General features: G+C 39.8%; 1 protein-coding gene across 2 annotated transcripts; it reads left to right on the top strand.

Annotated features, from left to right (window-relative positions):
• Positions 1-2122: 2122 nt before the first annotated feature.
• Positions 2123-101152, top strand: Adtrp (androgen dependent TFPI regulating protein). 2 transcript variants are annotated; one of them, XM_074082902.1, is made up of 7 exons: positions 2123-2327; positions 30192-30516; positions 40820-40954; positions 42874-42975; positions 75028-75143; positions 89833-89984; positions 98375-101152. In XM_074082902.1, exons 2-7 carry the CDS (start codon positions 30271-30273, stop codon positions 98407-98409), a joined length of 786 nt encoding a protein of 261 aa, XP_073939003.1. In that variant the 5' UTR covers positions 2123-2327; positions 30192-30270; the 3' UTR covers positions 98410-101152. The 2 variants fall into 2 exon arrangements, with proteins under 2 accessions (XP_073939003.1, XP_020008396.2); XM_020152807.2 differs by lacking the exon at positions 2123-2327 and having other exon boundaries at positions 30133-30516.
• Positions 101153-144179: the final 43027 nt, after the last annotated feature.

Raw genomic sequence — 144179 nt, forward strand, 5'->3', positions numbered from 1 at the left:
TAAAACATAAGATGCTGTCTGAAAAATAACTAGAGCAAAAAGGGCTGAGGGTGTGGCTCAAGTGGTAAAGCACCTGCTAAGCATACATAAACCCTGAGTTCAGTCCCAGTGCTGCCAAAAAATTTACAGGCTATATTGATAGAGACTTTTTATTGTAAAATACATGTAACATAAAACACATTTTGGTTTTTTTAAGTGTGCATTTCCCTAGATCAAATGCACCCATAGTATCATACAACTGTCAACACCATCAGTTCTAGAATGTTTTCATCACCCTAAAAGGAAACTTGTGCCCTAGCAGCCACTCTCTAGTCCTACTCCCCAGCCTCAGCAGCCACTGATCTGCTTTCTGTACCTATGAATTTGCCTGTCCTGTGTATTTCACTGAAATGGAATCATGTAATGTGTGTGTGTATGTGTGTGCATTGTGTGTATGTGTGTTTATGGTGTGTATGTGTATATGTATGTGTGCATGTGTATTTGTGTGTGTGTGACCTTTTTCACTTAGGATGATGTGTTCAAGTTCGTTGATACTGTAGCATGTCATCAATACTTCATTCCTTTTTATGGCAGAATAGTATTCCACTGTATGTAGAGACCCTATTTTCTTTATCCATTCACCATTCAGTGGGTATTAGCTTGTTTCTGCCTTTTAGATATTGTGAGCAGAGCTCTTATAAACATTTGTGTACAGTATTTTCTTAAATACTTCCTTTCAATTATTTTGGGTATAGGCCCAGGAGGAGAATTGCTGAGTAATATGATAACTTTATGTTTAATTTACCATTTATATTCCCAGTAGCAATCTATGAAGGTTTGTTTTTCCATATGCTAGCACTTGCTGCTTTTGTACTAGTTTCATTACTGTTATCTCCGTCCTAGTGGATTCAAAGCCACGATACCCAGTGCATTTGATTTGCATTTCCCTAATAACCTGGGGTGATGCCATCTCCTTATGTAGCTGTTGGCCATTGTGTATTTTCTTTGGAGAAAAGGCTTTTCAAGTTTTTTGCCCATTTTATCTTTTCTGCTGTTGAGTTGTAGACATTCTTTATATATTCTGGCTACTAGACACTTATCAAAATATGATTTACAAATATTCTATTCACTCTGTTTCTGTGAGCTGTCTGTTTGGTGTCTTGTGGCGTCCTTGTTTTTAAAGAGCAGGTAATAAACAAAGCCTTCAGATGCTATTGGGAAGACAGGATAAGAACAGCCACAAAGGATTTGAGCAAAGAGAAATCTCACTATGTCGTCTCTCTTCTCTCCCACCCCATAAGCAGCTCACTTGCCAATGCTTCCTTGAATAATTATAGCAACAGCAAGATGTGTGAAGACTGCACCAGACGTGGTGCCACATGCCCTGTGTGTTTTCTCCTGTCCTGTGGCTGTCCTGCAGCATAAGAGCTATTGCTTCCATTTTACAGATGAGGAAACTGAGGTGCAGGTGTGGTAATGAAGGCCCAAAGGCCTCACTGCTGACACACACCAGTCAGGATCCATACCTAGGCCTGTGTGACTTGAAGATCAAACCTCTCCACCCAACCCACAGGTCTGTTTGCCTCTGTTCTGGGTCACTGAGAACACTCCATGTGGGTGTCCCTGGGTCTTTCTGGCTATAGTCAAAGGGGTTGTAAGGAGGATCCAACTAGAGCCCCCCTGCTTTGGTCTTTTTTATTATTCAGGATTCTGGTATAAGATTTGGTTTGGGGAGCTGGGGTGGAGAGGATCCCAGTGCTTTTAAAAAAAATGTTTGAAAACCCCAGCTAACTCAAGCTGCTTCGTGGAAGAAAATCCCAAAGCTGTTGTGACCTCTTGCTAAATAAAATTCTCATTAAAGGAAAACCAGGTCTAAGTTTTGTGGCTAGATAAAAAGCTGCGATTACATTCACACCTGGCCACACCACACACGCGTGTGGGCACACACACACACACACACCTGTTCCCACACTCACACATCCTGTCTTCATTTCCCAATTCCTGCACATTCCTGCTCCAGAGGGACCATGCCAGCCATGGAGGGAGTTGCCTCTGAACTCCCACTCACCAGAAAAAAAGATCAAAGTGGCTCTTGCCAGCGACCACACCCACACTTCCCGGCAGTCCCAGAGGCCACCATCACCAGTCAGGTATGCTGCCTGCTCACCTTTGACAGCCTTCTCCAAATCAGAGCCACCCTTCTCCTTCTCTCCTTTTTCATTAGCAAAATGACTTACTACCAACCCTCCAGGGAGACCTTAGCCATCCATCCACCCCAGTGACGATGACGCTATGCAGGAAGAGATCTGATGCTAAGGAACTTCCAGGAGACAAGGCCAAGCTTGCAGGTGAGTGCCTGATGACTAGCTTGGGTGGAGAGGTGGCTGGGATGCCAGGGGAGGGAATGATGAGGCTACCCACCCCCACAGAACCTTTCTGATCTCCCAAAGAGAGCATGTGTCAGGGAAGTGATCAGGGCATGGAAATTCCCTGTCCACTGGAAGTCAGAAGTCAAGATCAGTCTGGAGCTTTGCATCTTCTCTGGTAGAAGATTTAGGCAGCCAGGGTGTGTTGCACACATTGCCACAGGCGTGTGGGGTGCACCAGTGTGTGCATGAGGCTGCCGGGAGGGGAAAAGGCTTTGGAAGTGGGAGGGCAGGGAGGTGGATTTGTGTCACTTCTCAGAATTGCAACTTGGATTTTCTGAACATTTCTCCTGGGTGCCAATAAATCGTTGCTAGATGTCTGCTCAAATATAGTTCCGGTGTGAAATCGCCTGAAAGGCTTAATGCCATTAACTGCTTTGGTGGGGGAAGAGGGAGGGGGCTGGGGAGCCTTCCTGCCCACCAGACAAGTTGGGATCCAAAAGCAGAATGCCTTTTCGTCTTCTGTTCCTGCTACCTCCTAATTAAATACCACACAGGCGTCTTGTTCACTTACGATCCTCAAGATTTCCCAACTGACTAACAGACCCCAAGGGTTCAAGGTACAGGGTCCTTCCTGGTCCACTTAGGCACTGACTATGACAGCCAGGGTCACACAACTTGCAGATAGAAACTGCAGAGCCACAGGTCACAGCAGGATCTATTTTCCAAAGCCTCCCAGTGATTTGTCTGGACACACTTCTTCCCTAATCCAACCTAGACTTTGCTGAGTTTCCAACCATTGAAGTCAGCCAAGCAATATGGAGTTGGTGCTACCAGTAGTCCCTGGTAAAATACACCCAGCATGGCAGGCTCTGCTGCTGAGAGACCGTTCTGGACCGGAATCCAGTGAGATACAAATCAGAGCAAGCTCAGGTGTGTCCTGCCACCTGCAACTGGATGCACACCCACACCTACCTACCTCCCCCATCCAGAGGAACAGCAGCAGCACCCAGCCATGTGCGGTCATGTGACGAATCATCTGTGGTACACTGGGGGCTCTGAAGTTCAGAAACCCTCCCTTTCCCCATCTTATGTGCAATCAAGAGAAGCTTTCCCTATCCCGAGAAAGGACAAAATGAAGAGACCTTAATTAATCACAGCCCGTCTGTATGACTTGCCAGCATCTCAGATATTCATACACATGGCAGTGCCTACTGTTGGTAATGTATGATCCCGCTGGGAGTGGCGAGTGGGGAGCACAGGGAGAAAATGGTACCCGCTCCCAGTGACTCATCTCTGGCAAGAAACAAAAAGTACACTTGGATATCAAATGGTATTTGTATTCTTCTTTTGGTGCCCCTAACTGGAAACAAAAGTAACACTTGACCTAAATCCCAATACAAACTAATAAGTTACTGGCTGCTCTCCCATGCTAGTTAGTCAAGCCTGATGTCTGTTTGCTATGCCATCACAGTCCTTTAGCCTCTCCAACCACCACAGGGTGAAATTATCTGATAGTACCTGGCCAGTACTGAAGACTGAGCAAAGGAAGGTGGCAGCAGGGGACATGGGAGAGCAGCCAACAGCAATAGAAAGAGACAGAAAGCCAAACCTATAAATCAGTACTTTTCAGGGACTGTCGGTGCTGTTAGATTTTCCTATTGAACTAAAATAGCAAACTCAAGGATTCTGGGTCAGAAATCCCATGGATTTCATTTAGAATAATCTCTGGGTTTATGTTCTTGGAAAACAATGAGATATTCTCTCTCTCTCTCTCTCTCTCTCTCTTTCTCTCTCGGCACTGAGGATTAAATTCAGGGTCCTGTGCTCCCTAGACAAGCGCTCTACCAGTTTAGCCATGAGCTCAGTTTAACAGTGAGATTTCAATGAGCAAAAAATAATAGATTTAAATTTGAGGATAAATTAAAAATAAACCATGCTGAAACAAAATTTTCACGACACAGGGTGTAGACAGCTTTTTGAAGTGACCACAGTACACATTGTACACAATGTGTTAGACATACAAAATATGGTTAGTGCAAACATGCTTGCAATATTAGCTATAGCTTGCCAAATGAATTCTTATAAGCAAAGAGAAAGAAATTCAATTTTCTGACCAATTATTCTTACTGATTTTTTTAGATTGCTTGCTTCTCAAAAGAAATGAGAATGGTGAAAGTCAGAAAATTGTAATAGGACTTCATGAGTAATCTGAATCTGGGGCTAGAAGTATGACTGAAGTGGTAGAGCACCTGCCTAGCAAGTCCAAAGCCCTGAGTTCAGACCCCAACACCACCAAAAATATCTGTATCTGAAATATTATTTTGTTTCTATGTCAATAATAACTATCATTGTCTTTATCAATGAGTACATCCAGGGTCCTGCTTTTACAACTCTGTGGTCACACTGGGATATAGGCAGGTCTGGGTATGTTTAGGGTCTGGGGAGTAGGCTCAACTGTATGGGGTCTGCTTGCTTGATTTTAAGAGATTTCTGGGATATATTAATAAACACCCTTCCAAATTAAGTAACTCATCTGCGGCAAGTAGCCAAATGTACACGTGGATGTCATATGGGATTTGTATTCTTCTTTTGGTGCCTCTAATTGAAAATATTAACACTTGACCTAAGTCTCTTGTTCTGTTTCGTTTTTTTCTGAGGTTTGAACCGAGGGTCTCATATTGTTAGGCAAGTGCTACCCTTTTTGCTTTTAGTCCAGAGAAGGTTTTGTGCTTTTGCCTAGGGCCAGCCTTGGACTGCAATCTTCCTACATCCACTTCCTGCATAGGGGGGGTTGCAGGTACCCCCCCCATGCCGGTCCCTTAGACCTCATTTTAATCATGAATCAAGATGTCCAATCAAAAGAATTCTTTTTTGAGGGTGCAAAAACAGCACCTCCATTAATCAGACATGAATTTAGAAATAATTTTTGGAGGTATAAGATTTAAGTGATATAATTTCTAATGGACAATTTAATTTATTTAAAATAGATATATGCAGCTGGTTATGGTGGTACATACCTGCAATCCCAGCACTTGGGAGGCAGAAGGGGGAGGGTTATAAATTTGAGGCCAGCCTGGGCTACATAATGAAACCCTGTCTCAAAAAAGAAAAAATAAAAGAAGGAGGGAAGGAAGGAGGGAAGGGGAAAAGAAAAGCAAAACTAAAAGAAATAATAGATATATTAAAAGTAAGCTTCCCATGTGAGAGAGAAAAGGAAGCCAATTCTAAGCATTTAGCTTCATAGATAGAAAGATGGTGCTGCATTTGCACACACCTGCATCCACACAGCCCTTCCTTTCACTGCCTCATTCATTCCATCAACTCTGTAACAGAGTTCATACTTCTGAGCAGTGGTCACCATGTCATCAAGTATGGATTATTTTATGCAACACTAACATTTCTTTAGTGATCCACCATTCCCGCTCTTCCAGGAATTCTTGGGACAAGAGCATAGCCTGAATTGGACTGCCTGCATGGGGTGGAGTGGAGGACTCATTGCAAATGGTAATTCTTGACCCCTCATCAGACAAATTAAAGCAGTAACTCTTGGGGCAAATTCAAGAATCATGTGTTTAAACAAGATTCCCAAGTAATTCTTATACACAGTGAAGTTTGTTAACCATAGCCAGAAAAATTAAAAATGAATTGATTCATTAAAAAAAGGTTCAAGTCTACTTCATTCTCATATTTATCTCTGCACTTGTGGCTTTTGCCTCACTACCATCCTCCAATGACACAATGGAAGAAAACGAAGTGCACAAAAAGATTAAATGTGAAACAAAAAAATGCGAGAGATAAAACTCTAAGTAACAAATGTTAGAATGCCAAAAATGGAATGTTTTTAAACTTTCCTCAGTGACTCAAAGACACCCAAGACACCATCACCTAATGGGCCACTGTGATTCAGGAGAGCAATATTATTGGGTTTTGGTAGGAAATGCTCCAAAATGTGAACTTTCTGAATGCTGACACACACTCAGAAAGTTTCAGATTCCAGACTTTTGGATTAGGATGCTTAACCAGTTCAGCCTATGCAAATAAGCCCACATCAGAAAAAGTCAGAATCTGAGACTCTTCTGGTCCCAAGCACTTTGGATAAAGGATACTTAAAACCTGTATTTTAATATGGATGGTAACTTATGTGGAATGATCCAGAGAGGTGAGAATGGCAAAGAAAGCTTCATAAAGAAAAATAAAAAGTGACAGTGGGGTCTTCAATATATAAAAGTATGCTTTATTAATGTATGGAGTGACTATAATTACCAATAAACATACATACATGGAGAACACAACCCAAAGTGCTTTACTGATAGGAATGCATAATCAGAAGTGTTTGGAGAATAACTCTATCTTCTTCCTTTCAGGTCCTTGTTAGTTGAGATCAATTTGAGCAATAAAACAAAATTTCAATATGGTACTAATACAGGTCATATATGACCGCTCTTAGAAGATACTTTGTTTCAATGGAGGACAATACTTAACCAAAGATTCCATTTCTACCAGAGAGTTTCAGACTCTGTTTGGCAGGTAGATAAAATGTTAGAGTACAGAAGTCTTTTGCAGGAAAATAATATCAATAAGAAATTTCTAGTGATTCTTAGCCACACCCTTGACTGGGATGATCTCAAAGCAGCCATCAATAGCCTTTTACTCTCCAGTGGATTCAAAACGTAGTCCTGTCAGTTACTGCTGAGTCCTGCAGGTTTGAAGATAAGTGACCTCAAGTCAGATGGGCTACCTTTGTGCTAGGAGGTCTCACAAGATGAGTGATCTGAAAGTGTGTCTCACAATCATATTTTTTGCTGAGATTTTACATAGACCTCATCAGTTATAAGGCTCATCCCTTTAGTCTCATCGATTCATTATTTAACTTAGTTAATAATTAATTAATTAATGGTAATGGAGTTTGAATTCAGAGCCTTGCACTTGCTAGGCAAGCACTCCACCACCTGAATCATGCCTAGGGTCCAAATTCATTATTTTAAAACAAAATTTATTTGTGCTTGTCCTGGGAAGGAAAAGTCAGTTCTGTAAATGTCTCTGCATTTCTCCCCCATTTATTCTACACTATAGCTATTGCATGTCTAATTCCTACTTTCAAAATTGTTAAAGATATTTTTTTTAAAAAAGAATCCACCTTCAAGTGATCAACTGTCCCAGTTTTTCTGGGACTGTTTCAGTTTTATCACTAAGAAAACTCTCTCAGTCCCAGGTGAGCCAGGATGGGCAGTCTCCCTAGTGTTGCACTGCCCAAAAAGGTACCCACTGGGCACATGGGGCTATTTAAATCCCCATTAATTAACACAGAATAAAACAAAAAATTCAGTTCCTCAGTCTCACTAGCCACATTTCACTAGCGACTACCATATTGAGCACCACAGAAACTTCCATTGTTGCAGAAAGTTCTATTCGATAGTGCTGAGCCTGAAGGGTATTTCTTGAAATTTCTACAACTAAGAGCCTTTAAAACAGTGCCCTAATCAAATGTTGAGCATGCTGTTGTGATGGGGAACCCACTTCTGAAACATGCAGAGCATGCTTGATCAGCAAGGCCACAGGGAAAAAGTCTCTTTCTCACTTGGCATCAGGCTTCTGAGCCTATGCCCTTCATCTGCTTAGATCCCAGGAACTTAGGAACACTTCTTGGCATTTAGTGGAAATGGAGACATGGCACAAGAAATATTTAACACATTAGTGGTGGCTGGGGATGTAGCTCAGTGGTAAAGTGCTTGTGTAGCATTGTGCAAAGCCCTGGGTTCCCAAGCCAGAAAAAAAATTGGCCTCTTTAAAATTGTGTCCATAAAGCATGAGAATCACATTAATTTCAGTCCCATTTATAGCTTCTCTCTAGATGTGCAGCCTAGCAGAGATCAGAGATAGCTGGATCTGATTGAGTTAGAGGAGGGACGACATGCTTGAGGGAGACCACCTTTGGAGCCGGTGACTTGTAAGTCATTGCATCCATACCCCAACCATCAGTTGGATGGAAGCTATGAAGTGGTCAAGAGTCATTGGGAGGACAGACCTCTTCCCCCAGGGCAAAGGCAAATCAGAAACAGAAACATAAATGAACTTCCTATCCATTTGAAGATTCATTGCTGAAAGGTCTCATGGTAAGAATAGGGATTTGTTCATTTCCAAATATATTACTGAACACACTATAGTCCCTGCTCCTGAGTCAGCCTACTGGGGATTCTAATACATTTACTGGGTTTCAAAGTCAGATACAACAAATGATGCTTTGTGAGGATGGTGGTGGAGATGTTATGCTGATGCTGATGGTGGTGAGAACTAACATTTTGGGGGAGTTTTCCAAGTGTCAATCTCCAGTCTAAGTGCTTTATCTAAAAAAGTACAAGATAATATCTGGGGTGGCTGATGCTGGAATGATCTTCAGTTGAAAATATGCTACTTTGTTTTTCAAAATTTATAATTTGTAAATTACTTGCAAAGAATGCAGGGTATAGTATTGTAGATAATGAATTTCATTTTTTTATATGTTGGAAAAATTTTAGGTTTTTTGAACATTTGCAAAGATAATACAGACAGTCCTCATGGGATAATGGGTTTGGAGTGAGAGAACAATAACTTCAAGTCCCACAACTGTCATTTATTCACTGTGTGTCCTTGGACAAATTATTTAACCACCATATTCTCAGATGTGTCTTCCTCAATTGCTAAACAGCACAATAATAGTTGCTTTAGAATATTGTCAAAAAGAAAGATGTAAAAATGTGTGCAAAGTGCTTAGCACATATGTGAGCCCTTTGGCATACTTAATAAATATTAGCATTTATTTTTATTTGTATGAATGACAAATTTAACAAATTAATGAAAATCATACATTATGATCATTTTAAATAGCCAATGTCTAATAATGACAGATTTACTTCTTCCATATTCCACTCCTTTTCTCAGGTAGTTTAAGGAGCTCATGGTTTTAACCTTTACCCAAAGCCCAGTTCACAGCAAGCTAAATGGATCCACTATCTTTTGTCATATATCATCAGTGAGCCTTTTCCTACCTAAAGACACAGAGGGCAGATGGAGTTGGTATACCCATTGTCTTAGTGATATTGGTTGCTTAAAAAAAAAGTACCATTGCTTAAGCAATAGGAATTTATTTCTCACAGTCCTGGGAAGCCCCAAATCAAGGTGCCAACCTAGTTCGTTACCAGTGAGGATATTCTTCCTGGTTATGCCCTCCCTTAAGAACTCTACCCTTATGACCTGATTGTCTTCAAAAGGTCCCATCTCAGTACCATCACTCTGTGAGCTCAAACATACAGATTTGGGGGAAGAGAACACATGTAAGTAGCCTACAGTACCCATACAGACTGGGAAGCTGAAATGCTCAGTCCTGGTCTGTTCAGTGGGGCTCAGTGAGGGTGCTTATGTAGCACCCTCTCACGAGCTCTGGGAGTTAGGTACAGTGACCCTTTCTTCTGTGGGGCTAGTGAATGATCCTCAACCCAGCTCCCCATCATCTTCTTGCTGAATTGCAGATGGGGGTAGAGGAGCACAGAAACTAGAGTACCAAGCAACTTACACAATACTCCCTTTTCTTCCCTTTGGGTGATCACTGAGATAATGAGGGCCATTTCCATCTTTTTAAAGAGAAAGAATTACCAAGATTTCCAGTCTTCCATGGGGTCTACTTAGTTCATGTACATTTTCCCCCCATTATACCTGCTACCTTATTTCTTAAGAAGAAAATACTTCTTACTAGACAATATTTGGGCTCTGCATTCAAAATCAGTTTTGTGAGACTTGAGAATTTGATAAAACTGAATGCAGTTGAATTTTTCATATTTCTTTGTTACCCATATGACATTTCTAATTATTATTTAACCTCTGTCTTGACTAAGGCAGAGACATCAACATTGTTTCTGGTTTTCCTATCCCCTTTTTTGTGTACATGAATCTGCCCATCACATCCCCCCATGCACACACACACACACTCACAGACACACACACACATGTCCATACACACTCTCTCAAAGAGAGCTGATGATAAATTACCAAACTTAGACTTTAGGTCAATTTCAGTTGCCCTTTTCAATTCCTGAGAAGTTTATCAGGGGTTAGTGGGAAATTCTGGGTCATTACAGTCTTAATGGAAAGCCCCAGGTTAAAAGTAAAGCTTTTCTTCAGTTTGAAAGCTAATGTTGGCCTTAAGACAGCTATGAAATATGCTTGGAAATTGTTCCCACCAAATGCTTTCTGGAAAGAATTCAGGCTGTTAACAGTGGAGAGTCTAGTGATAGATTTAGCACCTCCATCATGCTGTTCATTGGAGACACACTGCAAAGTTGTTCCTGCAAACACAGTTTGTGACGATGGGGCACTTGTGGGCCATATGGCATTCTGTCCAGGTGGTGGCTGTAAGGACAAATGTTCTGCAAGTTTTTCCTATCATTAATCCTAGTACATGTTGAGTACTTACAATTTTATGGGCTCTATCCACAGCACCTACATGTATTGTCTTATTCAATCTGCACAGCAATGCTACAGAGTTGGAAGCCATTAGTGTTCCCATTTTACAGTTGAGGAAAGTGAGGTACAACATTTCATTAACTTACCCATAGCTACCTAAATGGGAAGATTTGAACCTAAGAACCCTGACTTTGGCACTCTCACTGTTGGAAATTTGTGAAAATGTTTTGGCTCACTTCATTTTAGAGCCCACACTTTTTCAGAAGCCAACACTGAACTGTAGGTCAGCAGCCTCACTAAACTAACAGAAAGCAATGTGAGAGTATCCTGGTGATGATGGCAGTGGTGGTAGACACAGAGATTCAAACAACAGCAGCTCCAGCGCTGAGAGATAAACTTTCCCAGTTGACCTCTTGACCCAGTAGTTTCTGGACCCAGTATGTTCTCTTTTAGTTGCTGAGCCAGAGTTCACTTTGAAAGGACAGACAGATTGATGGAAACATGGATATTCATACTAACTCCACTAAAAAAGATAGAGACTACATAAAAACTGGTTGCTAATGGAGCATTGAAAGAGTGTTACTGAATGCAATGGAGAAGTTCTGCTCCTCAAAACAGAAAAAAGGCAAAGGAGGATGGTGCATGCCTAGAACCCCAGCTACTCAAAAGATGGAGATAGACATTGGAAAGGTCAGAGTTCAAGGCCAGCCTGGGCAAAAAGTTAGCAAGAACCATCTCAATTAATAAACTGGGCGTGATGGCCCATTTGTGTGATCTCAGATATGTGGAGAGGCATAGGTAGGAGGATTGTAGTTCAAGATCAGCTATGGGCAAAAAAACCTGAGACCCTATCCAAAAATAACTAAAACTGAAGGCATGGCTCAAGTTATAGAGCACCTGCCTACAAGCACAAGCTCAAAATTAAGTACATTGGCAAAGAGGCCTCACTGGAGGGCAGCCTTGGAGACAAGAAGCTATGCTTCATGTAATCTCCACATAGGCCTTTCCCAGATCATTTTAACATGATGTCTTCTGAATCTTAGGAGGTAGAGAGAGAAGACTGAAAGGTCAAATGCCATCGTAAAAGGATTTGACATCTCTCAAGACAAAGTATACAAAGCACTGGGTACCAGACTTGAGAGACAAGAGATAGTTCTCTAACCAGCAGATAACCAATTGTACTTCCAACCAGGAACCCACAATCTATAAAAAATTCTTATTCCTAGAAGGTAAAATTTCAAAGAAATCTACTTTGTTGAAGGTAAAAGAGGCTGATTTATGTGATTTGTTTTGGACATTAATAAAACAAATTGGAATCACTTTAAGAAATCCCCCCAAATACCATGAACAACTTAGAGGAGATTGATGGAAAATACTTAGTGATCATGGGCCAACCAAATAATGTGAAGCAATCCCTGATGAATCCATTAACATGCAATAACAGACTTGGCAGGAAGATAGATAAATGCCGAAGAGGCCAACGAGTGTCATCACCAATTTCACCCATTTTGTAAACAAGTGTTTATAAGGTTTCATTTCATTCATGTACAGTTTGAGGATGGTATTGTCATCCATAGGGCAGTAAACAATTAACCAAAACAACTCCTTTGGACCAAATGAGTGTGAACAACATTGCAATGAACAATCTGGCTCCTTTTTTTTTTTAAGATAAGAGATTTTTTTAAAAGCTAGCCACCCTTTCCTTGCTTTTAGTGAGACACTGCCCTATGTTTCCAGGCAGAAAAGCAAAAACTTTCAAAAGGTAATGTGATCATCCGTGAAACAATGTAAAAATAAGAAGAAAACCAACTAACAAGCAAAAAATGATGTATCTAATAATGATCTTTGGCAGCAGGTCTTAAAGTTGAAAGTAAGTGCTCATATGTAACTCTAGAAAGAATTCATTTTGAACTTTGATAGCTGTAATTTCTTAATAAAAGCCACTTGTTCATTAAGGGCTAGATTAATCTCTGATCTGGGTCTTCAATAAATGAAATCCTACCCCATTATCAGCATCCTCCCTGAGGACAAGTGTGGGTAGATATAAAAAGAGGCAATGGGGTTTTTCCTCTTTCCAGGGAAAGAAGTCAGTGTACAGTGGGATGGGATTCCAAAGTGCATCCCTAACCTTTGGAGGAGAGTCTATCCCTTCCCATCACAAAACCATGCTTTGCCCCACATGTGGATGATAAATTCTTCTGGCTTCTAGAAAGCAATGGTCCTTAACTGGGTATGATTTTCTCCCCAGAGGACACATGGTAAGGTCTGGAGACATTTTTGGATGTCACACTGGGAGTCCAAATGGCAGCAGATAAACCAAGCAAATCAAAATAGCATAGAAAATAGGCACTGACAATTAAGGTGACATCAGAACCTTGTTCTACAAAAGTCACGACAGGATCTATGTCCCAAACCTAAGCAGGGCAACTGATTGCTAAAATAAAAGATTTAAATGAGCCTTAGAATCTCCTAAAATGACAGTCCAAAAGTCCAGAATATAATTTAAAAGTGGCAGTCTTGCCAAAATCCAGGAAAAATCACATATCAAATGAATAAGAAAGACAAAAAAAAAAAACCAATCAACTAACACAAAACAGAGATGAACTGGATACTGGAATTATCTGACAGATTTTTTAGGCAATTATTATTTTTAAAAAGTTTAAACTAGTAATTACAAATTCTATTGAAACAAGTGAAACAAGTGGAAATAGAAAATATCAGCAAACAAAAAAAGAACCAATGGAAACTATAGAACTGAAAAATATAGTAACAGAAATAAAAACTCACTGTATGGGTACAATGGTAGAATGGAAACGACAGAGGATAGAATCAAAGAACATAAAGATACATCAATGGAATGTGCTCAGTCTAAAAACCAGAGAGAAGAATAGATTGAAAAAACATAAAGGGCAGCCTGGAGAGTGACAAATAGTAATAAAAGATTTTTAAAAAGCATGCCATCGAAGTCCCACAAGGAGAATAGGAAAAAAAGAGTTGAAAGAATAACGTAAAAAATCATCATTGCAGAAGACTCCTCAAATTTGGTGAAAGACATAAGCTATGGTATAAGAAACTGAAAAGAATCTTCAAATATGATAAGACCAAAGAAATTCACATCTCAGCCCATGATAATTAAATTTTTGAAAATTAAGCCAAAGTCTTAAAAGCACCCCTCCCAAAATGACACATAAACTGCAGGGTAATACAAACTTGAACAGCTGAACGCTTCCCATCTGAAACCATGGGAGTCAAAAGGAAAGGTCATAGTATGTAACAAGCACTGAAAGGATAGTCAAGGATAAGTTCTTTATCTTATAAAACTGTTCTTCAGAAAAAAAGGTAAGTAAGGGCATTACCATACCATGAAAAAACTGAAAGGGTGTGTTGCTAACAGACCTATCCTTAAATAACAAAGGACCAGATGTAGTGGCAAATGCTTGTAATCCCAACACTTATGAGGCTGACATAAGAGGATTGCTAGTTTAAGGCAATCCTGGGCTACGTAGCAATACCCTGCCATAAAACAAAATATAACAAAAAACTGAAGGGAATAAAAAGGATAGTCAAGAGAAGTAGTTAAAACTGAAAGAGAATGATAAAAGTAGGAAACTTGAAGCACCAGGAAAGGCAAAAGAGCAAGGTGAAGGGAAGAAATGTGGTGCATAGGGTAGAATAATGCTCATGAATTTCATAGTGTCATATGTGCCTCAAGTTTATGATACTCGTAACAGAGGAAAGGTAAGGGATTAAAGTGAAAGTAAGGAATTCATACTTCATTTTCAGTGATAAAATTTTAATACAGCAGAATGAAATAAGACAGGCATATTTGTTGTTCCCTGAGCAACTACTAAGAAAACTACACAAAAAGATACACTCAAGAACACTACAAATAAATCAGGATGGAATCTGAAAGTGTACTAGAATAACACAAAGGAAGGCAGGAAAAGAAGACCAAAGGTGTAAAACAGAGGAGACAAAATGAAAGCAAATAATTAAATGGAAGACTTGAGCCCTAAAATATCAACAACTGCAACAAATATAAATGAGGTAAATGCATCAGTTATAAGGCAGATATTGGCAGAATGTTCAAAAACCAAAACAAGAAGAACATGGTCTAACAGTGTGCTGTATGTGAGAAACTCACTTCAATTTTTAGCAAAACAGGTGGATTGACAGTAAAAGGGATGAAAAAACACACCATATAATCATTATTTTTTAATAGAAGGAACACCTACATTAATACCAGATAAAGTTGACTTTATATAAGCAAAGAAACTTACTAGAGACAAATAGGTACATTACATAAGTAAAAAGATCAATCCATAAAGAAGATACAGCAATCCTAAAGGTATCCCACCAAACATCAAAGCAAAATCTAATAAGACTGAAAGCAGAAATAGACTACTCGTAGTTATTTTTAGTGATTTCACCACCTCCTCTTAACAAATGATAGCAATATTAGATAGATCTCCAGCAAAGCAAAGTGAACTTCATGAATATGAGTATACATGACTCATATGTAGACTGCTAAAACAGAACAAGCAGAGCTTAACAGCTGTTTTTTCTTCTGGTGAATTTCCCAGGGAAGCAGTAATTCACACAAGAGTTTCAAAACTTGAAAATGGGATGGGCTGATTACCCAGCATTGAATATGTTTCTTAATTTTCATGATTAATTAAAGACATAAAAATCTATTCAAAATATTAAATTTATAAGAAAACTTGAGCATTTCTGATTGTCATGGATGTGCAAAATGTGAAATCTGATAGTCTGAAAGACATTTCTAGTCAGAGTTTCTCTTTAAGAACTTTATCAGATTTCACACAATCAAATGACACACAAGCTAATCATGCAAGAGAAATTTACTTGAAAATGCTAGAATGTGTAGCTTTTATTGGTGGCACTGGGATTTGAACTCAGGGCCTCACGCTTGCTAGACAGGTGCTCATACCACTTGAGCCACCTTGCCTGCCCTGAAAATTCTAGAATTTGGATATGGAAAGTATTCAAGAAATAGTGAAAACTTACTTCCCTGGTTATTGAGACCTACATTCTGGTCATTGCTCCTCCATTAATAGCTGTGTAACTTAAGGAAAGTCCCTTAACCTCTCTAACCTTTCATTTTCTCATGTGAAAGATGAAGAGATTGAACCAACTGACCTCAAACTTTTTTTTCCTGATCTAAACTCTTAAAGTGAGTCAATTTCCTGCATGTAAACAGGAAGTGTTCTTTGGTCTTTCATCTACAAATGCACCTTCAAAATTACGGACTGAGAATTCTGCTCCTTGGTGTTAGTCTAAAGAGATCACCACAGAATGCTGCCTTCCGCTGGGAAAAGCAAAGCCGGACGTGACAGAGGAATCTTAGTCAGTGCTCCCAATGCAACAGGCAAAGTGAGGTTGAAGAAAGTTTTTAAGAGAGTTAAATTAAAAAAGAAGATTCAGTGCATTTCAGCATTGCTTTGGCTTGGTGACTGGAAACCCACGCATGTTCTCACCAAACAGACTTCAGACAGGGGCCCTTACTGAAAGCTCTAGTTTTTAAAAAGCAGGACAGTCACAGTGGCCTCTGAGAAAAACAAGTGCTCTTGTTTAAAAAATAGCCCAATGGGTGAAGCATTTCATCCTAACTTAGTCCTCAACCCCTTGCTGGCAAAGGGACAGAGCTTCCCAGTAAAGCAAAATCTACTGGAAGGGAGATCCTAGTCTTACTGCACCTTGAATTCAGTGAGGCATAATACACACATTCGTTTTTTTTTTGAGATCTCTTCATTTATTTATTTTTTTTAATTTTTACTTTTAAAATTGCTTATACATTTATTCATATGTGTATGCATTGCTTGGGCCATCTCTGCCCCCTGCCCCACATCCCCTCCCCCCTTGACCTCCATCCTCCTCACTTCCAGGCAGAACCTGTTCCACCCTCTTGTTTTCCTATTTTGTTGAAGAGAAAACATAAGAGATAATAAGAAAGACATAGTGTTTTTGCTAGTTTGAGGTAAAGATAGCTATACAGAGAGATTCCTAGCATTGCTTCCATGCATTTGTGTATTACAATCTGAATTGGTTCATCTCTACTAGACCTCTTCACTACTTCCTAGTTCCCTTCTCATAGTGGCCTCTGCCAGTTTACAATTGCTATATTCCCTCCTCTGCAGTGGGCACATCAAACACATTCAAGTTTTAGGTTTCCTTACCTTTCCCTATTCCTCCCTTGAGCATTCTCCACTTAGCATGTGACCCATGTCCAATAATATTACTGCATTTGTTTTAGGTCTAAAGTCTGCATATGAGGGAGAACATGTGATTTTTTGGCCTTCTGAGCCTGGCTAACTGTGCTTAAGATGATGTTCTCCAGTTTCGTACATTTAATTGCAGATGACAAAATTTCATTCTTCTTTGTGGCTGAGTAAAATTCTATTGTGTATAAATACCACATTTTCTTAATCCATTCGTTGGTAGTGGGGCATCTTGGCTGTTTCATAACTTGGCTATTGTGAATAGTGCTGCAATAAACATGGATGTGCAGGTGCCTTTGGAATAACCTGACTCGCATTCCTTCAGGTTTATCCCTAGGAATGGTATTGCTGAATCATATGGCAGATCTAGGTTTAGTTTTTTAAGAAGCCCCCATATTGTTTTCCAAAGTGGTTGCTTTAGGGATCCCCACCCCTCAGGATCCCTGCCCCTTGGGTCCTTCTGGGCGCCAGCTCTGGGTTTTCCCTGCCTCTTGGGCCCCACCAGGCCTCAGCTCTATAGGCTTGCCAGATAGCTGCTCCACCAGGCCCCCGCACAGCAGGCCACCACAGGAGGGCTCCAAACCTGCCTAAGAGACACAGACAAACAGGACTGGATGCTAAAGGAGTAACATTAGAACAACTAAGACTGTAATTCTACTGTTCCAGAACTGGTGATTTTTATTTTTTTGCCTTTAAGGGTTTAGTTGTCTGGTTTGCTGTTTGATTATCCATTGTCTCTCCCAGTTTTTCTCTTTTTTTCTTTTCTTTTTCTTTCTTTCTTTTATCTTTCCTTTTCTTTATCTTTTTTCTCCTTCTTTCTTGGTTTTGTTAGTATTAATATTGTAACTCAGCTAATACTAAATTATACATAGTCCAGGGACAGAAATGGTACTTACTGGAAATATGGGAAGATGAAAAAGGGATGGAAACCATTCTCTCCCTGGAAACCATTCTTTCCCCAAAAATAAATTAGTACAGGATTCAGAGTGAAATGAAGAAAATGGATACCCAAATCCAGACTCCAACAAAACAAAGATAAACTATACTAAGGAACCCAAATGAAGCCCACAAGAATATTCTGAAAGAAGAAATCCTGAAAGTAATTAATGAGCATTTCATAGAGATTTTACTAGACATGGTCAACCAAAATGTACAGGGGACACTCAAGATAATTTCAAGACAACAAAAATAAAGAATATGAAAAAACACAGAAACAAAAAAATGAAATCATAGGAGCCCTAAATAAACAAGGCCAAACTGAAACAGAGAACACCATAAAGACAGAGATAAATGAATTAAGGACAAAAATTGACAATATTAAAGAGGAAGTGACCTATGATATGGAAAACTGCAGAAGAAGAATGAAACAGAAATACAAAACAGAATGGAAGGCCATTTCCAGCAGAATAGAACAAACAGAAGACAGAATCTCAGAACTTGAAGATAAAATGGCAATTAAAGGAAAAACTGAAGAACTGTTAGTCAAATAACTCAAGACCTCTGCAAAGAATATGCAAGAACTCACTGACTCCATCAAAAGACCAAACCTGAGAATCATTGGCATTGAAGAAGGAGAAGAGGTGCAAGTAAAAGGAATGTGTAATATATTCAATAAAATAATAACAGACAATTTCCCAAATCTAGGGAAAACTATGCCCATTCAAGAACAGGAATCCTCCAAAACACCAAACAGACTTGACGAAAATAGAACTACCCCATGACATACTATCATTAAAACAACAAGCACCGAGACTAGAGAAAGAATATTAAAGGCTGTAAGAGAGAAAAAACAAATAACATACAAAGGTAAACCCATCAAATCATAGCAGATTTCTCAACAGAAACTTTAAAAGCAAGAAGAGCATGGAGTGAGGACTTCAAGGCACTGAATGAAAATAACTTCAATCCTAGGATACTCTACCCAGCAAAACTATCATTCAAAATAGATGGAGTAATAAAAGTCTTCCATGATAAGCAGAAACTAAAACAATATATGACCACCAAGCCACCACTCTGAGGAATTCTGCACACAGAAAGTGAAAGCAAACAAAACCATAAAAGGGCAGGCAATACCAAACCACAGCAGAAGAAAAGGCAAGAAAGTAGAGAGTAACATTGACTCAGCTGCACACAATCAAACCCTTAAACAACAAAAACAACTAAATGACAGGAATCACCACATACCTATCAATACTAACACTGAATGTTAACAGACTAAATTCCCCCATCAAAAGACACCAATTGGCAAACTGGATTAAAAAGGAATATCCAACAATCTGCTGCCTATAGGAGACACATGTCATCGACAGAAATAAGCACTGGCTGAGAGTGAAAGGCTGGAAGAAGATTTACCAAGCCAATGGCCCCCGAAAACAGTCAGAGGTAGCAATATTTATCTCGGACAAAGTAGACTTCAAACTTACATTGATCAAACGAGATAAAGAAGGACACTGCATACTAATAAAAGGGGAAATACAACAAAAGGAAATAATTATCAACTTATATGCACCCAATGTCAATGCACCCAATTTCATCAAACATACTCTGAAGGACCTAAAAACATATATAAACTCCAACACAGTGGTAGTGGGAGACCTTAATACCCCCCATCACCAATAGATAGGTCATCCAAACAAAAAATCAATAAAGAAATCCTAGAACTAAATCACACCATAGATCAAATGGGCCTAGCTGATGTCTACAGAATATTTCATCCAACTTCTGCATAATATACATTTTTCTCAGCAGCCCATGGAACCATCTCCAAAACTGTTCATATATTAGGGCACAAAGCAAACCTCAGCAAATACAAGAAAATAGGAATAATCTCATGCATTCTGTCTGACCACAATGCATTAAAACTAGAAATCAACAACAAAAACATGCAAACAATTGGAAGCTGAACAACACATTGCTCAATGATCAATGGGTCATTGATGAAGTAAAAGAGGAAATTAAAAGGTTCCTGGAAGCTAATGAAAATGAAAACAAGACCTACCAGAACCTATGGGACACAGCAAAGGCAGTCCTAAGAGGAAAGTTTATAGCCATGAGTGCGCATATTAAAAGGACAGAAATATTTCAAATCAGTGATTTAATGCTACATCTCAAATTCCTAGAAAAACAAGAACAAGCAAATCCCAAAACAAGCAGAAGAAAAGAAATAATTAAAATAAGGGATGAAATCAATGAAATAGAAACAAAAAAAAACCCATATACACAGAATCAATGAAATACCTGGCAAACCTGACTAAAATGGAGAGACAAAACCCAAATCAGTAATATCAGAAATGCAGAAGGAGAGATAACAACAAACACCATGGAAATCCAGAAATCATCAGAGACGACTTTGAGAGCCTATACTCTAAGAAATTTGAAAATTTTGAAGAAATGGACAGATTTCTAGAAACATACGACCATCCGAAACTGAACCAAGAGAATATTAACCACCTGAATAGATCTATAACATACAAAAAAAATTGAAGCAGCAATCAAGAGTCTCCCAAAAAAGAAAAGCTCAGGACCTGATGGATTCACTGCTGAATTCTATCAGATGTTTAAAGAAGAACTGATACCAACCCTCCTTAAATTGTTCCACAAAATAGAAAGGGAAGGAACACTGCCTAACTCATTTTATGAAGCCAATATAACGCTCATCCCAAAACCAGAAAAAGACACCTCCAAAAAGGAGAACAACAGGTCAGTTTCCTTAATGAATATCAATACAAAAATCCTCAATAAAATAATGGCAAACTGAATCTATCAACACATCAGAGAGATCATACACCATGACCAAGTTGGTTTCATGCCAGGGATGCAGGGATGGTTCAACATATGCAAATCTATAAATGTAATATAGAACATCGATAGAAACAAAGACAAAAAACATTTGATCATCTCAATAGATGCAAAAAAAGTCTTTGACAAGATCCAATACCTCTTCATGATAAAAGCTCTAAGAAAACTAGGAATAGAAGGAAAGTACTTCCAACCTGTAGGTTTGCTATATATGACAAACCTACAGCCAACATTATACTTAGTGGTGAAAAACTGAAACCATTTCCCCTAAAATCAGGAATGAGACAAGGGTGCCCACTATCCCCACTTTTATTCAACAAAGTACTGGAATTTCTAGCCAGAGCACTTAGGGAAGAAGAAGAAAACTTCTAAACTAAAGAAATTGTCAAAATATCCTTATTTGCAGATGATATGGTCTTATACCTTAAAGACCCAAAAAACTCTACCCAAAAACTCTTAGACACCATAAACAGCTATAGCAAGGTGACAGGATACAAAATCAACTTACAAAGATCATTAGCTTTTCTATACACCAAAAACAAACAAACTGAGAAGGAATATCTGGAAACAATTCCATTCACAATAGCCTCAAAACAAAATCAAATACCTAGGAGTAAACTTAACAAAGAATGTCAATGACCTCTACAAGGAGAATTACAAACTCCTGAAGAAAGAGCTCGAGGAAGACTACAGAAGATGGAAAGATCTCCCGTGCTCATGGATCAGTAGAATCAACATAGTAAAAATGGCTATACTACCAAAAGCAATCTACATATTTAATGCAATTCCCATCAAAATTCCAATGACATTCATCACAGAGATTAAAAAATCTACCTTAAAGTTCATTTGGAAACACAAGAGACCACGAATAACCAAGGCAATACTCAGCAAAAAGAGCAGTGCTGGAGGTATCACAATACCTGACTTCAACCTTTATTACAAAGCAATAGCAATAAAAACAGCATGGTACTGGCACAAAAACAGACATGAAGACCAGTGGAACAGAATAGAGGACCTGGATATGAATCCACACAATTATACCCACCTCATTTTTGACAAAAGTGCCAAAAGTATACGATGGAGAAAACACAGCCTCTTCAACAAATGTTACTAAGAAAAGTGATTATCTATCTACAAGAAACTGAATCTAGATCCATGTCTATCACCCTGTACTAGTATCAATTCAAAATGGGTCAAGGACCTTAATATCAGACCTGAAACTCTGAAGTTAGTACAGGAAGGAGCAGGAAACACTCTTGAACTAATAGGTATAGGCAAGGACTTCCTCAATAGAACCCCAGCAGCTCAGCAACTAAGAGAAAGGATGGACAAATGGGACTTCATAAAATTAAAAAAACTTCTGCACAACAAAAGAAATGGTCACTAGACTGAAGAGACCACCCACAGAGTGGGAGAAGATATTTGCCAGCTATACATCAGACAAGGGACTTATAACCAGAATATATAGGGAACTTAAAAAACTAAACTCTCCTAAAATCAATGAACCAATTAAGAAATGGGCAACTGAACTAAACAGAACTTTCTCAAAAGAAGAAATCCAAATGGCCAAAAAACACATGAAAAAATGCTCACCGTCTCTAGCCATAAAGCAAATACAAATCAAAACCACACTAAGATTCTACCTCACCCCTGTTAGAATTGCCATCATCAAAAACACCACCAACAACAGGTGTTGTCAGGATGTGGGGAAAAAGGAACCCTCTTACACTGTTGGTGGGAATGCAAGCTGGTGCAACCACTCAGGAAAAAAATTTGGAGGCTTCTTAAAAATCTAAACATAGACCTGCCATATGAGCCAGCAATACCACTCTTGGGGATATACCCAAAAGACTGTGACACAGGTTACTCCAGAGGCACCTGCACACCCATGTTTATTGCAGCACTATTCACAATAACCAAGTTATGGAAACAGCCAAGATGCCCCACTACTGATGAGTGGATCATGAAAATGTTGTATCTATATACAATGGAGTTTTACTCTGCCATGAGGAAGAATGAAATCTTATCATTCACAAGTAAGTGGATGGAACTGGAGAACATCATTCTGAGCAAGGTTCAGAATGACCAAAAATTGTATGTTCTCCCTCATGTGCGGACTTTAGATCTAGGGGAAATATAGCAATATGGTTGGACTTGGATCACATGACAAGGGGAGAGCACATACGGGAGATATAGAAATAGGTACAAAACCCAAAACATGAAAGCATTTGATGTCCCCACTCCAGAGGAACTAATACAGAAACCTTAAGGCGATAGAGGTTAACATGAGAAGGGGACCAGGAATCAGTGTAAAGATCAGTTAGAGATCAATCAACTTGGGTTGTAACACATGTGTGCATGGAAGCAATGCTAGGAATCTTTCTGTATAGCTATCCTTAACTCAACTAGCAAAAACGCTTTGTCTTCCTTATTATGCTTATGTCTTCTCTTCAACAAAATTAGAGATAGGGCAGAACAGGTTCTGCCTGGAAGTGAAGGCGGGGGGAGATGATGGGGGAGGGAGGAGGGGGGAGAAATGACCCAAACAGTGTACGCACATGTGAATAAATGAATAATAAAATTTTTTTTAAAAAAGTGGTTGCACTAGCTTACATTCCCACCAGCAGGTCATACACACATTTAATTATTCCAGAATAATCTATCTCTCATTGAGGAGAGATACTGCAGAAGTCTTGATGGTGATAGTGGTTCAGAAGCAACAGTGGTCTCAGGGAAATACAAACAGCACTGGGTGATGAGATGGTAACAGTCAGGAAACAAAAGATTCCCTCACTAGATAATTATCAAGAATACCACCAAACCAGAATTGATCCACACAAACAACAAATCTTCATTAGCATCTGGAATTTACCTGCTGTTGTGGATAGCACTGAGAGCGCGGAGACATGTCACACAACTCTGGAGGAGTTCAGTCTCATTGTCTGTATTAGTCATGTCTTGAAGACCAAGAAAGCCTCCTCATTGAGGGACTTGGTGATGGAGCTGGTACCCTAGGGTGGACAAAATTAACAAGCTCCCAGGGCTGCAGAGGTACAGCTCACCTTTCAAGGGAATGAGCCCTTCAAAAGGGCCCTGCAGATTGACAGGGCAAATGGAATAATAAGCCCTCCCAACTTACTTGGTCATGAAGTTTAAATTATTGGGGTTTATTAGTTGGTTTTTACTAGCACAGTACCTGGAAGGCTTCTCCTTTGTGCCAGAATGAAACCATATTCCCTCAGATTTTCACCATAACTTCCAGGACTCTCCCTGCCAGCCCTGCTTTCTTGTCAGCACTGAGCTCCCACCATGGAGTGTGTTCCAAAATCTACAAATATGGTTGGATTCATGGGATTTGTGGTGTGGGTGGGTATCTGTGTAGACTTGGGGCTTCCTTCTAGTCTTTTCAGAAGCCAGCCATGGTCAGTTGCCTCTTTAGCTCAATCCGTGCTCTGCTTCTGGAAGGTGATATAATCACCCCTTCAGATTCCCCGATCTTGTTTCATACTTGAAGGAATTAACCCCCAATTATGGTAAAGGCTGGCCAACACCAGGGCACAAGGTGTGTACAAGATCAGCCTGGAGCCCAGATTCCCTGCCTCCCTCGTCTCGGTATCTTATCACATGGTGACTGCACTCGGAATGGGTCACGTCTCTACCAGGCAAAACCATTCTCCAAGAATGCTACATTCAGTGAGATTACTTTATTCTTCATCTTCTGCATGGTGTGTGGAGTTTCTCATAATTTCCTCAGTGCATTCATTCTTAGCTCAATCTGCTGTAGATTTAAAATGACAGAATAATGTGCAGGATAATTTGGGCTCCATTAGTACTTAATGCATACCTGTATTACAGTACTTATCACATCAGGCTATAATTTTTTGTTTACATATCTGTCTTTACCACTTGGCTTTGAGTTCCTCCAGGGCTTAGGCTATCACTTAACTTGTCTTAGGATTCCACCTCCTCCCTGGAACCCAACAGCTGAACACTTTGAACCTAGTAGGTTTTTGATGAATGAGCAGGCTTTATAGTAAAGCTTAGTAGACAGGTATTCCTGGTATTCACTTATTCATTTATTCAACAGACATTTTATTATTCTTGAATGGACAAGTAGAAACTATATGTTTATGATGTTCTTATATATGTATATGTTGTAGAATGGCTAATTAACATATGCATTTCTTCACATACTTATTTTTAGTGGTGAGAACACTTAAAATCTACTCTTAGTAATCTTCAAGTACATAAAATATGGTTATTAATTATAGTCACCATGATGTACAATAGGTCTCTGAATTTATTCCTCCTTTTGAATTATAATTTCATAATCTTTTAACCAAGTTTTCTCACTCTCTACTCCCACTCCAGTTACCAGCTTCTAATAACCACCATTACACTCTCTTCTTTTATAAATTTCGCTTTTATAGATTTATCATACAAGTGAGATCATGCAGCATATGTCTTTCTGTGTCTGATTTATTTCACTTATCATAATGTTCTCCAGATTCACTCATGTTGTTGTAAATGGCGGGATTTCTTCCCATTTAAAGGCTGAATATGAACACACTGTGTAGATAGTACATACCATGTTTTCTTAATCAGTTCATTCATTAATGGACACTTAAGCTGACTCCATATCATGGTTATTGTGAATAGTGCTGCAATAAACATGAGAGTGCGGATATCTCTTTGACATATTGATTTCATTTCTTTTAGATGTAGATCCAGTGCTGGGATTGCTGTATCATATGATAGTTCCATTGTCATTTTTTAAAGGAAATTCCATAGTATTTTTTCATAATAGCTGTGTTATGTTACATTCCCACCAACAGGGTACCAGCGTTCCCTTTTCTACAGATTCTCACCAACATTTGTTTTATCATTTTGATAATAGCCATTCTGATAGGTGTGAGGCTATATCTCATTATGGTTTCAATTTGCATTTCCTTAATGATTAGTAATGTGAGACATCTTTTCAAATATCTGTTGGCAATTTGTATGTCTTCTGAGAAGTGTCTATTCAAGTCTTTTGCACATTTTTCAATTGGATTGTTTATTTTCTTATTCAACAGTACTTACTGTTGAATTATGAAGTACTTACTACGTGCTTAGCACTCTGCTAAGCTCTAGGAATTCAAGTAAAACATCTCTGAACCTGAGGAGATAATGGCATATTTTAAAAGTTGAATTCCTCATCATGCAATTTGCAGAGATGCATAAGGTGTTAATGAACACAGAGGGACCATGTAACGTGATTTTGTTGAAGAGGGGCTTGGGGAAGAGTTTCTGGGGAAGAAAATAACTGTGCTGCTGATGGCCGTGGGGGTGGGCAAGGGTGACAGAAGGAGTAAAGACACTGGCTGAGACCTGGCCAGATGTAGCTGGGAAGTTCTGTTTGGTGTTATTAGAGGAACCTCATGTCTGAGGAAAAAATGAGGCTGGGGATAGTAGCAAAACCAGATGGGAGTGAGCAGTTTATTGAAGTTAGAAACTGAGACGCTATGCTGTAGTTGACACTGATGTAGTAAAGGGACCTAAACCAAGGATTGAATATGGTATTTCAGGAAGTATTATACCATGAACTTGCGAAGAACAGAAATTAGGGATGAAACTAGAATTGGGGGAACCAACTAGGAGACAGTTGCTATGGTACCAGCAAAAGATGAAGAAGACTTGAACTGGGGCAGTTATGGAAGGGTTGGAAAGAATAGGACTGATATGAGCCTGATTTGGGAGATGAAGTGACAGAATTTGGTGGTTAATGGGACTTAGGCTGTAAAGAAGAGAAAGTAGACAAGACTACATGTCAGGTAGCTGGTGGAACCACCATTAAGTCAGGGAATAGAATGGTAGGCCAGATTTCGGGGAAGGTAATGAACTCATTTTAGAAATATTGAGTTTGAGGTATGACTCATTCAGGGGATGCCCAGCAACAGGCAGTTGGAGACATGTTTGAAGGTTGGTGGGTATGGGGAAAGAGCCTGATCTAGGGGTTAAAATTTGAGGAAGTAAAGATGGGTGGTAGAAAACACTACCGTGTATGAGATGGGATTAAGCTGGACCAGCTCCCTGGGAAACACCAATGCTTAAAGAGCTGGCAAAGAAAGAGGAGCTCACTGAAGAAGAAGAAGACTAGTCAGAGCATGTCAGGAGTGTATGGAGAACCAGCAGTGCTCACAAGGGGCACCCTGAACGACAGCCTCCTCACTTTCCAACTACCCCACCTCTGATACTGCTGTCCTTCCCCGTATGTTTGCTGTGCTAGTCTTGCATGGAAGTATCCATAATTACAAGTTAACCTCTGATTTTGATGTTACTTAGTGTCTGTCTCCCCTTCTACAATATAAACCCATGAAGTCAGGGATCAGATCTCTATTATTTCTCAGAAAATCCCTATGCCCTAATAAAGTGCCTGGCAAACAGTAGTTGCTCAATAAGTATCTGGGAAATAAAAAATGGTGTTCCAGTTTCCAGAGAGTAGGCAAATGCAAGTAATGCCACTTTTGCTAATCAAATCATCTGTGTAATGTTCAAGGTAAAAATATGCTTAGGCTTATATTATTTTTTATATTTCCTGTGTAAATAATTAAATTTATGCCAGTTATTTTTAAAATTTTTAAGTCAGTGAGCAATCCTTTCCCATTTCCTCTCAATATGACATGAAGCTTCCAAATTCTTGGTTTTTTTTTTTTTTTTCCTTTTTGGCAGTACTGTGGGTTTAAACTCAGTGGTTCATGCTTGTGAGTCAGGTACACTACCACTTGATCTGTAACTCCATTTCTTTTTGCTTCAGCTATTTTTGAGATAGGAGTTTGCTTTTTGATGGGCTGCTTGGACCCACAATTCTCCTTTTTGAAGCTTCCTGGCATAACTTCAATGACAGGTGCCACCATGCTCAGCTTTTTCCATTGAATGGGGTCTCAGGAGCATTTTTTGCCTAGGCTGGACTGGAACCTCAGTCCTCCCAATCACAGCCTTCCACACAGGTATGATGATGGGCCTGAGCCTTCAGGCCCAGTACCAGATTCTTGAAAAGAGAAAGGCAGGCAAAGAACAGACTTCATATGTATTAGTTCATCATATTGTGTGGTGACACTCATTGTTTCTCAAATCTCTGCCTGGTCTCATGGTGGGAGACAGATGGCTAGACTGATGCATCTGGTTATTCAACTGAGCTACAGATTATGATGTGAATATGGTCACAATGTAGAACTTCCTTTTGGAAACACTTTTATGTAAAGTTTTATAAAAAATGCAGATATTGAATTTAGAAATTTCATAGTTTTTATATACAATTAAGTGACTATTAAAATACTGACAATTAATTGTAGTCTAGTGTCAAACATTAAATGTCCTACAAATACACTGAAATAATCATATCAATGTTTATGAGAAGTCTCATCTGTGGACATTGGAGGCAAATGGCAAGGAAAAGAGTCTAGGTAGTGAAAGGCCACTCTCCAGGTTTGGACACACACATACAGAGATTGGGATCTTTATCAAGCCCTCCTTTCCCATGTTTGACTCAGTCTTTACCCACTCTAAGCCTAGGCTTAGAGTATTTGTATAAGATAAAAATCTATAAAACTGTGATGATTCATACCCTGGAGACCTAGCATAATAACTCATATATGCACCAAGTTTTAAAGCATTTCTTATCCTTTTCTGAGAGAATTTTGTGATTGGAAGATAAAGGAATAAAAGGAATTCAGCACAGAGAGGGAATACTGAAAAAGGAGCTAGAAGGTGTACAGAGCAAACATTATTTTTTTGTGTCAGATAGATACACTCATTACAAGGGTGGCCTGAGCCTCTGCCCCCTCATCATCTGTTAAACACATTTTTTTAGCACTAATCTCATAGTGGTCATAAAGTATTAAAAGAATTAACATATGTAAAATGTACAGCACTTGGAAGGATTCCTGGCCAGTAGTAACAACTGTAAATATATTAGTTGCCACTATTATTTGCAATTTTAGCCTGGACTATGAAGTTTTATATAAGATTACAATGTCACTTATGTTTTAGATTACTCTCTCCTTTGGGAATGATTTTCTATGGCCAAATTTTTGTGCCTTCCCAAAATTCATATATTGAAATCTTAACTCCCAAGGTGATGGGATTAAGGAATGGGGCTTTGGGGTGGTGATTAGCGCATGAAGACAGAGCCTTCATTAAAGAGGCTGAAGAGAGCTCGTTTGCCCATGTCCTCATGGGAAGACACAGTGAGAAGGCACCTATGAATCTAAAATGAGTCTGCCAGCACTTAGACTTCCAACCTCTAGAACTGCAAGGAATGAATACATTTGTTGTTTATATATAAACCTCTTAGTTTAGTTATAGCAGCCCTGACACTATAAGATATGGTTACCTTGCAGATTTTCAGTTGTTGGCTTTTGTCTGCTCTCCTCCTATCTATAGTTCCTGATGTTTGGAATCCATTTCTGGACTGCGTTTGTTTTTGCTTTTGTTTTGCCCTCCACGTTGTTCCTGCAGGTCTTTCTTCCAGTTCTCCCAAGCCTTGGTGAAGTTAGCAGTAACACCAACTGCAGCCTTACAAAACCATGTTGGAAGCTATTCTCTAAGGAATTTGCTCAACCCTCTAAGTCAGTTGCCCAGGGAAACAAGCTGGTGATGTCACAAGACATCACATTTCCAGTTATCCCTCAGTCACCTGCTGAGGCTAAGGCAGGGCCCAACCCTGCACTCTGCCCAGCCTGATCATGTCTTGTCCCCTCCATGGCAGTGCAGAGACCCTGACTGCCTCCCAACAATGTCTACACTCATTCAGGTATGTTAGGGACATGACCACAGATGTTTCCTATGCTTCCTCTCTGGGTACAGAAATGCCTATGCAAATATAGTATTTGGGAACTTTTAGTTTTCTAGTGTAAAGGGAGAGAGAGAAAAAAAAAAGAGAGAGAGAGAAAGAGAGAACAGGTGTCTGTGTGTGTGGCGGGGGAGAGATTGGTATTGTTCCCTGGAAGATCAAAGGTTGTTTCAAACTTTATAGGGCCTCAGAAATCCCAGGAGCAAAATTACAACTCTTTTCCTTTCTTCTTACCTTTCTCATGCCCTAAACACAACCAAGTCTCCACCTCCTGGCTTATCATTCTTTCAAGAGATACCGTTGCAATTTCCTGTTCTACCTGAAAGAAAAGAGAACAGGACTGTAATGATTTTTTTAAGATACTGTTGGTATTGGTATTGCATAATAAGGTCATTTTACCTGCTGCCCCAGGACAAAGTGCAGCTCTCACGTCTTTCCCTCCTCAAAGTCTAATGTTGAAACGTGTGCAAAACTGCAAATTATCTACCATTATCTAAACGCAGGTATCCGAAAAACAGCAGTAATCCTTTCTCCCAGGTTTATCAGAAAAAGAGTCTAAACGAGAAACAAAATACAGCCTGTGTTGGAACTCTTAATCCCAGAAGGACGTGTTTTTATGAATCTCCAGCCTGTAAAGGACATCTGTGATTCACAGGACACCAGAAGGAAGGAACTCCACATATTCACAGTGTCCTGTTCAGAGGTAGACACGATGAAGATATCAACGTGCATATATCACTTTCTTGTCTTGAACTGGTATATTTTCCTCAATTATTACATCCCACAACATGGAAAGGAAGAGAGGAAATTAAAAATCTTTCAAGGTGTTGGACAGACGAAATACTTGACACTCATTAATCTGGTAAGTCTATATGGCCATAATGGGGAGCAATTTATTTACCTATAATATCAGTGGTTCTTCACAAATCATTTTCAGATTTTACCAAACACAGAATTCCATTATATGTCTTCCTTCTTCATTGTTGGTGGGTTTTGGCTTTCTCTATTACTAAACTATTTTCTCTGAGAAACACAGTTTGGAAGCTCTCTGTAGCTACTGGGCTAATCTTTTCCTCTGTTTTTTTTTTTTATTGTTGTTGTTGTTGTTATTGTTTGTTAGTTGGTTTGTTGATTGATTGCTCGGTAGTATTTTTTTGGGAGGATTGTTTGTTTTCAAGGCTACTTAGGGTATTGAACTCATTGACTTGCATGTGCTAGGCAAGGACTCTACCACTGAGCAACCTTCCAGTACTAATTGTCAAATGCTCTTTTGAAAAGAATCTCATCTTGAAGCTGAACCGAGGGAACAAAGTAATGGTTTCACTATGGGATTGACTACAAATCCAGAAGGGATTTTGAACCTTGCAAGGGAAAGTCTGTGAAGAGAAGGCAGAGAGGCGTATGTTGTGTAGGAAGTGTGATTTCCAATGGAGGAATAATGCCATTTTACAGCACACAGAGACTAACAGATTTATCTAAGAAAAGCAAACACATTTTGCCATGTTCAGCTCCCACTTCAATTTTTTATAGGTGCAAGCTCCATCTGAAAGAACAAATCACCCAACCAAAGAAGTAGTTTCAACTATTTAAAAACCTATCTTAGGCCTTAATCCTTTCTTGTCTTCCTAACCTGGCTGACCACACATTCATGAATGAAGTGTGAATGAATGGAACAAAAATAGATTTTGTAGAAGTATTTTGGAAATATGTGAAAAAAAATCTTTAAAGTTAAAAGCTAAGAATGAAGCATCCATGGGAGAAGAGAATTAAGGTTTGAGGTTTTTGACTAAAAATATAGGGTACCATATAAACATTTGATTTCAAAAACTGGACAGAATATTCCAATCATTTGGAATTACAATTCTCATTTGGCAGGTAGAGTTATGCATGGTCAGAAAAAGAGGTACTGAAAGCTTGGGAGGTAGAAATGGAGAGAGTTCAGATTAAAGAGGCTTGGAGTTACTCTTTCCTCCCCACTGATCATTTTCTTGATTTCAGCCTGAAAATTTTAAGCTCTGAATATAGCTCCTGTGTGTTGGAAACACCAAGGTGACTGTTTGCTTCAGTTCTAGAATTTTATGAAAAAAAAAAAAGAAACAAAAACCAATTGAATTATGAGGCTATCTTTATATATATATATATATATATATATATATATGAAGTTTGTGTCTTCATTGGCATTATATGAAAAGGGGTCAACTAGTGGAGTGACTCAAGTGGTAGAGTGCCTTCCTAGCAAACGTGAGGCCCTGAGTTCAAACCCCAGTACAGCCACCCTATCCCAAAAAAGGGGAGGTCAACTAAAGAGAGGAGGGCTGGGATGGATTGATGTTCTAATCAAATCCAAATTCTAGTATGGTTCTTCTACTTCACAAAAGTGTGGTTAAAAAATGTACTTAATCACCTACTCCCATAAATTAGCTCTCTGACTTCTTGACTCCATCTTACTTATAGTCCAACCCTTCATTTTCCAAGAATGGGACACTTATCTTGTCAATGACACAATCATATTCTAGTGTTAATCCTATTTTTTTCCTCCCTGACTGATCAGCTGCCAAAGTCCATTAATTTTTCCTTTTGCCGAATCCATCCCTCTTCCCTAATCTTTTTGCCTCTCCCATTCCAGTCTCTTAATAATTTGCATCTGGATGACCACACTAGCTCTTTACTGTCTTTTCCCTATCCAATGCATCCATCCACCACTCAGATTCCAGATTAATCTTCCCAAAGCTCTACTTTTTACTTATTTAGATAAATATGACTCCTTTTTAAATTATGCTTTGCTACTCAAGAAACTTCAGTGGCTCCCTCCTGCTTTGTGAAATCAGTTCCAGACTCCTGATTTAGTAGCTCACCTGCTGACCTACCCATCAGATCTCCTTCTTCCCAGGAAGGCTGGTCTCCTGAAGAAAGGCTTTGTCTCACCAGTATTAGTTCATAGACTTCCTATCCTCACCTCTCTCTTCCTATCCTCAAAAGCAAGGCCTAGTTGCCTCTCTTCCACAAATTGCTTCCTTTGAAGACCACCTAAAATCCCACAGTCTTCCTAAATCTTTGCTGACCAACTCCAGCTCAAGTTTCTTCTTTTCTCTCATTTTTTACAGCACCTCTCAATCTCTGCTTATTTATATATAGAATTGTTTTCTAATCCCTTTCCCTCATGTGGGTCTTAACCTTCCAATCAAACTCTAACTGGCTCAAATCCAGGAATTTTACCACCTAAGTTCTTGCCAACTTTAAGAGTTTACAGTTCCACATTGTGTTTGCCACACTGTAGGCACAGGGTATTCACTTCATAAAATCCTGGTCATGTGTTCTCTTGATTTGGTTTGACCTCAGCTTGCTGCATTCCTGAGTGGTATCTTTTCTGAGTTCTGGTCCTGGTACATGACAAGAAAGAGATTTACCCCTGGTGATTTCCCTTCTTTGCTCTTGAAAGTATGACTTCATGAAATGTTTCCCACCTGGAAAAGATGAATTAAATGTATTTCAGAGAATCAATTTCAGGATAGATTTCAAATAGGTAACTTAAGGGAAAATGTTGGGCCTCAAAATTTCTAGACATTGAGATTTCAGGGATTCATCAGTGTCTACATTTTTCTGCTGATTTGCTTTAGCTAATTATTAATTGATTGATCAAGTTTTAGAGGTCTCATACCTTTCTCCACCTGTATAAATTTTACATCTGCTTGGTAAAGTTAGTATCTAACCTAGCTTTTCAGGAAGTTTCTACCCTACCTCTTAGACAGATTTCTCTTTTTGGGGGAATGGTCTTGTTATGTAGCTCAGGCTGGCCTGGAAGTTATCTTCCTTCCTCAACCTCCCAAGTGCTGAGATTACAGGTGCATACCATGACACCTGACTCTTAGCTTTAATTTCTAATTGGCTATGTACTAGTTATGCCCCTTTGGAAGAGTAAAACCTATTTTAGAACAAGTCAGCATTCTGAACATTGCCTTATTTCCCCCTGAAACTATCCCAGGGTACCCAAAGGGGAGACAGATGGGAGTTCCTATAAGGTTGGTGGCAGTAGCAGAATACCACAGACTGAGAAGCATAAAGGAAGGAATATGGAGCTGACAGTCTTTGCTGATGAGTAGTAAACTGACCCTAGGGAAGAGGCAACAGATTACTTGATGGGAGGTCATGTAGCCCAGAGATTCTGAGTTCTGGGGTTGGCTTTCTGGGATGATATCTCGGGTCCACCACTTACTGTCTCTATGACCCGGGCTAGATACTTGTGTCTTTCATTTCCACATCTGCCAAACAAAAATGAAAATAGTGCCTAACCACAGCATGGAGATCAATGACCTGACAGGTGGACAGCAGACAAAATGGCAGCATGGAGTAAAATAAGCAGGTGAAGAGAGAAGGTGGGAGGGGTAGTGAGCTTCGAGTCACCTTCTCTTTGATAGAGATGGAGCAGTGTGGAGGGTGACTTAGTGGAACATCCGTCTCCTCACTCAGCACCAAGGCTGGTGGATGATGGATCTGAATAAGTGTCACCTCCACCCAACATAGCTCATGTGTCTCACTCCCCACTCTGCCTGCTCCATCACTCCAGCTAGAAGAGGACCACTCTTAAGCCACTGTTCTCCTTGCTATGGCTGCAAGCTTGACTCCCTCAGTACTGGGCAGTTGATAGGTACAGTTTGCAGGTCTAAGCAGAGAATAACAAGTCCTACTTGGTGGGGAAAGCCCACGAGACTAAACTGTGGATATCCTCAATCCCCTTGTGTTGGCTCAAGTTATGCAGTGCCTGAGACCTCTATAAACACCGTGTCTTCCTCCCCTTCATCCACCCATTTCCACCTAAGGACAGTCATTGGCTCCAGGGAACAGCAGCTAGTAAGGGCTGGGGGATGTTTAGCTACAACTTGGCCTGCAGGTTCACTGGGTTTGCTGAAGTTTCACCTTTTAAAAACAAACTTCCTTCTGAAACATTGTTAGTGGTGGTGCCATATAACTGGGATCTCCAGGGGAAATTCTGGGTTGGTCCCCCAGTCCCTATTTCCCCTACCTACCCCCCTTCATGAACAGAGGCAGGCTCTTTCTCTCCCCTCTCTGTAAAGCTGTCAAAGATGTAGCCAGTCCTATCACTCTCAAGCTCTCAGAATGACAATGAGATATCATGCAGGTCCTCAGGAATGATGACTCAGAGCTAGGGGAAGAGAAGTCCTGAAGTCCTGAGGCAACCCTTTTTCATTTAAACTCCAAGGCAGCTGTGAACAGTGAAAAGATGAGGATCCATTTATATTATAGCACCCTCTTCGGTACTTGGGGAAAACCCTTGATGTCTACCATTAAGTTAACCTATTAATCTGTGGAACTGTTAAATTTGACAGTCAAAAACCTACTTGACTGGTATTGCCAACAAAGAGGCTTCAGTCGACTGTTTTAGCTCTCAGATAGCTGAAGGGATAAGAGCTGATAGCATCACAACAAGTTACCACCAACTCCCAAATAAAGTAGCTGTAATTTATTGAGCAGCCTTGACAGACAGCATTTTGGTGGGTTCTTTACACACAGTAGAGAGATCAGTGATTGACGGCCTAACCTTTGGAACCAGAGCTCTGGCTCTCTGCTTGCTTTACTGTGTGATCTTAAGTGATTACCTAATTTCTCTGTGCCTCAGTTTGCTGGTTAGAGCAGGAGGAGCCCAGATCCTCTCACCTCCCAGCATGGAGGTACTCATTCTGCAGTGGCTAGGAGAAGGAGCACTGGTTCCTGATGGCTCACAGATCATCTTCCCTCCCAGAGTTGCCTTGGACAAAAGGGAGTTGCCTCACCAAGGTTTAGGGCCTTCCCTGGGGCTGCTGCATCCAATGGCTGTTAAGATACACAAAGGCCTGCAGTGTGACAGCTGATTCCAGACATCTGTACTGGCCTTAGCCTCCTTCAGTTCCTCAATCTCAGAACATCCCTCAATGAGATTCCTGCAAGTGCCGAGCTGAGGCTCAGAATCCCAGCCTCTGCAAATGTCTCCTCCTTCACTTCTGTTCTTCTCATCTTCCTCTTCTTCATCTGCTTCCTCTTTTTCCTCTTTGGCTTTTTCTTATTCCTAATAAAAGCATATTAATTTATAGCCAGTTCTGGCTTGTATTGTGTCTAATCCAGTTTTGGGAACCTAACTGGCTCACCACAAATGTTGACTGAGTGAATCAATGACCATAACATGGCTAAAACAGCTATGAGCCACTTTCTAGGAAGCCCCACCTTACCTGTCAGATATTCTACCCCAAGACTTCCTACTGCTATGTCAAAACCAGTTGTCATCACTGTCCACACTGGCCAACCATTCTTCCATGACATTCTTGGTCTCACCTCATTATTCCAGACTGTAATGGTCACATTACTTCTCGTGATCTGTAGCTTATTCTCTTATCTCAGCTTCTTAAAGGCACCTGAGTAGTAAATGTAACTTATCAATTCAGATAGATTTGCACCCACTCTTCACGGCACTACCCTCACCACGTCATTAGATGAAACATTCCAGCCAGTTCTTATTTGCTCCTTTATTCCGGAATAGCCTTTCATTTCTGGGATTGCATCATGTTGAAGGAGAGGAGTAGAAAGTCCCCGCCGGGCTGAGTCAGGCCCAGAGCCTCAAGCTGGGCTCGACTCACCCAATAAGAGCCATAATGTCTTGCTCAGGGAACCCTTGGAATCTCCCTCTTTGGAACTATTTTTTAAATAGGAGAAATTCTCATTTCCTAGAGTCATTTAAAAGGGTTCTGACTTTAAGGCAAGGAAATAAGCTTGATGTCTTAGAAAGGCTACACTGCCATGATTTTAAGATTCTCATGGACTTGTGAACACATGGAAATGTAAAAACTAAATGTCCCTTAGCTATGGTTTCTTAAATTGCATTACTTATAAAAAAATGTAAATTCAGCTCTGTCACTGGTCATATTTGCCAGCCGGCAACAGAAATGAAAGACAGGTAGCAAATTTAGAACAGCAGCATTTTAGGGACAGACACAGAACACTCCAATGGAGCAGAATTAGGAAAGAACCAGTAGAAAAGATGAATCAGAGAGTAGCAGCTCTGAATAAACTTTGAGTAAGAAGACACCATGAAGTCTGCTTTTCCATACAGCCAAAATAGTTGAGAAATGGAAATGACAGTCATGTTGTTGTAAGATTCTTAAAAGACCAGAGGGGGTGGCAGAGTGGCTCAGGTGATAAAGTGCCTGCCTTGTAAGCAGGAAGTCCTGAGTTTAAATCCTAGTACCACCAAAACAAATAAATAAATAAAAGACCAGCTGTTGCTATCTTCTTATAATGCCATTGCATAATCTGCTTGTGCAGCCGTAACAAAGTACCACAAGGTGGTGGCTTAAACAATGGAAATTTCTTGTATCACAGTTCTGGAAGCTGGAAGACCAAAATCAAGATGCCAGCAGGGCTGGTTTCTTCTGAATCCTCTCCTTGGCTCATGATGGCTGTACCTTCCCTGTGCTAGTTTCCTCTTTTTGTCAGAACCAGTCATATTGATTAGGGCCTGCCTCTGTGAGCTCACTTTAACTCAGTTACCTCTTTAAAGATCATGTCTCAGGCCAGGCATGGTAGTGCACACCTGTGGACACAGTCACTAGTGGTATAGCATTTGCCTAGAAAGTGCAAGGCTATGAGTGCAAAACCTAATGTGGCCAAAATATAAAAAATAAAAAAGACTCTGCCTCCTAAAATAGCTACAGTCCGAGCAATTGATTTGGCCTTAGGACTACAACATACAAATTTGTGAGGGAACACAACTGAGTCCATGACAGTTAACGCTGTCTCCTGAAATTGATCTCTCTTGCACTATATTGTCCTTGAAGGATGAGCAGACCATTGGCTATCTGGAGAAGCTGAACCTGGACACCACCCTTAGTATCACTTTAGAGCTCATGGTGCTCCTTTATATCCTAGCTCTTGTCTGGGTCTTTTCCTTGGCAACAACCTATTGCTTCCCTCCTGAGCACTGATGTGGGGATTCCTCAAATATTACTTGTTCATACAGAGGATGCTATGTCAGCGTTGAACCATAAGGCTGCCTCACAAACTGTTGGCATCTTCAGACGCCAGGGTAGCACATGCCTGTGAGACGACTTATGATCTGGGGGTGGAGGGGGGAGGTGATTGGCAAATTTGCAGTGGGGAGACAATTTTTTATTGATGGAGAAACCCTGAAGGAGCTGAGTAATGTGTGTTCTTTTCTCTAATCTGATTTCTATGCTCTTTGACTGGAAAGAGGGAGAGAAAGAATGCACTGACTCATGATGACTCTAGGAAGTTCTGGAGTCAGGACAGCAGGTCACATGGACATCACATGCTGGGTGAGGCAGCCTAGCCACCAAAGAGGGAAGAGCTTACAGACTCTCAGTGTGTGATTAATTACTGTGTTGATAGAACAGCAGAGGCCTTTTCATCCAAGCCCAGTCCCATGGCTGCTTCTCCTAAGACAGAGGCCTGCTGTAGACTGAGCATCTGGAAGTGAAACCAGGAGTGAGATGAGAGCAGTGTGGGTGAAGAAGCAGACTGGGGAAGGAGTCAAGTTCTTCTATCATTCTTGTACAAATGACTGCACTTCCAAATTCTGCAGCCTTTAGGGGCTCAATGTTAAAAGCACCAATAATGACAGGTGTAGGAGTAGCAACCCCTGCTTAGCTTTTAAAACTGTGGCCAACTCCTTCCTGACATACCCTCTTCCGGTATGAAAATTCCTCTTCCTTTAGGGACCACAGGGTTCTTGTCTGCTTGTTCATTCTCTGCTACTTTGGCTATCACCTTTCCTGATGCAGTCCTTTAGATGAAGACATTTCTCCAGCATTTGCTTCCTACTTCTCTCTTCTTCCCTTCTCTCTCCTGAGTAATCTCATCTCTCCATGAGAGTTCAACACCTAGATCCACCTGACTCCACCTCTCTGGAGACCCTCCCATTCTCTGGCATGAATTTCTGGAGTTGCTCTAGGCAGGTGGTTCTGAACCTCAGCTACCAAAGATTAGAATAACCTGGGAGATGTTAAAAGAACCCTAGAGCCAAGGCTGTACCCCCAGGTCCATTAAAGGAGATCTCTGGGAGTAGAAATCAGGCATCACTATTTTTAAGTTGTTTTTAATTCTCCCACCTAGAGATAATGATCTCTCTTCTGACTGAGCTCTCACAGTGCTTTTGTTAACTGTTCTTAGAAAGCTGATAATTTTTCTAAATCTTGTTTAAGAATGAGATTAAGCCATGAAACTTTAAGCAAGTTTGTGAATCACTCTTTACCTCAGTTTCCTTATCTCTAAAATGGTAGTGGATTAATAATAGCACTTAATTCATAAGATTCTCACAAGAATTAGAACCTTAGTTCAGTGCCTGGCACATAAAAAGTGTTGAGCCAATGACAGCTATTACAATTTTGAGCAGTGAGTAGGATTTTTTGTGTGTGTGTGTGGCAGTACTGGGGTTTGAACTCAGGATCTCATGTTTGCTACGCAGGGACTCTACCACTTGAGGAACTCTGCCAGTCCATTTGTGTGTTAGGGATTTTTTGAGATAGGGTCTCATGACCTTTTTGCCTGGGCTAGCCTTGAACTTTGATCCTCCCAATCTCAGCCTCCTGAGTAGCTAAGATTATAGGCATGGGCCACCAGTTCCTGTTAGTAGGATTTTTGAATGATAAATTTATGTGTAATCCAGTGGTTCTAGAACTTTAGCCTACATAAGGAGTATTAGGAGAGCCTGTTAAAAAATAACTACTCTGATCCCTTTCCAGAGTTGTGATTTCGTGATTTGGGGGTGGGAGAAGTCCTGCTTTCTAGAAAGCTCCCAGATAATCTGGTACTGCTAGTCTGAGGGTCTAGCTGTAAGTAGTAGCTGAATCCATGTTCTGGCAACTCCTGAGCCCAGAGAGTTACATGAGGACAACTCTGCAAGATCCTTCCCTGAGCCCAGGCCTCAGACACTGTTCCTCAAGAGCCAACATGATCAATCATTAGTCTAGCCCTCTAAGTTCCAGAGCTTGCATGACTCACATCCTAAGAGCAGAGTCCAGATGGCTTTCCAGGTACCCATGCAGAACTTCCAAGAATCAGGAAAGTTTCTGACATGAGAATAACTCACAACCAGCCCAAACCCTATGTGGTTGTGACCCACAAAGCCTTAAATTAGAAGCCAGGAGATTATGAAAAGCACCAAGAATGGGCAAACTTTGCCTGTCATATTGCAAATTGAGCACCCCAAATCCAAAGACATTTGAAATGCTCCAAAATCCAAAACTTTTCATACCATGAAACTTGGCTTTTGCACAAAATTATTTAAAATAGTCTATAAATTTACCTTCAGGCTATGTGTATAAGTATATTTGAAACATAAATGAACTTTGTAAGTAGACTTGGGTCTTATCTCCAAGATATCTAATTATGTATATGCAGATATCCCAAAATCTGAAAAAATCCTAAATGCCTCTGGATCTCATTTCAGATAAGGGACACTCAACCTACCCTTTCCTTTGCTTCTTTTTCATCTTGCATCTAGGGACCTTCCAGAGCTTGCTAGCTCATTAGAGCTGGAGGCTTGCTTGCTCTGACCTGTGGATTTAAACACCTGCTTTGGCCAGATTGTCTCTGGAAAGGCCCATTTTAGGAAGAAGGTACAGTGGCTCCTCTCTCAGTTGAACAAGACACCATTGTGTGTATCTTTCTCAGGCTACCACAGTGCTCCAGCTGCTGTCCCTGACCCTATTCTGTCTTTCCTAGTGAGATTTCAGCCCTAAGCACTTCATCTTAATTTTTCTTCTCCGGAAGATACCTGACCATGCCACCACTGTAGCTGGCTCTTTGCCCTTGCAGTGTTCATCGGGTTCTTCTCACCTCTCTGCAGCCATGTTATCTATCTCATTACATTCCTTTTAAGCTGACTCTTTATTCTGTTTCCATTTTAGCTCAAGTCCATTACACTAAATACTGTACACATTATTATCCCCTAAACAAATTTCCTCAATCAGTTTTAGTGAGTGAGGTCAGGGCCCAATGAGCTGGAAGCCCAGCCCTTGAATTGGCTCTCAACCAAAACAGCCCAACAGCCCCCTCCTTCTCAAATCAACATTGTTCCCAGAGGCATGCAGGTTTACATCAGTGAGGAATGTATTAATTAAAGCAAATGAAAATGCCCTCATTTGTTGTAATGAATTTAGCTCTTGCAGGCCATTTTTTTTGGGGTCGCCTGCCTGGATGATGTGCTGAAAAGAATTAAAGGAAAAAAAGACATTAAGTTCGTAACTGCCTTCAGGGATCTGCTTTTCTCCACACTGGCTTTTCCTTTATCCATGGTAAGTTATCAAGTTTTACATCTAATACAATAGACATGTACAAATGAGCAGACACTTCTCTTGGGCGGTGAGTGTGTTGTGAATCCATTTTTGGAGACCAGAACAACGGCATTTGCATAAAGGTCCTGTCTGAGAACTGTATTACATTGTCCAGTGTCTTGAGAAAGAAGGGTACATTAGTTTTGTGTCTTTGTGAAGACTTGACGCAAGGTCCTCATTGGAGCCCAATGGGGAGGGCTTCTCCTTTTAACGGTAGGAGGGTTTGAACTCAGGGCGTCATGCTTACTAGGCAGGCACTCTACCACTTGAGACACTGCCAGCCCTTACAGGAAGGTTTGAAAGACCTCTTATGATCAAAATACAGTCAGCACTCTATTTCTATAGATTTTGTATTCACAAATTCAACCAACTGTATACCAAAAATTTTCAAAAAAGTAGATAAATGAAAAACAATACAACAAAAAATACAAATAAAAGTAACTATTATTATATTAGTTGTAAAAAAAACTCTAGAGGGAATTAAAAGTATACAGGGAGATGTTTGGGTGTCATATGCAAGTATTTTTTATATATAGGACTTGAGCATGCACGGATTTTGGCATATGTGGGAGTTCTTGGAGTCAATCTCCTATAGATATTGAGGGACTATAGAACTGAGACAGCCTTAGTTTCATCAGATGATGAAAATGGAGAACCCCGGTGTGTGTGGGGGGGGGTGACTTATTTCCTCTTTTATGCATCCTGCTTCACTTGTTACAATAAGCCTATGCTACTTGTACAAGTGGAAAATCATCAAATTCAAAATAAGAGATATGCAGCTTGCAAAGTTGGCACACAGAAGAGAAAACCTAGTAGAGAAAGACAATCCAATGTAGAACTCACAGTAGATGCCTCATTCCTTATATTGAATGAACAGACATCAGGAAAAAGCAAGACATGTACAGACCATAAGTTTGTTTGCTGCTACTGTCCACATTGCTATGACATAGTTCATGTTTCCATTGATTAGCAAAAATGGAAACAGACTGAAAAGCATGCTGGCTGCCCAGCAGGGCCTGTGATTAGAAATGACTACCTTCCTCCACCTGTCATTGTCCTGCTTTCTTTGGTACTGAGACTTCAAAACTAAATGCCACATTAAACTCTTCAAATACTGATCAGTTCTCAGATAGAGCAAGCACTTTGCAGAATACCTCTGCCTCTATACCCAGAAAGTCTTCTAAAGACTTCTAAAGGTCTAAAGACTTTCTAAAGTCCTCTAAATACCAAGTTTTAAAAACGAACAATGGAATCTTTTCATTTTGTAAGGCTTAGAAATTAAGTCTATAAAATTTCAGAAAATAGGAATATCAGAAGATTAATAGTTTCCTGTCCTCCCAATCTTGGCATTCACTTTATAACACAAAAGAGCGAGGCTTTGACAAGTCATCCAAGGAGTGCAATAGATGGAGATGAATTCAAACTTTGAGCATTGGAGAAACCCAACTCTCAGCTACATAGCTTGTGAATGATCCTGGGAGCTTGTCACTTCTTATCTTCTCTCCCTGCCTTCCTGCTTTCCCTTCCCATGGCTACTTAAAGGGTGGGCAGGAAGCTATTCCATGGGCCCACTCTCAGCGTTCTTGGTACAGGCTAAGAGGAGAAAGAAGCCATGGGTTATATTAAAGGACTTGTGGTCTGTGTTTCTTGTTTATTCATAACTTCTCTGCCTTTCACGATGACAAAAATTGATCCTCACAGCACATTGAAGAATCCCCAGAAAGAGCAGTTGTAGCAGTTCTACAATAATCATTTCCCTTTTATTCTACATTCCTACAATGTACGTATAAGATAATCTTAACACAGATATTTGCTTTTTGCTGTTGTTTTGATTATCTTAGAAAAGACTAATGATGCTACTTTTGTGTTTCACTTTCTAGTTTGTATTTTTGGCATTCTGGAGCCTCTTTCTCTATGATCGAGATCTCGTTTTCCCCAAGGACCTGGATAATATCTTTCCAGTATGGCTGAATCATGCAATGGTGAGTAGGGGGAAATTAGGTGAGCATAGAAAGCCAATGGCCTCTTACAATAAAAATTCCAAAGTGCTTTATTCATGTTTCCAAACTAGTCCTCACCCCCCCAACATCCAATCCACTCCTCCTCTTTACCTGGTCACTCTTTATTTAAAAAATGCATTAAGAGTATGAAGTGAACAACCTGTTGTGTAGCTGTGAAAGTCCACTAAAAGCAGAGCTGATGTTCAGACAAAACCTTGTCACATTGCTTGGGAAGTCAACAACACACAATCAGAAGGACAGACAACTTTTTGGTAGCTGCAGTCCTGACAAAGAAATTACTTTCACTGTAAGAAATAATGGGACTGGTAGAGTTGCTCAAGTGGTAGAGCACCTGCCTAACAAGCATGAAGCCCTGAGTTCAAACCCCTGTTGCACACACACACAAAAGCAATGAAATTTCTATCCTGGAATGGAATAAAGCAAACTTTAAACAAAATCCACCACAGAATCTGTCCTGAGATGATCAGGCCAGTTGAATCTGAAGACTAGTAATGTTGACCTAGACAATCAGGGCTGGAGCAGATCTCTATCAGAGGACTGAGTCTGAGTCCTTAACACTGCATGCATGAAGTCTTCTTTGAAATCTTAACATAGTTTCTCAATCCCTAAAAATGTATTTGTGTATTTATAAGGAGGTTTCAGATTCTGGGAAGCAATACATTTAAAAATCAGAGGAAAATCTCAGAGATTAGTACTTTAAGGCTCCAAGTTTACTCACAGACTTTTTCTGCCTCTCAACCCTTCCAATGTCTTAAAACTCACATGATTACCCAAGTGGAAAAACAACTCAGTTCACTAACAACACCCTCCTTGTCTCACTCCTCAGAAAAATCTTACCTTTAATTTAAATGTTTGGCTCCATGAAATACTAATCAGTGAATAAGCTGCCCAGTTCTAATCTAGTTTCGTGTTCAAGATAAAAAAAAAACTATGTGTTAAATAAGTCCCACCTCTCAAGAATCCCCTCCTACCACTTCTTGTCTTCCCAATTCCTCACTAATATTAGTCTGAGATGCTTACATAGAGAATATTCCACTTTTTGTGTCACATTGCACTATTAAAAGCATGTTCCTCAGAGGTCAGCTCACTTAATTAACATACCCTGCTAGATAACTACTATATATATATATTTTTTTCTTTTGGAGGTACTAGGGTTTGAACTCAGAGCCTCATGCTTGCTAAGCTGGCATTCTACAGCTTGAGCCATTCCACCAGCCCTAAATAACTACTATAATTTTGACTTTCGAAAATTAAAAAAATAGATGAGATGGTAAGTGACTTGCCTGGGGCCACCAGGCTTATAGATAGCCCAGTTAGAATTGTAGTCCAAGGCTAATTCATTTGTCAACCCCTTTTGCTACAGTTAAGTCTAGAACTTATGGTTTGATCTAATATCACAATTTAGCAGACAATCAAAAGGATGCCATTTTGCTTGACTAATTAATACAGCAAAGAGAATTTTCACTTAAAAAAATCCAGAATCCCCATCTGTATACTAATAAGCCAAAACTCTGAGAAAGCAAGGTGATTTGAGATAATTGGCTGAGCTAAATGTTACTAAAATAAATAAGGCAAGATTCTTAAAAGTACCTTTTATTTTGGGCCAAACACACATGTCAAACACATTCTCTAAGGCTTTGTGAGCTCATGTAGTGGTTTTCTTACAATGACTACAAGCTCCCTCCCTCTTTGGGGTTCCATTCTCCACATTGATGTGTGGTTGGATTTCTTCCAAATAGTTATGATGGTGATGCCCAATATTTGTGACCTTGCTAAATAAACAGCCATATGGATTGCTGATCATTTTGGAAGCAGAAAGCTGGATAATATACAACACACCCATGAGCTAATTAGCAAGGCAGATACTGTACCGTGGATATCCTCAAATATATTCTGTGTCTTTACAACCTGAAGGGTGCTGGTGATCCTGCCCTTTGGCCAACCAAGTAACTCAAGTCCCTTAGAAAGAAGAGGTAAGACTCATGGCAGAGGGAGGGGAGGGAGGCAGTGATGACCAGAGGAGAAGAGAAGGCTGCTTCCCTTGGGTCAGATGCCAATACATCAGTGTTTCTCTTAGCTTAATTGGAGAAATTCCCAACAGAGTTATCTTTAGGAAAAACACCAGTATCAGCAAAACTGGCTTGGGATGTCCCTAATGCAGTCATCTCCAAACTTCCTGCTTCTCTTTGATATCTGTTCCAAATCAAGTGTTTAGGAAGCTGCATCTCATCCCTGTCTTCCAGACTCTGACTCTGGAATGTCTTCTGACTCTGGACATTTTCTGTCCTCCATTATTGAATCCTCCTAATCTACTGCCTCAAGGAATGATTTTTGCCAGCTTCTCACATACTGGTGTCAACTGCTATAGAAAAAGTTGCTACTGGGTGCTATAATTTAGATGTAAAATGTTCCCCTAAAAGCCCATGTGTTGAAGATTTGGCCCCCAAGGTGGTACAGGTAGGTACTGGAATGGTTAAGAGGCAGGGCTTAGTAGGCGCTCTTTAAGTCATTGAAGGTGAGCTCTTGGAAAGCACGGTAAGATTCCAACTCCCTCCTCTTCCTCTTTTCACTTCTCTGCTATGAAGTAAGAGATTTTACTCCACCTCACATTCGTTGTCATGATGTGCTGCTTCTCTCTAGGCCCAAAAGCAATGGGCCAGTTAATCATGGACTAGAACCCCTGAAACTTTGAGCAAAAATAAAATTTTTCTTTTCATAAGTTGAATATTTCAAGTACTTGTCATAGTAAAGAGAAGCTGACTAGCATTGGATCAATTTGCTGACCCTTCCCACATTTCACCAGTGCCCTTCTATGACAACCCAAAGGAGTAGATATGATGTCAGGAAACTGCCTGTCTGGCACCCAGAGTGATGATGGGCAGTCTGACTGGACATTTGTACCAGTATTCTTCTGTGTGAGGCCAGGGCCAGTCTAAAATGAAATCTCTTCCTGAACTGTTCCTCCTTTTCCTCTCCACAGTCTAGTTGTTACTGCTTTACCTCATCAGTGTATCAGTGTTATGCTCTCCTGAAAGATTCTTTTACTTCACAACACTCCTTATGTTTGCTATTCTAGCACTAATTTTGGAATATTTTCTCTTGCTATTTGTGATGTTGCCCTGGATTTTATGAGTACCACTTCCCCTTTGACAGAGTGTGGTTCTAGACACTTCATGTCTTTGGAATCCTCCCAGCCCAACCTTCTCACTCATTGGAAACTCATCACTGCAGTAGAAACCTTACTGTACTGCCTAATAGACATTTTCCTACCCTTGTTATGTATTCAGCCCAAACAGTAACATCAGTGGGATATTTGTATCCATCACAGATGGACAAGCTGCTGGCTCTGATGACAGAAGAGTCCCATTTGGGTCTGGCTACCTTAGTTTAAGTAGATCAACCTGACTGTTTTATTGCTAAGCAGTTCTCCAGTCTTCATAAAAGATGGGAAAGAAGAGCAAATTATTCCTCCAGGTTTTGCCAGGAAAACATTAACTCCTCAGGTCTTATCTAAATGCTTACTAAAGATAGAACTGGAGCAGACAGATTTAAATTGCAGGAAGAGGACTCTTGGTAACTGAGAAAACCATCAGATTCTAACTGGAGGGGGGCCTGGGGAACTTTTTCTCTGGAAATCAACCTAAATTGTTCTGGTTGCCCCCAAAAGAAGAGAGAAAAAATAGATCAGAGCTCTCCCTCAGAGCCCCTCTGCATTTGAAAATAGTGAACAATTAGTGAGAATATGTGCCTAAGCCCTTTATAAACTGCCAAGGACTGCATAAGTGTAAGGCATTAGCATGTAAAACATAAAAATTCTTAGGCGGGATCCATTGTCCTGTTCTCCATCTATGATCAGAGTCTGAGAACCAAAAAAACCCTATTGATACTAATGGGAGCTCTAAAATAATCTGCTGTTTGGAGACAGTCCTTTCTCCTGCTCTTGAAAGCAACAAATACAGCTACTCAGTTAGTAAATGTGTGTCATTTATTCATTTGAAAAATAATTGTTAAGCAGTATTGTGTGTGTGACATTGTTATGGTTTACATATGGAGTCACCCGCCCCAAGTCTCCTGTGTTAAAGACTTGGTTTTCAGTTGGTGGGGTTACTGAAGGGTGATTGGACCATGAGGGTGTTGACCATCCACTCATCAGTTTGTGACTGAATGGGATATTAGGAGGTAGGGGCTGGGAGTGGGTCTATGTAGGAATGGATAAAGCAAGCAGATCTGTCAGCACTTGAAAACAAGAAATTTGAGGTCATTCTCCCTTCCCACCAGCTCCCCTGACCACCTTCCTTTTTCCCTCTCCTTCTAAACCCCCAGGGGAACATAACCCTCTCTTCTAGCATACAAGGACATGTGACTTGAAGTAACAAGCTATCAAAAAATGTTGCTGCTAAATATTCACATGGGGATGAACATTAAAATAGAGGGTGCTGGCTTTCCCATTTATCTAGCCAGTGGCAAATGCTATTGCATCATCCTCTAGGATGTTTTGTTTTTCTATGTTAGAGTTTTTCATTCTATCATTTTCAGAGGTCTGTGTGTATACATGAGTGTGTGTGTGTGTGTGTGTGTGTGTGTATTACTTCTAGTAGTTTTATAACACTGACATGTCTGGTTTCATATTGAATTTTACTCTTCATGAATTATATTGCAAGTAACAAAAAATCCAACTTAAACTAACTTAAACATAAAGTGGAAGTTTTTGGCTTCAGTGGTAGAAGACAGAGGTTAAGGATTGTTTATGGTTGTTAGTCCTAGAATTCAGTTATTATCAAGGACTTGTTTAATTATTATTTAACTAATTAAATTTTCAAATCTTTTCCTCTCTCACTCTCTCTGCTTTCTGGCTGTCATGATGTAAGCAGCTTTGCTCTACCACAACCTTCCACCATGATGTTCTGCTTCATCACAGGCCCAGTGGATCATGCACTGAAAACTCTGAAACAATGGGCCAAAATAAATCTTTCCTCCTTTAAATTGTTGATCTCAGATATTTTGTTATAGAGATGGAAACAAATTAACACAGATGCCGTTATCAATATTTGACAAAAGCTTTGGCATCCAGTATTTTTTCCTCTTTATTTTTTAATTTGTTTATTTCTTGTGTGAGACATAAGCTTCTAGTTTTGTACATTGTAATGGGTTTTCTCAAGAGACTTTCATATGTGTAGATAACATTCTTTGATCATATTTATTCCCCATTACCCTCTCTTTTCCACCACCTCCTTCCATTGGTTCCCTGGCATCTAATGATCTTGAATATGGTTGAGGGCAGTATACACACATAAAGTTGAATTAATAAAACACCAGTTAACACTAACACAGGACACTGACACAGGTGGTGGCATGCATTTGTATATGATTACTGAAAAATGTATCTTGGCTGGCTGTGACCAACAAATGGGGCACAAATGGATAACTTGGAGGCCTTTAAACTTCCCCCAGGGTGTGCTAAGGAGTCCAGGCACCCACATAGCAAAGCTCAGTCCTCTAGTTCTTCTCAGCACAGCAGGTAGGATGTGGTCTAGCACTAGAATTCAGATCAGTCTTACATTTTTCTCTCTCATCCATAAAGTTGGCATAAGATTTTTGTGCTACTAAGTAGATATAAATGAGCCCTGAGGAATGGAGTACACCCACCATGGACACATTAGCCCCAGATGATCACCCTTGGTCCCAGGAATTAAAAGTTTCTCCCTTGCAGATTTCTCACCCTCATCCCAGTTCCCTTCTGGACATAGGTCACCCATAGGTGACTACTTTGATCTGAGGAAATCTATGGGCCCTTTCCCAAGGAAAACACAAATACCCATTAAATTTTATGTATAATTTTAGGAACCTTGTGGGTCTTCAAAATTCCATTTATGGGCTTCATATACCTAAGCAGAAGGGCCCCAGATGATTTCTAATACTTGAGTTCAAATCACAATGACAAAAGCAGAAATTATTCATTTATAAAAAACAAGATTTAGGGCAGGATGTAGCTCAATTGTAGAGCGCTTATATAGTATGTATGAGGCCTGAATTTGATCCCCATCATCAAAAAGAAAAAAAAAATCAATAAGATGTCCTTGGTACTATTTTTATCTCTATGGAGTGACATGAGAAATATGAAATATGGTTCCTAATCTTAAGAAATTTAAAATATAGATAGCACATACCTAATCTAACTTATATATCATCTAGCTAACGTATATAGTAATTAATACACAAGACATTTGACATTAACATAAGGAAGTGCCAAAAAGTATTTATTGAGTAGTTTACACATGCATACTGGAGTTTCTTCTAAGAGCTGAAGAAAAAGCAATAAACAAGACATACCAAAAAAAATCTGCCCTTGTATAGAATACATAGATCCTAGTGGGGAAGATAGGCATTAAGCAAATAATAAAGTCAGGTAGTGAAATTTCTAACACCAACAAAAGTGAAGAGACAGAGTGGCTGTGTATGTGTGTGAGTGCACATGCATATATATGCCTGTCTGGAAAGGTAGCAGATTTAATACAGTGTAGGACAATTGAGGGGAATATATTAGTCAACTTTCTGTTATAGTAACAAAATATCTGAGAGAACCAATTTAGAAGGAAAGATCTATTTTGGTTTCTGTCTATGGTTGGTTTCTGTGCATAGCTCCACTGTTGTTGAGTCTGTGACCAGGTAGAACATGATGACAGGAAAAGACATGGAGCAAAACTGCTCACCTCATGTTGACTGGGAAGTGAGGGAAAGAAAGAAGGGGCCAGGGTCTCAAGATCCCCTTCAATGTTCTAACTTCCTTCCACTAGTCTCCACTTTATAAGGTTCCACCACTATCCAACAGAACCATCAGCTGAGATAGTCTTCAACACATGAGTCTTTGGGGGACATTTAAAATCCAAACCATAACAGGTGGTCAAGGAATGCTTCTACGATGAGCTAATATTTTAACAGAAATGTGGATAGAGTGAAGGGAACAGACATGGGACATTCTGACAGAAGAAGGGCTAGGGCAGAAAGAACAGCTAGTGCAAGGATCCTGAGAGGAAATGCTGGCATCTTCAGGAAACAGGAAGAAGGCTGTCATGGGTGGTTCAGAGTGAGTATTGAGGAGAATGATAGACTCTTGCCATAGCTCAGATTATCCTTCATATGACATGAAAAAATTGAGGATTTTATTCTGAGTATGATGAGGAAAGCCACCTTTTCAGGGAGGCCTGCCTTATCCCTCTTCAACACATGCATAATATATGCTTAATGCTATATATATGTGAAAAAAAGGGGAAGTAAGATTTTTAGCCTATGCCACAGGGAAGAGTATAGATAGAGATACTAGGAAGGTACAAGGGTTATGGATAATAAAATCAATCATTTAATTGGACACATTAGTTTGAGACACTTATTAGACAATGAAGGCAAGATATAGAATAGAAAGTTGGACACACTGTTCCAGGTTAAAAAAACATGGGGGAATTTCTAGGCTGATTATATAAATTTGTTTGTGTTCATCGTAAAGATTGTTTTGAAAGTTAAACTGAGTAAATCCCCTAGGGACTAGGTATAGCTAAACATGATATCCCAGGACTAAGTCTTAGAATATTCTAATTTTTAGTGGTTGGGAGGAAGGGAAAGAGGATTCAACAAAGGAGAGTGATAAGAAGACGCCAGAAGCTAAGAGGAAACCCAGTATTGTCTGGTCTCCTAGAAGTCAGGTAGAAAAATATTGCAAGAAAGCAGTAGTAGTTTATGTTCAAGGCTGTTAAGGAAAATGGCAGGGTAAGATGACTCAAGTCAGACATTTCCACTGGGCTTGGCATTGTTGAACTCACTGTGACCTGTACAAAAGCAGTTCTGAGGGACATCTTGGGGGTAGGTAGAACTTTGATTATGTTCTGTGTATTAGTTTCTTGTTGCTGCTGTAACAAATTAACACAAACTTAGTAACTGAAAACAATGTAAATTTATTATATAATAGTTCTAGAGATCAGAATTAATTGGTTCTCTTTAAATGAAATAAAAACCAGGTATCAGAAGAGCTATATTTCTTTCAGAGCCTTTATAGAAGAGTCTGTTTCTGTGCCTTACTAACTCTGCTTCTATCTTCATATCACCTTTTTCTCTGCTTCTTGCCTTCCTGACTTCCCTCTAAAGGCATCCTATGGTTACATTGCTCTCACCTAGACAATTCAAGGTTATCTCTCATACTTAAGATCTTTAACTTAATTAAATCTATGTATTAGTCTGTTTCATTATTTTAATAAGAAGCCTGAGATATAATTCTTATAAAGAAAGGTTTATTTAGCTTCTAGTTTGGGAGGCTGAATGTCCAAACAGCATAGTAAAGACTTTAGCAAGGGCTACATGAGAAAGCATGCAGAAGGAAGAATTACCATTGCCAACCAGGAAATCAGGGAGAGATTCAGCAATTGCCTTAGGCTTTTATAATAACTTGCTCTTGAGATAACTACTTTAATCCATTTCAAGGGTAGTGCCCCCAATAGCATAAGCACTTCCATCTACTACTAGGTCCCACCTCTTAACATCACCACATCACCACCACCACCACAATCAGAACCAAATTTCCAACACATGAACCCTTGAGTGACATATTCAAATAATATCTAAACTATAGCAACCTGTAAAGTGCCTTTACCATGTAAAGTGACATAGTCATAGGTTTCAAGGGGACCTAGATACCTTTGGAGACCATTAGTCATCCTGCTTCTGTACAGGATGATAACACCGATACACACCTAGGTTTCAACACTTTGTTCCTCCTATTTTGAAACATCTCATTCATACAGTACATATAATAAAGGATTCTTTTTGTTCTGTTATATAAAAGTAGCAGTAAGTTACTTAAGCTCATGAATAATGACCTCTTGTCTAAGCATTGGTCTTTTAAAATGTTATGCAGTACGTATCAACAGCAGGTAAGGCACTATGTAATTTGATAGTGATTGTATGATACAGATGAAAATCGTGGTACTAGAAGAAGAGGAAACACCAAATGGTTGGTTAGGGAAGGAGGTAACTTAATCTTGAAGGGTATTGATAAATAGTAATATGTAGGATATTGATAAGGGTGTATTCCCAAATACTGATATCAGCCCCTTAATTAGGTTTTTCCAGAAGTTCCTACTCTCCCTCTTTCTTTGACTTCCCTTCCCTGCCCCTATTCCCTCAAAGAGAATTATTGTCTAAGTGTCAGTCTTCCAAAAGGCCCAACAATGGCACTCTGCATGGCATCTCACTAGTGAACAGTAGGGTTCCCTTTTTAAATGTTACTTGATATGAGTCACCATACCGACCCTAGCTTCTCCCTCCTGACTTAAAGAATATTGAACTCAGTCTTCATCTCTGTGATACTTGCCTGAGCATGAGCAGGGGAAGTCAGTCAAAAGAAGAGAAATAAGTTAAAGCTTTACCCCAAGATATGGGAGAACTTGCCCTCTAAAGAATTACAGAGCACACCAGTGGACCATGGCTTTGGACCTGGTGTTACTCTTCATGGGAAGTCAAAATCCTCTCCCTTCTCTGTTTATCCCACACTCTACCCTGAAATCTCATGTGAGTATTCGAAAGCCACTTCTTTAGATAACATGGAGAAAACACAGCACCTATGTACTGTGTGCACTTAGGCATATAGGGCTCTTATTTTAAAGAATGATGCATTTCCATGACCAAGAAATCAATCCAGCAAGTAATGTTCACCAAAATCTCATAATATGCCAGGCCACAGGGTGCCACCAGTAAAGACAAGGTAAGGTCTAACGATGGTTTGAGCATAGTTTTAAAAGAAAAGACTACTTCCTGCTGTAAGGATTGGGAAAGGGTGATGAATGAGGCAGAGATTTAAACCAGATTTCAAAGGATGGATGGAAAAGAGGCAAATGATGTTTAAGAAGAGGGAATATTGAGCCAAAGCAGAGAAGTAGCCCAGCCCAGGCAAGCTGAGGACACCGTGAGTGAGGACATCAGTGTGTTAGTTCACTAGCGATTTCATAACAAAATGCACACTGGGTGTCTTAAATTGACAGAAATGTATTTTCTCACGTTCTGGACACTAAAACTCTGGAATCAAGATTTTAGAAGGTCATGCTCTCTCAGCAGTCCATATGGGAGAATCTGTTCATGTTTTTCTCTTAGCTTCTAATATTGCCAGTGATCTTTGGTTTGCAAATAAATCAGTCCATTTGCTGCCTCTGTTACCACATGGCATTTTCTCACCGCCTCTGTGTCTATATCATCTTCCCTGTGTGCATGTGCTTCTGTACCTTTTTTCTTTTATAAGGACATCAGTCAAATTGGTTTATGGTCCCACTAGTCCAATATGACCTTTGCTTAATCAATTAAATCTGCATCTATTTAAATAAGGTAGCATTCTGAGGAACAGGAAGCTTTTGAAGAAGGTACTATTAACCCAGTATAGTCAATGTGGCAAGAGCAGAGGTATCAAAGAAAGAAAGACAGGAGATAAGTGTGAAGCATGTGGAGTCAAATGCTGAATAACATAGATGTCAAGATGTTTTTCTATAGGCAAGGAGATTGACAGAAAGTTTTGAGCTTGGAATTGTTCTTTCCCAGAGTGTTAATAACTACAATAGAGAGTAATTTAGAGGGAGATGTTATCATATGTGGTAAATTGGGATTAAAAAAATTAGGAGCACTCCCTGAATTTTAGATTCTACCTTTTTATTAAAATGGAAATTGTAGAAAGATACAATAAATTATTTTTCCTCTATTAAGTCCTATTTTTCCAGAAAAAAAGGAAAAGAGATTAAAAACCTCTTTCTAATACATACTTAAAATACCTACTTTGATTCTATTTTTTAATGAATGTGGTATTTGCAAATTGTTTATGATCTGTGTTGATAGTGATCAGTTAGTGTTACAGTTGCTATCACATAACCCAAACTATCTTCCCTTGTGTTTTTTCCTGGGGAGATGAACATAGTCATAGAATCATAGAGTTAAAATGCCCCCATCTCTACAAACTGATCACCTTGCAGAAGATGAAACTGAGGTTCAAATAGTTTATTCAACTTGACCGAGACCAGAAAGTATGTCTGTGACAGACATGGGTCTAGACTAAGATGGTAAACCAAGATCTGTGTTTTCTTTAGTACTTGTATCTTTAAATACATCTCTCACTGAAGGAAAACCCAGGTGTGAACCAGAAAGAAAATGGATTTCTTCTTTGCATAGTCTTTATATGAACACATATACAGCATCTGCTATCTGTATAATTTTTCTTTTATCATTTTTAATTAAATTTTTAAATTTTGAGATTGCAGTAAACTGCATGTAGATGCAAGAAATTATACAGGTCTATTTTCCCCAGTGATAACATCTTACTGTATTTTTAATGTGACACTACTCCATTTCACCTCAAGTCACCCAACTCTGATCTCAATCTTAATCTATCGTGCCATTGAATTTTAAAATACACTCTGTTCATTTTCTACTCTAGATCAGTGTCTTAGTCCATTTTCTGTGCTATAACAGAATACTTGAGACTAGGAAATTTATAAAGAAAAGGGGTTTATTTGGCTCAAGGTTCTGGAGGCAAGGATGTTTAAGATTGGGTTGCTGCACCTGCTGATGGCCTCACGCTGTAACATAACATGCGGCTGGTTATCAGATGGTAGAAGTGCATATGTGAGGGTCAATAGGCATCTGAATTAAGAGAAGAGAGGACAAAGGGGACCAGACACTTTATAACAATAACTAATTCTCTTTAAAGAGCTAGTCCATCCCTACAAGAATCAATCTAATCACTTGACAAGGACATTCATCTTTCTTAAAGGTCTTATCTCCTGACACTTCTACACTGGCAACCAAATTTTAACATGAGCTTTGCTGAGTAAAAAACATATACCAACCATAGCAACTGGGTCTTCATTAGAAAGAGAAAGTGTGTCTGTCAAATAGGATCAGAAAATATTGCTGAAAAAATAACTTGTGACCCTAGGGAGAGTAGAGCATTAAGCCAGTGAATGGATGTGACCTTGGCACATCATGGGCAGGACCATTGCTCAGGACATCGCTGAATATATACTAAAGCTCATGCGGAGGAATGAAAATGGAACCATTCGCCATTCCCAGATATTTATTTGGAAATGACTTCAGGTTTAATCACTAAGATGTCATTTATGGGTTGACCCATTGTTTGGGATACTTTGTAGCCATCCTTTTTACCTTTTGTTTTTAATTTCGCTTACTTCCCAACCTAAAGGTAGGTTGGACTCTCCTCCAGCATTCACCTGGAAAACCCTGAGGAGTTAAATGAGTGCCTAAAACTCAGAATTGAAGTCAGAAACTAAGCTGGGATCTTGCCCTGCAGGAAGTCTTAAGGTAAACAGAAGAGCATCTAATAATCAACTGGCAAGGATTAACCAGTCCACTGAAGGTTTTATATAACCAGAATCAATCAAGCATTCACTGGGCCTGCTTTCTTTGTCTGGAGAGCAGGAACAAAGATGGCACAAGTATGCCTGTTTTGTTTTTTAATTTTAATTCCAATTCAGAGAATTTCCAGTGTGTACCAAGAGTAGCCTGCTTTCAAAATCCCATTACCCAGGGATTCTCTGTTGTTTATCAAAAGGCTGCTTTTAAATGGAAGACTACTGCAAAGAAAAAAATACATCTCATTTTCTAAATCAAGGTCAAAGATTTCAAAGGTGATCAAAAGAGTAGAGGTGTCTTCTGAGACGTTACTATGTATTTAAGTAATTGAAATCACTCAGGGCCCTTGAGGGTTTTCTAGTGGGCACCCCTGCTGTGTGAATCAACCAATCCTCACTTCCATGGTAACCATGTGTAATACCCCAATGGGAAAAATGACTTTAGGCTAGAGAACACCAAGAGGCAGAAACTCAGAGGTAGGAAAGAGCTAAAGCCCCATAATCTCAAGACAGAAGTAAAAATGCCCAAGAGCAGTCTGGTGAGTGGGTGGGGGAGAGTTCTCTGCCAGATTCCAATGGATACCCAGCAGCCTTCCCGTTTAGACAGCCAGCCCAGAAAGGCCCTCAGTGCACTTGAAGTTGCTTCATTACACCACAGAAAGACACTATGACAGCTGTGGAGTCTCGGTCTTGCCGTGAACAGATTGCTGCTGGCAGCTGGTGAACCAACCCCCATATCTCTCCTCTCCGGCCTCTTCCCCTCCTCTGCCCACCTAGCAGCACTTGTGCCTAATTGGGAATTCTATCTCCTTCCCACCTCCAGGTCCTTCTATTGCCAGCCAGTAGAATTATCTAGTTGTCTTCTTAATGGTGCAATTATGCTTGCCAAAGTATTACACGTTTCACCCGTGAATCTTTAGTTCTTAAAGTCTGGAGTTTCTGAATTCTCAGCTCATCCTTTCAGTCACCTCCCCTAATCCATGAATGAAGTCATTTATGTTTACATACGAGGTCTTGTTTTGCCATCCCCTTCCTGAATCTCACCAGCTCTTTTTAATCTACTCTTGGCCTTACCCCAGTGCTGTGGTTTGAATGTGTCCTCCAAAGTTCATATTTTGGAAACAATCCCAAATGTAATAGTATTGGGAGGTAGGACTTTCAAGAGGTGATTCAGTCATAAGAGACCCACCTTCATTAACGGATTTAATAAAAGTTTAATTAAATGGGTGTGGAAGTGGTTTCTGGTAAAAGGATGAGTTTGACACCCTGCCCTGTCCCTCTCCCTCTTTTCCATCCTGTCTGCCCCTTCATGGGATAGTATAACGAGAAGACCCTCATCAGATGCAGGCCCTCAACCTTTCTGAGAACTATAAAAAACAAGTCTCTGTTGTTTATAAGTTACCCAGTCTATGGTATTCTGCTATAACAACACAGAACAGACTATGACAACTAGCTTTGTCCCTTTTCACCATCGTCATGAATTTTCTGTTCATCCATTTTCTCTCCAATTTTATGCTAGAGCAAAGCTACAGAAGAGTGAGGAAAAGGGGATGAGAGCGATATTTCTCCAGGAAGCTTAGGCATGTTACCCTGTGTGAGAGACAGGATATCTGCCAGAGTCTATGGAAGTGTGAGCAAAAGTCTGCTCGGAGTTGTGATTCTGTCTTTAAGCTCATTATTTCTCCATCAAGGGCCCTGTGTATACTCGCATATTTTTTAACAGTGGCCAACAGCTACAAGTACCCCAGATACCACAAAGGAGCACCTCTGTTTACACATACTCTCCAGGTATGTTGGAGCGCACCCTTCTATCCACTATGGTGCCATTAAAACAGAATGAAAAGGTGATGCTAACAGGCCTACAAGGGAGAGTAGGCAATGACCATTGCTTGCACATGCTGCCTTGCCGCTGTCTTAGGACACAGTACGTGAGCATATGATCAGATTTCCTTTTTTCACCCATTGCATGCTTAACAATGAATATTCTTTTGTGGAAATGATTGGCAGAGATATTAAAATACTTAACCTATCAAATAGAATTTAATAAAGGTCTTTTGTCTCCATCCAGCACAGGGAGTCTTAAGTTTAAGGCTTATATATGGAACATTTTAATTAATATGCACACTTCTACTGACATATTTTAAAATAATACTTCACTAACCTAATGTCAGTGTCAGTAGCATTAAAATCATTGTGATCACTGAAATTATAAGCCTGACAAAGAAAAAGGTGCTTAAGAAATATTTGTTGAGTGATGGTTGAGAACTGGAGTGTAGAGTTACATGTTCAAGGGAATATTACTTAGTTTTAGGGACCTTCGTTTTGTTTCATTTTTTGTTTTGGGTTTTCTTCTGGGGGCTGATGGTGCTAAGATTTGAAATCATAGACTCACGCTTGCTAGGCAAGTGTCCTACCACTTAAGCCACACCCCCTAGCCCTTTAATAAATAGCTTTAGTTATTTTCAGATGGGATCTCAAGTTTTCGCCCTGGCCAGCACTGGACTGTGATTCTCCTACCTATGCCTCCTGAATAACTGAGACCATAAACATGTGCACCATGCCCAACTAACTTGTTGAAATGAGGAGGTCTCAGTTACTTTTTTGCCTAGGCTAGCATCGAACCTTGATTCTCCTGAGTAGCTGGGATTATGGCTATGAGCCACAGTGCCTAGACTTGCTTTCTTTCTTTCTTTCTTTCTTTCTTTCTTTCTTTCTTTCTTTCTTTCTTCTTTCTTTCTTTCTGTCTTTCTTTCTTTTTTTCTTCCCTCCTTCTTTCCTTCCTTCCTTCCTTTCCTCCTTTTCTTTCTTTTTCAGATGGTGATTTTTCAGAGCATGATGCAGACAAAACCAACAGCTCCAAGATCAGGTCATTAGGTCATTTGATGAATCAAATTTTATCTCCACAAATGTCACTTCACTAAAAAATTGAAAGGGATGAAATACTAGGTATAAGGGCAGTGTAGCTTGATACATAAAAGTCAGATTTGGGTGAGCGGTAGCAAAATTAATTAGCCAAGTTGCAAAAATGATTTTTTAAAAAAATCAGCTGTTGTCTCCGAGTTTATCTTTGATTTTATGAGAATTGACTTAAATCCTGTTTGGTTTTGGAAAAGTTGATAAGCTCTCTGGATGTTAGGCTCCTTAGACTAATGAAAGTGTGCTTATCCTCCATATGTGTCAGCACAACTATCAGAAACAAACATTGCTATCAAACATATGCAATGACCTCTGCCCAACTGTTGTTGATTGGAATCACTGTCACCTTCATTCTCCTCCACATTGCAAGGATGAGGCCTGAAACCACACACAGTTACTAGAATCCTCTTTTCCATATGGTTCCAGGTGAGAGTCAGCCAACAGGGGCTTTCTCAGGAGATGCAGAGGGGAAGGGAAAGCTGTTATTCTCTAGTGAAAAACACATGTGTGGGAAGGCTGTGGACAAAGTTAGCAGAGACTTCTGGACCCAGGAGTCACACACTTCATCCAATGAACAGCTGAGGCAATGGCAGCTGTTCAAGGAGACCCTGACATTCATTTGTTGCATCTTTCTGGTCAACTCCCACCAATCACTGCCTGTTAATACAAGTTTCTTGGATTGTCACTGCCCTACATTTTCCAACAGCTGCCTAAGCCTGGAAAACTTTCCTCCCTGGACTCCCTCGTGGACCCTTGTTTTTCTGAGTGAACCCTTATAATAAAAGTCATGACCATAAATTCATGCTTCCTTCTGAATCATGCCTACAACATTCAACACAAGGAGAAAGCTGTCCATTTCCAAAGGAAACAATGTCTTAAGTGACATTCATTTCTGGCCACATAGTAGAACAGAGGCCTGAAACATTTTTTTTCATTACAAGAAAAAGACACTGAAAATGTTGAATAAAACATTTTTTAAAAAATCTCTTTAAATGCTTGGCTTACAGACAAGAAAGTAATGGAAATTCCCCAAATCTCAAATGAAACAGAAGGAGAGAGAACAAAAAAATGAGGTAGAGGCAATATTTGAAGAGATAATCATTATGTTCCAGAATTTAAAAAAAAAGTTCAGATTTAAGACATACAGAGAAAAAAATCCACACAGAACTAAAGACAGACAAAAATCCCTCTTTTGTGACACTGCAAACACACTAAGTGACAAGAAGGTACTAAATGCAGTCAGGTTAAAATGAATTTCCTAAGAAACCACAGTCCCATCACAGTTTCAAATCTGTAGACTCAACTAATCGCAGATGCAGAATATTTGAAAAAAAAAATCGCAGATACACCAAACATGTACAGACTTTCCCTTGTCAGTATTTCCTAAACAATGCAACAACTATTTACATCCATTTACATTGCATTAGGCCTTATTAGTAATGTAGAGATGATTTAAAGTATACAGAAGGATGTGCAAAATGTTCTATGTAAATATTATACTGTTTCATAAAAGGGATAGAGAGGTTTGGGTGTTTGGGGTTGGGGGGATCCTGGAATTCCTCTTGCATATTGGGACTTATGGCAACAAAGAAGTCAGGAGATGAAATAATAGCTGTAAGGTGCTGAAAAAAAATATTAAAAAAAAAATTGTCAGCAGTTGCACCTGGAATCCCAACACTTGGGAGGCTAAGACAGGAAGACTGTGAATTCCAGGTCAGCCTGGGCTGCATAGCAAGACCCTGTCTCAGAACTACAAAAAAAAAAAATACTTTCAACATATTTACTCATGGAAAGAATCTTCTAGAACAAGAGCATAATAAAGACATTTCAGACAATAAAACAGACTTTATACCCTCACACCTTCTCTAGAGGAAATGTTAGAAAGCACACTTCAGGAAGAAGAAACAGGATCTCAGAAAGATTTCAGACACTAAAAGCAACAGCAAACAATTTGTCCAACCTATGATGTTTACAAAATGAGAACTAAAACTAAAGTTAATTAAAATACTGAGCAAAAATAGAGTGTAAATTTGGTGGGAGTGATCAGGATTAAGTGGTCACTGGTGGGGAGGATCTAGAGCTAATGATGGATAACATCCACTAAGTGGACATTATTGTAATTTGTAAAATAACCACAATCATAACGCAAGTGGAATATATGACTTCTGTAATAGTAGATGGAAAAGTTGAACAGGAAAAAGTGAACAGACAAAAAAAGAAACCTGATGGGAACTCAAATCCATGTTCTGATGTACATATAGCAAGACATGGTGGTCATAAGTGGTGTAGGCTAGATTCAAACCACGTAATGCAGGAAATGGTTTGTAGTGAAAAGGCTTATGTGGCCTCCTCACTGGAAGTACCTGTACTGTTGCTGAAGGTATTGGTGTCTACTACATGATTAAATTAATGGAGCTTTTCCATCAGTAACCCAGTCAGACTTGGAAGAACAGGGTGGACTGTCAGAATGCACTGGAGAAGAAAAATGCAATGCTTCACAAATACTCATTTTATTTTTCAGTGAGAAAAATTATAACATTTATTGGATGTCTGATGTAATTAAGGAATTTAACTTTTAGTTTTTAGACATGAAGATGGTGTATGGTAAGAGAGCAAAGAAGAGAGAAGAGGGAGAGAGAGACAGAGACAGAGACAGAGAGAAGAGAGAAAGCTAAAGTACTCATTTTAAAGGATTAAGCATGAGCAAAGAAAGAGAAGTAATGATTAATTAAGCCATTTCATTCATCCTTTTATTAGGGACAGGAGCCCTGTTCCCTGAGGCTTATTCCAGAGGCTGCTATTTAATAATGTGAATTGTGATTATAGATGAATTTTGTGGAATGCTCTCCTTCCTGGTCCTGGCAGCCATCCCCTGGAGGGGAGGCCCTTAGGGTTCTGGCAATTACAAAAAAGCTGTTTATCATAACATGATCACAGGAGGTGACCAAATTGCCTGCTTTCCATGCTAGAACATGTTATAGAACAATTAACTATAAATTTGTATTTCTCTATGGTTCTGGCACAGGGTGTGCACCCAGTTTTTGTGAAAGTCTCAGGATTGTGTTTTAATGTTAGTAAGCAGTCCCATCTGGCCTTCTTCCAAGGGAAGGGATGGGACGCAAGTCGTATTTGCTAATAGGTATTTCCCCGTTGAGAGATGTAACCAGAAATAAAGGTCTCAGATCTCAGGTTTCTCCCAAGCCTGTACCAGCTACCTAATGCCCATACTTGGAGACTGCCAATAAAGGTGCTATGCGCCATCCCCAAACCATCCCATTCTTGCAAATTATATTGGGCAGTCTTGTCCCTTTAACTTAGGCCTTACTGAAAGCAGGATGGTAGCCTGCTGTTTGATAGTTTTTCTGAGTCCTATTCTCTGATGTCCAGTCTTTTGAGCTGACCACTCTATGAGAAGTTGGAAGTCAAAATATTTTCAATGCTTCCTCCTACCACCTAAAGAAGATGCCCTGATTCTCACAATTTCTCTCCCAAGATGGAAGAGGGTGGGCTAATTAGGAGTTTTCTCACAGCAGATACCTTTCCCAGCATATGGGAAAGAACTAAGACTGCCTCTCAGAATGAAACAGTTCCCAAGGCAGTGCCCCAGATCTGTCCATATTATCTGTTTTTTTATTGGGCCTAGTTCTCTGATTCTGGTCACAGGTACCTCCACATTGCCAAATTTGGGGCTTCGGTTTTAGCCCCCCATTATTCACTGTCATTGGGCACAGCTTCTCCCTCCCTGGAACTCTGCTTCTTTGGTCCTTTGGTCCACACTCCTGTTTTCCTCCTGCTGCGAGGAAAACATTTGCTTATCCTCCAAATGATGGGCTTTCCATGGAGTTCTTTACCAACCCTCTTTCCCCAGGAGCACAACCATCCATTCCATGGCTTTCAGTCTCTCTAGACCTCCATGAAGTTCCAGAGTTCCACAGCTAGCTGCCTGCCTGACCTGGCTGTTACAGACTCACCTATAAGCATGGCACAGACATCTTTAATTGACATGTCCAGACTGGAAATATTATACTCTCTTAACCAAATCTATCCAGGGTTTCTCCAACTCAAGAAATGGAACTACCATCCCACATTGACCTTGTCACTTCCCTCCACATCCAGTCCATTAGGGAATCTCGTCCATTCTACCTTCATAATAGGTGGCAAGTCTGTTCAATTTCTAGCACCACTGCTAGCACTCTGGTGGCCATGTTTGTATCTCTCCTAAACTGCAACACCTCCACACTGGTCTTCCTGCTTCCATTCTCAGCAGCAAAACAGATTGGAAAACACTATCCTCCTTACTGATCCTAGCCCGTGGCCTCCCATTTCACTTAGAATAAAACTAAACTTCTGTGGCCAACCAGGACTAATAAACCTGGTTTTCAGACTTAATGGTGTATTATCAGATCGAACCTCTCTTCCAGGTACACTATATTCTAGATGTTCCTGGCTCTCCTCTTTTTCTGCAAACCTTGGAGCTCTTTACTATATCAGGACCTTTGCAAATGCTTTCCTTTTTGCTGGAATGTTGCTTATCTACTCTTTCATCATTCACTCTTGTTCTTTGTTCTTCTCAGAATAGCTTCCTTGACTACCTTCCATGAAGTGCATCCCTCCACTCATACTCTGATGCATAAATTTGTTTATTTTCCTTAATGCACATAGCACAATTCGTGTACATGGGTTTTCACCCATTAGACAGCAAAATCTACAAAGACGGACCTTATCTGTTTACCTCTTAAGCACCTCACTTAGCATCTGGCCTTTCTAGGCACCATGAAGATTTTTGCATGAGGAAATGAATAAGGGCTTTACTTTTTATTCTCATTGTTTCTTTATGACCTTAACTGACCCCAGTTCTTCCTAGAGTGCAGTATGCTGGGCCAAGAGGCACTGAAGGCAGCAGGAAAGCCCTTAGCTGGCCTGTTTTAGAGGCTGTGGTTTATACTTAAATGCTTTACAATTTGGGGGTGTTCTTTTGTAGAGAAAATTGTAAGGAAAATTCTAGAAAGTTCCCTGGAACCTTGAAAAACCTATGGGACTTTTGGTTGTTATATCTGAGACATGTGTATATTTGAGACTGGTGTATGTTAAAAGAGGAGCAGAGAGTCATAATAATCACATCTATCTTGTTGAAGGAGAAATAATGCTTGCTGTGACTCTGGCTGTGTCTCAAAGACAGATGCTCCCTCGCAGAAACTTCCAGGCTTACACTTTTCTCTGTCAGCCATGATAGACAGGTGTTAGTTAGCTAACTGTGTGTAACCAAAAAGAGTTCAAAAAGCTATTGAGTCAGGGAAGTAAGATGGCAGAACCTGAAATTAAGAAGAGGAACAAAGAAATAACTATGGTGGTAACCAGATGAAAGAGAAGTGGTCAAGGGAAAGGGAAGGAGAAATGGTTGAAAATAGAAACAACTTCTTTCTATCTCTATGAACATGTATGAAAGACCATTTCCTCTCCTTTTTGCTATGGCTGGTCCAGGGCTGGCCCTGGGAGAGGTACTTGGTAATATATCCAACCACTCCTTCCTACTGATGGGGTAATAGGCTTGTTAGTTCTATGTGTAAACAGTGAATTCTTGAATATATAAGAATAGAACAATTCTTTGTTAACTGCCATATAACCAAAAGTTTTAATAGTTCAATGGAATTTAAAACTAAACCCTGGGATTTAGTTTTAAATCAGGGGAGATTTCAGCATTTCATTTCCCTTAATAGGAACCGATGTTACCAGTGAGATTTCAGATTGAAAGCTAAAAACACAAACCTCAACACACACACACACACACACACAGGCTTTTGTTTTGTTTTGTTTTGGCTTTGGAAATCAAAAAAATACTCAAACATTTCAGAGGGATATTCCAGAAACCTCACCTACTACAAATTGGTCAGGAATAAAGGTTTGTGTGGTTTTGACTTTTGTGCCTCCAGACATGTCTATGGGCTCCTAAAGGCCACATTTTATTATTAAGTGGTAAAAAGGAATTTTATGACCTTTGCAAAAATTCTGTTTCTTCTTTCCCTAAGAAGACCATGATAAGGAAGCGAGCCAAATTCTGGGCAGTGGGAGGGTTGTCTCAATGCCCCAGTTACACATTCTCAGGAGTGTGGAAGATTCTGAGTAAGTGGACTCATTTGTCACCAACTTGTCCTGCATGTAGCTTCTGAAATTTTACAATTACAAACTTCACCTTTCTGCCCACCTTTGGGATTTGTGGAACATCTGGCACTGGCAGTGTGGAGATGTCTCCATTCTAGCCTTCACCCAGTCTCAAGCTCAAGGGTCCATACCTAAGAATACTCTAAACAAGAGGTTGAAACCCAAAGGTCCAGAGGACTGACAAAGAATGCAGGACTCAGCCTGGAAGTAAGGAAGGACAAATCATCTGAGAATGCAAGGGGCGAGCTGCAATAGTCTTGTCTTTGTACCTGGTGGATTTGGTACTCACGTCTGAACACGTGTTCTCAACTTTGGACATATTAGACCACATCTTTCTTGAAATCTCTTCTCATTACTTCCTGACCACTCCCATCAATTTCCTTTGCAAAATGCTCATCTTTAGTCAGTAGTTTAAATCAGGGACTCTCACTTGAGATGGGTTTTGTTCTCAGGAGGACATTTAACAATGTCTGGAGACAGTTCCAATGGTGACAACTGGAGCTGGGGCTGACATCTGAGGGATAGAAGCCATGGTGATGCCATTCATCTTACAATGAACAGGTCAGTCCCCTACACACAAAATGCAGTCTACTCTACTGCCAGGAGTGTGGAGGCTTAGAAACCCTGGCTTCACTTCTGGTTCCACAGTGTTTCCTCACAAATTTTTTATTCTCATTCTCATTCTTACACTCTCTTTGGGTCTTTCCTCTACTGCCACTTTAAAAAGGTATGTCTACACTCTGATGGCTCCCTCCCAAGTCGCTGTGTTCTGGTAGAGTTCCCTTCTGAGTGCTAAGTTCATGTATCTGAACACTGTCAGTTTGATATCTTAGGCATGCTCTCCCCTGCCTTTTGTCTTGGTTTTGGATTTTCAGCAAGAAAAAAAAAGTTCACAATTTAAAAAATAGCCTGTACTGGGTAGTTACTTAAAACTCACTTTTATTTCAAAATAACAAAGCACAGTTTGGTGACACACTGTGAGATAATCAGGCTTGGCTTAGGAGATCAACAAAAACTATTGAGAATCTTCTAAGAAAGAAAGATTTTAGCATAGTCAGCCTTACTAAGGGTGTAGCCCTCTGAGTTAAACAAGGATCTGTTCTCTTTTGTTGTGGACTCCATAGGCTTAACCTCTTGCTATCTAATGCGGTTTAATTTTCAGAACCTCTCCCACAACATGGTTTAGAACTGGCCTCATCCTGGGGTGATACTATAGAGCTGTAGGTTTAAATTCATTAATATTTCTGTGAGTGAAAATATCTTATATACTTTTTAATTGCTTATGTATTGAAACAGTGTCTTAGAGATGTTTGAAAGAAAGGTCCAGGCATTTCCCAAGTGTTTCTCTAGGCTCCACTGTCAGTCATGCCTTCTCTACCAGAAAGACCCCCATAGAGAGCTCCAGTGACCTCTAAAACACACACACACACACACACACACACAGAGAGATTGATAGAGACAGAGAGAGACTGACCCTACATCGACTGATCATGTACATTTAGGAAAACCATCAGTGAGAAACAGTCATTCTGTAAGAGCTGCTGGAGAGTCCCTTCAGTGACAGCAAGAGAGCAGAAGGACAAAGTGTAAAAATTGGCCTCTTGAGGGATCTGTCATGTGGAGGGCTAGTAACCTGGCCCTGGAGCTTGTGCACACTGGGTGCTTTCCTGAATCCCTAGTATGTCCCAGGGAAACCAGCTGCCTGAACCTCTGTGTCCTTTACCTACATGGTGATGAGATTTGGGAAAGGAAGCAATGGTGCCCTGAGATGCAGTGCCTCCAAAGCAAGACAAAGCCTAGTGCTCCCTAAACTTTCTCTATGTAGAAAAGAATAATCCCCTCCCTCCAACTTGGAGAAGCTTTCTAGATTGCTGCCTGTCTGTTTGTCTGTATAACGTCTCTGTGTGAGCCTTGTGGAGCTTGGCAAGGATGCAAGGTGGAAGAGAGGATGATAGCAGATTGAGGAAGATGAGAGTCTCTAAGAGAAGATATCCAGCCAAGCCAGAGGAGAAGGAGTTCCATCTGGCCCAGTCTCAGATGGAGGGCCACAGACCAAGGAGCCCCAAGATGGACAAAGTGTATCTCTGCTAGTTGCTTTCTCTTCAAATTTCTTCAGGACTGCAACTTCTATGTGGAAGTGGCCCTTTGTTGTGTCTGTTGTTTAATTGCCTTGCTGTGGGTAACTGCTGGTTGTTCTCAGGAGTCACATTTGCTTACAGGCTTCTCTGTAACTCCCTAAACCAAGTCTTGAGGTGCCATATCCATCCACAAGGAAAGGTAAAATTGACCATCTGAAAGTGAGATTGATTCTGCTACTGTGACACACAGTTGCCAGTGTCCATGGAAGCTGGCCTGGGTTGAGTTCCCAGGCTATGAAAAAGATGTCTTGTTCCTCTTTTTCCCTACTTTATTGTTTTATGGACTCATTCATTAATGTCACTGATGGTAAATGGCTTAAGTCTAGATCTTAGAGTCTCTGGAAGACTTTGATGGGTATTAGGCAAATGCACTGTGTGATGTGGGAGGAATGAGCACAGAGGGCTCCAGACAAGCCAAGGAAGGACACCTCAGGGGTTCAACCAAGGGTTGCTGAGGCACGTAAAGTGGGGAGAAGGTGAGGAGGGTGAAGGAGAGGAGGAACAATAAGCAATTATCAGTGGTTACAGAGGGAGCTGGTGCCTTAGATGAGAATGCAGAGTAATAAGGGCTGAGTGTGTGGAGCTTGGACATGGAGGTAAGAGAAGACAAGTATTCAGATCTCTAGATCTGCAGATCTCTAGAATTTCTGCAGGTCGTACTGTGGATTTGATCCTGCTCTGTTACAAGGAAATCAATTAAAACATGTATTAAGCAGCGACTGTAGGGGATTCCTGAAAAAAAAAAACCAGATACAAAATAGATGACAGCTTTGACCTCAAAGAGTTTATAATCTCATTGAGAGTAAGATTGCAGGAAAATCACATGAAAATTAAAGTGTGGAAAACAAAACTGAATCTCATGAAGCACTTTTGGTCTAGTATGATCAAAAGAGCCGGCCGAAGGGACAGGAGAAGATAGCATCTCAGGAAGGTAAGAGTAGAAGTAGCTTATAATTTTCAATAAAACAGTGTCAACATTGCCAGTGGCTTTTTAAATTTCTCCAAGCATACATCTCTGTGTCATCAACAGTAGACAGTACCTGCACTCTAGACTTTAAACAAAAAATAAACACTGACTGTGTCCAACTTACAATTGGAACAAAAACAAACACACCTGTAAGGAAAAGGGCACTCTGTCTACTGCTCTGATCACAAAAGGCTATGTAATTATACAACACAGTCACCTTAACCCTTCACTAGATTGAGTTTTATTATGCTGCCTTCAGAGGCTACTAGTTTATGGAATCTAGAACTTTGAACTATTTGCTATGGAGACGTTGAAATCACTGTAGTGCTAGTGCCTCCTAAGTGAAGTGCAATGGTAGAAATTTCTGTCCAGCCTTATTACTAGAGGAAAAAAAGTATTTTCTGTAAAAAAAAAAAAAAAGGAGCCACGTCAATTTCATCTCTTATTTATTTATTTTTTAATTTTGGCTGTCTGGAAACATACCACTAAACTTGGGTCTCACAGAAAGCAGCATGATAAGCCTTCTAGTTGGTGTATTTGCATTTGTCTTCCCCTAAGTCCTGATTTTCTTATATATCTTCTCATGTTAATGGATGAACTTTTTTGGAATGGTATCTTAAAGGCATGTAGGGTTAGCTGAGAGAGAAAAATGAAAGACCCAAGTTTAAAAAGGGGAAGAGTTCAAGAGAGGGAAACAGACTGCAAAAACAGGGTACTGAGGATGTTAGTTTGAGGGTTCTGAGGACACTGGGGAACCTATAGAGATGTTGTGGAGAACAAAATGAGACTGGAGGAGTATAGATAGTGGACAGAGGAAATAGGGAGCTCCAAAGGTTTTTGAGCAGGAGAGTAGCAATTTGAAAGTTGTTTTAGAAAGCTGACCTGATTAGAATGTACCAAAATATGCCCTTGATTGAGAAAAAACTAAGAAGGTGAAACCTGAGAAGCTCAAAGAAGAACCAGCTATTGGGGAGGAGCAAATGAAGTTTCGAATACAAGGAGAAACGTATGGGTCAGTGATTATAGAAGGTATACAGAGTGTCACTGCAGACAGTTCAACTACAGGAAGGGATATGGATTCTTGTAAGGGGTGAAGGGAAAGAAGAATACAGGAAGAGGCAGATACATTCCTGTTGGTAGGAGTCTAACATTTCTTCTTTAGGAGCTTGGGAAGGCATCTACTCATGTACCCTTGATGAAAGCATATTCCTTTTCTGTGGGGGAAGGTTGTCTTCTTTGACCAAGCATATAGCTTCAGGAGGGACAAAAGGAGAGTAGTGATAGAGGAAAAGGCCACTCCCCTTGTCAGCCAGATCAGCAAATCAACCCTGGCAATCAGTGGAGTGACAGAAGTCACAACCAGAATGGCCTCACAACCCAGATCTTTCTTTTTATCTCATCCTTAACTACATGGAGTCCAAAATGGTCACTTCTTCACCAGGCTGGATTCTTCCCAAACCAGCCAGCTTCCTAGTAGAACAGTGCTGCCATCAAACTACATCTTGACCCAAAAGGATAAGAGTATAGAAAGTTAAAGATCATGTAGAAACCCATTAGAAAATTCAAGAAGCTATCATTTAACCACCTGTACAATTCATAAATAATAATGTACTCTTTTTCCTTCACCCACTGGACCATTTATTTCTCTTTCCAGGTCAACAAAGACCATTTACTTCCCCCCAGTGTTTTACAATAAAAACTTTCCAACAAAAAAGCAAGGATTAAGGAATTCTACACTGAACGTCTCTGTCACTCACCACATAGAATCCACGAAGAATAGTTTGCTGTTTTTGCTTCAGCGTAAATCTGTCCATCCAGCCACACGTTAGCCCTTTGTTACTCTTTGCCATAAAGAAAACTTGGTTTTTAGCTTCAGTTTGCAGGTGGCAACCTGTGTCAGCCACCTAGGTAGATTGTTGGGATCAAAGTGAAGCCTGGGGCTTTGTCTATGGGTGGTTTATCTCACAACTCCCTCCACCCCCTGCCCCTGGCATTTTAACATTGACCCTTTAATTATAGTGGGAGTTTTATCAGTGAGTTCCTAGAAAGTAGAAAAGAAATTTTTTTACAAACCCAATTTCTTTTATAACTTTGGTATTTGAGACTGGAAAAGAGTCCCGCAGATACTATAGATGGAAGAGTTAAAGACAAAATGAAACAGAAAGAGAAAAAACACTTAGAAATACAAACTTTATAGCTTGTGTGTACATTTCTGAATTTCCCTATATCAGATTTGCTTAAAGCAAAACTGCACCTTTTAGCAGTGAAAGGGACATAGAGAATACAGGTGACCTCTGCTTTTGGATACAAAATATATCCAAGTGTATCCAAGACCTTCACCATTGTCCCATAGGGAGTTAGAGGCTGAAAGTACAGTGCAGAAGTTCCTGAGGAAAGGGGTTAACCTTGTTAAGTGGCAAACAGATGCTATTAGCAAAATCAGGGGTTGCCTTACCAGGATTTACACAACATTACTGCCTGTTTTTACTGCATGCAGAGTTCTAGCTTAAGAAACAAGATCCAGCAGTGTAACAAGCCTGCGTATAATGACACCCTATTAAGGTTTGTTTTGCCTCCATTTCTCTTCCATTTATGTTTAACACTGTAATTGATGTTTTGACCGTATTTTTGTCCCTAAGGAGCTTTAGTGAAGGCTTCCGTTTTTTTTTTTTAAATAAAAGAAGAAACATCTAATATTTCATAGGCATGAAAATCCTCCTTCATGTAACCCAAAAAGGAGATCTTGTTTGTGTACTAAAGCTTCAGCTTCATTTAAAAATATCTATCCATTCAATCCATAAACAAACCACAGGCATTATCTTTGAGACTTGGCAGAATGACTCTCCAAGTTAAAGGGATTGAACAAGTGGCTAAATGATACATTTCTGAATCTTCCAAAGGGTTTCTGCCTGATCTTTAACTTGCTTTACCCTTGTCCTTTGGTTTAATATGTAGTTTGGGAAAAGCCAATATCAGAATTAATTCTCAGATCAAAGTGTTACTTAAACAGCAGAAAGGGTTAGATTATACAGGGCATATGAAGTAGAATATGTCCACTCATTGTTAGAAAGGGTATCTGAAAGAGAAACCGCTTAGTGACTGGTCTGAGGATATACAGACTGATTTGCTCGTCTAAGTCAACTCAACTCAACACAAGAGATAGTTTGGAGGATTGGCATAATCCCAGCTACTTGGAATGTAGAGAGAGGGAGGATCAAGCTTCAAGTTGAGCTGGGGGAAAAAGTTATCTCAACAAATAATCTGGGCTGGGCACAGCGATGCCTACCTGCAATGCTAGCCACTCAGGAGGTGAAGGTAGGAGGATCTTGGTCCAAGGCTGGCCCCAGACAAAAGCAAAAGACCTTATCTGAAAAATAACTGAAGCTAAAAAGGGCTTGGGGGCATGGCTTGCATGGTAGAGCCTGTCTAACAAGTGCAAGACCATGAGTTCAAACTCCAGTAGCACCCAAAAATAAAAAGAAAGAAATAAAGAGAACAAAAATAAAAACAAACCAAGAAAACCAAAGAGAAAGATAGTTTTAGAAGGAAGTAAGAGGAAAGAAACAAAGATCATAGTTTCAGATGTTGTCATCTGATTTTTAAAATGTGTAGTTACCCTTAAGTTCTTTCACCAGGGAAAATTAAGCATTCTTGCTGCACCTCCTCCAGAACCTTAGAATAAAAGCTTTACAGGCCTACGCTATGGAGTCAGTCTTTGGAGCCTCAGTGACTAGGATAAAGAACAGAGGGCCCTAAGGATTATCTGAGGATTAAGCCTTGCCTCTTTCTTAAGAGTCAGGCAGAATGGCTCCACTGTAAATATGGCCAGAGATGCAGGGAAATTGTTTGTAACAGCTACTTATCTACTGGTATGAGATGAATAGAAACAAGTGCTCAAATCATTATCCTTATTTTCCCAGTTGCCACTCATACAACCTTGTAAGAATGTTCCATGGGCTGGTAACTTTCAGTAATTATCTACAAGACTATTTTGCAGCCAGAGAATTTAAAGTGCAATTATTACACTAATACTTAAATCAATATTTCGTGTTTATCATTCTGTCTCCATGATACTCAGATAGAAGTTGGCATTATACAAAGGATGGAAGAGGAAGATATAATGGAGGGGAAAAGAATAGGAAAAGAACAACTTTGTCCTTATAGCCAGTGCATTTGGAGAGAGACATTTAAATAAAAAGCCACCCAAATGCTGACTGCATTGACAAGGAAAGATAACTTCACTCCTTGCCCTCTGTTTCTGCATGCTATTCTTTCAGCCCATGATGTTTTGTTTACTTTGGAAGGAAATATTTTACCCCCTCTGAGATAATTAATTTTTGTCAGCTTCCCTGTTTATAAGGGAAACTGAGAAACTGTTAATTGAAATACAGAATGAGTCACTGTTTTCAGTAATTGTTGGCAGCATTCTAATTTGTGTCAATCCCAGCCTAATTATTAGATTTTTTGGAAGCAGAAAGCATGTTTGATTTTTGTCTTACCGAATCTTTTTACTTCCTATGTTTTTGAACTATGCGCTATCTGACAAAGGTTATATAATTTATGTCAATGTGAGGTGAAATATCAGTACATTTGAAATACCAGGAGTTTTATTGCATCATGCTTGGCTCTGCACAGAAGTTCAATATTTAGAAAGTTTGCAGATTGCAGTCTTTCTCCTTCACTCGTTCCTATCCCCAACCCCAAGCAGAAAATGGGACTTTTTTTAAAGACCTTTTTTTACTGGTATGGAGCCATAGTCTATGGCCCATCACTAATGACATCACAGAAGCGAATTTCCCAGAAGTCTTCAGGGAAAGTTCATTTAGAAATCCAATTGAATGTCACTTGCAGAGGGCAGGCGCCTGGTAGAAATGACCAGTCATGCATTCCCAAGTTGTTGATTGTAAAAGCATTAATCACCATGAACTCATTTAGTCCTGACGCAAACACACTGCATTATTCCATAGGAATTCTGTTCCAAATGGTCATTAATGGAGAGAACAGGGAGCTACTGATTGTGGGTGAGGTTAATAAAACCCATCAAATCAATGGCCAGCATAATGGGCCTGGTAATGGCTCTTAACAGAAGCTGCATCCTCCTGGCTGCATCAGAGGGAAGGCAGGAGGAGAGGCAGGTGGCTGTGCTGGGCAGACAGCTCCATCTCTTGCCTCCTGAGGTGGCCTCTGTGTAAACACAGCATTGAATTCAGTCACAGAGTATGATTGACGTTCAGAGGTGGCCATAGCTAGGAGACTCAACAACCATGGTGGGCTGGCAAGGGAGTCCCCAGAATGACCTAGGAGGGTTCTGCTCCCACACTCTAGCATGCCACAGCCTCTAGCAAACTGTTGGCCAAGGGACATCCAAGCGCCTGGAGTTGCAGATATACAAGACTCCTGCCTGCATCTCACCCTGGGTCCATCAGTGAGACAAAGGATGACAATCACACTGATAATAGTGACAACCACAGCAGAGGCTCACTGGAAGCTCTCATAAGCAAAGGACTAAGCATGCCACATGCACTTTACTGAAAGTCTCATAGTGCCCCAGGAAGTGTGTATTACCTATTGTGTCTATTTGATGGCAGGGAAGATGAAGTGCAGACATCTTCAGCCACCAGCCCAAGGTCCTAAACACTGTCCTAAAACACTGTGCTCCTTTATCAGAGAAGAGGCAGAAGCAGCAGACTCAAATAGGACCAGAGGAAAGTGCAGGCTATGAGAGTGGCCTGAAACTTTTCTGTTTGTACATCCAGCCCATCAGTACGTTCAGGACCAGCCTTGGGTAGTGTGTAAAAACTATGGTCTGTCTGCCATGCTACTCCTCTGAGCTTCACTACTAAAATATGAGAACCCCTGTACCCTTGGGATGCTCAATTGTTTAAATGCCACCCAGCTGTGGCTTTGGCCAGGGCACCCCAGGAAGTCTTCTCCATCCAGCTAGTACCTCTGTCCCTATCCTTAACACTTGGTCTTTCTTCTTCCACTCTGCCTCATCAAAACTTGTCACATTGCTTGTCTTCTTAAGGTCATCCTAACTTCTTGACTGTGCCCTAGCTAGCATAGCTGAGGTGAGAAAAAGCTACTGACTCCTGGGGACTCCTCCTGAGCACAAAAATTATGAGGCTAACAGCAAAGGTCCCCAGAGACAGGGACTGGAGTTTCAGTCACATAGGCTGGCAGAGTTGCACAGTGACATTCCCAAGCTCTAGGGACCATTGTGACTGAGGTCACAGCAGCCACTTGGAGGCCCAGGAATGGGCGAAGAATGGAGTTGGAATGTGGAGGCTTTAGTTGTGAGAAGCTGCAAGGGCTGTAGAAGCTGAGTGAAAGAGGAAGGACTAGAAAAATTAGAAACCATGACCACCATTACACATTATCAATAAGTTCAGAGTGTTTGAAGGGCTTCAGAAATGTTTTCAGTAAATGAAAGCACACTACACAGAGACCTTAGGGACCTTCCTCAGATCAGCTTCCATTCCCAAGAGGGAGCAAGACTCAGCAGTCTTCACATCTACAAGCACCACCGTCCTTAATGGTGGATTTCTGTGATTGTGTCACTTTCAAAAGTCTAGCTTTAAGGGTTTGGAGGATGTGATAGAACAGATGGCTGTAAGGAGGGGATGAGACAGGGAAGAAAGGGGCATAGAAGGTTTCAAAGGAGGTTTATGTATACCCATGGCGCCTACCACCTACAGCAGGCTGGAGTTCAGTCACACAGTGCTGTGTGTGATGGGGGACACATAGACTATAGGACATGTTCTCTGGCCTGCCAGAGTTTATGGAGATACAGGGTAAGTGCTAGACTGCATGGCACAGAATATAGTGGCAGTGAAAATGAGTGAGGGAAATTAACAAGAGGAAAATTCAGACAGCATCAGAGTACTACATTGGCTGCAAAGAACATAAAGGATCAGAATACAAGGAGAGGGAGTGAAAGCCAGGGAGAGGAGGCATAGGCAGGAGTCTAGAAGTGGGAAAAGCAATCAAAGTTAAAGGGGAATGACGGACTCAGCCTTGTTCTAGTGGAAGAAGAGGAGGGAATGGGGGTAGAAGGGGAAGAGCATGTGTGCTTGTAAGAGTATGTATTTGAGAGTGACTTTGCATGCTTGTGTATCATGTATGCATGTATCTGTGTATGTGGACAAGTGTGAGTATGCACATGTATGAAGAAAGGGGAGCAGTGGGCAGTAAGCAAGACCACTGTAGGTGATAGCTCATTTCCAAGAGGCCTGGTACCCAGACCAAGTTGTTTAGACCAAGTCATATAGTGAGCAATAGGGAACCATCGTAGATCCTTGGGGATCCAAGGGGCATGTTCTAAGCCTGGTTTTGGAAAGTTCTATCTGGCAGTGTGTGAGTAGATACATTGGAGAGGGGAGAAGGGCAGTGGGCAGCCGGGGCAGCCTGCCCTTGTAATTTGCCATCTTTGCTCTTACAGCACACTTCCATACTGCCCTTCATGCTGGGTGAAGTCATTCTTAGACCTCATCGCTATCCACAGAAGAAGACAGGACTCATCTTGTTGGCTGCTGGTGCTCTTGCTTACATCACCAGGTAAGAATTGCCTAGAGAAAGCCAACTGAAGCTCGTCATTCAAGACTCTGAGAAATATTCCATAAAAGCATACCATTCTGTCAGAGTCCCTTTAAGCTGATTTCATGGGGATTTAACCATTCTTAAATTTGCAAGTAAGAAGCAGTCTACAAAAGCACTCTACCACTTGAGGCACATCCCAAGTTCAGAAATCGTTTTGGTTCTAGGTTTGAACTTAGGTCTTATAGTTGTTAGGCAGTTGCTCTACCACTTGAGCCATGCCCCAGCTAGAAGGTTCTTATCATTTGATTTTAATACTCACATGCACAGGAACAAATGTGCACACACATGGCAGATCACAACTTCCTTTCTCCCCTTCATGAGGAATGAATCATTGCAAAGCCACATGTGTTGCTTTCCTGAGAAAATTTTGATCTTTGGTTCCACTTGCAATCAAAATGTTTGAATGAATGAATGATCTGAGACTTCCAAATATATTCCATCTGAAAGACACATGACAGATGACACATGCTGATTTCATCCATTCCTGTGGGCTACATCATTTCAGGCTTCTGTGCATCTGCATCTGGCATTAGACCCCACCCCCACCCCCCAGGTCATTTGGGTGGTTGCTCTGAGACTACAGGACAGCCTCACTGGAGGCATGGGAGCTGGATTAGCAGCTGGCCTGGATCTCATCATCCATCCACCTGTTGACAACATCACTCAGTAAAGTGGCCCAGTGGTCCAAAGTTGGGAGAATGAGCTTGACCCTCCACCTGGTGCCTGGGAAGCCCCTTTTCCTTCTCTAACCTTCCACCTAGCCCAGTGCCTTTGATCTTACTGAGAATGTCAGACTGGAAGCCAATCAGTGCTCCTGCTCTAGACTCACAGGAACCACTTATATAAGACATTCTGGATCATCCTCCAATCGCCCTCTGAGGGCAGGAGTTCAGTACAGTGCTCTGTCAGGGATGGAAGCTGAGGAACAGATCACATTTCAAAAGATGGGGCTCAAAGAAGTCACAGACTTTGTCCTGGAGCTTAGTGGCTTAACTAAGACGATGGCTCCTCTCTGGTTCTTCCTTCCCTTCTATGGCATATGTTGCCCCCACTCTTCCTCACCCTCTTTCCCTGAGTGCCCAAGGTCTTCTTTGTTCTTCCTTTCTTGAAGAAAGCAATTGCTCAATAAACCTATCCCAAGACCTCGGTGCTCCATACTGTTCTTCAACCTCTGGGGCCTTCACATTTTAACAAAGAACACTTTCAGAGAGCAAGGCTTAAACTGAGAACCTGCTAGTAGTTGAAATCTGGAGCATTCAAAAAGGATTCTGAGGCCCTATGGGGAAAAAGGTCTATGATTACTAAGCAATATCTTACAACAGCATGAAATTGGACAGGGGTGAGGTGTATGCTATGTATTTGCCATAAGTTGCTTCACTCAAAGGAATAAGTCCCTAAAGAGAGAGTATCTGGGACCTGGGCTGGGATAAAAGCAAATACACATAAAGATATTCTCTCTTTTGAATGGGTTGAAGAGAGGAAGGGTGGAGGATGGTTGACTAAGTACATGAATTTGTATACTCTTAGACTTTTGGACTTCAGTTTCCTTTGGCAAACATACATTTATTTTTCTTTTTTTTGTAATTCTGAGGTTGAACTCAGGGCCTTGGGCTTGCTAGTCAGGCACAGGCACTGTACAACCTGAGTCATGCCCGCAGTATACCTCAGTTATATTTTTCAAATAGGGCCTCCTGTTGTTGCCTAGGCCAGCCTGGGCCTATTTAGGCTTCCCACATAGTTGGAATGACGCACGGCCACCACACCCAGCTTTTACTGGTTGAGACAGAGGTTTCATGAACTTTTTGCCTGGGATGACCTCAAACCACCATCCACCTACCTCTACCTCCCAAGTAGCTGGGACCACAGGCATGTATCACCATGCCTGGCCTGATTTTGGAGATTTTAAATAAGTTAGCACCGTTGCCATGTTAACTTTTTTTACTTATGGACTAAAAAGTTGATTGTCATTCCCACATCTGACCCTGTGGTTCTTTTCCTCTTTGAGGACTGAAGAGTCTCTAAAACCACTGCTATTATTGACGAAAATTGTTGTGGCATAAAGTGAAAAGCAGTGGTCAGAAAGTCTTGGGTTGTTGGTCCCTGAGAAGGCGTTCCAATGATACAGAGAATTCAGAGGTTGGGGAAAGAAGGTGCAGTGATGGGAGTGGTGAAGCGTGAGCATCTCCTGTGTTCAATTCAAGTGCTTGTTAGTGCTGAGCTAAGATGCTCAGGATGCAATGAGGTAGAAGAATCCTACTGCCCTTAGAGACTGTCTGCATGACGGACAGTGGGAAGACACAGGGATGAACCTGTAATTGTGGGGAGCTCAGAGTATGGTGGACACTCAGAAACTGGCTTTCTAAAGGAAAGAGTTGTCTAAGCTCCATAGAAAGAGTAGGAAGAAGACAAAAGAGACATGGAAAAGCCTTCAAGCAGAGGAAACAGTCGTCATGAAATGCTGGAGGAGCTGAGGGTAGAGCTGAATCAAAGAACAGGGAAAAGTTAGGCCATGCATGAATCCATGTCAATGAATTTGAAATGCTAAACTAAGTGCTTTTCTTTTCTTTTTTTTTTGGAGGTTTGAATTCAGCCTTGCTGGGCAGGTGCTATACCACAACCCCAGCCTTTTTGCTTTAGTTATTTTTTCACATAGAGGCTAATACTTTTTGCATGGGGCCAGCCCTCTATCCTATCTCCACTTTCCACATAGCTGGGATAGGGTACCACTGCACCCCCAGCTTATTCTCTGAGATAGGATCTCACTAAATTTATTTATTTATTTTTTTTTGTCTATGCTGGCCTCCAATCATGATGCCTATCTGGGATTACAGAGCTGAGCCACTGTGCACTGACTAAACCAAGCCACTTTCTTGGAAAACAAATCAAGCCAAGACATTAACTAATATGGTTATGTAAGAAAAGTAATAAGATGATTCTGGCTGAAGCATGGAAGGTGGACTGATGAGGAAGGTAGGTGGACCCAACCATGGCATTTGTGGAAACTCAGGAAAATTGATGTTGGCCAACAAGTGACAATATCAGTCAACCTACAGACAACATCAGAGACTATGAGAGGTGGTAGGTGACCTAGAGGTCACTGGGCAATGGAAAACTGGGGAGCCAGTGGATTAGGCAACATGCCCATGGCCATAGCGAAGAGTGGGGGAGAGAACCAAAGCTAGAACTAAAGGCAACTTAAAACAAGGAGTCCTAATTCCAGACCCTGCTCTCTCTCCACTGTATGCTCATGGCCAGGTGTTTGTTCCATTCCTGCACTGTAAAACCACATTTCTGGATGCTGGATGGGTGGCCAGTCATAAAGCTTGCCCTGGTTTCTGTATTCTAAAATCTTCCATGATGTTTTATTCTTAGCTCTGAGCTTGAATGGGACAGTAAGTAATGGCCATGAAACCAGCAGAGAGAAGGGATGGTGACCTGTTACCAGCAGGAATGTGACTGGGTGGGTCCCAATGCTGGGAAGCTGTATTAGGTTCTTGTTCAAGAATGACAAGTAATACTAAATCAGCATTTTTGTCCAGTTACTCCATGTTTTGCTAGAACAAACTGAATATGAGTATATTTGAGGACATTTTCTATTTTGTTGGCAGAAGCTTCCCTTTCTGGGTCCATTCCCTGGTTAGGGGACCTGAGACTATGCTGTCTGCCACCTCCACCCTTTTACAACATCCTGGGACCCATGTGCCTTCAGGACCACAGACAGTCATCAGCAAGTTCCACAAATGTGGCTACCATGGATCTGCAGGGAGGTAGCTATGGGTCAGGTGCCAGATATGCCAATGTGAACAGTCAAATGGGGAGATAACACAGCCGGAGGGAGAACAGAACAGGGGCCTGGGCCAGCGGGAGCATGAGAAAGAAACACAAGTCACCAAAATGGCAGTCACTGAGTGGGAGAAACATTTTATTGCTGAAGGAATGTTTCAATGATCTAAAAATAGTCACCAAGACTGTGGGGACTGCCATCCATGCAGTTCTCACTTTTTGTTATTTTTCAGATTGCAGAATTGGAGGGCTGGCCCTAAGTGGGGAAAACACAGCTTTGCAGAGCAGCAATGCCTGCAAATCTTTCATTTCCTTTGGAAAGCATTAGTCACCTATAAATATGGTAGCTCCCTCACTCCTCTGACTTTCTCACCCCAAACACTTCACCTCACTGTCTCTGAGGCAGTGTTGAGGAGTTGGAAAATAGAACATGCCTTCTGGATTTTATTCCTTGTTTTATTGAACTTGTATTTCCCCTAACACAGGGCTGGTCCTGCTGGAAAAAAGCAAAGTCATATAAGGCCAAGCTGCAGCTGTAGGGCTTTATACTTAATAAGTGGAAATGAGCCGTGCATACATATTACTGAAGGCTGGAAAGTGATTAAATGTCATTAAAGCATACAAGTAGCCACTTGAATATGGAGAAGGTGGAGGGTACTACTGCTGAGTGGTGTGCAAAGGCATTATGGATGAGCCTGGGCCCTCAAGGACCAGCAGGATTGTTGCCCCAACAAGTGGAGAAAGTGAACACCAGGAGCCCATCTCCAAACTCAAGAAAGCATACAGCATGTGGAAACAGCAGTCAGCAATTCTCTTCAGCAGGACCTGTTAGTGAGAGAGTCCAATGGGAAATAGTTCTGGAACTACTCACTCATGGAGGCTTACAGATGGTGTCCTAGAGGAGGTGACACATTTACACATGCTCTTTAATTTATGCTAGATTTAGTCCTAACAAACTCTTCCTAAATTGAAACTATCATAAGTTGAAAATTCATTTAATATACTTACCCAACTGAACATCACGGCTTAGTCACACAGCACACTGTAGAGTGTGAGTTGCTCCCCCCTTATGATCCAAGGTTGCCTGAGAGCTGTGGCTCAGTCACTGCCCAGCATCTTAAGAGAGAATGGGACTTCATATCCCCAGCCTGGGAAAAGATCCAGCATTGTATGGTCAAAAAGTATTTAAATTGCACTATTGTAAGTTGAGGACCATCTGTATAGACAGACAATGAAAGTCTGCTGTTGCTGTAATCCTCTTCCTGCGGGGTGGGGTTGGGGGTAAGAGTAAAAGATATTAATAACTTGGCCAGAGAATTATGCTTCAAAAAGTTGATCTTTAAAATTGTGCCTAATGTGGATTGGAATGATAAGAGATGGGAAGCAATACAAAATAAAATAATGATATCAAAACTGAAAGTTAGCCAGGGCATTCATGACAGCATCTTATTCTTCATATATGGTTATTTCATAGTTCTAGTGGTTTTCCACCAATTATTGCTCAGAGCACTCCTTCCTGTCTGGGTAGGGGTGGTCCAGTTTTCCAAGCATTCCATCCCTAAACAGTTCTCAGTAAATTCAAACATGACCACATTGTATATTGTCCTAAGCATTGCTCTTCCATACACATGGCCAAGCCATAATTCCCAGCCCTTTGAGCAGGACATCCTTACCTGGCACTGTGTTAAGCTTACCACATTACTCCCACTGCCAAGGATGCCAACACTGCAATTGCTCACTTGCCCCTTTGTTGATAAGAGTAGAACAATGTTACTGGCCACCTGAACGGCCCCAGCTGGCCTGAAGGTCACCATCACTTTGCTCTTGTTAGACAAGAAATCTGCTTATACCATCCGTGTCTCTGCTATTGTGTAAGGTATTGCATGCTACTCAATGTCCCAAAGACATGCAGCCCTAACCCAGACTTGCTGGAGATGTTTGTAAAGTCACTTCCCCAAAGTATTTCTTATGAGGCTGCTCACTAAGGTGAGGTCTTCCAGCAAAGCTTCCTGGGCTCCTCAAGTATAACAATCTTTATATTTATGCCCCACTTACACAGACACTTACACATCTTACCCTGAGATTACATTAAAAATTTCCAGGCCTGGACTAAGCTGAATTCTAGACCAGCTACCTGGCCTTACCCAGCATCAATAATTCCCTCCCCTTACTTTGCTCTTTAATGCCTTATGGTGAACTCCCATAAAGAGTCACTGTTAATTTTTCCTGAAAAATGACCTTCATCTTGTACCATTAAGGTCAGCCACAGTTTTGTTTTGTTTTGTTTTTTGCCTTAAATCTCAGCTGGGATTGAAATACCAGATTCGTTTTCCATAGAAGTACCCCTTGTGTAAGTTAAGATATGAAAATAAATAGAAATATGTCATGCAGTGCATTTTATTTTCAACATTTGAAATCCAGCCCTTTGGGATGCACACTGAAGGGGGATGAAGGTAGAGGGGTGGCAAGGAGAGGAAAACATTATCTGTGCCTCTCATCCTTTCTGTTGAAGCCTGAGCTCCTGTCTAACCTCAATTCATGCAACAGAAATTAGAAACAGCAGCTGGAAGAGGGTAACAGCTGTATAATTAGAAATGGGGCACATTGTTGAAGTAACAGGTTTGTGGGTTTATTGACATGAAGTGGGAAAATACAAAGGAAAAATTAGAGATGATCTTAAAATTTAACCTGGTGGACTAGAAAGATGGGAAATCCATTAATGATGAAGATGATTTATGAAAGAAATAGTTTTGGATATAGGTTAAAAAAATCACTTTAAAATACCATGTTAGATCCTATTCATCCTCCAAAAATGCTAGTCTTAGTGGTTCAGGATATATCCTGGGCCTTGGAGTTTTTAAAGCTTCCAAGGAAATTCTAATCTTCAGTAAAGTTGGGAACCACCTTCTTAGAGGAGCCCCTATCTGGAAATTCATGCCATCCAGTCTGAAGAGGGATGGGGTCAGGAAGATGAAAGTAGTTGAATGTTCATGGTAGGATGAGATTATACAAGTTGGGGCAGCAGGCTGAGAAGAAGGAAAGAAGTAGGAAGCAAATGCGTGTGAATCTTTGTGCCTTTGTGGTCTCTTCCCCTCTTTATAAAGCCATTAGGGCTGAACCCTAATGACCTAATCTACTTTAATTACTTCCCAAAGGCCCCAACTCCATAGTTGAATAGTTTCCTCTCTCCTCCCCTCAATCTCTCTCTCTCTCTCTCCCTCTCTCTTTCTTTCTCTCTCTGGAGGTACTGGTGTTTGAACTCAGGGTTCCATGTTTGCTATGCAGGAGTTCTACCACTGGAGCCATGCCACCAGCCCAGTTTCCACTCTTTTAATCACATTTATGTAAGACTTTGGGGATTAAACTACTGCATCAGTTTCGTGGGACAAATCACACTTATTTAATTTGTTCTGATTGGCTAGAAAGATGTAAAAAAGGGTTAATACATTAAGAATTAGTGCCTTAGTCCCACAAAATTATTATTTACTTGCTAATCACAGCCTTCCACTATTTCACTACTGATAGAACAGAGAAGATCACATTTCATTTCAGACATGTTGATGCTGTGAGATTTAGAATGAGGAAACTCTACAGGAATAGCTTTTGGCTTCCATTTGGTGTCTACCCACAGATTCCCATGGTGGACAGCTTGAGAGCATGTAACACTGTTCTTATCTGACATGATGGAAGGGCACTGTATTGGTCTCGTCTAACTATTAATAAAGTGAGCTTCAGATGAAACCCAAACTTGGAAGGCTACTGGGTACATTGCCCAATTTTCAAAGCAGAGCTTGAATCAGGCAGCTGAGAGCTATCTGCAGTAACTACAGTGAACAACTTCTGAAGAGAGCCATGCATCCTAGCAGAGCCACCAAACAGCTGTTTATTTAAAAATAGAACTGTGTCCTGGACACTTGGAAAACTGACATGCATGGTAGATTTCATCCCTGGCTTTGCAGAGCTTCCATACTGGGAAGTGAAACACCAAACAAGCAACAAGGCTAAGGCCCATGGCAGAGTAGTTCCTGGCATAACAACCCAACTCAGCTGGGGCAGGGAAGGACCTCCAGGAGATCTTTTCTAGAGAAATGGATTTTTAAACTGGGATTCAAAGCATGTGTTCAGAAGACACAGAGCAAGGAGGTGTATGTTCCAGGAAACAGAAGGCTCAAAGGTGTTCCAAGCAGAGACAACCACAAGCGTGAAATCCCAGAAACTGTTGAACTTTCTTTGTTCAGAATTGGAGAGAGGATCCAAGATGGCAGATAGGGTAAGGAATCAGAAATCCTAAGCTCTGTGATTCCAGAAACCACCTTGAGACATCAGAGGTACACTTGGATAATTCTGATTGCTTCTAGCCAAAATAATAACCCACCAACATATTAGGTACACCTAAAATTCAAGGACTGACCCTTAAAATAGCTTTTAATTTCACCTGTCAGCCAGGAAAATCCCACTCAGCACAGCCAGCAAGGCATGTCCCACCCTGGGAAAAAAGCTCCCTGGCCGTAATTTTCTCTCTCTCTCTCTCTCTCTCTCAATAAGCAGAAGATAGACCCATCAATCAGAATCAAACTCTGTGACATCCTAGACCCCTAACCTGTGCAAAGCCTCTCTATGCCTCACCACACTGAGAGAAGCTGCATGCCATTTTTCCCCACCAGCAGGTTCCAAAGCTGCTTGCATGAATCTGCAGAATGAACAAGTGAGCATCACGTGACTCTCCTACCCACCCCCTGGGAACATAATCCAGTGCAGTCCTGGACAGATTGAATCCCCCCCACCAAAAAAACTGGAAAACATAAACAGTGAATTGTAATCTAACACTGACAGTTGAGGTGGGGTAGAACACTGAACCTGCCCTGAAGAATGGGGATGAGGCAAGGAGCTGAACTCTCAGTGAATGAACACAGAAAAAGCAACAAGCAACAAAGTCTAAGAGTGGGGGTAGGCTGACAAGTCAACCTCCCAGAAGGCCAAATTAGCACTGACCAGAGGTCAGAAAGACACAAAGGCTGAGAATGGAGGCAGGAGCAACAAGCCAACCTCCCAAAGCCGGGCAGGTGGTGGATCCCGCAGCTGGTCTTGTGGAACAGAGGGCAGTACTCAAAGCTGAATTGCCCCACCTTGCTGGGGGAGGAGCCTACCAAACAGACTTGCAGCTATAGGGCCACGCAGCTGCCACCTGGTGAAAACAACAGCTCTGAACACCCTGCCTGAACTGGCAGTGAGGTACCTCAGCTCCCAATTGCAACTTACCCTGTAGACAGAATGAACCAAATACTACTCACAAGCCAGTCACCTGGTGAGACCACATCAGAGCTCCCGCTTGTACACCAATACCTGATTGGATGCCAAAGGAATAACTCCAGAACTTTTACCAAACAGACTGAACTTTTAGTTGTTGAGATACCTGGTGTTTTTATTTATTTTTCATTATTTTCTCTTCTGTATTATTAACTTTACCATCACCATTTTCTTATCTCTATTCTTACCCCCTTCACTTTCCCTACTTTACCTGTGCTACAATCCATTGTTCTTCCTCCCAACTACTATTTTTCCCCTTTTAATTCACTCTTTCCCTCTGTCTTCACCTCCCCCTCTTATCCTTCCCCAACCTGTCACCACACTGCCCCTCCCTCCTACATACTCACCACCTGCTGACTGGCCCATTGTCCCAACTGTACACACCCTCCGCCCCCTACAGTCCCTGACACAGCACCCTCCACTACAACAACAGAAATACACCCAAACACACACAAGGGCCACAAAACACAACAGCCCCTATAGCTCTTTCTCCACCCACCCCTTTTTCTGCCCCCTCCTTTAGTGCCACCTTTAGCAAGTTTCTACCTCTAACTTAATAACCATTACTCCCCCAACTACCACTGTTTATAGATATTATCACCAAGGGGTTTGCTATATAATCTGTAAACAACTGGCTTGACATTGAACCTATGAATTTGTTATTGCTAAATTACACCTCCAGGCCAGGGACAGAAAGAGAACACCAACCTAGCTAACAACCAAGTCAATCACAACACAAAATTTAAATCAAGGGAAAGAAAACAGGCAATTAAAACCACCAACTAGACTATCAAGAACATAGTTGCACAGCACCAAGTGGAGCGATGGGAAGAAGAAGGGATAGAAACCACACTCCTCAAAAAAATAATTCAATAGAGGATTCAGTGGGAAATGAAGAAAATGGATACCCAGTTCCTGACCCCAACAAAACAATGATAAATGTCACTGAGGAGACCAGTGATGCCCACAAAAAAAATCCCTCAAAGAGGAAATCTTGTAAGAAATCATAGAGAAACTCATGGAGAAGATACTACACCTGGTTAACCAAAATGCACAAGATGCACTCAGAAATTTCAAGACACCAAAAATAAAGAACATGAGAAGACACAGAAACAAATGAACTCAGAGAGGACTTCAACAAACTCTGAAGTGAAACAAAGGACACCACAAAAAAAGAGATATATGAATTAAAGATGAACAAAGATATGGAAAACCTCAGTAAAAAGAATCAAACAAATCCTGGAAATAAAAAGTCCCTTTAGTCAAACAAAAAGCCTAGTGGAAGGCCACTCCAGAAGACTAGAACAAGTGGAAGACAAAAATCTCAGAGCTCAAAGATAAAATAGAAATTAAAGAAAAAAACAGAAGAACTCTTAGTCAAACAACTATGAAATTTTGTCATTCACAAGTAAATGGATGGAACTGGAGAACACCATCTTAAGCAAAGTTAGCCAGGCTCAGAAGAACAAAACTCGCATGTTCTCCCTCATATGCGGATTATAGACCTGAAACAAATGCAGTAATATTATTGGACATGGGTCACACACTAAGGGGAGAATGTGCACAGGAGGAATAGGGAAAGGGAAGGAAACCTAAAACTTGAATGTGGTTGATGTGCTCACTGTAGAGGAGTGAATACAGTAATCTTAAACTGGCAGAGGCCACTATGGGAAGGGGACCAGGAAGTAGTGAAGAGGTCTGGTAGAGATGAACCACTGTGGGTTGCATTGTGCAAGTGCATGGAAGCAATGCTAGGAATCTCTCTTACAGCTATCTTTATCTCAAACTAGCAAAAATGCTGTTTTTCTTATTGTCTCTTATGTTTTCTCTTCAACAAAATCAGAGAACAAGAGGGTGAAACAGGTTCTGCCCAGAAGTGGGGTGGGGGAGGTGGTCCACATAATGTATACACATGTAACTAAATGTAAAAACGATAAAATAAAATTTTTAAAAATTGGAAAAGGGCCTAATATAGGTATACTGCACCTCCAAGTGTGGACAGTGGAAAGGCAGGGTCAGGGAAGCAATGTTAAGTAAGGGTTTGGGTATTTCCCACACTCCCATTATTTTCAGTGGAGATCCACCGAATTAAGAGGATGTCATGAACAGAGTGTCTTTAGAAAGATAACTAAATTCCTCGTGACTTGCAGTGTGGAAAGTGGATTGGGGACAAGGCCAGAATCACAGATGAGATGAAGGAGCCTGGATAAGTACATGAAGTGTGTGCATTGGAGAGACAATTAGGGGTAATTTCAAGGGATTGAATGTGGGGACAAGAGTAAGTGAAGAGCTGGAATTCACTGAGATAGAAAGATGTATGTGCAAAACTCCCTTCCTCCTCCATCACTCTGTTTCTTTTTTCTCTCTCCTTCCCTCTCCCTTCTTCCTTTCTGTCTTCTCCCTTTCCCTATCTGATTGTTTTCTCTTCCTTCCTCCCTTCTGCCTCCTCCCTCCATCTTTTCCCCTCTCTCTTTCTTTTCTCTTTCTTCCTTCCTTTCTTCCTTTCCTCTCCTCATTCACGCTCTCTGCTGAATACCCTTCATTAAATTACTTCAATCTTGCCTCTTAGTCTTTTGTATATCCATTACTTTTCCTATTATCACCTAAAACATCTATAACTTCTTTCCCACTTTGTCTGAGAAAATACACAATCCATTAACTTACCTCAGGAACTTTCCTTTATAACCCTTATGCTGAAGGAAACAAAAAAGAAACAAATAGAAACTTTTTAGGTCCCTAGGGGAACTGTCTTGAAGAAATGTAAACAGGAATTAGGGAGCCCAGATTTCAGGTACATAAAGTAATCAATATGAACTAGTTAATATAACTTATTTGGAGCATACTCAGATCTCCTCACTGGTCCCAAACCCCTAGCTCTATCTACCGAGGGACATTTATATTTTGTCCCTTGTACCTTCTCTGCCCCACTATGAGATGCAGACAACAGGCATGTGAATATCCATTATAATTCATTCCTGTGATGGACATCTTAGATAATCCCAATATTAGTAATGATGATAACAATTTTTTTGTTATAGACATCTCAACCAGGGAGGAACATCTACATAGGTTTGGGAGAACAGTGATACCAGAAGGTACAAGACTAGATACCAAGCATCAAGTCTACTCTTGAACCCTAAGACTGATGCCTCTTCAAATTTACTTTAATTATGATGAAATGCACACAACATGAAATTCCCCATTTTAACCATTTTTAAGTGTGTGGTTCAGTGGCATTACATATGTTCTTATCGTTGTACAACAATCACCACCATCCTTTCCTAGAACCTCTCCCTTTTCCCAGACTGAAACTCAACCCATTAGATAACAACTCTCCATTCCCCTCTCCCCATCCCTATCATCACCATCCTTCTTTCTGTCACCATGAATTTGACGCAGTTGGTTCATCATTTAAGTGGAATTATGCAGTATTTGTCATTTTGTGACTGGCTTGTTTCACTTAGCATGTTCTCAAGATTCATCCATGTTTTAGCACCTGTCAAAATATTTTTCTTTCTTAATGTGTATGTATATGGCACATTTTATTTATGCATTCATCTATCAGTGGCCACTTGAGGTATTTCCACCTTTGGGCTTTTGTGAATCACGCTACTATGAACACATATGTGCAAGTATCTTTTTGGGTCCCTGTCTTCAATCTTTGGGTTATACACCCAGAGGTGGAATGGCGGGATCATATGATAACTCTATTTTAACTTTTTGAGCAATTGCCATACAATTTTCCATAGCAAACAGCACATTTTACATTCCCACCAACAGCACAGAGGGATCCAGTGTCTCCACATCATCACTAATACTCATTATTTTCTTTGTTTTTGATAGTAGCAATCCTAATGCTGTGGTTTTAATTTGCATTTCCCCAGTTTTTAGTGATGCTGAGCATCTTTTGGTGAGTGTGCTGACCACTCGCAGATCTCTGTAGAATGTCTATTCAACTCATTTGTCCATTTTAAATTGACTTGTTTAGGGTTTTTTTGTTGAGTTACTTATATAGTCTGAATATTAACCTCTTATTAGATATATGACTTGTGTTTCTCAGCCTTTTGGCTAAGATCAAGTATAGATATATGATTTGCACATATATTTTCCCATCCCACAGACAGCCTATACATACTGATTGTATCGATTGTATCTTTTGATGCATTGATAAGCCCTTGAGTTTCATCCCCAGGGGCCTTATTTGCCTCACCCTAGTGCTGGAGTTCAATATTAGACCCTGTCCCTTCCGCAAGACATTTACCAAACAAAGTTTTTTGCAAATAGAGAGCATACTGGGGTTTCTGAAAGTTTAATTAGGCACAGAACTTCTTTTTCCATTTGAACTCCTCTAACTACCCAGGATGGACACATCAGAATGTTGTTTCTGAAGCATAGCCTGACCTGTGTTGTCATTGTTACAAGACACCAGCAGACTCCCAAGAAAAACTGCTGAAAAAACTCCCATTGTGCCATCCCTCTGCGGAGACAGGAACTTTGAGATTGTCGTCACACGATTGTAATGTGTCAGGCACTGTCCTATGCAGCTCACACAGAACACGTGGATGTAGTTAGCATGTGTTAACTCCCTTAATTCTGACAACAGCCTTAGAAGATGTACACTGTTCAGATTCCCCACTTTGTACCAGCAAGATTGGGTAAATTGCTGGAGGTAGCATAGCTAATAATAAGTGCAGACCTAGGATTGAGATCACAGAAGCCTGGTTCCCACTGTAGCTGATACAACATCTTCTCTGTATTTTATTTTTCAAGTTAATTTCAGATTTTGGCATCTTCCAGTACAGTTGGTTTCCAGCAAACCACATTTAGGCTTCATTTAGACATCACAGTTTCTCTCCTAGCATTTTTTTTCCTTTTCTTGGCTCACAGAAATGGCTTACATTCTATGCTCATGTGATCAGGATCTAAGTTTCTCTGTAAGTCCATCCATTCCTGCTTAACTCTCTATCCCCAATTTTATCCATGAGCTACAATCAAGGCTAATATTTAACACCCCCCCACACACCCAACATACTGTATTACAGCAATGAGGCTTCATCTCTGTCTCTCCTACCCAAGAAGACTTGAACAACTAATGGAAAGTTGTCCCTTACTCTCTTAGGCACCAAAACCAAAACCAATACAAGCAAGCAAACAAAAGAAAGCAAGCAAGACTCATTTCTTGTCTGAGAGCCAGCAAATGAACATCATCTTACCAGGTTCAATGTGTCAACAAGCCATCCATCTTAGCAAAAGGAATAATTTATCATGTACTCACACACACTCCTTGGCTAAAATGACGTGTCCCACAATATTTCACTAACGTCGGATTTTAATAGATCGGGTGGGGAGGGGGAATGTCTCACCCACCCCATGAAACAAGATGTCTTATTACATCAAGTGCATTTTCCAGCACTTGTGTAGATTTGTGGGAATCCTTCAGCTATTTGCCTTGTGGCTGCTTTCACCTGCTGCTCCCAGTTACCTGCATTGATCCTGAGGACAAAATGGCTTTCTTAGCTCTGATGTCCTAATAGTTGTGACTTGTTCTTTTCTTCAGGATCCTCTGGGTCTACTCTGAGTCAGGTCAGTGGATATATCCTGTATTTGCAACCCTCAGCCCACTGGGAATGGCAGTCTTCTTCTCCCTCAGTTATATCTTGGTTGCCAACATGTACCTGCTCGGCCAGAAGCTCAACCACTGGAAATGGGGTTAGTGCATTTCCTTTATCTACAGAGATACTCCTTTCTTACCCTGTCTCTCCTCCTCCTAGAAACTGAAGGAAAAATTAGTTCAAATTTGAAGGCAGTGGTGTTTGATGCCTTTGACCAAAGGACTCAGATAGGTCCCTACTAAAGTTGGAAAAGGAAAAGTCTCAGAAAGTTGGAATTCTTGTGAATGACTTCATCAAACCATCTCCCTTCCTCCCCAAAACAACATTTCATTTAAATCAAAAGCTAACTCTTGTTTAGAAAACTTAGGACCTAAAGAACAAGGTATTACCATCCCAAGTGTGAAAAAGAATGGTATCAGAGTCTTCCCTACCCAACTGAGAACTTGAGGCACCCAAGTTGTTAAGATGTCTGAGTTTCCTTTCTGAAAGAAATGGGTCCAGGTGACCTCTTAGCAGTTCCAATGTCTGCAGTGCATTCCCGTATAAGTTCTCATTCCTCCTCCAGTGGGTTGCTTCTTAACCTTGATAAAGCATTTGGAATTCTCAGAACAGGGTCTTGGACTTTGTGCATAAGTCAGCATGTGAGATTTCTTGTTAGAGGTTGCTAGAACCATATTGCTTCTTCATAAGAATAATCCTAGGGGGGAGAAATAAACCAAGCCTTGTATGCACATATGAATAATAAAAGAAAAATGAAAAAAAAAAAAAAAAGAATAATCCTAACAGGTCATTTCAAAAGAGAAATTTTATTTTCTTCCTTGTTTTACCTCTCCTCATCTTACCCCCGAAATATATCTTGTTGAAAAAGTAACTACAGGTACTGGAAAGTCAGGCTACAAAATATCCATATTTTTCCCTACCCAGATAGATGTATAGGAACTTTGCTCTGATTTTGTATATAAGGAAGGCAAAGAGTCACTTGCAGTCTCCCACAACTACTCGTTCAGATGGCATTCTGTCCCATTGAAACAAAAATGGCCCCTCTGTCCGTTCCATGAACTGGTGTGCAGAAAGTGTAAAAACGTCACAGTTGCAGAGGACTCAGTGCCAGAGTGTGGACTTCCCAGGATGGCTGAGACTCTGGAGAAACAAGCATGCAGCTTGGACTTGTCACATGCTTTCTGCTCCTGAAGAGTTTTGTTTAAGAAACTCTCAAAGGCACTGTCCTTTGAAAGCAAACACTTAAAGACAGAATAATAAATAAAGAAATGAAATACTAAAAATCACTACCCAAATCAGAATTTCAAATCACAGGAAATTACCCAAAAATACATGGATATTTTAGATGTGTTGACATCTAATTCTATTTTTGGCTCCTGGGTAAAGATTTATGATGCCTTCCCTAAGTCTATATATAAAAAAGAAAGAAATTAATCCATTTGAAATTTAGAAGTTATAAAAACTGCAAACAAAAACCATGATTACTTAGAACTCCAAGAATAATTTTTTAAATCAGTTGTACTAAGTTTAACAATTATTAGTTTATAAATTGTTACCCTATAGTGAATTTTAAACATCCATTGAATTAAAAATAAAATTTTTACCATATTTATTATTCTTGAAATCACTACTTTTAACACAAAGCTCTTCCTCATTGTTTACATATCATATTGTTTTACTGCAGTTAGATCCAATGAGCAAATAAATCAGCTTCGACATAGAAAGCCTGGTTTGCATCATGCAAATGTAAGTGCTCATGTGAGTGACACAGAATATTGTGGCATATGCTTCTGTCCTTTAGCTCTAGATTTTTAATTGCTTAAGGAAGGATCAGGTGAAAAGTCCTATAAAGAATTAGCATATGCTAAATCATGACCAAATCTTTATTAATTGCAAATGGCTGAATAAGAATGAGAACATCATCTTAAACGCAGTTAGCCAGGTTCAGAAAGACAAAAGCCACATATTTTCTCTCATATGTGGAATAAAGACCTAATACAAATATAGCAATATTATGAAAAACAGGTCATGCTAAGGGGAGATCAAATATGGAAGGGGGAGAGTAAAATAAGGAAGTTAAGAAGGTGAATATGGTTGATGTACTTTCTATACAAGAATGAATATAGAATTTTTAAACCTGTTGAAATCACCATAACAAGGAACTAAGGCAGAAAGGAGAAAAACAGAGGGGATGAACCAATTCGAGTTATAATACATATATACATGAAAATGTCACAATGTGTATCTATCTTAAACAAGCAAAATTGTATTTTTTCAAAAGCAGAAAACAGAAAGGTAAAAACAGGTCCTGTGGGGGGAGGGAGTAGTAACTGAGAGGGGGAGGATGTAAGGAAAGGGTGTAGGAGGGTGAATATGGTGGAAATACTAAGCACTGCTGTATGAAAATGGAAAAATACGACCTATTGAAATTATTCCATGGATGAAGGGGAGGGGGATAAAGGAGAATGGTGGTGGTGGTAAATTCAATTATGATATATTGTAAGAACTTCTGTAAATTTCATGATGTACCCCTAGTATAACAATAATATGACAACAAAAAATAAAAAGAAAGGGAAAAAGAAAAAACGAGAACCTAGATCCCTCAAAATTGCAAAGGCAGTGGATGCTTTTAAATTGCTAGACGCTAAGGAGAGCACTGTATGTGAACACATCCCCATGCTCTCTTCTGCTTATCATGCTTTAAGCCTCCCCAAATTTGCAGAAGAAAATCTGAGTCCTTGGAATGACAAACAAGGGTCTCTGCAAACCTTTTCTTTTCCTTTTTTCATTTTTTGAGACAGGGTCTTGCTATGAAGTACAGCCTGAGACTTGAATTCGCTATATGGCCCAAGCTGGCCTTCATCTCTGATTCTCCTGCCTCAGCCTCCTGAGTGCTGGGATTACAGGTGTGAGCTGCCATGTGTGGCTACCTCCTTGATATTCATTCATCACCATCTACTAAATTTGTGCCCCAGCACCATCAATTTGCTTGTTTTCCTTCCACATTGATATTGCTTCTTATCTGCATGGGCTTATGTCCCTCTTATCCTCCAGATTTTACCTGACTCGTACCTACTTAATAATTTCAAATAACCTCTTCCAGGAAGACTGCCCTGGTCTGCCCAGGTTGGACTCAATGTCTTTCCAAGTGCTCTAATACCCTCCTTTCGATCACTGGACATATTATTTTATCATTACTGCTTTTCCAGTACTGCTTTAGGGATTTGGTTTTATATAAGACCTTAGGTTTCTGAAGGGTTAAGAGTAGGTCTTATCCGTCTTTGAGCCCCATCTCCATTTCCACTAGCTTTCCCAATGCATCTATGGAAGCAGATGGTGAGATACTCAAGGGCTTTTCTCTCTAGGCATGAAGTAGGACTTCTTACAAAGGTGTTTTGCAGACAGCAGACAAGGAGTGACCCTAATGACTATAGAATAAGGCATTAGGTCAGTAGTTTAGACTACAGTAGAGTGATGATATGGCATTCTGGTTGGACAGCTGTTGAAAAATGAAGGAAGAGTCAGAATCAAAAAAGCTAGGATATGTCCTTTACCTGGCCACAAAGCAACCATACAATTTATGGCAACCCACTTTACTTGACATGACATCTATGTAGGGTGACCACACAACCAAATTTGTCTAGGATGGTTCTGGTTCTGGTTCCTTCCTGCTATGCCTGTGTCTTTCTTACAATTTGATATTGTCTAGGTTTAGACAATCAGGCTTTCATTCCTATGAGTCTCTTTTTAAATTTTTATTCTGGATTAATGGAAAAATGCACACTCTGTATGCATCCAGAGCCAATCATTCCTTCTTTTCTCCATCCACAGCCTGACTTCCTTAGGATGAGAGAAGAAATTCAAAGGAGAGCTTCAGTAGGGCATGGAAGGTGATGGTTAGGAGAAAGTTCTGGAGCCAGGCTACCTGGGTTCCAGCCTTTGCCCTGACAGTTGTAGGTAGACCTGTGGGCTTGAGCAAGGCACTCAAGGTCTCTGGGCTCCAGTTTTCTCTTGTCACTGGGTATGTAATATTAATACCCTTCTAGGATCATGGAACTCCTTAGATGACTCACAATGCCTCGCAGGACTGGAGAGAGCCTTGCACATAGTCTCCATTGCTGCTGATCTCTTTCTTCCCCAGCAAAATCACCTCCTTTCTTCTTTGTATGTATACTTCCATCCTCTCCTTCAACTCTATGCATAAATTACCAATTCACCAGCTGAAGACAATTAAAAGTAACAACCACCTAACTGAATGCAAATGGACAGAAATGACACATTTACTCAAGAACTTACAGTGAAATAGAGGTTTACAAGTTGGGGCTAGAATTCATTGAAATCTGTGTCTGAAATCCTGAGGTAGAGTATGGTCTGTTAGGAGTCAACAGACAAGCATCAAGTGGTCAAGAATACCAGGCAAAATGTCAGTCACGACTTGTTAAATGTGCCAAATACATCTCTAACAGTAGTTCTTGACTTTGGATTGTGTCACATCATAAAAGCACTGAAGGAGTTTTAAAAATACCAATTCCCAGAACAATTACATCTTTACCTCTGGAGATGAGGACTTAACATAGGTCTCATTTAAAGCTTCACAGTTATTTTAATTTTCAGTGAGGGTCAACAGACATTGTTATAGAGCTGTGTGTCTCAAACCTGTATGTGTTTCTGAATCTTGATAAAATGATTATCAAGATTCTTGGAAAACCTGGGTTTTTTTTTTTAAATATAGATTCTCAGTAGCTTTCAGGTACAGCTGGAGATTCTTATCTAAAACATACCCAGACATATCAATGCTGATGGTCTGAAACCAGGCTCCATGTACCTCAGGACCTGTCCCTTTCCAATGCAGATAATTATATCTCCTAGTGTCCTTGTGCAACGTGGTGTTCTTCCGTGTTGGCTGCTGGACACAAAAGGGCATCAGTGTAGATCACCAACATTGCTGAATGTCTGCTGACCTTCTCCTACTCACAAGTAATGTCACTGGGTAAATACAAAGAAGAAAGCAAGAGGTCAGTAATAAGAAATAAGAGCAGGAATGCAATGGAAATTTGGAGCATTTCTGATAAATTCCCTGTCCCCTCATGACATGCAGTTGGAGGGATCTAGCCCCCACACCAGGAAAGCAAATTCTGTTTTCACTGCATTAGTTATTTAGGTCAATTACCCGTCAAGAAAGATTCCATTTCTACTTTGGAACAGGTAGGTGGAATGTTGGTTTCAAACAATGATAGAAGACAATGAGGGAGAGAGAAGCAGCAGTCTCTGGAAGGTCATTGTGAGCTTGGTTCCCCATGTCTGACAATCTAGAAGAGCTCCAGGAGGATTCTCCTCCACCTTGATCAGGAAAAAGGGCAATTATGAGGACATCCTATCAGAGGCCACTTAAGTTTTCTTGATGATAAGATACAAGGATGCTGACATAGAACACAAAGACCCTCAGCAAGAGACAACCAACTCACAAGACCTATCAGGCAAAGTAAAGGACTAATTGCTTCTAGGCCAAAATGGCAGTGCCTCTGATGTGTTGGGGAAGCTGGACAGACAGTCAGCTAACCCAAGCCCCATGCCCCTGAGGGACATGTGTCAGGGGTTATGCTATTCTTTATCAGGGTCTAAGAATGTAGGTACTTTTTCTCCTATGGAAAATTATAAGCTGAAAATGCCAACATGAGCAAGTGACTTTGTGATGGTATCTTGAACAGAATGACATTAAAACTTTCTTTAAAAAAACCCCAAAATTTACCTTTAATATTATTTGTCACCAACAATGTATTTTAAAAGATTTTATTGTTGAAAGCTTATTAGAGGCCATCTGGTCTACCTCTTTCATTTTATTCATGAAGAAATTAGGTAATACCATCTGTCTTGAATATTATCAGTAGTATTTCATAACAAAACAATGTTATCATAAGATGACCCCACATATCCTTCTAAAGCATAATCCCACTGGAGCATCAAAAACACATCTCCTTTCTCCTTACTTGTCCTAACTTCATCTCCCTAAACTCAGAGAATCACTAAAATTATCATTTCTCCCTCTTTCTCAGCCTGTCCTATAATGGTTTCTAAGCCTTGGATGTGAGGAGTCCAATACTGGGTGATCCCTTTGGCTTGGCCACTGGTGAGAGTAGCAGATGGTAGCACATCATGGAAGGAGTACATGAAGGAGCAAGCCAATGATTATATCTCGAACCAGGAGAAGAAAGGACTGAGTGGGCCACAGTCAGGCTTTTATAGAAACTATCAATGAGTCCCATGAGAACCACCTTCTAAGGATATGTTCCAATGATGTAATGATCTCCCACTAGGCCCCATCTCCCAAAATCTCCCAAGACCACCACCACAAGGTCAGCACTTTGGCTACAACTATGCCACAGCAGTGGATATGTGGGCATTTCTTAACATTCCATCTTGCTGCTTGGTTTTGGTTGGAGAAGACTGATCAAGCAAAGGGAGGCTCTTTCCCAACAGCACTTCACACCATCTCTTTGTCTTCTCTCTGAGCCTTCATGTTCTGCTGTATTTCCTAAGTGATGAAAAGAGTCTCTTATCCTTCACATCTAGGCAGGAGGTGGGAGGTTATAATTATAGATAGACTCAAGGGACTGGGAGGTTGGTAAACAACATGGAGCTCTTAAAGTGACTGCAGAGGGAGCAAATTTGAGAAGTTGATATTGACTAAGCCCTCGAATGTGAAGGAATTAGCTTGTTATTTTATTGGCAAGTAATTTGTTAAAGGCCCAAAGTATACACTGCAGAATAGAGAAGAAAGTGTCGTTGTGCTTACAGATGTCACATAACCAGTACTTAATGGGTGGAAAGTTTACATAGAAACTGGAAAATAAGTGGAGGCTTAAATGCAAAAAGCATGAAGCTTTCAAAGCTGGAACCAGGAACTAGAGAAAAGGTTAGTCCGAGAAGAATTAATTTAGAAGGTAACACACATGCACAGGAAAGCAATGCAAGTCAACTCCCTGTATAGCTATCCTTATCTCAACTAGCAAAAACCCTTGGTCCTTCCTATTATTGCTTATACTCTCTCTTCAACAAAATTAGAGATAAGGGCAAAATAGTTTCTGCCTGGTAGCAAGAGGGTTGGAGGGGAGAGAAGGAGGGAGCGGGGGAAGGGGGGGAGAAATGACCTAAACATTGTATGCACATATAAATAAAAGAAAAAAATTTCCTTTTATTGGAAAAAAAAGCTGGATGAATATTAAGGCTTCACTTAAGTGATTGAGGTAATCTGGGTTAATAAAGAGTAAAGAGAGTTTTGACCTTAAAAATGTTGAGAGGGATAAATACAAGGATGACCTTAAGGAAAGTGTGATCAGGAGGTGTGGTTTGAGTAATACAAGAAGAGGCCACAAGTAGGATATCAAGTCAACAGTCACCACAGCCTCTGAGAGAAGGAGTTCCAGCAAAATAAAACAAGTGAGAGATGTTTAATGAATTGATGGGGGTGGCAGGTCTACAGAGTGAATTCAACCAGGAATTAGATTCAACCATGAGATTGCTATGGTAATACCAAACCAGAACTACCAGGGCTCTAATTCACAGAATGAAAGAGAAAACACTGAGTTGAGAATTGTTTTCAGAGTACAATTGATAGGATTTGACAAACTATGGGAAAGATAATGAGGTAATGAAATTTTATCAATTTTAAAGCTTATGCAAAGATTTATGAGCATTAAATATGGAGGTACCAACCAACTGGAAGTCATTCTAGAAATTTAACGCCATGATTTCAGTAGAAGAATACCCCTATAATGTGCTTATAAGAAACAATCCATATGTCAGTAGTTTCCCACCCCAGTTGATATAAATTGATTTGGTGAGAGGCCATAGAATGACCTCAATTAGTGACCACTCTTCTATACCCTCTCTAATTTGATATGGTCTGTTTGTCTCCATCTAAGAAGTCTCAGCATCTGCTCATCAATCTGTGCAGCCTGCAAACACCAAAAGCCACAGCAATCAGAGCCTCATATACAGAGAGATATGGAGGCAAGAAATATCATTGGTTGACTGGCCAACCATGAGCTGAGCACCAAGACAGCTCATTGGGAGCAGATTGTTTCTTGTCCTTATAGCAGTAGTGGCTGTTGTTCTCTTCTCTTTTTGAGAAAAAGTGTCTTCAACTTTCCACTGCCCCATCAGGGTGAATCTCTACCACACAAGAATACCTGGTAGGGCATGGTGGTATATATCTGTAATATCAGCTACTCAGGAGATGGAGGCAGTCAGGTCTCAGTTTGAGGCCAGCCTTGGCACAGTTAGCAAGACCCTGTCTCAAAAACAAAATGAAAACAAAAGGGAGGGGGCTCAGGTAGACTAGTACTTGCCTAACATGTGTGAGGCCCTGGGTTTAATACCCACTAACACACACACACACACACACACACACACACACACACACACACACACACAAATATTTAGAGAAATCTTGAAAGCTGAGATAACTCTCTGTTCTTATTTTTACAGGTGACACAATGCAGCCATGGATGAAGAGGAAGTGATTACATGCCATTTCCAATTGCCAAGAAGGAAAAAAATAAGAGTTTTTTTCCTTATCTTTTTAATATTATTATTTCTGTTGTGGGTGGTGGTGGAGCAACATAAGAAGGTGAAAAGACAGAGAGTAATATTTAAACTTCATAAGGGGTTATGGAGGTAGAATAATTTAAGGACTCTAAGCTTCTGAAAGATTGAGTACATGTTCCAAGTACAACTCCTGTCATCCCAGAACTTGTTACCTCTGTTTGGCCTCCACAGAGGATGGTTTCTTGCCAAGATCTGGCCAAAGAAGCTCATATAAACTTAGTGTGATAGAATGTTTAGAGGGAAGGAGGGAGAGGAACTCAGAATAATCCAAACTCTTCACTTCACAGAGGAGGATGGTAAGAATCTACATGAGCAGTTGCATGCACCAAAGTCAGTGTCAAAATGCTGGCAGTGGCATCTGCCTCCTAGACCTTCTAACTTTTAGATCTGGACCATTTTGCCAGAATCCCAACTTCTCTAAAAAAAAAAAAAAAATAAGTATTTTTCTTAACCAGTTATTTTCACAAGTTTATCATCTATTTTTCCTCGACTTAGAAATTTAAGAGATGAATGTTACTGTCTATCTAATATGATAGAAAATTAATTGGGGTAATGAGAAAACAATTCATAACAAATATAAAAGACTTTGTCCCTTTTCAGAGCAAATATTTGGGGTAGGTATAAACATTGAGCATAATGACATTACCAAAATTTCTTCCATTCTAATGATGATTCTTCAATAATAGTGTACATCAAACCTGGGGAAGAATCTGGATGGGTTGCAATATAATTATGAAGCTATTGAATTTGCTTTGGTACAAAGTAGTTGACTGAGATTAGCATATAGTTCAACAAAGCTGATTGTCAGATGATTAATAAGGACTCATGAACCCTGCTTTCATTTTCCCAGTGGATTTGTTTTATAGGCACTCTTTTTTTACAGAACACAAATGTGCAGTGGTGGGAAAAATGACTGAGTCTTCTAATGTATCTGTAGATTCAAGTGAGTTGGGATATGGACACCATGGCAAATTGTACTTGGGCTTCCCAGCCTATTTGGTAAAAATAGACACCAAGAACGGTCTTGTAGGATTTAAAAAGAGAGAAGAATATCCCACTAGGACACACTTCCCCAGGGAAGACTTAGGGCAGGGTCCAGGACACCAGCTCAGTCCCTACTCCTTTTTGATTATCATGTAGATAGATGGTAGCTTCAGTCTCTTTTGGCTTGAGCTGGGAACTCCACCTCTTTCCACACCTGCTGCTGCTCTTAACTGCTCTCCTGAGCACCTGGTCTCAGCAGAGGTCCAGAAGCAGTTGTCACAGTGGAAATTCCCCAGATGTGAAGCCTGCAGGGGATCACCCAAGTTTTTCACGCCCCAAAGATGACTGGGGCTGCATACTTCTCAGAAGCATAGTAAGCTCTGGGCTGAAATGAGGCTACTGATTTCTATTTGTGGCTTTACTGTCCCCAGGACCAGATTAAACCTTGATGGCTGCATGACTGGCCACTGTTAGGTCCTATTCCAACACCAGAAGCACCTCAGAACTGTTTCCCATGGAGCACATACACAATATGAACATAAGTGCTTCCTTGGAGCTGTGGTAGCTCAAGGATGAGCAACTCAACAGCTACAAGAACACCAGCTAAACATTCATGCAAAGATCTATAGCATTTTCTCTCTGTGCTGTGTTAGGCCCTTAGTAGTGTGAAAATGACAATAATAGAAACCAAATGATGGTGCCAGCAATGATATTTGTATAGTATCATGTAATTTATAATCATGCTCATTCATCTTAGCCTCAGAGAACTATGTATTATGTCCTCGTTTTACAACGAATAAACTGACCTTCCAATAGTGATATTCTGATAAATGTTTAACAATCAACTCCGAAGGAAAAAAATTAAGGCCCAAATTAATAGTATTTGCCCCTTTCCATATTGTGACCTCTCCTGCTGTGGCCTTTTCCCTGCTACCATGTCACTGAATGAAGTTGAGAAAAGATGCACACAGATCTTTGGTCCTTGAGAGTCTGTATCCAGCATGCTTCTGTGCTCGGAGCAGGGAAATGACAGTGTCAAGTTCACAAAGTTGATTCAGGAGACTACCTTCCTTCTTTCCTTTTTATTTCAGAGGAAAGCAGTAACTGGCCATCAGAAAGCCTTTCTTAAAAACAAAATGTATGCATATCTTGCAAAACTGGAAAGGGGGTCAAGTACCCCCAAACTGGTGGAAACTGTTCCCCATCCAGGCAAGGGGTGGAGCAATAAGACTGCTCAGTCAGAGCTGGCCTATCCCCATGCTCTGTTCCTGGGTCACTGTCTCATGTGTGAAACCAATTTTGAATTTGGGCAGACTTATCTTGCTGCCTAAACAATATATTCAGGTCTTCCTCCCCACAGAAGGGTCATCCATTCCCCAAGCTATTTTGAGAAGTTCTGCGCCTACTTGCTTGCAATATTTGTCATAACAGGAAGCCAGTTTCATAGAATGTAATCCCCAAACACGTTGGCCTGCATGTGGGGAGCAGGAGGAGTTTGAGGCAGGCGTGGTGAGGCCAAACATCCTCCAAGGCTGTAGGCTGAGCCCATCCCAGGGCTAAGCGTCCTCCCCCATTCCAGGCCCAGAAACCAGATTCAGACAGCCTTGTTTTCCTTTCTCTTTCTCATTCAGTTGGTGGTGCCTTTTTTTTTTTTTTAATAAAGCATTTGAGTAGGCAGCAAAGCCAGTCAGAACTGTTTATTTATAGCTGTGGATTTTCAATGCTGTATAAATTAGAAATCATTGCTGAATGAGGCCTGCGCCCACTCACACACGCTGGGCCGCTATCTGGGAGTCCTTTCACACAGTTTGACTGTACACAGTCTAAAATGGGAGAAAATGACATGCTCTGAGTCAAATGACAGAGTCACAGCCAAACTGCAAAGCAGAAAACCAGCAATTATTTTTCCTCGGCACAATATGGGGAGTACGACAGGTGCAATTATCCAATATTATTTAACAGCATCGGTTTGTGGTGTAGGGAGAAAATAAAGGTTTCCGTGTCTTGGAGAGGGAAAAAAAAGAGAGAGAGAGAAAGAACCTTCCTCAAAGCTCCTGTTTCTGTGGATTTAGCTGTGTTATGTAAATTGAAACTGGCCAGGATTCCAAAAAGGGAAGGGAGAGCCACCTGGCACCAACACCCTCCTTCAGTCCCCAGAGTCTTGCAATCAGTGGGGCCCCCACACCCTCCTCCAGAGGCAATGACTTCAGGCAGACTGTGGTGAGGCCTGTTTATTCCTGTCCCCTTAAGAGGACATCATCCTGCTTGTGGCCCTCCCTCCCTCAGCTGAACTAGGAAGAAGTCAAAGAAAAGGAACTTTCACTCCCTTCATAGGTCTTACCCTTTTTGGTCTCTGGCCCACTGTTGTTTCTGCTCCAAGCCCTTGCTTGAACTAGTCTACCTGGACAGACCTCTTGTCTGCCAGCTATTGTGGCGTACACAGGTCGCTGTCCTTGGCTATGGACCTCATTGGTGGGCGACTTACACGCTCTCTGGAAAAGCAGTTTCTTTTTAACCCTCAAAGGTCTTTCTGGCTGCTTCTAAATTCCCACACAGACCACACCAGTTCTCCACTCATCCATCACTCTCAGCAATTGTCCCCTTGGTGTCTGTTTCCATAATGGTGTGGAGGACTGGAAAGAACTTCTACTTCCATCCCAGACGAGACATGAGTTCAAGTTCTGACTCCAAAGTGTCTGCCTGTGGTCAGCCTGGGGAAAACAGTTTGCTTCTCTGAGCCTTGGTTTCTTACCTGTACAGATAAGATTATATCTACCATGATTGCATAAAATTAGAGTAGAGTGGTGGATGTAAGTGCCTGCCCTCCAAGATTCCCCATCCTACCCTGCTTGATTGTAAACTCCTGAGACCAAGGGCCATGTCTACCTATATGTATCCCCCACAAAACCTAATTCTAAATATTTCACCAAATGTCTTCTACCCTTTACTTGCCCAGAAGCTGAGATCCCCAGCATTACAGACAATTATTTAAGATACCCTCTCCATTCTCAATGACAGGATCCCTTTAATAGTGATGAGCAAATTATAGTTTCATGTAACATGGCAACAAAAAGACCACAGATAGAATGGAACAGGAGCAAATTTTGATGATAAGAAGAAGAGGAAGAATGGCCCAGAGTGTAAGGATTGTGTGGAGGTGGATCTCCAGAATAGATGCTTAGGTGGCCCTGGTTTCCCAAAGGTGGGCCTGTGGAGTTATGGGGTACTAGCTTCCTAATCAGTGAGACTGATATTAAAAGTGGAAGTGAAAGGGAATACCAAAGATAAATCTTGTGTATATCATAATTTATTTTACTTTAAAGTAAAGCATAATTTACTTTATGATATGTGCTAGCATTAAGACCTAGTCTAGTCTGACCCTATTACATAACCTTCATTATGACTTCACTGGGAGTCATAAAAAGGCCTCTGCTTTTATTGTCACCCGAAGGATCTAGCTAATGTAAAAATACAACAACAACAATCCTTGGTTGGGGATAAAACCTTTCATTCTATGTGGAGAGACAGTTTGAACATGTACATTACTTAAACATGTATGTTCAATTGTCAGTGAAGGATGTTAGCTGGATTGGAAGTGAGATTTACTATGGTAGCATGATTTACATAGTGAACATGGGACTATTGTGAGAAAAGGAACAGGTACAGAAGGAGTCAGCTGCAGACACCAAGGGCAAACCTCATGTAGTCCATAATTTCCTACCTCATTAGTTGTCAGGAGATGGTTGGGTATGTGTCTTGGCTCAACACCCCTCTCTGAGAGAGCTGAGATTGCCAGTACCCAAACAGATTTGGTCAGTGATCTTGGTAACTGATGGGTCAACTGAATGTTCTGTGCCCTGGTTGGAGTGGACAAAGAAGACATAACTGTGACATGCTCTTCTGAGGCTCTAGTCTTGAAGGTCTGGCTGACAGACTTGTTTTATGCCTGGGGGGAGAAGTTGGTGTTGAGTTGTAACATTCTTAAGAAGATAGGGGACAAAGAAGAGAAAAATGCTAGATTCCATTGGATTCTGAAGAGCCAGAGGTAGCACTGAACTTCCCCAAAAGCTCTTCTTAAACAATGTCTACATTATAAATCAGTTATAGAGATCCCTAAAGTGCTGGAGAGAAATGGACACTGTGTGTTTCTTAGGAGACACGAAGTGTGTCTTATTCGCCATTGTATATTCCTACAAAGCACAGCACATAATATATGGCAAACTTTAAATACATATTTGATGCCTAGACATATTTAAGTAACAATCTCAGAGACTTATGGTGGTATCAGAATTCTAATCCAGATCTGATCCACATGCCCCAGTAGTTTCCTTTCCAACAGCTTTCACTCTTTCTTAACAGACACCCTCAGAAATGTCACATCATGACTCAGTAGAAACACATACCACATGTGTAAGCATGTATATAGACAAAACCAAATTCCATAAAGTGTTATTCACTCTTAAAATGTCTGGGAGACCTTATTTTTATCATAGTCTTTTACCTTCCATTATTCAAACTATACTGTGACTCTTAAACTGATTTCCCAATCGAAAAGTAGTGTTATTAAAAACAATACATTTTGTAATCTAATAATAGGGTCCAACATAACTCACTGAGCTGAACCACATTATACTGCATTACAGCGTAGAAGTCATCCACTTATTTATTCAACAAATAATTATAAACTGACTGCTGTGAATATGGCTCTGGCCACTTGCACCCTGTGGCTAGGGAGGGATATGGTGGCCTCCACCCACAATATTTGCATTAGGGTTGGAGGTGTATCTTTCTTCCAGCAGCCCCTTGGAGAAGGCAGAGGGGAGCCTGGTTTCCCCAGCTCGCTCTGTTAGCAGCTGCTCTGCTGGACCCAGCTGTGAGATGCTGACAGGAAGAAGAGAAAGATCACTTCCACTACAAGAGCTTACGAGCCTTCCGCTGAGGCTTAAGTCTGGCCTGAGCAGATATATTTTGTTACACTTTAGGGATTTGTTTTCACTCAACACTAAATTTTATTAAGATTTGAATGATGAAGTTAGATGACGTGGACTTAGGAAAACAAATACTGCATGACTTTTACCTTGCTGGGAATCTGCTATGTGATTCAGAAAACTCTCAAACTAGACATGCTTTATTTCATATGAAAAATTTTCTAACTACATTCTGAAAGGCAATTATGCTGTCATTTTATGTACATGTATTAACTCAACTTTGTCAATTTTAAAAATTGCGTGGTTAAATAAAATTCATTTTATTGTAAAACAGATTGCATTGGCACTGTCACTGTTTTCCTCTGCCAGACTCTTCTTGCAGTTGTGACCTTTTATTGTCTTCAGTATCACCAAACTAAGAGGAAGAGACCAAGAGAACTGTGAGCCACCAATGTGGTCATGGTTTTCCCAAGCAGCAGTGTGTGTTTCTGTGTAATCCTCAAATCAAGAAATGGGAAAGTACACTTGCAGGATGTGCTGACCGTGCACAGGTGAAGTTCCATAAACCTACTTGGAACCCAGACTGGTAAGACAGGGATTATCTGCATGGCAGTACAGCTGTTCCCGTTATCAGTAGGAGGTAAGTTCCAAGGCCCCCAGTGGATCCAGAAATTGTAGCTAGTACTGGACCCTGCATATGCTATGTTTTATCTATATATGCATACATAATACAAAGTTTAATTTATAAATGAAGCAGTAAGAGAATAATATGAATAACTAATAATAAAATGGAATAATTGTAACAATATACTATAATTAAAATCATTTAAAACTTATGAACTGTTTATTGCTGGAGTTTTCCATTTCATGTTTTCAGATAGTAGTTGATGATAGGTGCGTGAAACCTCAGAGTGGAAACCCAGATAAGAGGAGGCTTCTGTATTAATCATGCTGAAATACACCTGGTCATCCTAGTAATCCTTGGCTTGTCACAGCATCACTACACTCTCTATTGCCCCCTTCACATGGCCTTCCTTCCTATATGTTTCTGTTTCTCTTCCATTATAGGGAATCTAGACTCCATGTCCAGATCCACTTCTCCTTTCTCTTATAAAAACATCAGTTGTTGGATGGATGTAGGGTCCACCCTAAGTCCAGGATGATTCATTTCAAGAACTTTAACTAATCACATCTGAAAAGGCCTTATTTCCAAATAATGTCACCTCTGTGGTTCAAGGTGAATGTGATAGTGATGGGAGATAGAGGAGGGGAGATGCTGTTCAACCCAACACATTATTCCTATTTAACAGATGAGGGACTTAAGCATCAGAGGTCAGTAGACATCAAATGCCAGCTTTTAACTCTTCTCATTTGTCTGTCTTAGTAATGATTTACACTATTAGTGACTACTCGCTATGGAATGAGCATTTGCTATTCATGATCCTTAAGCCTCACCACAGTTTATAGACAGACATTATTATCCCCATGTCATGGAAGAAGAAACTGAGGCTTCATGAGGTTGATGATTTTCTCAATGAAGAAATTACTCTAGAAGAGTGGAGACCAAAGCTCGGTTTGACTGGCTCGGACACCTGTGCCTCATGTCCACCACACAACCTCTACTAAATCCAGATTCTGTTTCCTTGACGATGTCTAAAAAATCAACCCTTCCTTCCGTCTCTTCAAGGTCAAGATGTGAAACGTTTTCCATTTGAAACTTTTGGTCAACGTGTGAAGGGCAGAGGCTCTGGGGAAACTGTATCATTGTAGGAACACCTTCTTTCCTGAGCCCTAGCAACTTCAGCAGACAGAAAGTGGATTGTGGGTAAGGATGGTTAGGCACATGGTTAGATGGGTGAGACCCTGGGTTTAATTCCTAGCAAAACCAGAAAAACAGATTAAACAGACATTGAGAGGAAAACCTGAAAAAGAAAAAGAAAATAACAAATTAGTGCTAAGGGGTTGCTGTGGCTTGAGTGGGTTCCCTAATTGCTCATATGTTAGTAACTTAATCTCCAGATTCATATGTTGATGGTATTCCTTTGGCAAGTAATTAGGATTAGGTGAAGTCATGAGGGTGGGACCCTCATAGCAGCATTAGTGACATTATAAAAGAGAGGAAGAAAGTCAAGCTAGCACATTTCCTGACTGAATGTGTGATGCCCTCTACCAGGTTAGGATGCAGCATGAAGCCCTCAGCAGATGCTGAACAGATACCAGCACCAGACTCTTGGACTTTCCAGCCTCCAGAGCCATGAACCAAAAAAAATTCTTTATAAATTACCCAATCTGTGTTATTCTGCTACCACAATAAAAAATAGAGACGGTGGTGTATGGCAGAGCCATTTGACCTTCCCTGCACATTCAGAGTCACTGAGGAATTTATAAAAATACATTTGTCCAGATCCCTCTTCCAGAGATTCTGAATTGGATTGGGCTACAAATTGGGCATTGTGAGTTTTAAAACATTTTCCAGATCTTTCCATTATGCAATGAAGGTTGTAATCTACATTGATTTTTGATTATGAGAATTCTCCATTAACTTTACTTGGGAATGGAGGAGGTTTAGTTTTCAGACAATGTTTTAAACATCACCTGGGAGAGCCACTGCCTTCTTTCCTAGCTTCCTTCAGGAGCCACTGCCCAGCCATGCTAGCACTCAGAAGTATGGTGGCATGACTTTCTGCTTGGTCTCTTTGAGCACAACAGTAGAAGTGACTTTGAGGTAGTGTGGGACCAGCTCTGGGGGTGGTTCAAAAGCCTCTGCAGATTTTCTGCTACAGCTTCCTCATGCCTATCTACACATCAGTGCACTTCCCTAGCAGTAAGAACCCAGACTTCTGGAGCAACTGTGGAGGCTTTCTCTTTCTTTGTGCAGGGATTCTGCTGGCAATCAGCCTTTGGATTTGAACTGCAACTTGAGCTCTTCTTTGAGTCTCCAGTCTGCGGAGTGAACTTGCCAGACTCCATCATCACATGAACCAATTCCTTCATGAAATCTCTTTCTATGTAGATATACATCCTATTGGTCCTGTTTCTCTGCAGAACCCTGACTAATATAATCCTCTAGCTTTGCTCCCCCACCCTCCCTCCTTCCTCTCCTTTGCCTCCAGCTTGTTCTGCACCCGCTTTCACTCGCTCGCCCCATACCACATCATCTGCCTGCACTCCCTGTGACTCATAGGCCTATAATAATCCTTCAGCTTCCACTTGCCAAGCTCGCTCTCCTCTCTTCATTCAAGAGTCTCCCAAAATTCCACATCATCCAATCAAGGAAACAACAGCCTGTCCTCCCTCAGATGAACCTGTTCAGTGGAACAGATCTCACAAACAGAACCCTAATGTAGGAAAATGTTACCTTGAAAATTAAGTTTTGAGTCAGTTTCACTTATGACAATAAGGGGACCTGGTATTCCAAATGCTCTGTGGTTGGCCAATCTGAAAGGGAATCTGCCTGTGCCAGCTGCTCTTCCTATGTGGCTAGTGATGCACATAAGGCTACAGTCTTTGCTGTGGCTTCCTGATTGAGAGCTAAGTCACTGATCTGCATGGCTATAGATTTTACAGTCAACCCCATGATACTATCCTGCTCATAAGATGTTGTTTACCATGTGATTTGAGTGGGAAGATGTGGAAGAGTAAGAGAAAAAAACCCATTATAACCAAATGGACCACTGTACCTTCCTCCTAGGAGCAAGACCAATGACTATGCAAGCTCAATGTCAGTGATCAATACATTGATCATAGCAAAGAACCCACAACTGCACCTGCATTTGCCCGCAGGCATCCCAGTTCAGAGGATATCAGTAGTTGGAATGAGAAAAATAGTTATAGCCAAACCATGGCAGTTACTATAAAAACCTGCAAGGGTCTCGTCGCTGCCCCTCACACTGTGTATGATGGGAACTGGGAAGCACTACTCTCTCCTTTCTAACATATGTGGGGAAGAGATTTTGTGATATTGCTGCAGTCACCATTAAGCCAGACTCCCAATGGACTCTGTGGTACTAGAACATGTAATCTCAAAGCTCCACTAATAAGCTACTCTTCAAGCCATCCGGTCTACTGTAATAATCCTTCAAAGGATTTTGTAAAGATTCTGAGTGGCTTGAGGAAAGGGTGGTATCCAAAGAAGAAAGCAAATTTAAAGATAAGTTAACATTATAGGGGCTACTAAAAATGTCAGGGCAAAAGAATGCGAGCTTTATAGGCACTGTAAATTCAATTAGTCCCATTTCTACAGCACTTACAGTCATGGGTGACTCATTCAACCTTGCGAAGCTTGGTTTGTTCCTATGCAAACTGGAGGTGCAATACCTACTTTCTGTTATAGTTACTGTGAAGACAGATAATAATAATAATAGACCTAGAACATTTAGCTCAGTATCAGCTCTCAATAAACATTCATTTCTGTGCTCTCTTAACTTAAAGGCTCTATTAATCCAATGAGGAATTTTATAGGTAATAATTTTCAAGCCTGATTGATTCAGCAGAAAGGAGCTGATGGAGACACCAGGAGCCAGAAGTTATTAAGTGAAAACTTATATGTTGTCTGCATGAATTCACTCAATCACCAAGAGGGCTCCAAATTATGTTACAGAATCAACTAGAATAAAAATGAGGGAAGACAACAAAAATTACATATGCTATGAACTAAAATCTGAGGTTTTAGTCTTCATAGAGCACTAAAATTTCAACAAATAACAGTACTTTAGTAAGCTTACCTGAAGGGAAGTGGCTTCTCGCTCTTCCCACCTTACATATGGGAAAACCTTCAAGGTAGTCCTTGCATTACAGAGCACTAGAGATAAATTCAAATTGCAGTTAACAAAGACAAGGACGCCCTCCTCAACATTTGGAAATGGTGTACTTAAAGCACATTTGCTTAGTTTCAATTCCCTCATCCTGTAATAAGATGGCTTAGCAGGTTGTCCTTACAATGGTAGCATAAATTTAATGGGGAGGAGAGGAAATACACACATACACACATACATTCCCTCTGGTCTTCAAGTGCATTTTTTCTTATGTTTGGTTCTAAGACTTTAAATGGGAAGATGAGAGCCCTCTGGTGGCTAAATGGACTCTTCCCTTTTTAAAAAGACATTAACACAATTACCTTGTGTTCTGAAATTCCTATGACATGTTCCAATTAGCAATTTGCTACATGAACTCCATCTTTTCTCCACTTATGCCCCCTCACCATTGAATAAAGGAATGAGGAGAGACTATATTCTCAATCTCTTTGATACTCATAATCTCAATGGGGCAAATATCTAATCCACCTTGTAAAAGCATATATGTATTTTAGAAATTTAATTTTCAAACATTCATTGTAACAAATATTTGTTGGGTATCAATAAAGAGTCAGACAGTATGTAAGGAAACTTAAAATAGAGCTTCATATTATAAGAAGTTTATGGGAGAGTAAAGAATAACTGGCTTTTAAAAATATGATTTTCCTTATAAGATATAATTGTGCAAATGTTCTTAGTGGAAGGATGCTCCTGGGTTGCCAGTCTCCCATCATTCTGTCCCACCCTGCAATCCAATAATTTTCAATATGCTACCAATTCTACTTTTTCTCATTCCTATCAAAACCAGCTTACTTTAGGGCACCATCATTTCAGATTATTACAACATACATTTTAAAAATGTATATTATGACTTTTAAATTATTTTTTGAGTAGTTGCTATGGTTTGTCCCCAAAAGGTTCATGCACTGGAAGTGTGGTCCCCAACGTAGCAGTAATGAAATGTGGTGAGAGCTTTAAGTGCTAGGGCCTAGTGTGAGGTGAGCAGGTCATGGGGATACTGCCCTCATGAAAGGACTAATGTCATTCTCCAGAGAGAGATTAGGCTAGTTCTTTTGGAAGTAAGTTAGGTCTCTTGAAACTGGATCAGTTACTATGAGAGTAGACTGTTATGAAGCAGGTCAGCCTCCCTCATCTCTCTCCCTCTCTCACTCTCCCTCTCTCATGCATGCTTCCTCTTTTCATACACTTGCTTTTCCTTCCATTTCTCTGCCATATTGTGACACAGCATAAAAAGCTGATCAGATAGTAGTGTCATGCTCCTATACTTCTAGAACTATGAACCAAAATAAACCTATTTTATTTGTAAATCACCCAATATCAGCTATGTTTTAGCAACAGAAAACAGACTGAAATAGTGGTCAGTAGTTGTGTGTATTATAAAATTCAAAATGTTCAGTACAGTAGTGATGCATAAAAGTGATTCTCTTTTACCTTCTTCTACCCTAAGTCATCCAGTTCTTTTATACAAAAGCAACCACAAGTCCCAACTCTTGGTCATCTTTTAAAGATATTCTGTTAGGGCCAGGAGTGTGGTCAGGTAGTGGAGCCCTTTCCTGGCAAGTAAGCAGGAGGCCCTGAGTTCAAACCCCAGTGCTGCCAAAATAAGAAAAGATATTTTGTTGAAGTGTAAGCATATGCCTATTTTTCACAAATGATGATGTGCTGTTTGGCTTCTTGCATTTCTATCTTTCAAAACACATTGCTGAAAATTCTAAATCAGTATAAAGAGAGCTGCTTCATTCTTTTAAAAGAAACACATAGAATTCTATTATACGTATATTACCATAATTTATTTAATCAGTTTCCTGTTGATGGAAATTCAGATAGTTTCCAATCTTTCACTATTACAAGTTGGCGCTGTAATAAGTATCTTCATACAGACATCATTTTGCACATGTGCCAGGATATACTTAGAATAAATTCCTAGAAGTAGAATTATTGGATCAAAGGATATGTATATTTTTACTTTTGATGGTTATTGCCAACTTACTCTTCTCAGAGGCTTAACCAATGTCAATCCTCACTGACAAAATACAAGGTTCTGTTTTCCCAAATCCCCAGCAATAGTCAGTTGTAACTTTGTGTTTTCTCTTTACGAATCTTATGGGTAAAAATGGAATCTCAATATGAGTTTTAACTTACATTATTCTTGTTTTGAATGAGGCTAAACATATTTTTAAGTGTTAAGGTATATCTTATTACTTATTTATATGTCTTTTTTTGGTAATGCTGGGAATCTAAACCAGGGCACTTGACAGGTTAGGCAAGCTCTTCCACTGAGCCAGCATGTGGCAGGCATCTTCCATGGTAGCCTCAGCTGCCCCATTGAGCTGTAAACTTTGAAAATAGGGACTTATCTTCAATGTCTTATCTTCAATGTCTTGCACAATGAAGTGCACACAGAGAAAGCATTAACTAAGTATTTCTTTAGTCAATTTATTTAGGAGAAAATATTCTTTAAAAAAAGACACAAGCAAACAACACATCTTCAATCCATTTGTCCTTGGCTATATGGTACTGCTTCAAGGATATGATCAACTTCTTAAAAAGTCCTTTTGGTGGTTTGTACACTATGTCTCCTGGGAAAAGTCCATGAAAACTTGAAACTCTAATAATAATATTAAAATGGCTAATATTCATTGAGCCTTAACATTTACTAAACAGTTTAAAGCATCACATTAATTCCTTGTATTCCAAGTAGTCAATACAAGAAAACAAGTACCTTGTGTAATGTTACAGAGCTAAAAGTTAGTGGATCTACAATGGACACGAAGAGGAACTTTGACTTGTTGTTTGAATAAGTACCATTTTTTAAAGCAGTTGTCAGATCAAGTCCTCCCACACAGTATGAAAATAATGACAGCAGTATCCACATCACATACATATAGGGATCAAATGCAATCATTTATTTTAATTTATTCTGTCAACAGAAAAGCACGATGCCAGGTGAGATCTCATAGTTACTGTCATCACCACCATCATCACCATTATCATCATCAGTCATCATCATTCGACCACTTACTGTGTGGTAGGTTATTAGAAACTTATAAAATGAGAATAATAATACCACCATCATATAGTAAAGATGAAAAGATAGAACATATTTAAAACCCAGAAACTGAAACAGTGCTCATCACAGAGCTGTCGCTACTCACGCTCTTGACTTACTCGTTTCATGGTTTTCATTGCTGGCCAACTCTCACTCTCTGGCAGGTAGGAGGACTCCTAATGAAGCTTTGTGATTCTCCTGCTCCCAGCTATCCTTGCATAAAGCAATTAGCATGTCCCTTAGAGAAATCCCTGATATTGGCCACATTAGGTTCTAGCAATAGTCAAAATAATTGCAAACATCAGAGTTCTTTTCTATCTTTGAACCTCAAGACCTCAATTTAAACTTTGTACCTCTGACTTTCCAGTAATGTAAATAAAATGAACCCTGTGGATAAATGATCAACTTTTCTAAAAATAAAATATCTCACTTATAACCTTAATCATTTTTATGTAAACCAGAGAATATAATTTAAACTTTATTTAGCTATTGTTTTTATTATTTTCTGAGCCGTGAAACACTAAAATTATATAACCCTTTACTGGAAGCATCATTTTTACAGGAAGTCTTTTAAAAAGTAACACAGTCTCACTAAATCACAGTTCACATTCATAAATGGGGACATAAGGCACACAGTCTCAACTCATCATCAGCCAAAAGGGATGGATTGTTGGGTTCATTCTGATACTTTCATTGAGACTCAACCCTCATTTCCCACCAAGTTGTGCCTCTGAGACAAAAGTGGTCAAATGACCACATGACTGACTTAAGAGCCCAACACTACCAAGTATGCTGGCCCTGCCCTGCTGTCCTCTGCATGAAATGATGTGCCATTAATGCCGAGTCAACATAAGGAACGTTGGAGCAGCAGGTTCCTCCAGGACTGATATGGCTCTGCCTATATTCAGGTCTGGGGCAGCACCACAGACTGATCTTCTCTAGTGCCCACTCCCAGTCTGGGTCTAGTGCTGATAAGGTCAGTGCGTAGGTGTCCTGCCACTGCTCAGCCTCCCCTGTAGCTGTTGTTTACTACCAGTGCAATGCACTCTCCCCCTCCTACCATCACTTGGCTGTGTCTTTCTGGCAAGTTCATTCTTTCTGTTCCAAGTGCTACAGGCAATTGAAATAGAATTATATGTCATTTAATGATAGGAGCACATTTTGAAAAATGTATTCTTCGGTAATTTTGTGGTTGTATGAACACTGACCATACTTACACAGACCTTTATGTCTAGGTCATCACTTGATGTGATCTCATGATGCCATCAAGAGGTATGGTAAACAAGGTGTGTGAGGATGCTGCTGGTGTCACATGTCAGATTTTTTTACAGTACGCTTTCTTTTTTCTAAGTAGGAATGCGCTCTAAAATAAAGATCAGAAATATAGTGTAGTTGATACATAAGCTGGTAACAGTCATTTATTATCATTATCAAGTCTGGCGTTCCATCCATAATTGCATATCCTATATTTTTATGGAACTGGTAGCACAGTAGATGTGTTTGCATCAGCATCACCCGACACATGAGAAGTATATTGCACAGATGTCATGGCAATGATGACTAGGCAACAGGACCTTTCCAGTTCCATTATAATTTCTGTGGTACAACTGTTGTATATGCAGTGTGCAGTTGACAGGGATGCCTTTATGCAACACATGACCAGACTTGTACCCTTTCACAGCTTTCCCAACTAAGGTCTTATTGGCAGTATTTTCTCTACTTAGGAACCTAAATCAAGTGTCTGTGTCATTGTGCAGGGGAAGCTATTCAGCACAGCACCACACAAAACCTCACTCTGCTTCTTCTTACACATTCTCTGCACTCAGCTTTCTGCCTCACCCATGCTCTCCTCCCAGGAATCAGAAGCAAAAACCTATTTTCTCCTTGCTGGAGACTAGATGCAAATGTGACTGGAGAAAGTCATCATTATTGTCTTTTCCCTTAAAACAAATAGGTCTTTCTGCATAAGTAATCCCTAGGCTCCCCTGGGTTAGAAGGAAATTGGCCAATTAGCCCCAGGTTTAGATAATCAAAATGAATACATCTGCCATCAAACTTTCATGTTCTTAAAACCTCAACATGAAATAAACACCTAAGGGCAAAACTGCAAGGATTGAGTGTGGCCAGTTGCCTAAACCTCCACCTCTCTTTCCTATGCTAACCCTGGAGTCCCCTAGATAGCTCTGATGAACACGGTGGGATTTTCTTTATACTGTGCCTTGCAGTTATTTACTTTCAGAGATGTTGCTTCTCATTACATTTATTCCCATTCTGTACGCTTCATGGCAGGAATGCAGGAGTCTGCGAAGATGCATACAGACCTCTGTTATGGTTCATTGCAAGTGCAGATGTGGACCTGGGCCTGTCAGAATACACATTCCTGAGACTCCAGATCATTCCAAAGAGTGGTCAAGGAAACATCTTCCTTAGAGGCACCACAGCAGCGGCCACTTAGTTTTTTAAGTGATTTAAAAACAGAAACAGAGGTTTCTCTATTTGACCTTTGAATTCAACTGAACACAAGTACTTTCAATCTAAACAAATCCTTCAAACTCCCTGGAATGGTCCCTCCTCTGAGTCTCTAAATGTTCTGACTCACTTGATCTGCTAATGACCTTTTCATTTTCACACAGTTCACATGCTATTTCCATTTGTTTTTTCATTGGCATAAAGGGACATTTATTTATCAGAACAGCAGCATGCCTAATGACATCAAGAATTATAACACCTCAGAAAGGGCTTATGAGCATCCACATGTATATAAAGAAAAGTGAAAGCAGAGAAAACGTTAACACAGTATGTTTCATTTACAGTATTTGTCACAGTTTACAGAGCACTTTTGCATATCTGATCCATAGTGATCCAAGTTCTTGGTGACAAAGAAAAAAAGAAGCCATTTCTGGCTAATTGCAAAAGAAATAATGTACTGGAAGGATATACAGAGAGCACAGAATCCACACAGCACCAAGTCAGGAATTCAGGGAGTATGGTTCTGTGTAGAATGGCCTGAAAGCCATCAGCACAGCACACACCCCTGACACATACACACACACACACACACACACACACACACACACACACCAGGCATTGACCTCTGTTACCACTGTGCCCTGGAGGTCACCTCTGACAATGCCATTCCTCCAGATTCAACATTCCAGGTGGGCACATCTGATTGGCCAAGTCTGTGTCGTGTCATAGGTGTTAGAAGAACAGGAAGAGAGAATATCCACTTTCCTACTCCTTACTTCTTTGTGTGCATTCCTAGGTTACTGTGTTAGCTTTATATTGCTGAGATAATAAATTACTACACTTAGCAGCTTAAAACAACACAAATTTGTTATCTCACAGTTTCTGTGGGCAGAATTCTGGCACAGTCTCAGCTGGAATTTCAGTTCAGGTCTCACAAGACTGTCACCAAGGTGCCATCTGGGCTGCATTCTCATCTGGAAACTCAACTGGGTAAGACTGTTCCAAGCTCCCTCAGGCGGTAGTAGAATTCATATATGCTCAGCTGCATGCCTGAGGCCCCCACTTAACTGCTGTAAGCTGGGGACCTGAAGACTCAAATCTAGAGGCCACACCAAGGTATTTGCCCCATCCAAAGGTCCACCTGTCCATAGACAGTTCACAAAATGGCTGCTGACTCCTTTAGAGCTAGCAGGGAAGAGATTGCAGAGTATGAAAATCAGGGGATAGGAATCTTAAGGTCTATCTTTGAATTCTCATGACACTTACCAAGGAATGACAAACGTCCTCACTTTTGTCTCCTTGAATCAGGAGACAAAGTTTAAATTTTTCAGCTTATTGAGAAAGAAACTAAGTCTAAGAAGTCTAGTGATTTGGTTGTACCCATAAAACCAAAATGGCCAAGTGGGAAATTGAAATGATAACATTTGACTATGCCCTTTCCATAGGTAAATGGAAATAAGTAGTAATAAACTTTAACATTTATTGAAACAAATGACCTGACAATTGGCAGTACACATTCCGATGGAAAATATGAAAAAAAGTTAAGATGAGAAATTATGACTAATGAAACCATAAGTGCTGCTGGAGGCTGTTCTCAAGCTATGAGAAACAATGCCAACAAGAAAAGTAATTGATGGTAGAGAATGAAGGTAATCTAAGACATCATTGCTACTTTTCAAAGAAGCAGTTCAGAGCAAGTTTCAAAGGTGAATGTGCAAGGTGGAAAGGGATTCTGAAAGAAACCCATGCAGAAGCAGAGAGATCGCCACCAAGGCATTGCAGGCATCTCTCGCTACCTCTACCCCTCTGTGCAGTTTCTGCTTCTTGTATTTCCCTCCGTAGTCCAGACACCATTTTGTCTCCTTAGACAGGGTTATCAAGGAGAATTGAAGCATGTCACGCTATCCATTTTATTTCCTTCCTCATCATCCTGAAAAACTCCCTAAAGAAGCTTTTGAAATGCAGGATATATAGAAAGACAAAAGGGATGAGGTTACCAAGGATATAGTTTGATATTTTACAAATAAATATTTTTTGTCTAAGAATAGGTGAGTGAGAGCTTACTAGGTCTTTTACCCACGTATGTGCATGAAAAAAAAAAGTGTGGAATACAGAGAGCCAGGTTTTTTAAAAAAAATCATATTCAAGTGTGTTTAAACACATACATAATGTTTTAACACATATGATGTATTCTGTAATATGCTCTGTCACATGCAATGAGTGATAATGAAGTTGCTTCGTCAATTCTATCCTGCTACTGTCTGGATGGGTAACCTTAGAGACATCATTTAGTCTGTCTAGGCCTCAATTTTTTCATCTGACAAAATAAAAAAAGTTCAAAGATTTGATTTCTAAACAAGGCCATCAACTTCAAAATCCCTTCATTTGTCAACAGGCTGGATAATGTGAAATATTAAGGCAACCCAATCTTCCTCTCTCATCTTTAAGTGGCAGGGGGCGAGTTCACATTAATCATAGGCAACCATGAACTTGATCATGGTTCATTTCATGAACCATGAAATTTTGTATTACACTCAATAAAGAACCCGAACTCTATCCATACAAATAGCTACCTAAGAACATGCACATTTACACACACACACACACACACACACACACACAAAAGAAATACAAAGAATATAGTAATCAGGTCAGCAAAGAGGAGCAGCTGAGTTAACAGAGACCTGTAGCAGGAGAGAAGAACAGGTAAAACTGTACTCCTGCCCAGCTTTCACAAATCGGCACTTTTTATATGCATCCCCACTGACTATGACAATTGGTTCCTTCTCCTTCTATATTGAGAGAACTGCCTGTGTTTTCTTTCTTTCTTTTTAAAAATATCTCTTTGCTCCTTTATTTTCTCCCTTAGACTATTAATTAATTATAGTAAAGGATAAGGGAAGCCCCCATCACCTGGCCCATTTGGCCTGTCTCTGCTCTTAAAATCCCCAACACTTTGATAAACAAAAGTTCATTGCATCACGACAAAGAAAATACCCATCTCTCTTCTCTTTTTTCAGCCCCTCACTTTCCATTTCTGTTGCAGAAGAAACAGGAGCCCATATCAAAACTACCATATTATCTTCTTCATCAACATTCTGAAAAATTTCCCAAGAAACTTTTGAAAGGCAAAATTCTATCCTATGCTGTTTCATATTGTGTGCTCAGCAAGATGCAAATAAATTTAAGCAAAGCAGAAAGATGACTACAAAGCAGTGAGTTGGACTCCATACACTTTACCTTATAATCATTGAATTCAAACCTCCTTCCCTCATCCAAAAACCCTGGGAAATTGTGAAAGTGGCTTAAGTAGCAAGGTGGAGATGTCTTTATAAAAAAATAATTTATGTCTGCCTGTCTCTGTGCCCCGTCCTCAATCTCTACAACACAGACTTCTGGTGATAAACATAGGCTGTGGTAAGAGAAAATTGCCTAGGACCCTGACTGGCTTTAGATAAATTTGCTACTGGCACACTGGAAAACTCAACTTAGCTTTTTAAATGCATCTCTTTTCCATCTGCAGAATCTCCAGGCAGCAGACACTGTGAACTTAGAAAGCACGCACTGAACGTGTGTTAAGTAAATGCATGAGCTAACACCTAATGTTATAGTATAAAAGTGACCCATGGAGGCTACTTTACAAAAAAATATTTTCATAGAGAAACCAATAATATTTCCTTCTTCATGAAAATATATGTCCTCTCCTACATTCTTAATTACTGTCATGATTTCAACCATGACTTACAAATGTACTAGGTGAAAAACTGGCTAAGACTTCATTCCAGTGCACTTCATTAGTGAGCCAGTGATTAAGCTATTCTGTCAGATGCAAAGTCATGCTCCTAACACTTGGCTTTTGGAATCTGGGGCTGACTCTGCAAACCCCACTATTGCGTTGTCATCTTCCTCTAAGTCGGCTTCCTACGACAAGGAGTGATAGAGAATGACTGGAAGGCGAGAGTAAGAAAAGACTATCTCTTGCTCATTTACCATGGGTGTCATTGTCACCCTGCTCACTTCTTCACCTTGGCAGTGGCAGTTGGTTAAGTAGCACAAGTGGATTCCAGTTTGGAATCTTCCAACATTCATGCCCCCTCAGAAACACCAACAAGCTGGTGCTCTTTTCTTGGTGTTGTAGAGCCCAGATCAGTAGGCTCCTTCCTCTAAGCTGATTGCCCAAAGAGAAGGACTCAGACTTCCTCTAGCATCCTCTGAAGGATGCCCCTTCTCAGAGGTCTGAGGTTTAGATCTACAGGTACCATGCTCCACACTTACACACCTTAGAAATTCCCATCTCATCCCTTTGTTCTCCCAACTCTAGGAGAGAGAACTGCTTCCTACAGTTGCTACTGCTGGGATTCCACAATATTTTCTAGTTAATAATTACTTATATTGAATTATCTCCATTAAAAGAAAGAGAATATTTTTTCTCTCTTAGTGGGACATATTCAGAAAGTTATACAGAAATGGTCCCAGGAAAGAGACTATTCAATTACATTAAAGATGGAATTTGAAGGTTGCTTTGATTCTCTCCTGGGGTCTTAGTGCAGTGCAGAGCTCCCTGCCAATGGTGGATAGAATTTGAATAACTGATGACATGTAGTGGCATCAGTTAGTTAAATTAGAGCTGTGATTGACTACTCTAACTAAAGCATGAGACTTGGGAGAACCAAGTCACTGCTACACTTGACTGTTACACCACTTATGATAACTGTGTGGACTGGAGCACGGGATGGCTTCTTCTGAATGCTGCAGAACACTTACAGAAGACAAGTTCACATCTCTTTAAATTCTCAGCTGAAGTCAACGATACAAAACCAGGAAGCTTCCAGGTCAGTCTTTCCTAAAAGAATCTCTTGTTTCTTTCTTGTATTTATTGGCTAAAATTAAGTCACCAAAGTTAACTGTGCAGACTGCAGAAAAATTTGAAGTTGAATTCAAATTCTCAAGCTTCACAAGTGATGGTTGGAGTAGCATTTGGGAAAGATTAGAATGGAGATACCTGAGCCAGGTGCCAGTGGCTTGGGCCTGTAATCTTAGCTCCTCAGGAGGCAAGAGACCAGGAAGATCATTGTTCAAAGCCAGTCCAGGCAAATAGTTCACCAGTCCCTATCTCAAAAAAACCTATCTCAAAAAAGGACTGGTGGAGTGGCTCAAGGTATAGGCCCTGAGTACAAACCCCAGTAACACACATACACACACACACGCACACACACACACACACACACACACACACACCCTTTCTTGTCCTCTTCCTCCTCCTCCTCCTCCTCCTTCCCCCTTCCTCCTCCTACTCCTCTTCTTCTTTTTCTTCTTCTTCCTCATCATTCTTACTTTTTCACTCTTATTTCTTCTTCTTCATTCTTACTTCTTCATACTTATTTCTCCTTCTTCATTCTTATTTCTCCTTCATTCTTATTTCTCCTTCTTCCTCTTCCTCTTCTTCCTCCTCCTCTTCACATTTTTTTCTTCCTTTTTTTTTCATTTTGATAAAATGAACTCAGGGTTTCATGCTTGCTAGGCAGGTGCTCTACCACTTAAACCATTCTTCCAGCCTTCTGGCCTTCTCCTCTTAAATAACCTTTGGTAATGGAGATATTTCTTTGCCGTGAAATGTCTCCTTTCTTCAAAACCCAGTCTGAATGTTCCTTTTGCCACCACATTTATAATTAAGATAGGATCTCAGGATGCTCCCTAAAGGGGAAGGACCAAGTCTGGCCCACACGGAAATAGTGTGTACACTAAAGCAATTGTAAGAGTGTACAAATTTATTATTTCAGAAGTATGTGGGAGTGCTTCTAGGGATGTTAGACCAAGAAGAAAATTAGACTTTATTAAATTTATTGATATGGGTACGCATAATATAGAGTTTAAAGTGTTATCTCATGAAGCTAAATGTGATTGTAATGGTTTGCCTGGTTGGTATATTGACTGACCCATGACTCATGTTTAATGAGATTGAGGTGTCTGAATTTCTGTGGTAAAATCTGAGGAATCTAAAGGCTTAGGAATACAAGAATGATGCAGTACAGTTACAACATGCTACCTCAACACCCTGCCCCATGCTTCACATTCCAAGGGGGCCTTGCACAAAAACATTGAGAGATTCTTTGGCGAGAGAAGCACCACCATCCTTGAATAAGTTCTATGGTGGCTGTACTCTGTAGGCTGATGCCATCATTAAGGTTTCAGTGGGAATATGAGATCCCACAGCATAGGCTATTTGTTGGTATTGATTAAAAAGATAAGTTGAAATGCATTTACAGAAAAGCGCAGCAGAGACAAAGTGGTAGTTAGAAATATTTTAACCTGCACCGATCTTTGGTGACCGTAGGCCACCTTTGAATGAAATAAATGGACTACTTATGAAAATGTCACCTGAACTATGTTGGAGTTTACCAAACTTTTCCTCTAAAGGTCTAAGTGGTAAATATTTTAGACCTTGCAGGCCAAAATGCAAAAATGAGCATACTACAGAAGTGCTTAGATAACAAAATAAAAAATGAATTTTCACAAAATTTTATTAATGAAATTAAACATATAATACTATAATTGAGTATCTTTTTTGTAATACACATCCTATAATGAGGAATATGTAACTGGGGGTATGATGTTTCACTTAATTCATATTCAAAGTTAGTGTTCTCTATGACCAACGATGTCTGTTTGCCAGACTGGAGGCATAGCTCAAGCAGTAGAGCGCCTTCCTGGCAAGTGCAAAGCCTTGAGTTCAAACCCCATTTCTACCCAAAAAACGAAGCCAAAAAAAACTCTTATAAAATTGTTTGTTTGCCCACGTCATCTGTTAATGTCTTAATAAAGTTTAGTTAGTTAATCTAACCTTTCAAACTATCTTTTTACACAGTTATTGATGACTATTAATATCCATTGGGAAGCATGTAATTTTGAACTTATTCATTACTTAGAAGCTATTTTTGAATTGTGTCAGATTCTTCTTTTGTATAGTCACGTGTGGCTTAATGACAAGGACTTGTTCTGAGACATGTGCTCTGAGGCAATTTTGTGGTTGTGTAAATACCACAGAGTTCACTAACACAATCTCAATGGCAATGGCGTAGGTCATTCACTGACAGAGCCTCTTGGTGCAATCAAGAGATGACATAAACTCAATCAAGAGGTGGGATAAACATGAAATGTGGGAGGCTGCTGCCTCTGTTCATGGCACACTATTTTATAGGAAACCTCATTTTTATAAGCAGGAAGAATATACTCTAAAATACTGACAAAATACTGACTAAAGTCATAAACCAGTAACACAGTCATTTATTGTCATGATCAAATACTGTGACTGTACAATATCTGTGCGTGATATTTTTACACAACTGGACGTGCAGTATATTTGTCTAACTGGCATCACCACAGACACATAAGGAATGCATTGTGGTGTGACTTCATAATGTCTATGACATGACTAGGGATTAAGAATTTCCCAGCTCTATGGTCTTATGAGACGACCCTTGTACGTGTGGGCTGTCATTGCCTGTGATGTCACTACACACCACATGATCTCATTTGTCTTTTACAGGTTATCACATTGTAAATTGATCACTTTCAATGGATGGTTAGTTCCATAAATTCCATACATTTTTCATATCTTCAAATTTCCTTTGCCCTTGCGTTATGTTCTGAAAGACACTGCTATGGTGCAGCTTGAGCTTGGGAATGTATGTGCCACAAATACACGTGGCAATGGAGAGCTCACGTTTTCAGATATTGACAGTTCAGAAAGTGCATAAAACAGTTTGACCCTAACTGCAGCTCAAATAGCTGTCAAAGTAATTTTTGTGTAGTTAAGTTTCACCTAGTTAAGTGCCATTCACCTCATGATTTTAGGTTAAATTAATTAATCAACATTAGTAAGTCTGTAGCAAAGACTAATTTCCAAAGCTTTGCAGTGTTTGAAAATAGTGATTTAAATTCAGTTCTTTCAGAAAAAATTTAGTGTCAGCCCTCAGCTCATTGGCCACTGCTAAACTATAAAACATATGACAGGAAACCATATAATAGTGAGAATTATTTATATTTATGACAAAAATTCACTAAACTGACAGTAGTTCCAGCTGAAATAGCAAATGACATTCACCAGTGACTGTCAACACATGACAGATTCACAGTTTTTCTGCAAAGTATCTATTGAAGGATAATTCAACAAATAAATATAAACTTCAAAATTCTTATACTTTTATAAGCTTTGTAAATGTGTGTAAGTCTTGTTTTGCTTCACATGTATTTTTTGTTTGTTTGGAAAGTTTTGGCAGTACTGAGGTTTGAACTCACGACTTCACACTTGCTGGCAGGCGCTCTCCCACTTGAGCCACTCTGCCAGTCCCTTTACATGTATTTTCACTGCCTTCAATTGTAATGTGTCACGATGGATTCCACTTCACGTTATACTTAATCTCAACTTCTTTGAATATGTGTTGACCTGTGTTCGTTCCACATAGACTCTTCATAGAGGCTACTTCTTTAATCACTTCAAGCTAGTCAATCATTGACTTCTTGAATAAATAAATAATTGAGCAGTAAAATAAACATCTGTCAACTCATTAAGAGCTAAAGAAAACTACTCCAAATCATCCGCCTTATTTTTTAATTGACTATTGATGTTGCCCTCCATGTTCTCAGCTCTTCAAGCATCTTGTTGAAATGTTAATAATCTTAAATAAGCTCGTTTTCTCTGGATACATTTCTTATTCACCATTTAAGTGAATTTTCTTGATTGCTTGGCTAACAAATGAACCATTTGAGAACTATAGTGTCATTGTGTTATATACAATGTTTTGCCATTTCATTTGATAACAAAATAATCAACCCTTTCACTGTGCCATGAAGGCATACATGCAAAGTCCACTTTTTCTTTTTCTGGTCATGCATGGTTATATGAACTGGTAATAAAAATAAACAATATAGTAATATCTGTGGCACTCAAAACACAAGTTATAATTTTATCATAATTTGCAGTGTGCTGAGTGTCACCTTGTAAGTGATAAATGCACTATATTGTGAACTTTGTTGTATCTGCTCAACTCTGCCGTGGTAGCATGAACACATGTATATACCACAAATAACAAAATAAGCATGGCTATGTTCCAATAAAACTTTATTTATGGACATTCATAATAACATTGTCATTTGTCATCATATATTGGCTTTGCTTTGATTTTTTCCAACCACTTAAAGGCATAAAATCCATTCTTAGTCCATAGGCCATACAAACACAGGTTGCAAACCACATACAGCCATGGACTATGAGGTGCCTAGTCTCTGATGGATATGATAAAACTCAGGGTCTGGACCTAAGAACTTGACTTGAGTCATAAATCGTAGATAATAATGGTCTCTTGCTTAGTTTCTAGATCCAAGGCAGTTCACAGATCCAGGTCCCATTGTTTGAAGGTAAACCAGGTCTCCTTGAGAGCCCTGTAACATAGAACATTCTGTAAATCGTCTTCCAGCCCTTCTCCAGTGGGACCCTTGGCCATTTATTGGAGAGACCTGCCCTGGGGAACTAGAAGTTCAGCAATTTTCAGAGATTACTTGAAAGCAACATGCAGAAAACCAAGCCCCCAACTGGTGAAAATACTAGGCAAGTTTCATGTGTTTTTATACTTCATAATTTTACAGACTCTCATTCTTCCCCCATGAATGACCAAGAGCCCAGCACCAGCCAGAATTTTTGTTGTTTGCTTCTCTCACTTTCCCTGTTTATTCTACTGCAAACGAAATTCATGGCAGACTCTGCCCTTCTTCTCACGTCATCTGTCAGGCTGGTCTCTGCTCTCTCCTCTCTCCCTTTCCAGCATTGTCCATTTATAGGACAATTGCTAAAATAGCAACTGAGGTGAGACAGAACACTAGCAGCCAAGAAATAAATGTTTGTGCTCATATGCTTAAAAATAACCAATCTGGAATGACATCATAGGAAAAATCCAGATAAGACACAGCTGGCCCTGATATGAAGTCACCAGGGGCATTACCCCAGATGCACTTTTTCCCTTCTACACCACAAATGTTTCAGAGCAAAAATAATCTCCTTCATCTCTTAGTATTTCGTTCCTCCAAAACATAACAAAGAATTAGAATTCTTCATTTGGTGACCAGCATTATCTTCTCCCTTTGCAAGAGGAATAAATTGGCGGGGGAGAAAGGGAGGGGGCGGGAGGAAGAGGGGAGAAATGACACAAACACATACGAATAAAAGATAAAAAAAAAAAAGCAGAAATAACTCCGGATTAAATTTTTTTAAAAAGAGGAATAAATTGAGGTGCTGGCAGTTTAAATGATATCATGTCATTTTCAACTTAATCAAAAATTTAAAGGTTCACAAGTTTCTTAAAGAATTATGCAGAGTTTATGGAGGAAGAAAATGATAAAGAAGAAAGTAAAAAGCAGAGAAAAAAGTAGCTATTGCAGAAGTTGCCATCCCCACTCCCATCCTGACAGCCTGAGTCACTTATGACCTTGTGACCTTATTCTGCCACCCCCCTCTACCCTTCTGTGTTCTGGAAAAGATAATGAACCAGATGGATGACCTTCATAATGTTAGTAAGTGGTCTGATTGTTGTTCCAGAGTTAGCTGCAAAATATACTGTAGGAGTTTTATCAATTTGGAGGAGGTCAATGGCTTGAATAAAAACATTGATGATGTGCTGACCAAATTGTAATGGCAGGATGGCGAAATGCCAGCTAAAAACTTTCCATGGACAAATAAGAATCTAAAAAGATCCCAACAAATAGACCAAGGAGATTCATTAGGCTGCGTTGATGTGAACTAATATATAAAGAAGGGAAAGTTCACTCATGGGATCGAGACTGGGCATTTTTGCTTGCTGAAGTTTTCAGTGTCAGTCAGGCAATCATGTTGGTGCACACTTGTAATCCCTGAGGCAGGAGGATTGTGAGTTAAAGTCAGCTTGGTCTACGCAGCCAGACCCTGTCTCAAACACACAAACAGACCATCAAACAAACAAAAAGACTCAATGTAAATCATTCATAAAATGTAGTTGTCTTTATCATCACACATGATTGCATGTCAAGGAGCCTAAGCATCATTTGCTGAATTCTATTACAATATTCATTGCACAGTACTGTGGTTGCTTGCCTTCCCTCCTACATTGTGAGCTTCTTGAGGGCAGAGATGGTGTCATGGTTTTTTTTTTCCTTTTTTTTAATTCATAAATCTAGCGAAACATATAACCTTTGATAGGAGTTTACTGTTAATTGTTAAAGAGAAGTGAATCATAGTTTTTAACTATAAAATTCAAACCATTTACAAAAAATTACCTTGAAGTTATATGAAGTTTGAAATACTGTTCATATTTTTTTAGGATGAAGTTATTTGAGACAATATAGTAACTAAGGATGTGGTTTCTGGAATTGGACTGCTTAAGTTCAAATCTTGCCTCTGCCACTTACTGCCTGATCAACCTTGATCAATTTCCTTAAGAATTTCTGTAACTCAGTATCCTCATCTATGAAATGAAAATATAATGAGTACCTGCCTCACAGAGCCTTTGCCTTTGTGAGGATTAAATAAAGCAGCACAGATAAAATACTTCTTATAGTCCTGGCACATTGTAAGCACTCAACATCTCTTAATTATACCGTTTTAATCTGTTAAATAATGTAGTAGTATTAAATGATGATGATAATGATGACACCTCTGTAACTGGAGTTAAAAGACAGTGACATATTGGTAGACAAACTTCCCAATATATAAAACAAAAGATTAACATACAGGATATATGAATTCTTCAATTTTTAATTTAAAAAATACAAAAGATGGGGGAAAGATACAAAAGACAAATAAATCACTGCAACGAACTAACGAATAAGATCAAACTCATTAATAATTTGGAAACTATACACCATAAATACAAAAGATGGAAAATATGAAGTAAAATCTATGAAATAATATGCCCGCCTGCTAAATTGGTGAAATTTTCAGTCTGATGGTATCAAATCTTGGCAAGGATCTGATACACAGGTTGTAGAGATGTAAAGCAGCACAACCACATTGGAGAGGGGCCGGCAATGTCTGGTAAACCTGCACATGTTCAGATCTGAGCATCCGGAGGTCTTCACCAGTGTGAGCCAAGGGGTTCCCAAGCATGGAGAATTTGACCAGATTGGCCCATGAGCTTTATGCTCACCAATGGCTGTTCCACATGCACCCAGGTTTTATTTTGTATGCTGCTCCTGACTTCCAAAACATTTGGGTAATCCAAAAGGAAGTGCTTCCTTTAATTATTACTTAAGGTATGTAAAGACTTTGGGTTTCTAGACTGCCTGTATTGCATACTGTTTTTTTAATAGTGAAAGTTTGTGTAATGGAATATTTGGCTACATGGCAAAGAGGGGCAAAAGGGATGACTACCACCAAAAAATTGAAACTCTGCTAGCGATGGGAGGAGTACAAAAGAACAACTCATGGGTAAAATGTTTTGCATACTCTATGGCTTTATTAATATATTTAAGCGTAGGTAATTCCTTTTGGCTACCCTCAATATTTATGCCTTGAATGTATCATCAGCTAGAAAGAAAAGCACCTTGAAATACCCAAAGGAATACACATTAGAGACTGATATTTTTAAACTTATGTGGAATGTTTTCTGGAACAACCAAATTTCCCAAAGAAAATTGGATAAAATCCACAGATGAGACTTTTTCATATTTCTTTCTGATTTTTATACACTCTTTGACAAAGCAGTTAAAATGCACATTATAGAAGCATGTCATCAAGCATATAGCCTAATTAAAATTAATCTGTATCTAATTTTATTCTTAATGTTTTCTGCTTCTATGAACAAAGTGTAAATAAAATTACATGCTTATATTCAGACTGATGTTTTAGCAGTAGGTGGCTTTCTATTTCTTTAAGTACTAGGAAAAGTTTTATACTGAGGTTTATAAATTGTGACATTATTTAGGATATTTATACTTGGTTCTAATTTAGTTAACTCCCAAAGCAAAGCACAATCAATATATATGCACACTTTTACCAGAAAGACCATGCTTTCTGTCATATACCTCACTGCAAATATAATTTACAGTTTTAGGTAAACAGCAGAATTTATTTTAGAGAATGAAAACAACATGGTACCTTACTTTCTTATTTTTATAACTTATTAGAAAGTGAATAAATCAATTCCATTATATCTACACAATTTAAATCTCTTTATAATATGCATTCTGAAATTTCTCAGTTTTATTTAAATTTAATATTTACTCTATTAAATGCAAATTAAATTCAAGAAATGCTTCATGACATTGAATCTTGTATTAACATATTTATTCAAATTATAAATGAAGTTAGACTTTTTTTTCAGAAAAATATCATTTTGCTGGTAGGTTTTACAAAAGAAAGATTTTTTTAAATTAAATGAGATAAATTTGCAGCTTCAAATTTTAGTGAAAATATATTTCATAACATATTATGAAATAAAAATTTTTACTAAGAGTAAAATTAACAATATGTTCATTTTCCCAGCTATTACAGATACTACAGGCATCCAGCTCCAGCTCCTAGTAGCTCAACTTGTAACTCACTGTACTAACTGAAGGACCCAAGTCTTTCTGTTCTCAATGTAGAGAGGACTCTCCTCTCCTCTCCTATAAATGTCTTTCATCCAAGGCTTCAACTTAACATCTGCTTTATGGTGAACCCAAACTAAAGCACTAACCCAGTCTAATCAAGGTGCCTTTAAATGAAAGAGCAGTAAATATAATTAAGAACCATTTGGTAAGTCTTAGTAAACCCTTTTGGGTATACCTCCCCAAAATTAAGACTGTGAATATGCATTTAATTAGGCAGTAAAACTTCTGTATGTCAAGTGGTTTTCAATACTTTTACAAAGTTGAAGAACTTAATAGAATTTTTAGTAGAGACAGCACTAAAAATATTTTTGATGACAAATCATTAGGTGATGTTTGGCATATAATTTGGATGGAATTAAGGAACTGGATGAAATTGCTATGACAGATGCCTTTCATCCCCATTTGTTTGTTACCATGAATAAGTTCCTTCAGTGTTTATTTCTATTAAACTGAGGGGGAGGAATAAAATCAATGCAGAAATCTGCATAGTTCTAGCATTAAATCATTCACCAGTGGAGACATGAACTAACTGAGGAGAGAAACACCATTTATATCCTTAAAAGAAGATTTTGAAATGAAATTTTACTATTTCTGCTTAACTATAAAATAATTATTGCTTTGTAGTACAATTTGGTTATACTAATCAATTGTGTAACAGTAATTATAACAACTCAATCCAGAAGAAAGTTTTTAACACAGCCTCATGGTCCTATTTTAAAAGTTTGATTTCTATCCAAAATTTTGACAAAGAAAAGTAAGAGTACAATAGGGTGTTCAAAAGAGAGACTTCCTGGCTCAAAGATATAATATATTAAGGTAAAATCCCTTGAGAGAATTAGGATTAAAAAAGGAAAAATGACAGGTATAAAATTTCCATAGAAGAATGGGCCTTATTTTTTATAATGGATTATGATTATTGAATCAGAAGGCTATGGTATTTAAATTCCTCCAGATACACTTAAAAAGTGATATGACAATTTTAAAGTATTAATACAATATTTACAAAACACCAGGAATTTTACTCCTTGGAACTATTTGAACCTATGATTTAAATTATTAAGTGTCAATATTAAAATGTGCATGAGGGAACATACTTTTTCTAAATTCATTTAAAAGTTATATAAGAAATAAATCTGAAGATTTTCATGGGTTGAATTGTGTCTCCTCCCCACCCCCATTCATATGTTAAGGGTACATATACAATATTCTAAAAACTTAAAACTTCAACTTTGCCATATGTTCTGAAATTTACTGGAAAAACCAAGAAAAGATAAATGGCAGACAGAGAAGCAACAGTACAGACATTACAGAACACATATCGCTCAAGTGGCCAAGGTCAACACAGCACAGAGTTATGTTAATAACATGAATCCTTGATAACATTCTACTTACGTGATTTTCCTCCCAGAAATCTGTAACCCCTGTCTAATCATGAGAAAAGCATCATACAATTTCAAATTGATGGACTATCTACAAAACACCTGACCTCTAAATCTTCAAACTGTCACAATCATCAAAAAGAAGGAAAGTCTAAAAAGCTCTCTTAGCCCAGAAGAAACTAAAAAAACATAATGACTAAATGTACTGTGGCATCTAGGATGGGATCAGATCCTGGAACAGAAAGGGACACTAGTTAAAAACTAAGGATAGTTCAATAAGGTATGGACCTTGATTAATAACAATGTGACAATACCAGTTTGATTTTAACAAATTAATGTCACACCAGTGTAAAACATGACAGCAGGAGAAACTGAGTGTGGAGTAAATGAGAGCTCCCTATTCTATCTTCATACCTTTTCTGTAATTCTAAAACTCTTCCAGAGTAAAAGTTTCACTTAAAATACATAGAAAATAATTACCTAAAGTAACTAATGTTATTTTTTGTAATAATATTACAAAATATTGTTAGATGTGTAGTCCTCTAAATACAACTGTGAGGTCTTTACTTGTGTATCCTTATAGTGTAAGTGATTTTTATTTTCAATAATGACCACTGTCATACAAACTATAAGTGATGCCAAGAGCTAGAAGTTATGTGTGAATTTTAAATATCTAGCCAGTTCATTGGAATAATCAAATTTTGTGAAGTTTCTTTAATATGAGGAAGCAAGATGATGCAGTAGGATATTGTAGAATAAACAATTATATTAGAGTGGAAGTAGATTCGAGTTTATAATATGTGTTATACAGATGCAAACAGATCAATATAAAATATGACAACAGAGAGAGTCTTCTTATTCAGCTTATTTGTAATAGACATGCTCAAGGTGTGTAAATATACACATGTATTGACCGCAATGCTTCTGCTGAGACACTAGTCTTTATTTTATTTAAAGCTATAGAAATGTCTTTAGGGAGTCATGGAACCATCCTTCTCCTGCTCCATGCCTCCAACTGTTCACTTCACAATGGGTTCCTAAGCCTTCCCCTATCTCCTTGGCTACCTGTACTTTTGGTCCACTGGGCTTTTGTCCTCAGTTATTAAACTCTTGCTTATTCCAGCTCAGCTTTAGTTAGCCAAAAACAGCTCAGTTCCAAAGTTTTATGAGTTTTAAGAATAACATTTTACATTTATAGTGAAAATTACACAGCATTTCCATATACGTGACTTAGTTAGATTCTTGCAGAGTTGAAATACTTGGAAATATTGATGTACCCCTTTCTTAGCTAAGGAGGCTAGGGCATTGTGGGTAAGCTTAAGTCTTCACATTGATCCTCCTTTGTCTTGGCTTCCCAGCATCTGGTTACCCTTACAGCATCCTCCATCCTAGGAGGCAAACATGCACTTTCCCAGTCTCTAGTTCAGGTGGGCACATGACCCACCTATGAATCACCTCAGCCCCTCCCTGAGAATCAGCAATTAGAGGACCAGAGAAGCAGGGTACATTCTGGAAATGAGACGGAGGAGCTACATGTAGTTTAGGGGCAGCAAGAACAGCAAGTCCAGCAAAAGCATCTTTAGTACAACTCAGCCTTGGTACTGGAGCACAAAAATCCAACAAGTGGAGCCCAGCTGAGCAATGATAGAGTGCTCATCACACCTTTATTTATTTTTTTCATGTTACCAGGTATCGAACCCAGGGTCTTGCACGTGGTAGGCAAGTGCTCTACCACTGAGCTAGCTACTTCCCAGCCCTTGTTTTTTTTTTGAGAAAGAGTGTCACCATGTACCTCAGGTTGGCCTCAAATTAGGAATCCTCCTGCCTTCCAAGTGCTGGAATTACAGGTGTGTACCACCAAACCCAACACATCACACACTTTTGAAATATAACTGTAGGCACTGTTCCTTATTGGGCAGCCTCCAGACTTAGTGTTCTAGTCCTCTAGGATATTATCTGAGTCACTGATACTCTAGAACTTAAATTCCTTTTAAAAAATAGATTATGGAAGTATAATTGTATAATTGACAGATGGTGCACATATTTTAAGTATATAATATAATTTGATATTTTGATATATTTTGATATCTGTCTACACCTGAAAAACTACTACCACCATCAAGATTGTACATATAAACTGGGTGCCAGTGGCTCATACCTGTAATCCTAGCTACTCAGGAGGCAGAGATCAGGAGGATGTTGGTTTAAGGCCAGGCTGGGCAAATAGTTCATAAGACCCCATCTTAAAAATACTCAACACACCAAAGGGCTGGTGGAGTGGCTCAAGTGGTGGAGTTCATGCCTAGCAAGCATGATGCCCTGACTTCAAACCCTAGTGCCACCAAATTTTAAAAAAAGGTAGTAGTTATATCTCTCACTGCCAAGCATTTCTTTGTGCTGTTTTGCCAATATTCTTCCCCACCCATTCCCCTCTATCCCCAGACAACCACTTATCTATTATTTTTGTCATTCAAGATTCATTTGCATTTTCCAGAAATTTTATATAAAGTCATATAGTGGCATCTTTTTCCCAGCATAAATATCTTAAGATTCGGTATGTTGTTACAAATATCAATGATTATTTTTTTTGTTGCCAAGCAGTATTAGTTGTATAGTACACCACAGCTTAGCTGTTCATCTGCTGATAGACATTTGGGTTGTTTCCAGATTTTTACTATTATGAATAAAGCTGATATGAAGATTCAAGCACAAAGCTTTGTATGAACATACACTTTCATTTCTCTGGGTAATTCCTAGGGTAGAATGGCTGGATAATATGGTAACTGTTTATTTAATCAACAATTTTCCTAAGTGTCTATACCACTTTCTGTTTCCACCAGCAATTTGAGTATTCTAGTTCTTTCATATCTGTTGCAATTTTAGCCTCTTTAATAGATACAAAGTGATACCTCTTTATGGTATGTCCATAATAATAATATTGTTCGTATCCTTATTTGCCATCCATATATATATTCTTTGCCGAGGAATATATGTTTTAAAAATAATCTCATGACTATCTTTTTATTGTGTTACTTATTTTCTTACTATTTAGTTTCAAGAGCTCTTTACATATTCTGGAAACAGATATATGATCTGCAAACATTTTCCTTGCATCTTATTCTCTTAAGCATATTTTTAAAAGGCAGAAGTTTTGATTTTGGTGAAGTTGAATTTATCTTTTTCTTCCTCTTATACATTGCTTTCAGTGTCACATCTAAGAAATCTTTGAGTAACTCAAAGTTCCAAAGGTTTTTCTCCTGTATTTTCTTCTAAAGGTTTTACAGCTTTTGGATTTACATTTTGCCCTGTGATCCATTTTGATTTAACTTTTGGGTATGGTGTGATATGTGGACTATAGTTTGAATGTGTGTGAGTGCATACATGAACATGTTTGGATAGTCAATGGTCCTAGCACCATTTGTTGAAAACACTATTCTCTCTTCTTTGTACGTTTACCAAAAATCAGATGTCTAAATATGAGAGTCCATTTCTGGCTCCCTATTCTGCTCCATCCACCTATTTGTCCATATTTATGACAAGTTTTATTACTCTAGCTTTAAAGAAAGCAAAGATCTTTTGACTTTACTTACATAAACATTTAGTATTATAAATATCCCTTTGGGTACTCCTTTAGTGCCAGTCTACAAATTTTGATATAGTGCATTCTCATTTTCATTCATTCCAATACACTTTCTAATTTTCTGTTTGATTTCTTCTTTGACTTATAGATTATTTTAAAATATTTTCCCTAATACTTGGATGTTTTTCAGATATCTTTCTTTTGATTTCTAATTTAATTATATTGAGGTCAAATTACATTCTTTGCAGGATTTGAATGCCTTGAATTTATTAGCACTTATTTAATGGCCCAGAATATGGTATGTCTTGGTAGATATTCTATGTGCATTGAAAATAATATTCTACATGTTCCATCTTTTGTAGTGTACTTTATAAATATTAATTATGTCAAGTTGGTTGATCATGGTTTTCTTTTTCTTTTCTTCCTGATGGTACTTGGGATTTGAACTTGGGAACTTGCAATTGCTAGGCAAGTGCACTACCACTGAGCCACATCCCCAGTCCCCTCTGACGACTCTAACCCTTTCAGATGCTCCTTCTCTGTCCTCAGGTAGTTTCCTTATCCTTGGGTGCTGCTCATATTCAGCTGAACATTCAAGGTAGACCCTATGCATGTATTCAGAGCTCCCTCTTGTCTGATACTGCATCTGAAAACCCCAAAACTCCCTTGAACTCCCTAGAGGTGCCACTCAGGCTATCCAGCAGCCCCCCCCACCCCACCCCAGGTTCATCCTCCCTGCACTGCAGCCTAGAAATTCACACCAGGTGGCAAGGTTTTATAAGAGGCATTTTAAGGCTCACCTTATTTCCCCTCTCTTAGGAATAACTGAAGTGTACTGCCTAGTCTCCGACTTCTTGAAATCTATTGCTTCATATATTTTGGCGAATATTTTAGTGATTTCAGGCAGGAAAGGAAATCTTGTTTCTATTCCTGTATTTTGGCATGAAGTGGAAGTTCTGTCTGCCAGGACCTTCCTTATCAATTTCTTTCAACTTAAGACAGTCAGTACCTACTGCTTGCAAACAAGAGGTCTGGAAGATACACATCTACTTCTTCCTTAGCTTAATTAATTTATCTTCCAATCCTGTTGGTCTTATCCCTCAAATATCTACTTAAGTGAATAATGAAAGTTTGATGTGTTTAATATCTGCATACATGTATATAGTATCTAGTGTGTGTGTGTGTGTGTGTGTGTGTGTGAAGCATGTGTGATTGTAATGTTCCACGTACTTTTCTAAGCACTTTTTTCTATTAACTCAATGTACTCTTTTCAACAACCTTCTGACATAGGAACCATTATTATACCCCATCTTCTAGATAAGGAAACAAGTAAAGTAGGTTTTCAAGGTCAGGGCTAAGAGGTTAAAAACTGGCAGTCTGAACCAGATCCCACAAAAGCACTAGTGCCTCTCTTTAAGTACATTTGCTTCCTATGTCTCCACAGCACCACCCTAGTTCAAACCATTATCATCTCTGGCCTAAGATACCATGCATGTATTTACGAACTGTTCTCTTCGTTGTGTTAGAGTGATTTTGTAAAACTCAAATCTGATTGTATCACTGCAGTAATTAACCCCTATCAGTGACATTTCCCCTACTATTGGGATGAGACAAAACTCCTTAACATGCCTATGGCACTCTCTTAAGTTACCCTTCCTCACCCCATAGCCTAAGCTCCAATTCTGCTTGCCCCCTTTGCTGCAGTGGTCTTTTTTTTCAGAATACTTGCTAGCTTCTGCCAAATGACTCTTGGTCGCACTATTCTTCCCCTATTCTTTTCTCCTTTTGGCAAACAAACGCCTTATCTGTTTTGACTTACCGTGAGATGTCTAGTGCCTGATATGTGGTTAGTTACATACAAAACATCCCACAGCTTGTTAAAATGAATGAGTGAGTGGGTAGGTTCCTAGACTAAGGTGAGACAATAGGAAACTGGGAGATTGAAATCATACTTCTAATTCCTGGCCCCATCAGTTTCCAGTGACATTTGAATTAAAGCTTGAAATGACTGTCTGACTGCTCTCTACTTCAGCTCCCCACGGAGGCTTGTCAGCAGCAGTGCTCAGCCTACGATCTCTTGGAGAGGCAGCCCCTCACTGATGCCCTGAGACTGACTGCTCATGCAGTTGACCCAAAGAGTTGGTATGCTGGAAGATTATTTATGGGTGACTCTAGTCTGTAGGAATTTTGGTTGGTTCAGTACTGGCCTAAGAAATACTTTTTTGGTGATTTAACTGTTTCTAGTTAACTAATGATGACTGATGATAGGAATTTAGAACTGTAGTACCAGGTACTCAGTTGTTTTAAGTAGCATATTAAATAATACAACACTTAAAGTTCATTGAACCTTAAAAATCATGTCATGAAAACCCTGGAGGTATAATCATAAGTGTTGTATTAGTTGCATCAAGAGCTATGTTACAGCTCTAGACACGGAGCCCAAAGCAGGTTCTTTTTCTCCAAATGAGTGTGCTTTCACAAAGAATCCAGGCTTATGATGAATAACTCCCAAACGCCTAAGACCCAGTGCTTACAAGTAATGAGCACACATAACCTGAATTTAATCATGAGGAAACATCAGACAAACTCAAACAGAGAGTCAGTTCTCAAAAATATCAAAATTGTGAAAAAGAAAAAAGTGTCCCCCAGATTGGAGTCATGCAGCTAAATATAATTTTGGGAATACTGATTTGGATCCTAGATCACAGAAAGAACATTAGTGTGACAGCTGGCAAAATTTGAATAAAGTCTGTTGATTGTACTATGATTATATTTGCAGAGCTGGGAAGAGTGTAGTAAATCAAAGTTTTTTTTAACTACCTTTAAAACTCAGTTGTGAATCTGAAATTATTCCATAGCAATTGTTTAAAGTAACCATAAAATAAATAAGCAAACAAGAAAATGAAGATGAATCAACAAAAAGAGAGGAGATAATTTCTATGCAAAGGGAAAGATAGAATTGATTCATTGACCTATGGGTTGTCATGGAAACGGATTTCACAGCCCCCTCCACTAGGTTCAACAGCTGCAGCAGCATCTTCCCTGTAGAGCTGGTCCAGAGGCCCTGATGCTCATGGGGCCAGCTAGGTGGAGGCCTAAGTCTTAACTTAAGTGCCAGGCATCAAGGCTGGTCTGCTCAAGTAAAAGTGAACCATACTGCATCATTCTCTCCAGGCCTTAGTTTGACACTTTGCAAAAGTAGACAGTTGAGCTTGGTAATTTCTAACAGCTCTTCTAACTTTAACAAGCTGTAATTTAGTGAAAGAATAGTTATTCAAATGAAGAATACAGACTAGAAGCAATTGCCACAATTACCACTGCAATAAAAACTGTGGCATTGCTGTATGAAAGGTACTTCTCTCTGCAATTGAGAAAATCATCTGCTGTGTCTCTATGTGTGTTTTCTGGACCCATGGCCTCTTAGCTTCACAGTTACTGTATCACATCCTTTTACTTCTGTATTTTCAATCACCTTCCATTGGCATTTGTCCAGTTTTAAAGGTCTCTTCTCTTCTAGTCAAACTAGAAAACAAGAAAAAAAAAAGAAACCTTCCTTCATAGCTCTCTCTTCTTCATAACCAAACTTTAGGAAAAATTTAATGTATTTACTATCTCCATTATTTCCCCTTCCACTGTCTCCTTAATCCACTCCACTATTGTTTGGGATGGGGAGAAGCACTTACAGCCATCAATAACTTCTATATTATGAGACTTAAGTCATTTTCAGTTCTAATCTCCCTGCACATCTCAAACCATTGAGCACTGAGTCACACTCTCCTTGAAGTACTTTCTTTCATCAGCTTACCTGATAAAACCCACTTCTGATTGTTCTCCTATTTCTCTGACAACTCAAAGTGACCTCATATTTTTACTTTGGATTTTGAAAATATATGGATTTTTCTATACAGAAAGGACCTGTGTCCTATACCCAGTTTCTCCAACATTTACATTGTATGCAACTATGGCACAATACCAAAACCAGATATTTGATAATAATATGCTGTGTATGTAATTCTGTCATTTTATCACCTGTCTATATCCATGTTACCACCATTGCAGCAATTCATGTACAAAGCTAGTTCCTCACCACAGAGCTCCCTTGAGCAACTCCACTATAACCCCTACATCCTTCCTGACCCCCTTTCATCTCTAACTCCTGCAACCACTAATCTGTTTTCCATCTACGTAAAATTGTACTTTCAAGAATATTATATAAATAAAATCATAGAATGTGTGAATTTTTCAGACTGGCTTTTTTCCACTCAATATAATGTCCTTGAAATCCATCTAAACTGTTGCATGTATCGGTGGGTTGTACCTTTTTATTACTGAATAGTATTCCATGGTATGGACATACCACAATTCTATGTTGAGTAGCAGTTGTGAGAGTGGATATCCTTGCTTAGTTTCCAATCTTAGGGGGAACATTCAGAGTGTCAGCATTAAGTCTGATGTTAGCTCTAGGTTTTTTATGAGCTTTCTTTACTAGGTTAGGAAATATTTTTCTATTCCTTTTTTGCTAATAAGTTTTACCATGAGTAAGTGTTGAAGAGTGTCAAGTACTTTCTCTATATTGATTGATATAATTTTTTTCTCTTTTGTCCTGTTCATAAAGTGGATTACATTAACTGATTTTTCAAATATTGAGCCAGCCTTTCATTCCAGAGAGGTATCTTAGTTGGTCATGGCTACACTTTGGGTGTGGCTTAGGTGCCCTGTAAGGTTCACTGTAATTAGAGTTTTGGTCCCAGAGTGGTGCAATTAGGAAGTATTGGCACATTAAAGTTCTTGTGGGACTTCTTGGTCATTCTCACTAGAGGGTTGTTATAAAAGCCTACATTTGGTCTCAGCTCTTTCTGTTGCTGGTTTGAGATGTAATGGCTTGCTTGCTTTGGATGGCACTCTATTTCCCATTCACCATGAAGTCTTCACCATAATCGGGGTAATGCAGGTGCATCCAAAACTGTAAGAGGAATAAACCTATTTTTTCTTCATTAATTGGCCTGTGACAGGTATTTCATTATGGTGATGAAAGATTGGCTATCACATTCATGTGCATGACTTTTTATGTTGCTAAATTCTGCTAATTTTGTATTAATACTCATAAAGAATATTGCTCTATAGTTTCATTACCTTTGTACTATTTTTGGCTGGTTTAATATTAACCTCATAGAACACATTGAGAAAGAGTCCTTTCTACTTCCTAGAAAATATTATCTTGGTATTAATTTTCATCTAAATGTTTGGTATAATTTTCCATTGAAACCATCTGGGCCTAAACATTTCTTCTTTGTAAGTTTTTAAATTATTTTCTTGTGGTGCTGAGGAGCAAACCCAGGACCTTTCATATTCTAGGCAACCATTCTACCAAGAGCTATAACCCCAGCCCTTTAAGTTTTTAAATTATGTGTACAATTTGTACAATTTCCTTAATAGTTATAAGACTATCACTATTAGGTTAGTTATACTAGTTTGTACTTTTTGAGGAACTAATCCATTTCAAGGGTCTAATCTATTATTTTTCATTCAAAAACACCCAATCAGACAAAAGGCTCCTGTTTTAAAACCTGCTTTTTAAATAGTTTGTAAACCTCTTTTATAACTGAAGACCATATTTGATATCTCTCCCACAAATACCTCTGAATACATTCTATTTTTTAAAAGGAGGGAGTCCAGCTCTTCCTAAGATAGAGCTTCTTAAGCACTTCAAAGTCCACAGTTGTCCAGAGATGACCAGGGGGCTGCCTTCCCCCTGAATTCTTTAATCCTTGAAGGAAAAACTTCCCTATTATGTGATTCTTTTAGGGAAGCCAGACTCTGCCAGCTACTGAATAAGGAAAAAGGGATAGATATTTTTTCTCTAGCTTGGCAGCTAGGGCTGGATCATGTGACCCTGGCCCTGCCAATCAGATATTCCCATCAGAATATTATCCTGAGTGATTCAGAGATTCAAATTCAAAGCAGCAGCATTAAGAAGCACTGACATTCATAGAAGTGTCTAAAGTTGTGTTTTCCAATCTCTTTTTATTACGGCCCTTTGAAGGAGACTTTTTTAGATCAATTTCCATACATAAAATTATAAAACAACAGACCTAATGTACTATATATCTGTTTATGTATTATATGTATATCCATGTATAAACATAATAAACAGTAGTGGGTTTTTTATCTCTTCTCAAGAACCAGTTTTGCCTTCTTAGAGTGATATCATCACTGTTGGGGATGCATGGTCTGGAAGATACAGTGTCCAGCAGGGCTCTCTCAACCAGTTGGTCCTGTGAATTAATACCTTGTTTCCTGGTCACAACTGGATGTTGATCCATTGTGAGCTCCCTGGGATTCTTCTAAGGTCTATTCTTAGTTTGGATTTGCATGGAAGTGGATCTTGAGATAGGTATCCAAGTGCAAGTAGTTTATTTGGGTGTTGGTTCCCAGAAAACATCAGCAGGGTAGTGGAGAAAAGGAGAAAAAGGGGAGAGAAAAAAAGCCACTGAAAAATGCATTACCCAATATGTTAGTACTGTGAGCAACTAGAGTTCAATTGCATGAGGCATTATAGGGAAAAGAGCAAAACGTATACCTCAGAATTATCCTGTCCAAGGCACAAGGCAGTTTGTTTTTTCTGCACCAAGTCCCACCTTCCATTCACTGGGTGCTGCCCTAAAGGTACAGCTTCCCTGCCGTTATGGTCTGTTATGCATAATAGAGTAGGCTCTGGAGGCCAAAGATGGCCTTCAGATAGAGATGAAAGCATAGGCAGTTAGAAATCTGGTATGTGTGCACTGACATGAAAAAGATTAACAACCAAGAGTTGTGGTTGGGGCACTGACTTGGTATTAGTCAGCTTTCTGTCACTGTGACAAAATACTTAAGAGAATCAGTTTACAAGGGGGAAAAGGTTTATTTTGGCTCACAGTTCAGAAGTTTCAGTCCATGGTTGGTTGGCTTTGTAGCCTTTGAGTCTATGGTAAGGCAAACATCATAGTGGAGAGCACATGGTGGAGCAAAGCCCTTCACCTTATGGTGGCTGAGAAGCAGAAAGAGAGAGATTCAGACCAGTCTCCAAATATCCCTATGTCCCCAATAGCCCAATTTCCTTCTACTAGGCCATACCTCCTAAAAGTTCTACCACCTCTCAATAGTACCACAAGATAGGGACAACTCTTTCGACACATGGGCCTTTGAAGGAATTCAAGATCCAGACTACAGCACTTTGAGAGACCATGCGAGGCCTAAGCCATGGTCTTTAACAATGGATTTTTCTGACTATGCTGAAAAAGTGAGGCTCGGGTAGCTTCAAATCGAAGGCAATGTTTGTTCTGAGGTTACCAAATTATATTCTCAGTTGAATCCACGTCTTCGTAGTGTTTCTCTAGTTTGGGTACAGACACTGATCAGAAAGGAGAGAATGGTCTGGGAATGCATGGGAAGATTTGGAGATCTCCCATTGCCCCATCTCTCAAGCTGCACTAAGAAGTCTTCTTTGCCCCCCTCAACATCTTCCTCTTGCTCATCCAATTAGGTTTCAGTCTGACCTGAGGACACTACTACCTTCTCTCGGTGCCATTAGTTACCTTGAAAGAGAACTAGATTCTCTTAATGCTCTGTCTTCAGCCCCACACCCAGGCCTTGCCCACACACCCCACCCTCCATATCCTTAAGACCTGTAGCTAAAGTCTGACCCCTGTCTGCATTGACTAGGGGAGAAGGGTGTTCGTAAAGTCAAACCCAAGAAGATGTATAGGACTCTACTCAATTACACTGATAAAGACATTGGAATATGTAAAGAAAGGGATCCTGAGGACTATTGATGGAAGATGAAGGAACATCATTTTGATCAGGATAAGTTATGGGCATCTTTACCAATGATTCTGGATGTACAGGTGCTAGCTTGAGAAGTTGGGTGTGTTCCTGATAGTTTGCTTGATGGCCCAAGAAGATCCAATAAGAGTTCAATCTATGGAAAGTTGAGATATCAGAAAGGGTGACACTCAATAGAACTCAAAGGTGTTGAGAGACAGGACTGTGGCTATAGATTTAACCTTGTAGACGATCCTATCATCAAGACCTGGGATTGCATACTATGAGGGCAATGCCCACCTTTGAGAAGCACTGGAATTGCTATTCTCTGTGGGATGAGGATTGGGGAGGAAGATGCTCCCACTGAAAAGAACTGCTTGGTAACAATGAACACAGGAAGGTAAGGTGGCAAAGGGCACATAGATAAACTAACACAGTCAGATACAACTGGGCATGGTTACCTTAACAGACCTCAGGGCCCGTCTGAATGGACTGACCTGCAGGGATCTTAGTGTATAACAAGTTGATGGTAGGGCTTCCAGCACAACTTAGTATATATAATTACAAAATCTCCTGGTCTGGTGAGTGGTCAAGTCCTTTATCCAAAATGCTTAGGACCAAAAGTATTTCACATTTGAGTTTTTTTTCATAAAATAGTTGCATATACATAATGAGACATTTTGGGAGTAGGACCCAAGCCTAAACATGAAATTCATTTATGTTTCATATATACCTTATGTAACTTGAAGGTAATTTTATATAATATTTTAAAATAATTTTGTGTGTGAAACTTGTGATGTCATGCTGGTGTTGGAAAAAGTATTCTGATTTTAGAGAGTTTTGGATTTCAGATTCTCAGATTAGGGATGCTCAACCTATATTCATCAGAAATTTGGGGTCATGTCTAGACTCTGGTCAATTCACAGACCCACACTCCTTTAATGAAGGAAGGAAAGGAATGCTTAAGGAAACACTTTCTACAATATGTCAAGTATGCACTATGAATTTTCCTCTTAGCCTTCTCCAATGGTACTTGTGTCCACTTGGATGGGTCACTGTATTGGGAACAGGAAATGCCCACATTTTTGGAAGTACTTTCACACTGCCTCCAAGCCAACAATATCACAAATTACCTACAAAAGCATGGGATCCATACAAGTCAGGTAACTAGTAGAGGTTTGGGGTGTGTTGTGTGTATGTGTTGGCCTTAAGAGTGCAAATACTATAATGAGTTTTTACCATGTAACAGCATCCATTCCCCCAGTACTGACTTCATTTGCATCTACATCTCAGTGTCTCAAACACTCCATTCTCCCTCCCATCTAGGGCCTTTCAACTTGCTTTTTCCTAGTCTGAAAATTCCTCCTCCTTTGCCCAAGTCCTCTTCATCCTTCAAATCTCAGCCCAATCGTCACTCCTTAGGGAACCCTGCCTGCTGCCAACTTCATAGGTTCAACAATATCTTGGGACTATGTTCACTTCCTTCAAAGCATGGGTTTGTTGCTGTGCATTCCCATGGGTAACTTGATCTGGTCCTTGCACTAGACTAGAAGCACCCCAAAACTAGAACTACAAGTTCTAGCTCACTATATCCCTGGCTCCTAAGTACTACATACACAATGGTGGACACTCAGCAAATATTTGTTGAATGAATGAATGAATGAATGAGTGAACATACCTTTTCATTTTGTCTTTAGAAAGTCTTAACAGGATTGAAATTTGGCATAAATTTTCCAGTATTTTTTTAGATATCCAGTAATGGTAGCATTTTTCTTCTAATGACCTGGAGCAGAAAAATTCAACTGCTCATTTCTGAAAGTGTGAATGTTCCCCTCCAAAACTGCCTGGACCAGATAGTCCACTTTGGAGTATTCACTCTCTAAACAGAATAAAAATGTAACCAGACCATAAACGCTCACTTGGGATCTACAAAAAAAAAAAAAAATTTAATGGGAAAAATTAGTGACCCAGTGTCTCCCTGTGCTTTGTGTAAGTATCCTGTATGATGCAGGCCTAGAGGGCCAGATGGAAGAGTTTGTGTGCTGAAAGGATTTTAATCAGGCTGCAAAACTCAAATAGAGCTTTATTTCCAGTTTTTAATCTCATCCATAATTTCCTTTTAACAAACTTCAAGGAAATAACTCACCCCGAACTGCCACAGCGTACTGACAAAAGAGCTAGCAAATAAGAAAGGCATATGTTTCCTGAATTTGGGTGAATGAATGGGCAACAGTCACTTAAAAGGCTTATTTTTACTAGAAGAGAGAATGGAGTAAGGGTTTCCTTTAGCAATGCTGTTTTTCTAATGAAAACATTTGGTGCCATCTGGTGGCCAAACTTACACTGATTTGTAAGCATGCAAGTGCAAACACCTCTCACTTCAGTGGGATATGAAAACCCCTAATGAAGCTAATTTAGTAAGTTTCTAAGAATACAGAGAATTCTTGGTGAAAAACAATTACCCACCAATGATAATTGAATGATATTTCACCAGTTCACTTGGGGATGATGATTTTTTCCAAACAGCTGGTTTTCTTTAAGTGAAAATTGTGTCTAAGGTAATATATTTTGTACAGAGTTCACTTTTGAGTGAAAGGAAGGTTAAGAACTATAAATAATTCTCTTGGCATAAGAGAAAGAAAGGGAACTGCCTAGAAATCTAGGATCCCAAGAAAATCTGAGAACATTTCTCATACTAACATTTAGCCCACAATGCATACTAATCCACTTGGTTAGTTTTTACTTCGAGAAAAGTCTCACATTCCACATCCCTGAGTAAAACATAAACAGGCTCCAGTTAGTCTTTCTCATGTTTTTATGGACTGGAATTATACTTCTTAACCTTCCATTCCTGAGTGTGAGAAAAACAAGAGGAATGATATTTAATGTCTTAACAAGTCCATGCTAGGCTACTAATTTTAACTATCTGATATAATCAACACAAATTATGCTTTGGAGAAATCCACCCCCTACAAATCAGCTGTGTGTAACCATCTCCACATACTTATGTGTATGTGTGTGCAGATCAAGGAACAAAAAGCAATTCTCCTGAAATGCATGGTCTG

This window comes from Castor canadensis, chromosome 8 (assembly GCF_047511655.1).
Source record: "Castor canadensis chromosome 8, mCasCan1.hap1v2, whole genome shotgun sequence".
NCBI lineage: Eukaryota > Metazoa > Chordata > Mammalia > Rodentia > Castoridae > Castor > Castor canadensis.

Bases quoted from the DNA above. Each gene is read 5' to 3' on its own strand.
- Adtrp (XM_074082902.1), top strand. From the start codon at position 30,271: ATGAATCTCCAGCCTGTAAAGGACATCTGTGATTCACAGGACACCAGA. The intron at 30,517-40,819 runs GTAAGTCTATAT...TAATGAATTTAG, and splicing joins ACTTGACACTCATTAATCTG to CTCTTGCAGGCCATTTTTTT. The intron at 40,955-42,873 runs GTAAGTTATCAA...TTCACTTTCTAG, and splicing joins TGGCTTTTCCTTTATCCATG to TTTGTATTTTTGGCATTCTG.